Raw genomic sequence first — 124,445 nt, forward strand, 5'->3', positions numbered from 1 at the left:
ATTGGAAATTCGAACTTTAAATTTAAGAAATGATCTGAAATGTTACTAAACTTCCAGTTTGGTACCATTTGGTATTCATTAAACGGATAGAGCTAAAATTTGAAATTTAGTATGAGAATTAAGGTTGGAAACTAAGTTTGATATATGGTTTGGAAATGTGTACTATGTGTGCAAACTGTACTATGTGGTACTAACTTTGCAACAGCTTTGTTTTGGGTTGAACGGATGAAGTTGGAATTTTGAAATTTTCTATTGGCGTCCCTGTTGATGGTAGATTTGTGATAAAGAGTTGGTTTTATAAATGTGTGCGACAAGGACACGAAAAGTACTAAATAGTACTTTTTTTGTACGAATTTGGGTGCACAGATAGTGCTTGAAATATGGTAATATGGTCGCTGTTCATGTGTAGACTTGTCATATGGAGGTGGTCTCGGAAAAGCATACTGTAATTGTATGAAAAGTACCAAATGGTACAAAATGTGGTCCTGATTAAATTGAAAGAGATAAAATTCTGAAATTTGTCATTTAGTTTACTTATGATAACTGTCTTTGAGATTTAGCGGTGGTGTAGAAATGCGTCCCATATTTTTGTACGAAAAGTACTCAAGTACTTAATTTAGTATTGAGAGAAGAAATAGAGCCTGAAATTTGAATTAGATGTCACTGTTGGTGTATTTGGTTAAGAAAGAGTGATGGTTTTGGAAATGTGTACTACGATTGTTCGAAAAGTACTAAGTGGTACTAAATTGGGTATTGGGTGAAGGAATTGAGCTGGAATCCCGACATTTTGATAATGAAGTCTCTGTTGATATTTGGAATTGAGATAAGGAGGTGGTTTTTGAAATGTGTACAATAATTGTACGAAGAGTGATATATGGTACTATAGTTGGTAATGGGAGAAAGGACAGGGCTGGATCGTCAAATTTTATAGTTAGGTCTCTGTTGGTGTTTGTAATTGAGATATGGAGGTGGGTATCGTATATAGGTACTATTATTATACGAAAAGTACTAAATTGTACAAAAAAGTTATATTTTTTGGGTATCGTGTACGGGTACTATTATTGTACGAAAAGTACTAAATTGTACATAAAAGTTATAATTTTATATAACTGAAATCGAATTTGTGATATTTGGGTCGCTGTGCATGTGTAACCTGGGCATATGGAGGTGGTTTTGTAAATGTGTACTATAATTGTACGAAAAGTAGTAAATTTTACCATATTTGGTATTGGGTGAATGGATAGATACAATTCTGAAATTTGATGTTTAGATTACTGGTGGTATCTGGGTTTGAGATTTGACGATGGTTTGGAAATGTGTCCTATACTTTTACGAAAAGTACTAAATTGTAGTTAATTATTGGATAAAGGGAGAGAGCTGTAATCCTCAAATTTGATATTTAGGTCTGGAATTGAGACGTGGATGTGGTTTTGGAAATGTGTACTAAAATTGTACGAAAAGTACTAAATAGTATTTAAATTTATTATTAATTTGAAATAGATGTCACTGTTGGCATCTGTGGTTAAAATATGGAGAAGATTTTGGAAATGTGTACTATAATTGTTCGAAAAGTACTAAGTGGTACTAAAGTGGGTATTGAGTGAAGTGATAGTGCCGAAAAATTGATATTGGGGTCACTGTTGTTTTATAAGATTTACATATAGAGGGGTTGAAATAGTTTGGACAGAAAAATTGGATGTGGTTGAACTTTAAAATGGAAGATTTTGAAGACTTTTGGTGTAAAAGGTTTATATTTTCCTATCATTCTTTCCGAAAAAGGAAAAACTTTAATAATATATGACAGCCTGAAAATCTGAAAATTTAGTACGATATATGAAGTTTTGATTAAAAAATGATGTCAAACTGAACTCTTAATACCTACCACCATTTGGAAGAAACTTGAAAATATTAAAGAAATCCGTTGCAAAATACCGCTTAAAAAAACCATTATATGGGCGCTATACGAACACGTGGACCTGCATAGTACTGCCATAGGCTGTAGTACCGATTCCGAACTTCAAATACGAAATTTGAAACAATTTCGGTAAATATTGTCACTATTATCATCGAAATGCCGAATAAAGGGAGGTATGTGGGAAACGTGTACGACATGGTCCATTTACAAGCAAAATTGTAGCCTTCTATCGCAATTCGATCGAAATATAGCAAGTATGAATTTTGTCAGTAGGCAGGTTAAGATCGTAAATGGGCCATGTCGGTCCATGTTTTCCTTTAGTCCCCATATAACGGTATTTATTCGATATTAGCGTCATTTTCCACCGGAAATGTTTCAGATTTTGTTTAGAAGTTCGAAATCGAAAAGATTACTTATGCAGGTCCAAGTCTTCGTATAGCTCTCATGTTAAATTTTGTAACTCCGTCTAAATTGTGGGCATAAAATTTTCTGCTCGACCAAACTTGAAACCCTTTTTACTTGTTTCTATTTATGTACCTATCTAAATTACCCCGCAGTGTAAATCTCACATGTATAACTTTGTATATGTCTCCGTTTTTCTGCTGTCTATTTCACAGAATATGCTAAACAGACGAGCTTTCTCTGAAGTGCTGTATGACGTGCCAAGAACATCGAAACTCAAGGAGGACGCTAGACAAATTGAATTCGTTCGCATAGGCCAAGCACTTAAATTGGAGGCCATTGTACGTGGTGATGCCCCCACAAGCATTGCCTCGGCAAGTCCTTGTACGATATTCAAGAAGCCACCTTGGGAGCCGCATTGTTTCTATCCGACATTTCCACACCGGGGTACATTGGCAGGCGATTCGTTCGGTAATGCTGATGACTCGTTATTTATAGCAACGGATGATGGAACATTTTTGATGAAAGGTAAGTAAATACAGACTAGTGTGAGTGTCGGCAGTCGACCGCAAAGGGTAATGACGATTGCAAAAAAAAACAAAAACAACAACAACAAACAAATTAATGAGACACACACACAATCACACAGACAGAAGAGGAAAACTACTTGCGGATAAAAGTAATTCATTTAATTTAATTTGCTTCGATTTGTTTTCTTGTATCTTATTCCACCTTATCACCTGGCAGAGGATCAATCACTGCAGTTGGTCTTCGACAAGACATTACATGTGCGCCAATTAAATGTCCTGGAGGAACATGGCCTGGTATTGGTGCGTGGCGGTTCAGCAACAAATCGTGATGGTCATCGTATACATGTATTCCGTTTAAGAGAATTCCATTTGAAATCTTCCGAGGAAACGTTAAAGTGTCGCTCGCGTTCGGAGGTGAAGGAGCGACGTATCGACCGGACACGTGGTTGTCATTTGTTTTCCTCATCGCGTGTCAATGGTGGTCATTTGCGTTTAGTCGTTGCCGTCGGACGTAAGTTACAGCTGTTCCAGTGGAAACATACAGCGGCATGGGCCTCCTGGTGCCCGGAAAATGACACAGAGACGGCGGAGGGTTTTATTTTCCAAAAGGAGATCTCATTGAATGATACACCCACAATAGTGACGCCGCTGGAGGGGCCAACCAACACGAAGACGGGTGGTTTAATTTGTGTGGGATACAAGTAAGTGATTGGAATATTTTTTGCTATGAATTTTAAAATTTGCATGAGTTCCACCATAAAATGTATGAAATATTAAATTTGTCACTTCGTTTGCAACACCTCGGGAAATTGGTTGGAGATTCTTTATGAAGAGATATAGGAACATTTTTCAAAAGAAAATACCAAAAACATGAATTGATATTATGGACCATACTAATAATGCAATATTTGATGATTTTCCCATGCAAATTCTGAAGTTATTAAAATACGGAACATCAGGGAGTATATTCGTAAGAGGTTTATACCAAAATTGGACCTAATGTAGAGTTCTCTGCATGGTTTAATATTTTGACTAAAACATCCAATCATCCTATTATTTCCATCTGGAAGCTATACTTTTCAATTTTTCGTACTAATTGTACTAAATTTTTAGACTTTCACCGTTTTATATATTATTTAAGTTTTTCCTTTTTCGGAAAGAATAATAGGAGAATGTTAACATTTTACACCGAAAAGTCTTCAAAATCCTTTATTTTAAAGTTTTCCGAGAAGGATATTAGTAAAACCATTGCAGAATGGTCCCATATAAAATTTTTCTGTCCAAAACTATGTCAAATATAATCTCTCCATATGTAAATCCCCTCATTGTCAAATTTCTGAATTTTAGCTCAAATTTAGTGACAATAAGTAACTGTATCCAAAACAATCTGCATCTGTTCATCCCAGACACCAACAGTGATCTAAGATTCTAACCACTTAGTACAAACTTCAGGATTTCAGATCTATCTCGTCACCCAATACCAAAGTTAGTACTATTTATTACTTTTCCTGAAACTATGAAACATATTTCCAAACTCCTTTTCTCAACCACAGAAAATAACAGTGATTCAGAACTTTATCTTTATCCCTTCACCCAATACCAAATTTAGTACTATTTAGTACTTATCGTACAATTAAAGTACACATTTCAAAATTCAGCTATATATCTCAATTCAAGATACCCACAGACACCCCATTATCCAATTTGAGGATTCAAGCCCTATTCCTTAACGCAATACCAGATACCAGAATACCACTTTGTACCTTTTGAACAATTATAAAACGCATATCCAAAATCAGCACCTCCTCTAAACTACGGACACCAGCAATAAAATTTATATTAAATTTAAGGATTCTAGCTCTATCTCTTCATCCAATGCAAAATGTAGTACTATTTGGTACTTTTCGTACAATTACAGTACACATTTCCAAAACCACCACCCATATCAATTCCAGATACTAACAGAGACCTAAATATCAAATGTAAGCATTTCAGGCCTATCCCTTCGCCCAATACTAAATTTAGTGTCATTTTGTACACGTATCCCAATATATCTACATTTCCCATCCGAGAACATTTAGTACTTTTCGAACAATTATAGTACATATTTGCCACCACTATATCTCAACAGCAGATACAAACAGAGAACACAATATCAAATTTCGGTATTCTAGCTCTATACATTCACTAAGTACCAAATTTAGTACCATTCAGTACTAAACCATTCTATATCTTAATACTTCACCCAATATCCAGCTTAGTATTTTTGGACAATAATAGTACACATTTCCAAAACCACCTCCATATATCAATCCCAGATACTAATAGAGACCTCAGGGTCAAATTTCGAGATTCCAAATTTAGTACCACTTAGTACATTTTGAACAATTATAGTACAAATTTCCAAAACCACCTCCATATCATTACCATAGCCACCAACAGTGACATCAAAATCATATTTCAGGATTTCAACTCTATACCTTCACTCAATACCAAATTTAGTACCATTTGGTACATTCCGCATAAATTTAGGACGGATTTTCGAACCACCGCCAAAACTCAAACACAGATACAATCAGAAATCTATACATACAATTTCAGAATTTTATGTCTATTTTTCACCCAACACCAAATATAGTATAATTAAGTTCTTTTTGTGCAATTACAATACATATTTGCGAAAAACAACCTCGATATGTTAAGACTACACAGAAACATCCATCCTAATACCAAATTTCACTTGCAAACACTATTTGTTCACCCAGTACCAAATATGGTACTATTTATTCAATCCTATGCTCCAACAGTAATCACAATTCCTAAGTTTACGATTACAGCCCTATCGGTTCGCTCGAATCCAAATTATACCAAATTAAGTATCATTTAGTACATACCCCAATCCTACACTCCCACAATAATCCCAATTCCCAAATTTCAGGATTTCAACCCTATTGGTTCGCCAGATCCAAATTAAGTACCACGTAGTACACATTAGTACCAATTTCCAAAACTTCCTACGGGCCCTAGTCCTACAGCGCAAAAGTAATCTTATTTCCAAATTTCAGGATTCCAACTCTACCGGTTCTCCAAAAATGGAAATTTAACCAAATTTAGTACCTTTTAGTACACATTGGTGCGAATTTCCAAAGCATTTTACATACTCTAATCCTTCACTCCCACAATAATCCCAATTCCCAAATTTCAGGATTCCAACCCTATCGGTTCACCCAAATCCAAATTGTACCTATTTAAGTACCACGTGGTACGCATTAATACCAATTTCCAAAACTTCCTACAGACCCTAATCCTACAATGCAATAGTAATCTTATTTTCAAATTTCAGGATTCCAACTCTACCGGTTCTCCAAAATTTTAAATTTGACCAAATTTAGTACATATTAGTACGAGTTTCCAAAGCTTCCCACATACCCCAATTCTACACTCCCACAGTAGTCCCAATTCCAATTTTCAGGAATCCAACCCTATCGGTTCTCCCAAATACAAATAGTCTCAAATGTAGTACCATTTAGTACACGGAAGTACGAATTTCCAAAACTTCCAATTTTACAATGCAATAGCAAAACTCGAGCGGTTTTCAAAAATTAAAAATTTTCCAGATTTAGTACCATTTAGTACACATAAGTACGAGATTCCAAAACTTCCTACATACCCCAATCGTACAACTCTACAGTAATCCTAATTCCAAATTTCAGGATTCCAATCCTATCGGTTCGCCTAAATACAAATAGTACCCAATTTAGTAGCCCAATCCGACAATGCAATCGTTATCTCATTTCCAAGTTTCAGGATTTTAACTCTATCTGTTCTCCGAAAACCTAAATCGTGTCAAATTTAGTACCATTCAGTACTTTTCGAGCTCATAAATACCAATTGTCAAAACATACCTCCATATCCCAATCCTACTCTCCGGCTGCAATGAAGATGTCGGATTTCAGGATTCCAGCTCCTTCCGTTACTCCAAATTCGAATTGTACCAAATGTAGTACCTTTTAGTACCTTTCGTACACATGAGTACACACTTTCGAAACTACCTTCCTAACATCGACTCTACTCCTCAACATTGATTCCCAATCCAAATTTAAAATTTTTTGCTCTAACGTAATACTAAAAGGTACCAAATAGAGTACATTTTAGTACTTTATACAGTACACTTATAGTGCGAATTTCCAAAAACCCTTTAGTACATCCATCATATACTCCATCAGTAACCCTCATTCCAACTGTAATACTACTTCTGATTCGTCTAATACAAAGTTTGTCATATTTAGTACCTTTTAGTACTTTTCGTACCGTTGTAGCACGAATTTCCAAAAACCCAGTCTTATCTGACACCTTCGGGCCAAAAGAGACCCTGACCGTAAATTTCAAAATTAAAACTTCTGGGCGTTGATTCTCAATCAATCAGTAATCAGTCAATTTCACTAGTCTTGTGGGGTCTAAAAGGTTTATTTCGAGGAGTTACAAATGGAATAACAATCAATAATATAACCTCCAAAATTTGGTGTAGGTTATTATAAGTTCATCTCGTACGAATTTAAATTCGTTTTAATTTATTTTTTAAATATATTTTATCTTTTCTCAGATACCATTATGAAATTGTCTGTGATCAAAGTGGAGTTGCCACCCGTCTGCACGAAGTTGAGCCGGCCAAAAGAAGTCAAACCCAACTGACAGCCGCCATTGAATTATGTGATGGCATGGAAACAGAGCTCCTGTTATGCTATAATCGTAAGTTCTATCCAGAGGTTATATAGAACCAATGAAATTAATTTTTGCTACTGCCATTTCAGATACTTGCCACTTCCAGAAATTAAATGAACGCGATGAAACCCGCAATGAATTTGACTTCCATTGGAATACATCACCCACGTCGGTGGTATGTGCATTCCCATATATACTCGGCTTTACGGCCGACTCCATGGAGATACGTCTATTAGTCAATGGCAATTTGGTGCATACCGCCATTTTGCCGGAACTACAGATGCTCACGTCCAAACGCGACATTTTCTTTGTTACAACGGCACCCGAATTTATGTCAAAAGATTTGAACATCAAAGGCCTGCAAATACATGAACAAACACCGGAACGCCGGCTGGTTACCACACCCAGTGAGTGCTCCTCCAACGAGGAATTGACAACACGAGATTCAACGGAAATTTTAAGTATGTCAAGTGTCAAAGATGCCATGCCTCTCAATCCCGAACATGAAATGAATAATCTACTGGAAATACCCAATATGTTGTCGGCATCGAACATGGGTCAGCCCATACAGAGGGCACGTTCGTTGCAAAAAGCCAGCCACATTGATGACAAGCCCGTCATAGCCAAGAGTAATTCTTGTGGGGATGCCTATGGCAGTGATCACAAATATAATCCGCTGCGCAACAACTCCATTGTGGATCCGCAACATCAAATCGGGGTGCCACCCAACTCACCACGCACAAATACGAATAACAACAACAGTAATAGCACAAGTAACCACAACAACAATAACAACCTTCCCAAAGCGCCAGCTCAACACTCCCCTATGTCTCCAACCAAACGAAACTCCAAATATCGCAACCTTTTCTCTTCATCGAATGGTGGCAGTCAAACACCCGATCACTATTCCAGTTCTCCGGATCGTTTGAAACCTTTACGGGTGTATCGCATACCTCTGGCCAAGCTGGCGGGAGCCCATTCTCATTTCCACATGCAATCATTTAATGCCACCGCATCAGGAAAACTCCAACAGCAGCAACACCAAACATCCCACTTCCAACAACAAAACTACATTCGTGATCACCATCACGCCCTGTCGCATAAATCGCGACAGAAATCATTCGATATTCAATTGCCGTTACAGACGACGGACATCCCAGAATGACAATTGCATGAAATGCCATCGAAGGACCAAAATTTCACGGAACATGTTATTGGCGGCAGCGGCAGAGAGTGTGACAGCAGCCTGAATCGCTCGCATATACCGCAATCTTTGGAATTTATGGAGAAACGCAAGTCCATAGATCTCTACGACTATGATGACAATAAATTTAATGAGGAAGACGAACGGCGCTTCGAAATGTTAATGTTGCAACGTTAGTTGGCTGTGTGTGTGGGTATGGTTAAAGATGAGAGAGGGAGAGTTTTCAAAGAGAACAAGCAGAATACAAAAATTCTTTGCAATATATGGCAGCAATAGTTAAGCTTATCTCTTGATTTGATATACGGTTTCAAAATTTAACTTCACAAATAATATTAGTAAGCAAAATAAGCAGTTGATTTTGGCCATAAATCTAAAAAAAAAACCTTTTATATATATCTTCTTTTATTACAACTTTGATAAGTTTTTAAAGCTTATTTGAAGAGAAATTTTGTTCCATATTTCCAACTTAGAGTAAATTTTGAAGTGTGTTGATTTTAATGATAATAATATGGTTCTCCTGGCCATAACCCTCCATTTTTATACTCTACACCACAAGGTGGTCAGGGTGTTATGTCTTTGTGCATTTGTTTGTAACAGGCAAAAGGAAACGAGATAGACCCATAGTACCTTTTGATGATCTGCATATAATCACTTTCTGAGTTGATTTATGCATGTCAGTCCGTCTGTCCATGTATTCTTGTGAACAAAATGCAGGTCGCATTTATTATCCGATTGAGATGAAATTTTCCAAACAACATTTGTTTGGCCCAAGGACGAACCCTATTGAAATTGGAGATAATCGGTAAAAATTTAGATATAGCTCCCATATATATCTTCGTCCGATTCGACTTTTTTTGTGCATCAAACGTGCAATATCAGCCCGAATAGTATGGAATTTGCACATACAACCAAATTAAGCCTGAAAATAGGTATGCGAAATTTGATCGAAATCGGTTCAGATTTAGCTATAGCTCCCATATATATTGATTATCCGATTTGTTGTTTTTGTCCTCCGCAGCCGTAATATGCACTCTGTAACAAGAATATTTGGGGAAATATATCTAATGCAGCTCAGAAATACTTTCGCTAAATTTTATCGAGATCGGTTCAGATTTGGATATAGCTCCCATATATAAGTTCGTCCGATTTACCTTTTATTGTGCACAAAATGTCTAATATTTGCCCAAATGGGATGGAATTTGGCACATACGACCGAATTGAGTCTAGAAGGTAGTATGCCAAATTTGGTGAAGATCGGTTCAGATATAGCTATAGCTTCCATATATATTGTTCATCCGATATTGTATTTGTTACCCACATCGGTAATATGCACTCCGTAACAATGATATTCAAGGAAATATATCAAATACAGCTCAGAAGTATCTTTGCTAAATTTTATCGAGATCGGTTCAGTTTTGGATATAGCTCCCAAATATATCTTTATCTGATTTCAAATTAATTTTGCACCAAATGGGGAATACAAGTCCGAATTTAAAAGATACAAATGCTTCGGCATATTTAGTCCTTTGAATTTTAAATTATAATTATAATCATAGGGTGTATGATTGAATTCTCCCATAAAAACTTTTAATTGTTATGTGGAGCTCAACAAAATTACCAAAGTGGTGTAGGGTATCATAAAATCGGCCCCGCCAGACTTTAGGACTTTCTTTACTGGTTGTGAATGACAATGTGTAATGTAGTAATGGTATTCGATTTAAAATATATTAGAACTAAAGTTGCTCAAAAACAAGCAAAGACTACTGGGCGGGGTCGACAATGGGGTACTCTACAACACTATAATTTGCTCTAATGTTTCTGTAGATCTTAAGCACCTTTGATTGAAGTGAAAAACCTCTCATGATACTACGATTAATAATGGGATAACTTAAAATATCATCCTAAATATCAAGTTTGAAATTACCAACAATGTAATAAATTGCTATTTAAAGTCATTGTTGTCATTATTACATTACTCCGTTCGAAGATGACCACAAGATAATGCCAAATTCTGTGACAATTGCCTTATATTATATATAAATGGAGGGTATTATAAACAATTCTAAGACTATTTAGCCCTGTGCGTCCGTTCGTTGTAATCACGCTAGAATCACTGATCAGTCTTTTGTCTGCAGTCAGGTCAAGTTCGAAGATCGGCTATATCGGTCCACGAAAGCATACAGCCCCCGTATAGCGGTATCCTCGAATAGTCAGTATATTGATGATATTAGTCATATGTTTGTCTGAAATTCTACAAAAGGATTTCCCTTTGAGTACTTTACCCCATGGAAGAAAATTCTCTATATAGGTCAACGATATCGTACAGCCCCCATATAACGGTACCCCTGATATTCGGTATTTTGATGATTTTAGCCACATTTCTCAATGGAATGATCTGAAAATCCACACAATGTATACCTTCTGAGCACTTTACACCCTGGAAGAGAATTGTCTATAGAGGTCCACGATAAGGAATATCCTCAATATGACGGTACCTCCCTATATTCGGTATATTACCCACATTTTTCAATGAAAATGTCTGAAAATCCTGTAAGAGATTTGTATATATAGGTCTACGATATCGTATAGCTCCCATACAACGGTATATCCCGATATTCGATATTTTTATGAATTTAGTTCGTAATGGGTTACTTATGCAAGACCACGTTTTCGTATAGCCTTCATATAATGATTTTCCTCCAAGCAGTATTTTTTGGAAAATATTCAAGTTACTTCAAAATGGTGAAGGGTATTCAAAGATCGGCCTGGCCGAACTTACTGATTTTTTACTTGTTACCACTGATTCTCAGTATTACTAACTATTCGCTGTTGAATGGAAAGTGTAGAATATTTCACACAAAAAATTTGATCCATTTCACTTACTATATATTAGGTGAAAAAAGTTTGAAGGTGTGAGTGTGGTGTGATCCTAAAAACAAACAATTTTTGATATTTTAGAAAAGCCTTTTTTAATATCTGTGACCATAAATATCCTGTTAAATAGTCTTACCCTTAGTGTGGATGGCCTAATAAGTTTGTCATTCTTTTTGGACCCACTAAAATACACGATCCTATTATTCCATGTTTTGATCATTTTTGGCTAAATTTTCCAATGGAATTGTGTACAATTTAGAATGTGCCCTTCCCAATGGCCGATATTACTTCTGGAAGAAAATGGTCGGTATAGGTTCATATGAGGATTTTAACAAAATTTTCCAACGATTGGTAAAATGTTTTACATGGGTCCACATTTTCCTATTGGCCCGATATTCGGTATTTGGATGGTTTTAGACACTTTTTTCGATGACATTTTCTCATACTTAGCATTTGCAATGCATGTCCAAGTATAGCCCTCATATAATTTGGTATTTTAATGTGTTGAATTAAATTTTTTATAAACGAAATTTTTGTACAGCAAGTGCTCGATTGTAGATATAACATATGCCTCTCAAATACTTAGTCTCGACACTTATAGACAACATATGTCAATAATTGTATTAAAAGTTCGGCCCGACTGAACTTAAGCCGATACCGACATATCGACTGGGATGTTTAAGTCAGAGCACAGATTTGCTCATTTTTAGTCGGGAGTAAATCTTGCCCGCATTCGAACGAGTTGCATAAGAGTATAAAGGAGCTTCATTACTCTCAGCTATCTTCCTGAGACATATCCCTCTTGTGGAATTTTGAAGTTTTAGCGAGAATGCGAAAAATGTTTTAGCGAAAAATGTTTCTAATATATTTGAATTGAGTTACGTAACAATTCATTTTAGACAGTATGTTTAAAAAAAAAGACATTTTCTATATAAAATTTCACAATAAATCTCGGAATAAAGCAATATCTGGTCACAACAATTTTTAAAAAAATTCCACTCGAAATTTGTACATTACAGGTCAAAATTAGTAGTTTACGTTTTTAAATGTTAACACGTTTACATTCCAAGCCAAAATCTTAGCCTTAAAAACTTTTCGCCTAAGAACCCGAATCTCCTTTTATCCACATGCCGAGTACTTTCCTTGAAACTTTCCCAAAAAATGAAGTATTAATGAAATACTTCATTAAAGCCTTGAGCACATACAAAGGGACCCCAATAATTGGAGGTATTTTTTACAAAATTTATTTTGGTCCACTTATTAGCATAGCCATCTTCACAGCTGGGCTTGTGTTGATAGAAGCATTGAAATGTGCCGAGTTTGAAAGTAATTCTATTCTCATTTCGCGTTTTACGAGTTTCATGGTTATTCAAAATTTCGGCCATTGTAGGGAGGTAGCAGAAAGACCGAACGGATATATCCCTTTTTCGCACCAGATCTTGTATTGGTAACATATTTGGATGTATGAAAGACAATCGGACTCTTATTTCATAATTTATAAGAGATTGTTCCAAATTTGGACTATTTGTGGAGGAGGTACTTGAAATAAATTTGGGAGGTACCAAAAGGAGTGGATCGATATAGCCCATCTCCGAATACGATCTAAGTTTAATAATAATATTGCACGTTTAGATCAAATAAGCTGCTTCTGTCGAGAGTTGTCGTGCGTACCAGGCAGACAGACGGACATCCATAGATCGACATCCTGAAACGGATTTGATCCGATGAGACCTAGGGCCGTAACCGTTATTTCGATGAGGCACATTTTGACCGTATCAAATAATATATAACCTCTGTAGCCATATAGAGTATAAACATTGAAAAATATGGGAACATGTCCTCTAGAATTTAGATTACTTTGCGTTGTATACTTTTAAAGTACGAAAAGCGTATCTTCTATTTTTAGCTCTAGTCTACTGAAATTTTCCTGTAGATATATATGTGTTATCTGTTTTGGGTAAGTTTACAGAAGCAATCTGCTTTCTTTTATCCTTTTTCTTATAAATATGTGTAGAGATTTACCCATATTATTTAATATATTTCAAATAAAGACGATATATGGCCAAAATTAATATTTCCAAACACCAAAAAAAAAGTCAGTAAAATAACATATATGTTGAACATATTTACAATGACGCCAATATTTGAACCCGAAAACCTTAAACAATAAGATTTTAATTTGCTTAAGGAAAAACCCATAGTTTTGGAAAACCACTAAATGCTAAGGTAACTCGTAACAGCAATGAAAAGTGCAAACAAAACCAAACAAAAACAAAAATTGAAACTGTGTTAACTACCGAATATTTGCAAAACAAAAAGTACAATATTGTGATGAAGATGATAGTGTTATTGTTGTTGGCAATGAAAAGATAAATATTTTATGAATTGTTATTGCAAGAGAACAAAACTAAATGCAAAACTATATACCACATATGTTTACAAACACACACAAAAAAACAAAAACACACAGATAAAATAAACAAGCACACACAGGAAAATGCTTTATAAAATAGAAGAAAAAAAGAAACTCCAACAAATACAAGGTTTATTATTTCTAACCGCAAAGGATGAAATAGTATTATAAAATAAATAAATAAATAAATGTATCTAACTTTAAAGAGAAAATAACGCAGCATTGCATATATTTACAACACAAATAAATACATACATACATATATATACATTTCTAATAAACTATTAGTAAAAGTCAAGAAAAGAAACTATACCTAAACAAAATATATGAAGCCAATGTTATAAATATTAAATGTAAAAGTAAGTCATACATACAAACAAACATACATGCATACATGTCTGTCTGTGTCACTTGTCACTCAATAAATAAATCCTTTATACATATTTATCTACTTGTTTACCTTAATTGCAAAGATATAACTATAATTTATATCAACTTAAGCATATATGTACTCGTACTATGTATTCGTATGTATTCATATGCGCATATTCATTAGTTGAATAAAACAAAAAAGAAACTGAAAAAAATTAAATTTTAGTGAAAACATAAAGAAAATGCCTCTCCATTACTTTCTAACTTAAACTATTTGCTGATACTCAATAAGTTTACATACGTACGTACTACTACTTTATAACTTAAGATTTTTTGGACAATGGAATATATTTAAATTATTATTATTATTACATGGAATTTGAAAAACTAAACTGAAAAAAATAAGAAAACAATAGCAAAGAAAAAAAACCAAAACAAAACAAATTTTGTAGTAGTTTTATGTAACATTCTCATTACATATTTAAGATTTAAATAAAAATGATTTACTCTACTCAAAAGCCAAAATAACGTCGTTGTTCCTTTCTAATTCATCATACTGGGAGTAAAACTAAAAATTATCAGTGGACGCAGCAGAAAGCATCGCGATATAGAGGAGATTTTAATTTTGATAGTCGGAACAACCTAATTGACCAAAATGTATAACAATCGCTGAAACTGAGTTTCACAATCCGAATATCGCGAACTTTTTAGGTATTCCAATAATATTTATGTAGTTTGCAGGCATGAAGTGTTTTACTTAAAATCTCATAATATGGATCATTTAAAATAATTCATTTGGGATGTGCTTAAGGTTGCTTTACATTAGAAGCAACAAAGCTCGGATTGGCCGAACTTCGTCATTTGGAAGAAACTTACGAAATGTAAAAAAAAAAAACAAGTAAAAAGATCTGTAAGTTCGACAAGGGTCGAAATTTGAATAACCCCACCATTTTTAACGAATTAGGCAATTTTCAAAAAAACAAAAAAAAATCCGGTTAAAATCCTGTTAGAATCATAAAAATACCGAATTTAGACGTTATATTAGGGTCTATACGACGGCGTTGACCAACTTTTGTCATAAGCCATTACAATATTCAAGGTACCATGACCTGCACAGACAATTTTCTGTCATAGGCTGTAGTATCCATTACGAACTTCAAATACCAAAATTGAAAAAATTCCGGTGAATAATGTCGCTAAAATCATCAAAATACCGAATATCGGAAGGTACCGTTATATGGGGGCTATACGATGACGTGGACCGGCACGGACAATTTTCTGTCTTAGACTGTAATATCCAGTACGAACTTCAAATACCAAATTTGAAACAATTCCGATGAATATTGTCGCAAAAATGATTATATTATATGGAGGTCGTATAACCTTCCGTGACGTGGACCGGCACGGAAAATTTTCTGTCATAGGCTGTAGTATCCATTGCGAACTACAAATACCAAATTTGAAGCAATTCCGGTGAACAATGTCGATAAAATCAACAAAGTATCGAATATCGGGAGGTACACTTATATGGAGACTATATGAAGACGTAAACCTGCACAGACAATTTTCTGTCATAGTCTGTAGCATCCATTGCGAACTTCAAATACCAAATTTGAAACGATTCCGGTGAATAATGTCGCTAAAATCATTAAAATACCGAATATCGGGAGGTACACTTATATGGAGACTATATGAAGACGTAAACCTGCACAGACAATTTTCTGTCATAGGCTGTAGCATCCATTGCGAACTTCAAATACCAAATTTGAAACGATTCCGGTGAATAATGTCGCTAAAATCATTAAAATACCGAATATCGGGAGGTACCGTTATATGGAGGCTATAAGAAGACGTAAACCTGCACAGACAATTTTCTGTGATAGGCTGTAGTATCTATTACGAACTTTAAATACAAAATTTGAAACAATTCCGATGAATATTGTCGCAAAAATCATCAAAATACTGAATATCGGGAGGTGCCGTTATGTGGGGGCTACATGGCCTATTTTCAATACCAAAAGCCCTGCAGACATTTGAGTAAAATTTTATCAATCTACTTCATTTCGTTCAGTAGCTAAAGTGATTTCCCAGACGGACGGACATTGGTAAATCCACATAGAATTTCATGCTGATTAAGCATATACAGGGTGAGATGAAAAAACTGTAACCAACTTCAGACTGCTGTCATTTCTAAGCCACTCGACAGCTATTAATATTATTCCAGTGACAGCTCATTATATTGCTTACAAGTGTACAAAAGCATTTTTGTAAGAATTTTTCAGAAAAAAAGTTATTCGTGATGGAATTGCAAACCACAAGTGGCTATCGTTAGAGCACTCTAACATTTAAATGTGAATATATCTTTTGTGATTCGAATCATCGCTCGATACCGTGATACTGGTAGCGTAGCCCGACATCAGGGAAGTGGACGGAAGAAATGGTTAGGAAGCGACTTGATCGAAACCCGCTAAACATGTCGCAATATTCCATTCTGCAAATATTGAAAAATGAGCTCGGGGTAAAGCCATTGAAATTCCATAAAGTGCAAGAACTTACACCGCAACTGAAAAAAATAGACTCACAAGAGCTAAAGAGTTGCTTCGCTTGGCCGAAAGTGGTGAGCTGTCGTATTTGGTTTTCTCCGATGAGAAAACATTCCTTGTCCAGAAGTTAGTAAACAAACAAATGATCGTGTTTACTTGCCACAAAGGTCAGTTGAAAATGTGCACCTTCGGTTGGTTGGCCACCAGAACTCAAGCGCCGGCCATGGTGATGGTGTGGGCCGCCATAACAGCCGATGGTCCGCTCGTATCAATCGACCGAGGCATCAGAATAAATGTCGAATATTATCGCGAAAATATTCTGCAGGGTGTATTAAAGCCTTGGGCACGCAAACCTTTTGGCCGCAGACCTTGGACATTCTAATAGGACTGAGTACCATCGCACTCAGCACGCGCCACCTAAGAATGGTTACAAAATTAGGTTACTCGCTTCATTTCCAGCGCACAATGGCCACCAAAATCTCCGGATACCAATCCGTTGGACTATTGTGTCTGGAGTATTTTGGGAAGCAAGGTTGGCACTAAAAAATACCAAAGTGTCGATCACCTCAAGCAAACGATTCGCCGGGAATGGGCCGAAATGCGGCAGAGCAACATTCGGGTTTAATCTGCCGTTTGAAGACCATATTTCGTGCCAAAGCTGACCAATTCGAATAAATCTAAACTTATTCTAAAATTGATGATAATTCCAACATTTTTTGCTTTTATTCAATCAAATTAAAAAAAAAATTAAAAATTATGGAGTTTGACTTTGTTGATTTTTTTTATCTCACCCTGTATATCATTTGATACGGTCAAAACGTGCTCATTGAAATAATGTTTTTAGACCCTTGGTCTCTTTGGACCAATTCAGTTTCAGATCTATCTGGCTGGCTGGTACGCAAGCGAGTATCCGATTTGGTCCAAACTTGGTGGTAATATTATGTGTGTCCTTTACGTCGGTATTAAATCTTCAGTGCAAAGTTATGGAGCTAAAAAAAGAAAAAACAACAAAGGGACTAGAAGAGAATTATTCTTCATTTGCAATTGCCCTTCAGGCCACAACTGCAACTCGAAATTTTGCATGGAGTAAGAGTTGAGCTGACGCCTACCATATCGGATAGTATTAAACAGTTACTTTTGTGCGGGAAATACCAATATATCCATTCAAATTTTCAAATATTGTTAAAAAGAGAGCAATTGCTTCAAAATTTGCCTAATTTCGTGGTTTGGATCAAAAACCAGGATAACATATTTTCATGAATCGATGACATTATTTCAAAAATGCAATGGTGGAGAACATATCGCTGATTTCACCTCAACAATTTGATTTCGTATATATCCAATCTTTATCTGAAGAAACTTTTGGTACAGTATAAAATGGTCTCAATAGGACAATAGTTAGAAAGTAAGAAATGTGTATATAAACATATACTGTATATACTATATATGCGATCAATTAAAACTCTTTTGATAAAATACCAAAATCATTAAAAATGTGCGTAGCTATTATTAATAGAACGTATAATCAATTTAGTATATTTGCATTTCTAGTGAAGCAGTTGTCTAGTACTAAACTTTCCATCTCTGGTCTGTGTATTAGGTAATCTGAGGCATATACTTCATACCGTGGCGTCACCTATCTTTCGAATGTAAACCATTGACTTAAGAGGTTGGTGTCTGTGCATTACGTATGGTCAATGTCTTTGCTATATGCTTTATGATATTGCCACATTGTTTGAAAAAGAAACTTGACAAAATATTCGGTTGCTTATCAGTTTCGGTCGGTTATTTTTAGCAATGGATAATACACGATTATTGAACGTGTAAGTAATACGGCCAGACCGAGTCTCATCGAAATAACGAGTTTATACCATATGTATCTTTTGACGAAGTCTGTTCCTGGTTATTTGGAGTCGTCTAATGGTGTCCGTCCGCCTGGCTGGCTGAAGCGTACGATAACTCTCAAAGATAGTATTGTATTTCGTCGAAACTATGTATATCCTAATATTATTATCAATGTTAGATCGGGCTTGAGATGGGCAATATCGGCTCACTTCTTCCAGTAGCTTCCCAACAAAAGGTCGAAATTTGCAAAGATATATGAAACAAGTAAAAAAAAAAAGATTAAGTTTGACCGGGCCAAACTTTTAATACCCTCCACCTTAGTGAAAAGGAAACATTAGATCCCATTATGACCCACATATACCAATTTTTAAACATATTCATAGGAAATTGTGTCAAAAATCATCAAAATACCGAATATCGGGAGGTACCGTTATATGGGGATTATACCAAAATGTGAACCCATATATCTCATTTTCAATACCAACCATCCTAGACACAATACAAATTGCAAAATAATTGAGAAAAAATTGTTATGTTATTTTGTTGTCGTTTAGCCCTAATATAACGGTAAATATTCGGTATTTTGATGATTCTTGGGACATTTTCACCTTTTTTATTTGTATTTACAACCTATAACACAAAATGCGTATGCAGGTCCACGTTTTCGTATAGCCCCCATATAAAAATACCTCCTTATATGTGGTATTTTGAATTGTCTCGAATTTCGAGACTAAAGTTCGCAATGGGTACTTCAGCCTATGACAAAAAATTACTTATAAAGGAACACGTCTTCGTATAGCCTCCATCTAAGGGGAACCATTTGAGAAGTATTTTTTTACGAAATTATTTTGATATTTTTCAAGTTCCTCGAAATGGTGGAGGGTATGGACATTTCGGTTCGACCGAACATAGCTGTTTTTGAACTTTTTATTTTGTGTGCTTCATTTTTATGAAACCCATTTGCATCAAAACGCTTTGATATTTTGAAGTTGCCGATTTCAACCACTCTATATATTTACACTTACATCCCATTTATCATATTTATTAAAACCATATCTATTTTGATTGCCATTTTCTTTCATACGAAAGAATCAAAATAATAATTTATTTTATACATTTCACAACAAAAAGTAATATTAAAAAAATAAAGAAAAAATAATTGAACTAAAAAAAAATGTAAAAAAATAGTAACAATAAAACTTAATTAATAAATAAGTACTAATATTGAGGACAGGCAGTATAGCAACAAAATAAGTTAAGATCCATAATAATGACTAGTAAGGCAACGATTTGTTCATTTTTCTTAGTTAAGCTTAAAAAATAAAACAAATATTTGTCAAGTACAGATCCTGCGTTTTTTCCTTTCTCATTATTTGAAAATAATTTAACATAACATTAAAAATGTATGCACAGTAAGTATATATATGCATACATTATACAAAACAAAATAAATCAAATGTTTGCTAATCAGATGACAATCACAGTTCATAGTAAAATAAAACAAATCAGTTGGTTTAAAATAATAATAATTATAGAGAGAATCTCATATGATGAGGTTTTATGTGCTGAGACATTGTAAGTACAAAAAGTGTTAGTAAGTTATCTTTGGATATATTATTTGTTTCGTTTTTTTTTTTTTTTTTTTGATTTTCTTCTTTTCTTGCTTATAATTAATAAATTAAATTTACAAAACACATATACAATACTTTATAGTACAATAATACGAAGAAATTGTATGTCATACCATCTGTCAGTGAAAATTTATATCAAAAATTCTTTTATTGCTGAGAACAAATTTAAAACTCATATTTTTGAAAAAAAAAATGCAAGGAAATTTTATTTTCTTAGTTTTGATATACGTTTTGAGATTCTTCTCATTTTAAGAATCCAAATAGATCGAACAATTGATATGTAAATATATTTTATAAATTATTTGCGACCTTGTAACTACGTAATGCAAAATTAGAACCAAATTTCATTCAATGTTGAGAGGTACTCTTTTTCTCTGCTTTTTTTTTATTAAGTTTTAAAGAAAATGTAAACTATATCATGGCACAATGAAATAAAGGTAACCTTATTTCAAATGAGCCTTCCCAGCTGTGCATTTTCTGTAATTTACCTTCTCAAATTTCACTGCTCAAAAAATAGTACCCATCGCCGATTTTGTGAAATAATTTTGAAAAAAAATTTAAACATATGATTGCAAGATTTTACCTTCTAAGTTCTACCATGAACTAAGTATAGGATTTATTTATACTGTATATTGAATAGGGTTTCCAAAAAGTTTGCGTATGATGTGATTTTTGTCAGTGCTATCTGATGCACTTTTGCAATCTTTGCACCACGAATAGTTTTCCCACTACATTGAAAAGTCAGTCATAATGAATGTGATCCGCAAAGATGTCATTTTGCCATATGGAGTTAATATTGTGCAGTGGTATACCTATTTAGTTCTAGGTTTCTTGTTCATATTTAAGGTCAGCCAAGATGTGCTTCATTGCATTTAATAAATATCAATTTTTCTAGTTGGACATTAAGATCTCTTGGTCATTAAACCAATCTAATATTTGTCATGGAAAAAATCTAATAAATTTTCTATGTGTTGAACATTTAAGATCCATACAATTTCTTCTGAACATTTTCATGTGTTTTAAGGCAAGTAATTTGTTTTCCCATCACAAATGGGAATTGAATACATTTTCTTAAGTCTAAGTAAACTTAAACAACTAAAATTGATCAGGTGTCATTTTATACATATTTTTTTGTGATATATAATGAAGAATTTCTGTGATGAAGGTATTGTGTGTAAAAATGTAACGAGTATATTATGAGTTTTTTCGTAATTCATAAGTGTGTGTGTATCTAAGTAATAATGCCTCCTTAACATTGAGATATTTTTTTTTGTTTCAATAAATGTCATTGTCACTGACAATATCTAATATACATATGTAGGTATATACACAGCGTATTTTGTTGTTACATTTTTTTACCAGTCTTCATCTTCATTATATTCCGATATTTCCAAACGGAATGGCGTTTCAATGTTTTTCAGCCGGCGATGGCATGTGCGGCCCAAGGGATTGTGACGCAGATCGACCACTTCCAAATTATCGCTGGTGATAATTTCATCGGTATCGATTTCTAGAAAGGGTTATTATTTTAATTATGATTTGCATGATTTATATCTTCATTGTTCCACTTACCAATTATGGCATTATGACTGGCATCTAATTCTCGTAGTTTGGGAATTTTAAATACCACCGGTGGTAACACAATAAATGAATTATGTGAAATGTTTAATTTGGCCAAATTATTCAAATCTGCCAATTCATCTGGTAATTTGCTCAAATGGTTGTGTGATAAATTTAATTCTGAAATAATAAACAAAAAATGATGATGATTTTTGTGTTTGTCATTAAATTTCAAGCGTTGCACACACACCTGTTATAAGTGTGAACTTCAAAGCGAATTTTGGTGAAATCTTCTTAATCACATTGCCACTGAGATCACATGTCTTTAATTCTGTGTTGCGCATTAAATGATAGACAGCATCAGGTATTTGCATCAATTCACACTCGGATAAATCTGCAATGAAGGAAAAGAGATATAAAATAGATTACATTTTGCTGTAAGACATACATAATTCAATTGTAAAATTTAAGTTCTTTAAAAATGTGGAGAATTTTTTTTTTATGGCAATGACATTGGAGAAACAAATTCTGAAATTTTTATGTTTCCTTATAATACCATTTTCCTTTTCGAGATACGGTAGCTCTAAGCGAAACTAAAGATTTTTTTTGTTTTGGCATACTTTTGACAAGTTTTTTTTTCGCAAAGGCAAGGTTCAATTTTTTGCCATTTTTCCCACAAAGTTTTCTTAAAATCTTCTTTTCAAGATATGGTATGCTGTCGGATTTTTCCATCGAGATAGCTCCATAAATTCTCTATGGGGTTTATGTCTGGACTCTGGGCTTGTATATCCATGACGTTGGGACAATTATATAGCAACCATGAACGCACTTTATAAGCCTTGTGTTTTGGATCATTGTCTCGATAAAATAAAAATTCTTCGCCTTAAAGAGTGGCAAGCTTTCTTTAAAAAGGTTGGGGTACATAGTCTGATCCATAATACCCTCAATTAAATGCAATACACAAGGGCCAGAGGCTGAAAATGAGGCCCACGCCATTGCTGACCCACCACCGTGCTTCTCTGTAGGCTTCATATTTTTGACAAAAAGCGCTTCATTTACCTTTCTCCATACATAAGGTCTGCCATCCGAATCAAAAAGGTTGAATTTGCCCTCGTCCGTGAACGGCATATTATTTTAAAATGAAAAATCTTTTGATATGTGCTCCCTGGCAAATCGCAATCTCACTTCCTTATTTCGCTTGCTGATTAGAGGTTCATGTCCAGTTCTTCTTCTATTGTAATTCGACTTATGTAGTATATTTCTAATTTTTTGAGGGCAACATACTTTTCTCAAATCTTTTTCAGCAATTTTTGCGAGCTTTGTTGCACTCAAAAATGGATCGTTCTTGATCTGTCGTAAAATATACTTCTAATCACTCAAGGTAAATATTTTATTATTTGCATTTTTGACTTATTTTTATTTATTTTATGACATTCGTCTTAATAACGTAAAACTCCAATCGATTTTTGCTCGTCTCTGAAATAAAATAACAAACAACAACAAATGGTATAACTTGGCAACCCTGCAATTTGCTTTTTAGGCTTCTCTCTTTTTCTGCCCCTCTCTTAACAAAAGAATTTTAGCAAACATATAAAAATATGTATGTTGATATATATGACCAAAATAAAAATAGACAACATTATGGTCATAAATAGGGCTATGATAAATTTATTTTTAAACGGAAAAGATTTTCCATAATATTTAATTATATGTTTTAATTGATAACTGGTATGTACTTTACCTAGATTTTGAGTTTCGTTAGCGGCGTCACAGCGTTCAACAACTTTAACAACCTGATGAGCCATTTTTATGTATTTCTTTAAGACACCTAAAAGATATTTGTGCGACCACAATATTAAAACAACAAATTCAATTGGTTTTTATTTGTGGTTCTTTCTTTGGGTTCACCTTAACCGAATTCTGACAGACAACCAAGCATGCGATCGCTTTCCCACTCAGCGAAAAACTAAAAGTGAGGGGAAGTGGTAAATTGTATTGTTCCTCATGGTGTTGTGAGTGAGAGAGGGAGAGTGTAGATACTCTCGAAACAAAATAACTAATTTCATAATGAGAGAGCAAATATAGTAGTGGTTAATTTTATAGCAAAACTTTTGAAAAAAATTGAAGAAAACATTATGAGAAAAAGTTGAAAACATCTAAAACGTAAGGTGTTACCAAAATAATTGGGCACTATTTTCCCATGTGTGAATATTCTCAACGACTAATCGAAGTAATTTTGAATAAATTTTTATATAACCCTAGTAACTCACAGCTACACTTGGTGGTATGTACATTTGTGTTTATGGATTAAGAGTTTATTTCAAAACTGGAAATTCAAAAATCTACGCCTTTATTTTGCTCTCTAAATCATCACAGTAAAATCCTCTTTAAACTAAATAATTTTTTTCTTGTTTTTTTTTTTTTTGTGAACCCAAAATCCAGTTCTCTTAAAATTACAGTTTTTTTTTTTGTTATTTTTGTCTTTCATTAGCCAACCTTCAAACCAATCTAATTTGTATTGAGTATTGTGGGCCATTCTTTGCAACACTTTTCCAATGTTTATTTTCCTGAAAACTGCCTTATTTTCACTCCTTTCTAGAATCTTCTGTTTATAAAAGTTTATTAATTTTTTTGTTAATCAATTCTTTTGTCTATTCCACTCGTATTCTTTTCTCTTTCACGAGTTGAGACTAACTGCATGCAATTTTATTAATAATGATTTGCTTTGTAAAAAAGTGAACCGGCCAATATAATTGAGGGCATTTTCTCTGTTTTATTTTTCGTAAAATTAATGTGTGTGTGAAACTAAGAGAATTTAAAGAGAAATACTCTCATATTTAATACACTGGGAAAAATAATGGAATGTTGGGTGTTAAACACAAAAATGGGGATTTGTTTGTTAAAATTGCATTTGATTGAAAGTATTTTTCAGCGTTAGTTATAACTTCTTATTTATCAGCATTATTTATCAAAAAAATACTTGCAGGAATCTGCCAGTTTTGATTTTTTTTTTTTTCATATCATAAAAGAACAAGCATGGTAGAGGAATCAATGTTTAGGAAAATTGATATCTAAAAGTTGTTTAAGTCTTTGTCAAAAATAAGTAGATATGTATGTTTTCCCATGCGATGACAATCGGATGTTGTTATGATATGCATTTTTGACAATTTTTACAAATTTCAATAATTTTTCATTAAATTCCATTGCCATTCCGTACTAAATATAAAACAATTCTGGTGAAAATGTGGCTAAAGTCGCTAAAATACCGAACATAGGACGGCTGCTATAAAATACCGCATGTGTAAAATTCAGTGATAATCTGAGCTGTCGCATACAATAATGTGTAAGATAATAAAGGTCATGACACATGCACTCAGATACTGATGCGTTCACTAGGTAACCAATATATGCAACGTTCTCTACGAAATCTATGAATAATTATGTGGCTGCGATTAGGTTAAGTTAAGGTGAGTGTACATAAGCAGCTTGACATCATGGCTAGGCATATTAATTTTAAAATTATAATGGGAAACGACGGCAGGATTCCACCTCGGAATTGGCATCCCTTTGTGATATGTAACAAAATATGCCATATGAAGGCTTCAAGCTGCTTATGTACCCACACCTTTCGACTAGTTTTTGAAGTATTTAAGGAACATATTTTAAAATAAAAACAAGTAAAAAATAAGTTAGTCTTTAAAAACACATAAAATGGGTGAGGCCATATTTAAACTATATAAGCAATTTTTTACTTTAAGGATTGTCGTCTACCAAATCTTCTTAAATACCAAATTTGAAACAATTTCGTTGGTACATGTAACTAGGATTATCAAAATACCGAATATCGGTAGTATCGTTATATGTGCGCTATAGGAAAAAGTGGCCCTAAACATTAAAGTTCAGCCACCGTAACTACAATGACCAATTTTTAGACAAATCCATGACAAAATGTGACAAAAAACATCAAGATACGAAAACGTGGACCTATACATACTATGTTCCGCCACAGGAGCTAATATCCATTACGAACTACAAATACCAATTTTAGACAAATACGAGGAAAACTGTAGCAAAAATTATCAAAATACCGAATATATTGTGGCTATATCTCATTTTCAATACCAATCGTCCTAGACACAATACAAATCGTTCTGCCAAATTTTAAAGCTCTGCGCCTAAAAATGTGGGCTGTATCGTGATTTCAACAGACATCGTTAGATCGACTTAGAATTTTATCCTTTACGAATATTTAGGGATATTACAAACGGAATGACAAAGTTAATATACCCTCCTTTTCAGGGTGTTATTACTAGAAACAAATCTTCAAAATAAAGCACAAGGTTCTCTTTTCCTTACTCGCTTTTTTATATGGAAGCCTATATAAACACGTAAAATTACTATATGGTCCAATATACCAAAAAAAAAAAACATTAATCCTGCGAATCTAAATTAAAAAATTTTGAGTTAAATTTTCTCAATCTTCGTTATTTTGTTGGGAAGCTAGAGTGATTTCCATAGACGTGCATGGCTAAATCGTTAAAATTTTAAGCTGATCATGTAGATTAGATTAATGTAGAGCTTTAAAAATGTATATAGAGTTTCGGATTACTTCAAAAATCATTGCTTTAAAAAATGGACCACGTTGGCCAACTTTTTGGTATAGTCCCTATATAAGGGCAACCCCCAATTGAAAGTATTTGTTTTAGATTTTAGTCATATTTTGCTCTGCTTCAGAACCTGTATAAAGTTTCACATTCTTGAAGTTCTGGAACACAACATTTTTTGTTTAGTTTCCCCGTTTTTTTTTACAGCTTTATGATTTTGTTTGGGATTTGGCCATATATTCCAATCATAGCAAAAATATGTATTTTCGTCCTTCACCCAAAATGTCAACTCCGATTTTTTTCTTTAAGTGCACAAAGCTCTCCAATTCTTTCATTTCTCATTCATTTGGTCTCTTCAATTAATTGTTTTCTCAAAAAAATTAGCTTTCACACCCAAAAAATTCTGTTAGTCATTTAAAAAAAGCTCTATTCATACATTTCACATCATTTTTCATATGAATCATTTTGAAAATGGGTTGATGCACACAATTCAGGTCATTACACTTGTACAAGTACCCAGATATTGTTTTGTTTGGAATGCTGCCAAAAGTGTTTCTTTCTTTCTTTGAAAACAAGAACGCAAAATGCATCAAGGCAATGGGAAAATTAACGCTTGAACCCAAAGTGCAAAGATCAACTTCGTAGTTAACAAAAAGGAAAATGAAACATGACGGAGTCAAAATAACCGAAAGTAGGAAGTACAATATGTGTCTGTTTTGGCTGCACACATACCTATGTGCATAAGTATGTACTTCTCGTACATGGCTTAAAAGTGCAAACATTAATTAATTACTGAATGTGTTTTTCAGTAACAACAGCAACAATTTTTTGTTCACAAAGTTGTTTTGTTTTTGCTTTTAACAATTTTCATACGGGACAATGTGTTCAGAGCTAGCATTTGATAAATCATTGTACTTAATTATTGTTTAAAACGAATAGGTACCGAAAATAAAACAAAAGAAAAAAACATAAATTGCCAATGACTGCCAACCAAGTGACAGCATGGCACGCTTTTAGCAAATTATGTGATATACATACCTACCTGTCTACCTAGAAAATAAATATAAAAACAAATAATGCCAAAATCAAACATAGGAAAAATCCCAAAAGAAAGCACGTTACTCGGAAGCATCAAATTGAATTCTCCTCTTTGTTGGGAGGTTGTCATAGATAACCATTACTAAATCCCCATCATCTTGGCACGCCACACACAAAGAAATCATTAAGAAAAGCGCAACAAGCCAGCTAAATACATTAATCACTTGTGAAAACGATTTTCCGTGGAAAATTGTCATAAACTTGACGTCAGACATACAGTCTGCTTCGACCAAAGCGGCCTTTGTCTGCCCGGCTAACAATAACATTTAGCGCATCACGGGGATTTCTAGAAGCACAAGTGAAAATGCGTATAACTTTTCTTGGTCTTTTCACAGCGTAATATTTTCCTTTTGTGAGGCAATTTTGAAAATTTGCCAAAAACTGTTTTTTTTTTTTGCTTTGTAATTTCACAATTTTTTTCCAATCTCTTTCTTTCGTTTTTGGTAAAAATTATTAAGAACGTCGTAATTAAGTATAGGCGAATTTATTTTGTTTATACAATTGTGTACGGTATGGGAGACTAAGGCAATAGAATCATTAACAATCACGTGTATATATGTATATGAATGTGGGTCAGATAAGCGATACAAAATGTTTTTGTCTGTACACTCCCATATTCACTTCTATGTCGTAGTTATATACATATATTTAATGATATTATGATAGGTACTACCTTTGTGAAGGATCGTATTGAAAATTAAATTTATATGTTTATATTTGAGGTTTAAGTAAATGCGTGGCCTATATGGAATATGGATGCATTGTGGGAAATACAAGCCTACCTTTCTCCCTTAAATTTGACCTTCGACAAACAGTCAAATGCTGAACTGCCGAAGAAGTTGACTAATATTATCCACTATCTACTCTGAACCAACTCTAATATATGTGGCGGAGGTACGAGAAGGACTGAGCCGATAAATTCCATATTAACATTAGATGTCTTGTTGAGAATAATGTTTAGATATACCAAGTTTGAATAGAATCGCTGGCTTGTTTCGAAAGTTATGATATATATGGGCATTAAAAATTGAGACTATTTGTGGGAAAGGTACCAGAAGGGGTAGGCTGATATATATCATTTTCACACCAGATCTTGTGTTAATAAAAATATTGCGATGTGTCGGATTTGAAAAGAATCAGAAGTTTATTTCGCTTTTTATCAGCGTTTGGGTTATTCAAAATTTTAACCCCCCTTTGTCGATGGGAGTTGATTTATATATTGCATCTTCACAGCCGATCTTGTGTTGGTTGAAATATTAAGATGTGCCTAGGTTGAAAGTGATTGGATGGTCATTCCACGTTTTATGAGATTCATGGTTATTCAAAATTTTGACCGTTGTGGGGGTGGTACCAAAAGGAGTTGTCCGATATATCCCATCTTCACAGCAGATTTTGTTTTAATTTCAGATTTTATGATCGTTTTGGTTATTTAAATCTTAGGAAAACATTCCATCTTCACACCAGACATTGGGATAATCAAAATCTTATGATGTCTGTAGTTTGAAGACAATCGGATTCTTATATCACATTTTATAAGAGTTATAATCATTTAAAATGTTGACTCTTTGTGGGGGAGGTACTTGATGGAATGGACCGATTTTGCCTATTTCGACCTGACCTAGCGCAGATACAAATATAAGGATTTGCAACATTGGAGCAAAATCGAATTATACATTCTATTTCTGTGCAGTAAAATATTTTTTTTTTTAAATTTTGAACTTTTGTGAAGGAGGCAACAGAAGGAGTGAATCGATATTGTCCAACTCCGAGCTTGATCTAAGTTTGCTAATAATATAACGATGTACCAAGTTTGGACCAAATTGGATACTCCCTTCAAAAGTTATCGTGCGCACCAGCCAGCCAGACAGACGGACGGACATCGCTACATCTACCCCAAATGCCCTGAAACGAATTTGATGGGTCTAAAACTGTTATTTCGTTGAGGCACGTTTTGGCGGTATCAAATGATAGCCATGAGTATAAAAACTAATAGAGAAGGGAAAAAATTCGGCAGGGGGACTACATGACACCTTACATCACTATGCTTATAAAAAATAACTTCGCCTAACAAATAAACGTAGACCACAGCAACTGTGATCGCTTAGAAATATAAAAGGTTTGATATAGTAATTAACTAATAATGGGAGTTATATCCGATCTGTATCTTAGGCCTGGAACTAAATATTGTGGTTATTCAGCATATTACGGATGTGACGAAAATTGACATACTTTCTTCTTAATGGAATTCGGTCGGTTGTGTCAAAAAGCGTCCAATACGGGCTAACATTATACATATGGCGCCCAATAAGATTTAAATTGGATATATATGGTAGCTATATCAAATTTGAACCGATTACCACCAATTTCAATAGGGTTTGTTATTGGGCCAAACAATAGTTTCATGTAAAATTTCATCCCAATCGGACAATAAATGCGACCTTAATATATAAAGACATATAAAAATGACGCCTCTCCTGAAAAATGGTTCCTTTTTCCAAAAATATTATCTTACGTTAGTCGGGACCACCAAGAAAAATACTTAAGGTAAAAATCGGTGGAAAAATTAAAAATCTATCTCTTTGTGGGAATACAGAAACCAAATCAATCATCAAAACACCGAATGTCGGGATGTACCGTTTTATGAGGCTATACAAAAACGTGGACCTATACATACAATGTTTCGCTACCGGAGCTAGAACGCATTATGATCCAAAAATACTAATTTTTAGACCAATCCGTGAAAAAATGTGGCAAAAAGCATCAAAATACCGATTATCGGCAGGTACCGTTGTATGGGGGCTATACCAAGACGTTGGCCTTTACATACAATGTTTCACCACAAATATACAAATACCGATTTTTAGACAAATCCGTGAAAAAATATGACAAAAAAAATCATCAAAATACCGAATATCGAAAGGTACCGTTACATGTGGACTATACCAAAACGTGGACCGATACATCTCATTTTTAATACCGACTATCCTAGACACAATACAAATTGTTCTGCTAAACTTTGACGCTCGACATCAAATAATGTGGGCTGTATCGTATATACTTTATGGGGTCTAAGATGAATATTTAGGGACGTTACAAACGGAATGATAAAGTTAATATACCCTCCTTTTCAAAGTGGAGGTGGATAGAAACAACAAAATATGAATTCCCCTCAAATTTGCCAAGCTTTTAATATAAACAAACTTAACCTATTTTCCCATTTAATCTTCACCCACCCTAATGTACAATAATACAAAAACAACACATCTACGCTCCACTAAGTTATGGCCAATATCACACGGCAATTTCACAACACACTTCTTGATTCATTTCATATACATGTTTATATAAAAGCGAATTTACCCCCATTTTGCTGTAAACAATGAGTAAGAAAGAATTATGAGCAGAATCAAAACAGAAAGAGAAAACGAAGAAATAACGTAGACTTTAAAAGAAAATGCGTTTTACTATTTTGGCCTTCCGATGGCAAAACAAAGGAAGAGATCAACAACATTTTAATATCAACACATTGGAAAATTTCTTTTACACCATTTTTTTTTCTTAATTGTTGCATCGCAAAAAAAATGCACATGGATACATACACACATATTTATATTTCCTGCTTTTCATGCAGCTGATAGAGAGACGGACAGACACAATGATGGCAATTTTATTTACAAATAAATAAATAAATGACGAAAATCACGAGGATATTTGCGTCTTTAAACAGATGCGACAGTACAATTTTCCGCTTGTTACACATTTTGTATTTCACATTTAGAAATTGTGTCAAGTTGGAAAATATTCTACATTAGGTGTTATGAAAAAAAAAACTGAGGAAATTTCGCATTGAAATATCCCAAAAATGTATTGAATTCGGGACATGGCTTTAATTGAAATATTTGGAGGAAATTTCGTCCAATATAGCATGACAACGAAAATGATCAAAAAATGGGATTTTTTGATAAATCCAAGTAATAGGTCATAGAAACCTCAAAATATGGATCTAGAAATATAGGAAAGATCAATTTATTTCAAAATCAAAATTTTTCAGAATGAACTTTTTCTTTAAGATACTTGTAAACATTTTAAGTACAATATGTCCCATTATCTAATATATTCAGAAAATTTATAGCTTGTCTTATAGAACACAATTGTTGTTATTATTTATTATTTTATACACGAAATATGTTTTTGTTGTTTTTAATTGCCCTGTGCCAGTCGTCCCATTTGACTTGACAAAAATTTATTTTAGATTTGTTTTCGAATGTGTGGTTTCGATCTATTTACAACAACGTGGGGTGCCCACAAGTAGCATAAGGGTTAATGAACTCTCGATTTTTTCAAATAGGAAAACTCGAATGAATGAAGATTTGCATTATGGAGGAAAAAACCAATATTATGGATGTTCTTTTAGGCATTGGACATTTCTTTTTCACAGCATAAAAAATTTCTCCCTGTAAAGTTTGGTGCCGTTTATGGATTGGTGGCATCAATCTTCAAATATGCTGCGAATCGTAAAATAATTTTGATTGGTGGGCGGTACCCTGAGATGATATTCTATTATTTTTTTTTGCCCAAAATGCCAGTTCTGACATACAACAATGCCACATAGCGTAACAATGGTATACATTTTACTTCACTTTCGGGACCGGTCAATTGGCCGCCACGATAGTAAGATTTAATGCCTTAAAACTATTTTTGTGTTTTGTTGCTTGAAATAATCTTCAAACATTAAATTATATGAATCGTATAGTAACATTCGAATAGATATTTCATGAATTTTTCTGAAATTTATTGTTTTTTTTTTAAACTTCATATAGTTCTTAAAACACCAGACTTTACATGTATCCTCAACTGGTGTAAGACCAACTTTTCAATGAAAAACATAAAAAAATGTCAAATATTTACCACTGTGGAGGGGACAGAGCCTCACCCTGTGTACCTCCCTAGTCCCATATAACGGTATCTCCGGATTTTCATTATTTTGAAGACTTCCTTCACAACTTCCACCCAACTAGTTCTAAGCCATAAAATTTGGACCTACACATCCCATTTTTATACCCTACACCACAAGGTGGACAGGGTATTATGTATTTGTACATTTATTTGTAACAGGCAAAAGGCAAAGAGACGGACCTATAGTTCCTTTTTGTGATCTACACAGAATCACATTCTGAGTCGACTTATGCATGTCCGTCCGTCGAATTTATTGCCCGATGCAGATAAAACTGTCATAAATATCTTCTGCCTATTTTATCGAGATCGTTTTAGATTTGGATATTGCTCCCATAATTATCTTCGTCCGATTTGCCTTTTATTATGTACCAAACGTATAATATTAGCCCAAAATGAGCCTAGAAATAATGAAAGTATAGCGTTGTTCGAAGTTAACGGAATAATCGTTGAATCATTTTGAATTATGTAATTTTTATTTAATAACTAAAAAAAATTTAAAATTCTATTTTGAATTTTATTTATTTAAAAATTTGACCCATAGTGGTAGAAGTACCAGAACGAGTTGACCGATTTATTCCATATTCATATTATAATCACAGTTGTTAAAAACATCGTCACATTGTGAAAGGCATTATTATTAAAAATTGTGAACTTTTTTGGAGGAGGTACCAAATGGACTTCACCGATGAACCCATATTGATTTTGATAGTTTGTAAAAATATTGAAGTTTACGAAGGAAAATCGCTTTCTCGATTCCTATGTTATAAGGGTTATAATTGTTCAAAATGTTAACCCTTTGTTGGGGAGGTACTAGAATAGGTGGAGCAATATTGTCCATTTTCTAATTTAACTTTTCACTGATACCAATATTAGGTTTTGCAAAGTTTGAACAAAATCGGATGATTTTTTCTCTTTTTCTTGGGGAAGAGGTACTAGAAAAGTGGACCATTATTTCCCATTTGCAAATTCGATCTTAGTTTAATATTACCATGTATCAAAAGTTATAATGCGCACCAGCCAGACAGACAGGGTGAAGGTCGGACGGATATCGCTAAATCGACTCAAAATGTCCTGAAACGGTGTTCGTCCAATGAAACTAAGGGTCTGAAACCATTATTTCGATGAGAGACGTTTCGATCGTATCAAACGATATATACCCGCTGCAGCCATAAGACTAAGGGGATTACAAAATATTCAATATAGGTATAGCCCTCATATAGTACGTTTATATATATGAGGGTTAACCCACTGGATTTGGATTTAAATTGTCATATCCATTACTTTTACTTCAAATAAATCCTCTCAAAGAAGGTTAACCCTACAAAAAGTTCTAACGTAAACATGGCAATATTTCGGAACTTCAATATTTTGTGGATTTATTATTTCTTGTGTTTATATTTCACTAGCTGGCCCGGTCCGCGTTGCCGGCCCGTAGTTTTTGTCTATTATGCATATTTGCCCAAGCATAATTATTCACAGATATAACTGATATAAGTGTTCACGTACAGGTCGATTAAAAATGTGTTTTAAAATACCTGTAGCCATTTTTAAAGCCATGGGCTTCGACTGTGTGGATGTGTGAGCTTATCGCCAGTCAAATGAGCAGTAATTTGGAATTTACTGTATTTTGTATACTATATAATTGAGGGCTGAATGATTTAATAATAGCCAAAAATAATTACTTTTTTATACCCATTGAGAGGGTATTATTACATGGAGAAAATTCTAAAATTTGTAGATATGTTGAACTTTTTGTGTAAGATTTTCACCCCCCTAATACACATTATTAGCCAAATTCTTTGAAATATGGTAAAATTAGGAGGTACCTTCTTTATATGGGCACTACTCCGAAACACCGACCTACTTTGAAAACTTTCTTCTACCCCTTATAATCCAAGATGAGAAATAGAGGCCAAATCAAAAATATAGCAGAACAATATAGCATGTCATAGCATTTCGCGTGATTAAAATAAGTAAACATAGTTTTATCCACCTCATAATTGAGGGCAGAATGATAAGATGGGAATTAATTTTATTTGCCATTTAAATTGTAAGTTGGAGACCCCTTAAAGTCCATATTTTCATCATAGTATAATTCAATGATGATTCAACAAATATTCGGTCCCGTGCTACTTTCTTATATTTGTAATTTGTTCATGTTTCCACAATTTATTTCATATATATGTACATCCCAAATCTTCGTTCCCAGCCGATATTCTCTTGGGGGTTACAAATTCAATAGAATACAAAATTTTCTTTTCTGACCACACATTAGATGTGAAAGTTGACTTGGGGATACTCCAATGTGGGGACTTTACTTAAATAAATTCCTATGTGGCAATTATCTGTATGATGGTTCCCTACCCCAGGGTGGCATAAATAAAATTTTTTAGCCAAATCAATTGATGATTTTGTTCACAAAAAATCCACTGAATTCAATATGATAATACAAATTGAAAAAACTTGACAAAAAAAAAATAACAAATAGAAAAAATCTTTAACTTGTTCGCTGATTTTTTAAAGATCCTTACAAAGTCTGTCTATAGAATGTACTATTATTTTAAAATTCGATTCCATTGAAATTTTTTTTCGATTTTTTCCCGATTTGAGAATTTTTTCAATGAGATCTCTTGTTCATGATTTTTTAGCGATTTTGAAAAAGTAATTATCTTTTAACTTTGGTGTGACCGCGTTAAATTATTTCGATATCATCTATTCCGTTTCGCCATCACGTAATTCGGTACTACACTTCCATGTAACCGCCATCAATTTCAGTTCTCAAGAAATCAAGTCAATTAAATAAATTGGTATTAATATTCGAATTCAAAAATAAAATATAAAAAACACTACAAATGTACATTAGAAAAAAGTAAGTCAAAATGGGAAAAAAATCATGCAAAATAAAACATTACTATTGTACATTTGAAAAGTCAAAATGAAAATTTTAATATATCACATTTTTACGCGATTTTTTGTATATTATCCTTTTCGGAGAGGAGACAATTCCGAATTTGTGTGAATCGTTAAAATCAGTCCATTGGTTCTTAAGTTATAAGCGTAGTAACTAACACAACTTACATTTATATATATAGATTTGCAGTTCGACAAATTATATTTGAAATTCGAAACAAAAAAATACATAAAATCACATATTTCCAACTTCATTCTTACACTCTTTGCCATATTCAATACCATTTCCAAACCCACCTCCCTTCTCCAAACACAAAATTTTATACCATTTACTTATTTTCGTACTTTTTAGTACATATTCCTAAAAATTTTGGATTTTCCAGTTGTCCAGTGTAAATAAATAAAGTGCTTTTTTGGATAATTTTGTCGTAGTTCTGTATTTTGAGTTCTCATTGAATAAAACAATACCGAAATATAATTATGAAAATTAATTGTTGACCCATATTTTCTGGGGTAATTTGTGTACAACTGTTTTTGACCGCCTTCTCGAAAGTTCGTTCACTGTTCTTCATTTTTTTTATCAGTCATTTATATATCTAATCACACGAAGAAGACGTATGAACCTTTTCCATACCCATATCGATCGCTAGTCAATAACATCGAACGACCTTGCAATTTCTAACTCATTCATTCATTAAATTTCCGAAAAATACATACAAAACATAAAAAATCAAAAGTGATGACAAAAATAAAACCAAACAATAAAAGAAAGTAAATGACAGATTACTTTGTTTACATGCTGACTTACAAAAAATATAATTAACAATTTAAACAATGCCATACACCGCCACACTCAGCCAGAGGTTATGATAAGATAGCAAAATGAAAACTCCAAACAAAAGTGTTTTCCTCCAACACCTTCGAAATATAAACAAAACAAAGTAACAAAAAACACTAAAACAAATTAACCACAAAAAGAAATTGCGTTGTAGTAGGCCATGTTCGGGCAGAATTGCTGGCAATTAGACGACAACTTAAATTAGTCGCAATTTATAAAAGTGGGTCATTAAAATGACGCTTTACGATTAAAGTTTTTTACATATGAATGTATGTATGGATGTATAAAATGAAGAAATATTACCGCAACAGCTGTTTAGTTAGCTTTGGTGTCAAACCAAAATTTCAAAATACAAAATTGTCTCTTTTTTGAATGGGGATCGAGGGAATACTTTGTTTCAAGCCATATCATGGATAGACAAGAGCGTTGATAAGATTACGTCAATAAAATAACTATTGTTTACAATTTCTTTTGTGTGTTAACCTTTGTTGTTGAAATTAAATATTTGAAATCTCAACAAAACCAGTAGTCAAACCACAGCTGATGAAATGGAAGAATCAAAACAAAAGGTGAAAAAAACGAGTATAATAAACACAATTATTGGCCACAATAAAGTTAGCATGTTAACATAAAAACGAGGGTGTGAATTTTTTTTTAATATGGTAACTTGTTATTTTTGAGGAAGGTACATTTAATATGAAGGCAGTCCTGATAACGGCAAAACATAATAAATAAATGAAAAATAATAATGATAAGTTAAATTTTAAAATAAATGAATAGTTAGTAAAATAAATAAAAACTTATTCTAATAAAATATGAAGAAAAATATGTATAAATAAATATGTAAATAATCCCGTCCAAAAAATAAAAAAAAAAACAAGTTAGCAAAGGCTATAGTCGTGCGGGGCCGACCATGTGATACCCTACAACACTACAATATGTACGAAGTCCCCTTATATCCAAATCCATTTTGGAAGATTTCTTTTTTGATATAATGTCAAAGAGCCCCGCCCAGAGGTTACCCTTAATTTTTTGGCCCGGAGAATTTGGTAAAAGTTTACAGCTAAATGTAATCCAATGGTCATCCAAAATGCTAGACTTCTTCCCTCTTCCGAAATTCATTGTCGATTAGTTTCAATTGCGGCCTATAGAGCGACTACAAAATTAGAAAAAATTAAATTTTTTAGTCCATTTGCACCTCTGACCCCAACCGTAACCCCATGCCAAATTTCGTGAGGATCGGACGATAATTACGACATGCATATAATACCCTCAAAACGTAGTGTTGAAGGGTGTAAACATTTAAAAATTTACAATTCAAAATTGTAAGTCAAATTGAAAAAATCGCATGCGATAAAAAATATGACAAGAATTGAAAAAAAAAAAATGGAACAAAAACTATTCACTTTTTATACCCTATACCACAAGGTGGTCAGGGTATTATGTCTTTGTGCATTTGTTTGTAACAACAAAAGGAAACGAGAACGACCCATAGTTCCTTTTGATGATCTGCATAGAATCACTTTCTGAGTTGATTTATGCATGTCAGTCCGTCCGTCCGTCTGTCCATGTATTCTTGTAAACAAAATTCAGGTCGCATTTATTATCCGATTGAGATGAAATTTTCCAAACAACATTTGTTTGACCCAAGGACGAACCCTATTGAAATTGGAGATAATCGGTAAAAATTTAAATATCGCTCCCATATATATCTTCGTCCGATTTGCATTTTATTGTGCACCAATCGTGTAATATCAGCCCGAATAGTATGGAATTTTGCACATACAACCAAATTAGGCCTGAAAAAAAGTATGCCAAATTTGATCGAAATCGGTTCAGATATAGCTATAGCTTATATAGCTTATAGTTCATCCGATTTGTTATTTTTGTCCTCCGCAGCCGTAATATGCACTCTGTAACAACAATATTTGGGGAAATATATCAAATGCAGCTCAGAAATACCTTTGCTAAATTTTATCGAGATCGGTTCAGATTTGGTTATAGCTTCCATATATAACTTCGTCCGATTTACATTTTATTGTGCACCAAACGACTAATATTTGCCCAAATGGGATGGAATTTGGCACATACGACCGAATTGAGTCTAGAAGCTAGTATGTCAAATTTGGTGAAGATCGGTTCAGATATAGCTATAACTTTCATTTATATTATTCATCCGATTTGTTATATTTGTTACCCACAACCGTAATATGCACTCCGTAACAACGATATTCAGGGAAATATAACAAATACAGCTCAGAAATATCTTTGCCAAATTTTATCGAGATCGGTTCAGATTTGGATATAGCTCCCATATATATCTTTATCCGATTTCAAATTAATTGTACACCAAATGGGCAATACAATTCCGCATTTAAAAGATACAAATGCTTCGGCATATTTAGCCCTTTAAACTTTAAATTATACTTATAATCATAGCGTGTATGATTGAATTCTCCCATAAAAACTTTTAATTGTTATGTGGAGCTCTACTTAATTAGCAAAGTGGTGAAGGGTATCATAAAGTCGGCCCCGCCCGACTATAAGACTTTCTTTACTGGTTTCATTTAACTTCGCCAAATGTTCACATTTTGAGTTCATATTATCTACAAACGCTATTTACTATAAATAATAATATAGGTCAAGCTTTTGGTATAGCCCTTATAAATAGATATTCCGTGTTTTTTTATTTATTGTGAGGTACATGCCCAATCGTCACAAAATATTTTTCTCTTCTTTTGGTGAAATATGGTTTAAAACTTCCTTTAAACGGGATTGTAGCAAGTCAAAATATCCGAAAATATATATCATTAAATTCTACAATAGCTTCCGGAAAAGATCAAGAAAAACCTAATGGAACGTTTGAGTTCATAATTTTTATGGCTTCTCGGACAACATAAATTATGTTTGCGATAATTGACTGCCACATTTTTAAATTGAAAATGGTATACAGCCCTTAAAAGTGTTCACATTTTTCAATAATTTTTTGATATTGAAAAATGCAGCGCTCAGTAGAACTACTGATTTTCAATGTTTTAGCTTTTGTGCGTATCTATTACAAATTGATGTCATTTCCTACAATTCGTTAAAGAAATCGCCAACTGATCGTATTTTATAATCCGCTAAAATAATTACCATGTTGTCAAATTAAAAATTAACTCGCCAAACCAATTGAAAATCGCCACATTTGACTATAAATCACCATATCTGACATAATTTTTATGTAGTATCTTTAAGTCAAGTTTTAGCATACAGCTGTCAATAATTCTATCCCGTATCGGATTCTTTTCTGTGTTTTTACCTAAAAAGACAACATCTAGTTAATTTTTTTTTTACAATGAAATAAAATTAATCACAGTTATAGGGAGAACGATTATCTGCTACTTCCATGCAGACAATTTATAATATATGTCATTAACTTTTAATTTTCCTAACAACGACGTTGACATTTCGCAAATTATCTTTCATATAGGGAACAACTTAGTCGACCTAATTAAACAATTTACCGCGCAATATGTTATTATGTTACCACACATATGCATGACGTTTTAACATTTGCTTCAGGTGCTGATGATTAGCCGCTATGAGGTGGCAAAGCCTAACCACATTTGATGACTGACAGAGAGACAGAAAGACAGACAGCTAAACTAGTAGACAGACAAGCAATCAAAACACCAAAAATTACGTTTTTACCACTTATCAAAAGTGTTGTGTGAATGTTAGGCTTTAAAAATGAAAAATTTTTAATTGCGGAAAATTTTGGTTCATTTTTTCAAATGAAAAAAGAAATTAACCAAACAATCATAACAACGGTCTAAAAGAATAAATTTTCACTGTCTTCAAAGTGGGAAAATATAACAAGCTATGCTCAAACATGTGTGAGAATGTATGTTTGTTTTCGTACTTGCATGTAGTGTAAGTTATATAAAATCTAAAAATCCCAAAACCATTGTAAAATTGTTTACAGCGGTCAGTTGGCTGGCAAATGAAAGTTATTACTAGTTACATGCCCGTTAATGCAATTTTAGTAATGTTATTTATGGGAAATTTTTGGGCTAAAATTTATTTGGTTTTTGTTTTACTTTCTTGGCAGCGGCATAACGAAATTAGCACAGCTTAGATTGGGTACTACGTCCAGACATTATTAAGTTTGATTGAATTTATTTTTTATTTTTTTTGTTTGGACATTGTTTTTTGGTAAATTGTAGCCGATAACCCATTTTTTGTGCTAATAAATAACAATTAACCAATATGTAATTGGTTTTGCAATATGATTTATAGCCATTATGTCGAACAAATGAGCCATTGGCTAAATTATTTTAGTTATAGCTACAATTTTATAAATAAATATATGTTATTAAATAATATTGTTGTTAAATAATAGAATATAAAATAGTATTAAAAATATTGTTGAATGCAATTATTGTTTCTTAATACGGAAGTAACGTAGTAAATAATACTTGTTAGTAATTTAAATAGTACAGAACACCAAAAAATGCTAAAAAATATTGTAAGCACGTATAAAATAGCAATGCAAGCCTGATTGAAACATTTTTCACTAGGACATTTTTTACCGCCATACAATACATCATGTAAAATTACAACAAATACATTTGAAAAATGTTAATTTAGTTATCGCTGGATTATTAAAGGTAATATTGGTATTCCCTGTGTAGAACCTGCCACAATAAAATAGTGTGGCAAAATATTTAATGCGTAAAATGGAACAAAAACAGGTCACAATTATAGAACAATCAACGCCGGGGAATTTACATGGGGGAAGAGTTATCTGCGGGACAGAAGCCAACCAATTTTTTTTTTGTCAGATTTTTTATTGAATACAATTTTTTCAATTTAACTTTCAGTCTTGAATTGTACATTTTGTAATATTTTTTATACCTTGCAACACCATATGCTGGGATAATAATATACAGGTCGAAATTATAGTTCGATACTCACGAAATTCAACATGAGGTTAGGCAAAATATTTAAGGGTTAAAATAAACCAAAAAAAAAAAAAAATTGTGAGTTTGCACTTACTCTACACAATTGAAAACTAATCGACAATAGGTTCGACTTGATAACAGTGCAGAAATCTAGCATTTTAGTGAGTAAAATGGACCACAATTCTTGTGTGAAATTATTTTAAATACCTATCAACATGACAGAGGGCTAAAATATGGGGCAAATGCCATCGGACAAAAAAAAAAATCCCAGGACTATTGGCATTTTTTCAAAAACGAAATCGACCAAAATGAGGTTGAATCTAAGAGGGCTTTCCAATATATTATAGCGTTGTTCAGTATCGCATGGTGGGCCTCGCACGACTTCAGCCTTTGTTTAATTGTTTATCACAGTTTGTGAACATTAGCTTGCACCTAACTTTTCTTGATCTGATGATACTACAAGCGCCCTAAAGTTTCCACTCAAGTGCAACTGTAACAACTGTTGGCTTACTTTTTATACCCTCCAGCATACATAGCATAGGGAATATTATATATGTCACTCCATTTGCAATTCATTAAATAATTGTTTAATTGTTAAATTCTAAGATGACTTTATGCATGCCCTGCTGTGGTTATCACTCTTATTTTCGGACTGACCTAGGTGGCTAAAATGTTGGGCATGTGTATATTAAGTCTGAAATTTTTACCAAGGGGCCCAGTTTTCGTATAGCCTTGGTATTTTGATGATCATAGCCACACTTTGCAGACGACTTAAATTTTATTGAATGAAGTATCAAATTCGCTGTTTGACAGATTTTTCAAAATTTGTTTACCCATACAAAAAGAGGGATAGAGCGCCATTTTTGCTTAAAGATAAGTGAACTTTTCGCAATACTTTTAAGTACGGAAACGGTTTATTATTTTATATTTTATTAGGCAAAATTTGTAGAAACTTGTAAGTTTTGGACCAAACTTTTATTAAATTGTGGTGTGTATTCAAAGACGGACTATTTTTAAACCCTCAATAATGGCGTTACAGAAGGCCAAAACGTGCCTCATCGAAATAACTGTTGTAGACACTAGATCTCTTTGGACGAAATCCGTTTCAGGACATTTGGAATCGTTCCAGCGGTGTACCATGTACTTGGCAATATTATTATCAAACTTCTATCGAGTTCGGAGATGGCCAATATCGGTCCGCACATTCTTATTATCTCCCACAGAAAATGTCAACATTTTTAAAGAAAATAATATTTCTCATAAGTATAGAATTTTGTTCCAACTTTGCAAATCCTAATATGTGTATCATTGCAAGGTCAGCCCAACTCTTTATTTCTTATAAAATGCAAAACATGTCAGCGATCTTTTTTTTAAATTTGGTGTATCTAAATAATTCTCTCAATCAATAAACATCATGTAAGCATGGAATTTATCGGGTTACTCCTTGACCCAAGGGCGAACCTTATTGAGATTGGAGATTGTATAAAAAACTTTGTACATACTTTTGAGTGCGGTTGAGGCACTGGGGAACAATATATATTGTAAAATTACATATTTCCCAGCCGCATACGATAATGTGTAAGATATGCACTTAGTATATGCACAAGACCACTTGAATGAAATGTCAAGCAGCTCTGCAATGTTCTCCATTCAATATTAGAATAGATAAGAATAATTGTGTGGCTGCGATTAGGTTAAGTTAGATTAGTTTTTGTAAAACTTAAGAATTATATTTTGGTAATAAAATCAGAATTGAACCTACAGCCAAACCATTCGGTTGGTTTTCTTTTCTCACCTACAGAGATAATAGCTCCAAATTTAATTTTTGCTCCCGTATAAATCTTTGCCCAGTTTGCCTTTTATTACGCACCAAATGTCTAATATTCGTCTAAATAGCATGGAATTTGACACATCACACCACATGTCTATTTTGGTGAAAATCAGTTTAGATATAGCTGTAGCTTCAATATATGTTGTTCATCCAATTATTTTTTTTTTACAGTCTTAATAGCCTTTGTCAAATTTTATCGAGATCGGTTCAGATTTGGATATAGCTTCCATAAATATTTTTTAACCGATTTAAAGTTTGTTGTGCATCAGCTCAAAAAGAATGAAATTTGGTGAAAACCGGTTCAGACACAAGTGCCTCCTTCAAAATTAGTGGACATCGATTCAGAGAAGAATAACTCTTTCTTTCTTCCATTCGATTTCAAATTATAAGTGCTCTAAAGCCATAATACGTATTCAACAGCGATTGTAAGTGGCATGGTCTACTTTATATATTTAAACATTTATATGTTACGGGTAGCTCTTCTAAATATGTGGGTATCATATAGTCGGCCCCGCTCGACTTTAAAAATTTTCTTTACTGGTTTTACTTCTATCTTTATTTTTTGATTACTTTACTGTTGCAGTCATAGTTCAAAGTCGAATTTCCAATTTTTAGAGGACGATGAAAAGCAAGGGGTTGTCACCATAATTTTTGTTTTCGGAGTCGGTATCTTCTAAATAATTGCTTCGATATCGGAGTCTGGTCCGTAGCTCCGACTGGAACTAGTTTTCTTTAGATTTCGACTTTTCACTAAAAATAAAGTATTTAAATTTCTAGTATTGCCTCATAATTTTCCACCTGAAGATATTTTTCATAGCACTCAGGAAAAGCTTCCGCTACCAAATAATCGTAACTACTTACAAAATAACCAATATTTTTGCCAGGTTAAAAGCAGGCATATTATAGAAAAACATGTGCTTGTTTATTTTTAGAACTGTGGGATTATTATTTCGTCTTCAGCTGATATTCAACTCGGACATTCTGATTTATTGTTAATCACGGCTTATTTCATTTACGATATTTTTCACTTCTACAAACACTTCATCTTTTTTTTAATTTTCTGTTTCGAATCCACTTACATATGTGGGAATTATTCCGATCGTATTGGTTCTCCAATTTTTTTAGGACTAGTTCATTATTTATAGTTGGTATTTACTTTGTTGTAGTAGTATATATCTTTTTCATAGCTTTGCCAAAATCCCTCTTCTCTTAACTTACCCAACATATTATTCTCTTTGGCATCTTCGCAGCGTCCCACAACACGAATAACTCCTTGGCCAGCTACAGGTGAAAATGTGACAATACCACCAATTCTAGCAATGTGGGGTGGGACCCGAGGATCTTCCACCATGGGGATATCAACAGCATTATTTCCGTTATTATTGTTGTTGTTATTGTTATTATTGTTTCCGTTATTACCGTTATTGCCATTGTTGGCAATATTAGTGATGTCGTTTCCGAAGGGACGCATTTTGATTGGAGTTTCTTATGGTTTTTAAAAAGATTTATTTAAATTTCTTTCTTTGTTTTTCGTTTGTTCACAATTTTTTTTTTTATTTTTATTTTACTTTTCCAATAACAATTTTCACAATTGAGAAAATATTTATAAGAAAATTTGTTCGTTTTTTTAATTATATTGCACTTTAAAAAGTTTGCCTATAAAACATTTGCACTGGTTTTGCTTTTTATTATTGCGAAATTAATTATTTAATAAATTCTTCTTTGAAATAATTTATTTTACTTATTTTTGTTTTAGTTTCTGTTTTTTCAGTTACAAACCGCTTGGTAAGTCTTCCGTTTTTCAAATGTTTAAAAAGCTCTGGCATCAGCTGTTTTTATACTACGCAAAACAAAAACAAAAGAAACGAACGAATCTGCATCAGCGACAACAGCAGAAAGAAAGAGACCCAAACAAAATTGAGCAAAGAAAAACAAACAAAGAAGCGTGGCATGGTCGGTTGTTATGACGCTCAGCTGATCTCATTTGTATCGGGCATTGCAACGCTGCCGCTGAACCCAAATATTGCGATCGCTGGATATACCGGTGAGCCAGCCAGCCCATTGACGGGTGAGCGATGAGAGTTTTCAATCATTCAGTGGAAATTTGAATTAGTTTGTATGGCATTCAGTGCAGGAGTGGCTAATAGTTCAATGTATTCGCTCTCACTAATGATCTCATCTAGGGTTGCCATGTCTAAATAACTTTTTAAAGAAATTAATTTTATAAAGAATAAAATGGGTTTATTTTATTAACATAAGATTTGACTAAAAAGGTTGTGTTATGGATCCTAACGCAATATATTCATTTACTGCCTGATAATGAAACCTTGAAGACCAAAATCGCTGCTAGATCCAGAGGTTTTGTCAATAAAAAGCCAATACATATTGGGCGCCATATACAGGTGAGATGAAAAAACTGCAAGCAACTTCAGACTCCTGTCAGCATCCGACATCTGCTAAAAGTATTCCAGTGACAGCTCATTATATTGTTTACAAGTATACGAAAGCATTTTGGTGAGGATTCTCCAGAAAAAAGTTATTCAAGCGTGATAGTGTGATTTCTATATTTTTGGCTGGAGAACCACAAGTGGCTATCGTTAGAGCACTCCAGCATTTAAATGTGAATAAATCTTTTGTGTCTCGTACCATCGCTCGTTACAGCGATACTGGTAGCGTAGGAAGGACGGAAGAAAACAGCTACATCAGCAGGAATGGTTCGAAGAGTAAAGAAGCGACTTCATCGAAACCCGCGTTGCAGTTGCCCAAAAATGACACGTGAGGTGAAAATATCGCAATATTCCATTCGGCAAATATTGAAAAATGAGTTTGGGGTAAAGCCATTGAAATTCCAAAAAGTTCAAGAACTTGCATCGCAACAGAAGGAAAATATACTCAAAAGACCTGAAGAGTTGCTTCGCTTGGACGAAAGTGGTGAACTGCCGAATTTGGTTTTCTCCGATGAGAAAACATTCGTTTTCCAGCAGTTTGTAAGCAAACAAATTGTTCGTGTTCACTTCTCAAGGAGGTCAGCTGAAAATGTGCACCAACAGCCGATGGTCGCTGGTGGAAATAGAATAAATGCCGAATATTATAGTGAAAATATTCTGGAGGGTGTATTAAAGCCTTGGGCACGCAAACATTTTGGCCGCAGACCTTGAACATTCCAACAGGACTCAGCACCATCGCACTCAGCACGTGCCACCCAAGAATGGTTACAAAATGAGGTTCCTCGCTTCATTTCTAGCGCCAATGGCCACAAAAATCTCCGGATACCAATCCGTTGGAATATTGTGTCTTGAGTATTTTGGAAAGCAAGGATGGCACTAAAAAATACCAAAGTGTTGATCACCTCAAGCAAGCGCTTCGCCGGGAATGGGCCCAAAATACCGCAGAGCAACATTCGGGCAGCGTGTGACGGTTTCACTGGCTGTTTGAAGGCCATAATTCCTGCCAATGGTGACCATTTCGAACAAATCTAAACTTATTCTAAAATGTGATGCTATTTCCGACATTTTTTGCTTTCATTTAATAAAATTTAAAAAAAAAGTTATGGCGTTTGACTTTGTTGCAGTTTTTTTTATCTCACCTTCTATGAGAGCTATAGCTATATCTGAGCCGATTTTCACCAAAATTTAAATTACCTGCTTCGTGTTTGAAATCCGTTGAAAGTGCCAAAATTCAGTCCATTTTGACTGATATTACCCATTTGGTGCACAATAATCCTGATGTCGAATAAAGATATATCTTGACCTATATTCAAATCTGAACCGATTTTGACAAAATTTTAGGCACTTATTTCTGAGCCGTATCTGATATCTGTTACCAAAGATCATTGTTATGGAGTGCATATTACGCATGTGAGGGTCTTAAAACCCAAAATCGGATGAAACATATATATGGGAGTTGTGGTTATATCTGAACCGATTTTCACCAAATTTGATGTACTTATTTGAAGGATGACTTCAGTCGGAATTGCCAAGAATCAGTTCATTTGGACTGACATTAGCCATTTGGTGCACAATAAACCTGATATCGGATAAAGATATATATGGGAGCTATATCTTAATCTTATGCGATCCCGATATAATTTGACAGAGGTATTTCTGGGCTGTATCTGATATCTGGAATTACATTTCTGTTTTGTGGAGTGTATATTGCGAATGTGAAGGACGCAAACCAAATTTGTAGTACTTGCTTCTAGGCTGAATTCAGCAGGATGCAGTAAAATCCAATCCACTTAACCTAATATTAATTATTTGGTGCACAAATATCCAGATCTGAACCGATCTTGACAAAATTTGAAGGAGGTATTTCTAAGCTGTATGTGATATCTGTGAGGGACGTAAACAATAAATCGAAAGAAACATATATATGGGAGCTTTAGCTTATATTTGAATCGTTTAATTTTCGATTTCGAAATTTATAGTACTTGTTCCTAGGATGAATTCGGTCGGATGTGTCGAAATGCATCCTGGACTAATATTACACATATGACCCTCAAGAAAATTGAAATGGGAGCTATATCAAAATTTGGACCGGTTATCACCAGTTGCAAAATGATTCGTCCTTAGGCCAAACAAATGGTGTGTGAAGAATTTTATCTCAATCGGACAAAAAATGCGACCTGCATTTTGTTTACTAAAATGTATTTTCAGACACAAAGATGTAACACCCTGACAACTGAGTGGTGTAGGGTATAAACATTGATTTGAAATTCGGCTGGACATAATTTTTTATACCCTTTACCTTGTGACCTGTCTAAATCGGCTATCCTCAAAATTTGGAAGTTCCGTTATATATTTGGGGCTATACCTACATTGAGTATTTTTTGAGAGTAGATAATCTACACACACAAAAGAATCCGAAATATCAAATGAAAGGTGCTGAAATGGCAACTCTAGAAAAGATTTGAGCACTTGCAATTGTTCTCTTTACTTTTTGCGTAGTTGCAGTTCACTTTATCTTTTCTTGCGCAAATGATAAGACAAAGAGTTTCTCTCTTTTTGAATTTTCCTCCTCAGGAAACAGTCGTGTATTAAGGTATACTAAATAGTTGACACATCATGTATTGGAGGTGCAGCCGCTCATTCAACTCGTTAATTTTCATTTTCCCCACATTTGCACACACACACACACTGATGTAAATAATTTCATTGGTCGTCTCTATGGCCTCGTGTGATCTGACAGTTTTCTTTGTTATTTGTTTTTTTTTTCTTATTCTGTTTTGGTTTTTATTTAAAGCGTATTATTTAATTGCAGAGTGCAAGAAGTGCGCCAATTTTGTAAACGTGCCAATATTTATTTTTAAACAATTAGAAAATTTTGGCACGCACTTCTTAGATAGTTTTATTTTCTTGTTAAAGTTTTCGATTTTGTTTTTTTCTATTTTTTGTTTCGTTTGAAATTAGAAAGCCAAAATAAACGCATTGTAATTTTACTTTTTTTTAATGGCACCCAACCAACAAACCGGTGTTCTATTAGGGCGCCCTGGGGATGCTGTAACGTAAATGTCATGTGATTTCGGTTACAGCACGAGTGAATAAGACGCTGTGAACGGTGTGATGTTAAGAAACACGTATTGACTAAGAATTGGAATCGGTGTTGTTTTTTGACTTAGGTGAAAGGTTATGGAAAGAAGCATATGTCGATATTTTCACTACTTCCAGTATTGAAAAAAATTTCGACATGGAATAAGAGATTTCAGAGCTTGAGCTTCAATTTTTTTTATTATCTTAATGTGATTGAAGTGCGTTGCTGACCTATAGTTTTAGTGGTTAATGCATTTTGTAAGAATAAGCAAGTTAAGTTGGTAAATGGGCCTTGTTGATGAAAGATTCGGTATTTTAATGATTTTAGAGACATAATAGTCCGGAATTGTTTCAAATTTCTTATGTAAAGTTCGTAATCGGAACAAAAGCCTGGGAAAAACAATGTTTATGCAGGGGTATGTCTTCGTACACTTCCCATATAACTGCTTTCATCTAAGCGATATTTTTCAACGGAATTTTTGTGAATTTTTTAAAGTTCCGTCCAAATGTGGAGGGTATTAAAAGTTCTGTCTGGCCGAAAATTGACTGTTTTTGTTGCCTCCTCCAAACATAGTATGGAGAGTATATTAAGTTTGGCATTCCGTTTGTAACTCATCGAAATAATAATTTAGACCTAACAAAGTATACATATTTTTGATCAGCGTAAAATTTTAAGACGATTTAGCAATAACCGTATGTCTCGTGTAATCACGCTAGAGTCAAAAGGAATTAAGATGGGAAGCTAAAATTTTGCACAGATCTGTCTTTTGTCTGCAGACAAGTCAAGTTCGAAGATGGGCTTTATTTGCCCACGATATTGTATAACCCTAATATAACGGTACTCTCCGATATTCGGTATTTTAATGATTGTAGCCAAATTTTTCAATGGAATTGTTTGAAAATTAACAACAGGAGTTCCTTTTGTGTACTTTACCACCTGAAAGTGAGTTGTCCACGAATAGGTCCACGATATCATATAAACCCCATATAACAGTACCCCCCGATATTCGGCATTTTGACCATTGTCAAATTTTTCAATGGAATTATCTGAAAATCCACACAAAGAGGTCGTTCTGACCCATTAAAGTCCATAGTGGGTACTACAGCATATGAAACCAGTAAAGAAAGTCTTAAAGTCGGGCGGGGCCGACTTTATGATACCCTACACCACTTTGCTAATTTAGTAGAGCTGCGCATAATAATTAAAAGTTTTTATTGGAGAATTCAAGTTTGGTGCACAATCAAAGGTAAATCGAACGAAGTTATATATGGTAGCTATATCCAAATCTGAACCGATCTCGATAAAATTTAGCAAATGTATTTCTGAGCTGTATTTGATATATTTTCCAAAATTTTGTTATTACAGAGTGCATATTACGGCTGCGGAGAACAAAAATAACAAATCGGATAAACAACATAAATGGGAGCTATAGCTTTATCTGAACCGATTTCGATCAAATTTGGCATACTTATTTTCAGGTCCAATCTGATCGTACGTGCAAAATTCCATACTATTCGGGCTGATATTATACGGTTGGTGCATAATAAAGGGAAAATCGGACGAAGATATATACGGGGCTGATATTTCACGTTTGGTGCACAATAAAAGGCACATAGGACGAAGATATATATGGGAGCTATATCTAAATTTTGACCGATTATCTCCAATTTCAATAGGGTTCGTCCTTGGGCCAAACAAATGATTTGTTCACAATTTCATCTGGATAGGACAATAAATGCGAACTGTACTTAGTTTACAAAAATACATGGACGGACGGATGGACGGACATGCATAAATGGACTCAGAATGTGATTCTATGCAGACCATCAAAAGGAAATATGGGTCTATCTCGTTTCCTTTTGCCTGTTGCAAACAAATGCACAAAGACATAATAACCTGACCACCTTGTGGTGTAGGGTATGAAAAAGGTCTGCATCTTCGTATAGCCTCCATATAACAATTTTTTTTTGAGAGTTATTTTTCGTCGGAATTTTTTGGAAAAAGTTCGGTCCGGCCGAATTTAGCTGCCTTTTTATACCCTCCACCATAGTATGGAGGGTATATTAAGTTTGTCCTTCCGTTTGTAACACCTCGAAATATACATTTTAGACCCCACAAAGTATACATATTCTTGATCAGCATAAAATTCTATGTCGATTTAGCGATGTCCGTCCGTCTATGATTTTGGCGATATTACTCAACGGAAGTGTTTCAACTTTGGTATTTAAAGTTCGTAATGGATACTACAGAATATCACAGAAAATTGTCTGTGTAGGTCCACGACTTCGTATACCCCCAAATAACGTTACCACTCAATATTCGGTATTTTGATGATTTTAGCGACATTTCATACTCACCGGTATTGTTTCAAATTTCGTATTTAGAGTTCGTATTGGTACTACAGCCTGCGACAGATAGTTGTGTATGTAGGTCTAGTTCTTCGTATAGGTCACATATATCAGTACCTCCCTATATTCGGTATTTTGACGATTTTAGGTACAATACTCATCGAAATTGTTTGAGATGTATTTGAAGTTCGTAATGGGTACTACAGCCTGTGACGAAAATCGTCTATGCTGGTCCAGGTCCACATATAGCCCCAATATAACGGTAGCTCCTAATATTCGGTATTTTGATGATTTTAGCTACATTATTCACCGTTTATTTCAAGTTTCGAATTTGAGTATGACTTATGAGAAACAAAGCCTATGTAGGTTCACGTCGTAGAGACCCCAATATAACAGCTATATTCGGTATTCTTAAGATTTTAAAAGAATTTTTAACGAATTTTATTTTTGGAAAATTTCCAAATTCGTTACAAATTGTGGAGTGTATTCAAAGTTCGGTCCGGCCGATCTTACTGCTTTTTAACTTGTTATTTATATTTCACAAAATTTCGGTCAGGTGCAAAAATTCATTTCATTCATTTCTTTTAGCAATATTCCCATGAAGGAGCCAAAATTATTAAAAATCATGACGGTTACTTAAGGGCCATATCACGGTCAGCTTTTCGTAACATTATTATGGAGCAAAGACCCTGCAAGAAGATGGCCTTCTTACGACTATAAAAGTGTTATACGCTCAAATCATACTTCATAGAAATTAAGACTCTTTTCCGGTCAATCCAGCCGTGTTATATGCTACGGGCAGAGTATGCGACAATTCGTCATAAAAATATAATTCATTTATTGATATATGCAAGTTTCGGAAACGTCTAAATTTGTAGAAAAGAATTAGTGATCAGTTCCGTTTCCTTAAAAGAGGAATTTCACAATTCTTATTTTAAATAATTACCGGCATCTTTTGTGTTTTGATGTTTGTTTTGATTTGTATCTGCACAAGAGCAAAACAAAAGAGAAATCAGTTGTTGTAGGCGGGTAGTATATAAAAACAAAACATATTTCAAATAAGAATCTATGGAATATATAAAAACATTGCATGGACTTCTATTAAAAAAAAAAACTTTAAAAAAGAAGAGATCTCAAACCATTAAATGTGTTTCAACCGAAAAAATTAAAAATAATGTGACCTCATGTGGCCAAAACAAAAAGAAAATAATTCCAAAAAATAATAACTATACACAAGAATGACACATTTTTTTACGCTTTGCATGCACTATTTTTCCACTTTTTCCGTTTTACTTTCTTCGTGCGAAAAAGACCCAGCAAAGAAAACAAAATTCTGGCTATTAGACCAAAACGTAAATATTATTTGGCCAACTGCCAACGAATCAATATTTCCTGAGAGCCGTGACTCGGTCAATATTTTTTTTTTGTTTTTTTTTTCTCTGCTGCGTGTATTTGTAAGTGACTGACTGCGTTGTGTTTTTGTTATTTTTTTGTTTTTAATTTTTTGCACGGAAGGATGGCAGATGACCAAGGGGGTCTTCTGCCATAAAAAAACAATGTAAACAATTAATAAATTATGAACCGAAACAGTACAAAAGATTTTTTCTCGTAAAAGATTCCCCATCTCGTTTCCATCTTGTTATAAATGCATCACAAAGAACCAAAATCAAAAAAGAGGTGATTTTCCATCGAAAGGAATTGTACTTTTGCCGTGCAACATTGACCGAACGAATTGAGAAACGCTGCGGAGTGCGATGCCTTGGAAAATAGAAGGAAATGCCAATGAACTTTGTTTATCATAAGTGGATGGGTTCTTAATTTGTTTTTTTTTTTAATCACGAGTTCTTGTTGAGTGGATGGCATACACTTTTTCACTCTTTTAACTGAACTATCAGATAAGTAGTTTATTGATTATGTTATTCGCTACAAATTATGAATCTGAAGAGATAAAAAACAATATTTAGCGGATAAGTGATGATCTTTAACTTTTATTTCAAAAAATTCGAAAATTTCCACTAAACCACGAATATTTTTAATCACAGCGTTTATGCAAAAGACTCCCTCTGTTAATATGGAAAAATATCCACAATCGACCTCTTTACCCCCAAAGCAACACATTAGAAGGACGACGTAAAATACAACATTAATCTTCATTAACTATATATAGAAAATTTTATTTGCATCGACATTTCAAAACCGCGAAAATATTCAAAAAATATATACAGGATGAGATGAAAAAACTACAACCAACTTCAGACTGCTGTCACTTCGAAACCACTCGTCCGACAGATGTTAGAATTATTCCAGTGACAGCCCATTATATTGTTTACTAGCGTACAAAAGCATTTTGGTGAGAATTTCCCAAAAGAAAAGTTATTCGTGATGGAATTCAAGCGTGATAGTGTGATTTCTTTATATATGGCTGGAAAACCACAAGTAGCTATCGTTAGAGCACTCCAGCATTTAAATGTGAATAAATCATTTGTGTCTCATACCATGGCTCGTTACCGTGATACTGGTAGCGTAGCCCGACGTCAAGGAAGTGGACGGAAGAAAACAGCAAAATCAGCAGAAATGGTTCGAAAAGTAAAGAAGCGACTTGATCGAAACCCGCGTCGCAGTGGCCGAAAAATGGCTCGTGAGCTGAACATATCCCAATACTCCATTCGGCAAATATTGAAAAATGAGATCGGTGTAAAGCCACTGAAATTGCAAGAAGTGCAAGAACTTACACCGCCAGCGAAAGAAAATAGACTCAAAAGAGCTAAGCAAAAATGGTTCGAAAAGCAAAGAAGCGACTTGATCGAAGACCGCGTCGCAGTGGCCAAAAATGGCTCGTGAGCTGAACATATCGCAATATTCCATTCGGCAAATATTGAAAAATGAGCTCGGGATAAAGCCATTGAAATCCCAAAAAGTGCAAAAAAATAGACTCAAAAGAGCTAAAGAGTTGCTTCGCTTGGCCGAAAGTGGTGAACTGCCGAATATGGGTTTCTCCGATGAGAAAACATTCGTTGTCCAGCAGTTTATAAACAAACAAAATGATCGTGTTTTCGTGCCAAAGAGGTCAGCTAAAAATTTGCACCTTTGGTTGGCTACCAGCACTGAAGCACCGGCCATGGTGATGGTGTGAACCGCCATAACAGCCGACGGTAGCTCTATGCTCGTATTAATTGACCATGGCATCAGAATAAATATTCTGGAGGGTGTAATAAAGCCTTGGGCCCGCACAGGCGCTACCTCAGCACGCGCCACCCAAAAATGGTTGCAAAATGAGGTTCCTCGCTTCATTTCCAGCGCACAATGGCCACCAAAATCTCCGGATAGCAATCCGTTGGACTATTGTGTCTCGAGTATTTTGGAAAGCAAGGTTGGCACTAAAAATATACCAAAGTGCCGATCACCTCACCTCTTCGCCAGGGCTGGGCCAAAATACCGCTGAGCAACATTCGGGCAGCGTGTGACGGTTTCATTGGCCGTTTTAAGGCCATAATTTGTGCCAAAGGTGACCAATTCGAACAAATCTAAACTTATACTAAAATTTTATGCTATTTCCGATATTTTTTGCTTTCATTCAATAAAATTAAGAAAAAATATGTAAAAATTATGGCTTTTGTCTGTTTTTGCAGTTTTTTTCATTGGGATATTGGTCTTCGTTTTTATGCCCTCCACCTTTAAAAAGAGGGTATATTAACTTTGTCATTCCGTTGGTAACATCCCTAAATATTCGTCGTAGACCCCATAAAGTATATTTACTCATGATCAGGATAAAATTCTATGTCGATATAACGATGCCTGTCGGTCTCTCTGTTGAAATCACGATGCAGCCCACATTATTTGACTCAGAGCTTCAAAATATGGCAGAACAATTTGTATTGTGTCTAGGATGGTTGGTATTGAAAATGAGATATGTCGGTTCACGTTTTGTTATAGCCGCCATATAACGGTACCTCCCAATATTCGGTATTTTGATAATTTTGGCCACATTTTTTCACGGATTTATCTAAAAGTTGGTACATGTAGGTCGAAACTTTGTATGTGTAGGTCTACATTTTATTATAGCCGCCATATAGCGGTACCTCCCGATATTTTGTATTCTGATGATTTTCGTCACATTTTTTCACGGATTTGTCTAAAAGTTGGTATTTGTAGGTCATAATGGGTGCTAGGTCCGGTGACGAAACATTGTATGTATAGGTCCACGATTTTGTATAGCCGCCATATAACGGTACCTCCCGATATTCGGTATTTTGATGATTTCGCCATATTTTTTCACTGGTTTGTTTAAACGTTGGTATTTGTAGATCATAATGGGTTCTAGCTCCTGTGACGGAACATTGTATGTTTAGGTCCACGATTTTGTATAGCCCCCATATAACGGTACCTCCCGATATTAGGTATTTTGATGATTTCGCCACATTTTTTCACCGGTTTGTTTAAACGTTGGTATTTGTAGGTCATAGTGAGTTAAAGTCCGGTGGCAGGACATTTAATATTTATGTCCACGTTTTCCTATAGCGCTTATATAAATTCCACCGATTGCCCTTGCAAACTTACTGTTTTTTTACTTCTTGTATAGGCAACATATGTGGGGTGTCAGCGATCCGTCTGCCCCTTTTGTTGCCTTGGAGAGTACAAGTGCCAATAAAAAAATAAACAATCCCTTTCTTTTATATTTTATGCTATTTCATTTATTTTTGTTTAAAAGTGAAGGACAAACAATATCATCATTTTGTTTCTTTCGTTTACATTTGTAATTGTTGTTTTTGTTGTTGTTGGGGTTGGCTCTTTTATAGCTTGGCCCAATGATAATAAGTTCATAATAGAGATATAACATTTGTTTAAAAAATGAATCTAATATTACCACTTTATGTGTACGTGTGTGTGTTTGTATATATATAAAAACATGGGTTTTAAAAATTATCATTCAATACTGTTTCAATTAATATATTTATATTTAAATTTATTTGTGTATTTCCATTGTCATTCCCGATTTTTTGTGGGGGTTTAACTTGTATCGATTTTCCTTAAATACATATAATTTTTTTAATTAAAATTTTACTTATAATTGGTGTATGTTTAACACTAAATTGAAATATTTATTACTTTTATTTTTCAATATATATTTTCCATTTGGGTTTTGTTTATTCACTCTGAGGCTATTTGAAAACAATTATTTATTGTATTTTGTTTGAATAAAATTTTAAACAATTTTTTTGGTTTTTGTTGGTTTCTGGAATAAAAACAAGAGGGTAGGTAGGTAATGTTCATAAAAACTGGTGCATCCCCTTAACGTTTTTGTTTTATTTTATTGTAAAACACATTCAATATACAACAATTAGTAGTTATTATTAGCATCAATTCTGTTTGGAATTCTGTGAATTATGTTTTTCTAAAATTCAGAATTTCCAGGTAATACATGTGAATCATTTGCGTATAAGGAGCTCTAAAACAATTTCACCTTAGACTAAATAACTTCTCAGAAAAAAAAAAAAAAAACAAGTAAAAAAGTTGTTAGTTCGACCGGGCCGAACTTTGAATACCCTCCACCATTTGGAACGAAGTAGGCAGTTCTCTAAAACAATAAAATCCATTAAAAATTCTGTTAAAATCTTAAAAGTACCGAATGTAACTGTTATATTAGGGTCTTTACGACGACATGGACCTGCATAGGTAACATTTGTCATAAGCCATTACAATACTCAAATGCGAAACTTAAACCAGTTAAAAAGCAGTAAGTTCTGCCTGGCCGAACTTCGAATATCCTCCACCATTTGGAACGACTTTGGAAATTTTCAAAAAAAAATAAAATCCTTAAAAAAATCTGTTAAAATTTTAAAAATACCGAATATAGCCATTATAATGGGGTCCATACGACGTGGACCTACATAGGCACTGTTTGTCATAAGCCATTACCATATTCAAATTCGAAACTTGAAATAAACGCTGAATAATGCAGCTAAAATCATCAAAATTTCGTATATACGGAGGTACCGTTATATCGTAGATGTACGAAGTTCTGGACCAGTATAGACAATTTTCTGTCATAGGCTGTAGCATCCATTACGAACTTCAGATACCACATCTCAAACAATTTCGGTGGGTATTGTACCTAAACTCAAAATACCGAATATAGGGAGGTACTGATGTATGGGGCCTATACGAAGACCTAGACCTGCATAAACATTTTTCTGTCACTGACTGTAGTTCCCATTACGAACTTCAAATACCAAATTTGAAACAATTTCGGTGAATAATGTAGCCAAAATCATCAAAATACCGAATATCGGGAGGTACTGATATATGGGGCCTATACGAAGACGTGGACCTGCACACACAATTTTTGTCATAGGCTTTACTATCCATTACGAACTTCAAATATCAAATTTAAAGCAATTCCGGTTAATAATGTCGCGAAAATCATTAAAATAGTGAATATCAGGAGGTACCATTATATGGGGGCCATACGAAGACGTGGACCTATATGGCTCATTTTCTGTCTTGGGATGTAGTATTCATTACGAACTTCAAATACTAAATTTGAAAGAATTCCGGTTAATAACGTCGCTAAAATCAACAAAGTACACAATATGGGGAGGTACCGTTATACGGGATCTATACAAAGACGTGGACCTGCAAAGACAAATTTTTGCCTTAGGCTGTAGTATCCATTACGAACTTCAAATACCGAATTTGAAGCAATTCCGGTGAATAATGTCGCTAAAATCATCAAAATGCCGAATATCGGTAGGTACCGTTATATGGGGGCTATATGAAGACGTAGACCTGCATAGACAATTTTCTGCCTTAGGCTGAAGTATCCATTACGAACTTCAAATATCAAATTTGAAGCAATTCCGGTGAGTAATGTAGCTAAAATCGTAAAAAACCGAATATCGGGAGGTACCATTATATGGTGGCTATATGAAGACGTGGACCTGCACAGACAATTTTCTGACTTAGGCTGCAGTATCCAGTACGGACTTCAAATACCAAATTTGAAGCAATTCCGGTGAATAATGTTGCTAAAGTCATCAAAATGCCGAATATCGGAAGGTACCATTATATGGGGGCTATACGAAAACGTGGACCTACATGGACCATTTCCAACACCAAGAGTCCTGCAGACAAAATACATATTTGAGTAAAATTTTATCAACTTACTTCATTTCGTTCGGAAACTAAAGTGATTTCCACAGATGTATAGACGGACAGACGGACGGACAACGCTAAATTGACATAGGATTTAATGCTGATCAAGAATATATATACTTTGTGGGGTCTAAAATATATATTTCGAGGTGTTACAAACGGAATGACAAACTAAATAAGCTCTCCATACTGTGGTGGAGGGTATTAAAATCATTTCCAAAAAAACACAAACCATGTTTGTGTAAGAGCAGCCTGCAGCAAATTTTTATACCTCGCAAGTTCATAACTACGCACACTAAGGTTATGCATGAATACATACATACATCCATACATTCAGATATAGGTAATTATATATAAACTACTGAATATATATATATCATAGATCTATTGGATATTGAATTAAACATTTATCCAGCGGGTTATCTATTTATTTCATATGTACGTGTGTGTGAGTGAGTGTATTTCTTAAATGGGTTCGAGTGTTCCATGCCCTAATTAACTATTTCTTCTAATACTTTTTTTCTTTTGTTTTAATTTGACTACTTCAAAATTCCATAAAATTTTTAGTTTCTGTTTGGTTAAGATCGGTTTTAGTTTTTTTGAAATGAATTCAGCCTTATGTGTGTATAGTTGTTTGTTTGTTTTTCGATTAATACGATTAACTGACCATACTCGTGTCCGTGTGTCAGTGTATCAGTGTTTTTAAAACGCAAGGTGTATAATCTTCCTTTTCGCTTCCATGGTTTATTGCATTGCTACACCTTGGGCATGTTGCAGACCCGTACACAGATACAGCATTATAACGCTAAGAGCCTGAATGCGCTCCTCAGATTTCCCTAAAATATTTGATTTGTTGTTTTGCACTGAACCTTCTGCCGTCGAGGCATTAGTTGGGGCGTCATTGTTGGTATTTTTTATATTGGCTGCCAAATTCGAATGTATTGCCGTCTCACTGTCCAAGGCCATGCGAAGTTTTGTTAACTGAAAAAATAAAGAGAAAAGAGTAAACATAAAAAATCGTAGAAAAAATACTAAAATGTACTAAATATTGTACAATTTTTATTATGTGATGGAAATAACTACGAAAAGTACATGCCACTAAAACAAGTTTAAGGCGGTAACCGAATATTTTGTACAAATTATTATTATTGAATTTACCCAAATGTCGAGAAAATTAGAGCGAATAAAGAGAGTAATTTAACATTTGAGGTTTGGAAAGTTCTTAATGGAAAAATGTATTTAATAAGAATTATATATTAAAATCAGCTTATTGAAAAACATACGCTCTGTAGCCGATGGAGAAAAATTTACAAATTTCAAGCAATCATATAATTATTTTAGGTTTTTCCAATAATCGACATTCAGTATTTTATTATATCATTAAATAATTATCTTCTCTATATTTTTTTCCCATTTTTCCAACAACTAACAAGTGCATTGCACTAATTTCTTGAAACAGCTGTTTTCGGATCTGGATGTTGTTTGTTTACTTTTTGCCATATTTTTACGTGAGAGTGAAAATACTCTCAGTGAACATTACTGAGTGTTTTTTGTACTAGAAAAGTTATTGTACATACTTTTGACCGACGTCCAAGTGAAACGCTTGAACTTAATTTTTTCATTAGAGTTACTGCTGGAACGGAGGGGTACGAAATTCTTAATTTTAGGGAAAATATAGTTATTGATCGGACATTAAGAGAGAAATGAGTCGAAATTTTTGAAATAAGAAGTTTTGCACTATGATCCTTTGTCTAAAAGTGTATGAAAAATAAGTTTGGAGTTTCTTATTTTAAGAGTACGAAAACTATTAAAAGAACGCTTTAACAGATTTACCAAGCCGTCGGTGAGAGGTGGAACTTTTGTATTGGGTTCAATCATTAACCGTAGAAGTGGTGTTAAATTCGCTGAAGATACAAGAATTACTAACAAGCAAAACAGCAGCTAAATTCGGCCGGGCCAAACTTTTAATACCCTCTACCATTTGGAAGCAACTTTAAAAAATTTCAAAAAACTTCCGGAAACTACGACTTAAATGAAAACTTTTATATGGAGACTTAAACAAGACGTGGACCTGCTAACGAAATTTTTCGTCATAGGCTGTTGTACCCACTACGGAATTCAAATACCAAATTTGAAACAATTCTTGTGAATAATGTCGCTTAACCCTTTCAGTGTCAATGAAAATTTTTGTCGAGATAAAAATCTGAAATTCCGTACTAATTTACTAAAATGTGCTCAGAAATTCGAAAACGAAACTAATAGAATATAACTGCAATATTTTTAAATAGCGAACGTGTCTGTTATTAAAAAATATCAAAACTAACGGTTCGTAAGAAAAACAAAAAATGGCAAAGAAAGAGAGTACTTTTAAATGTCAAATATATTTGACAAAAACACTGAAAGGGTTAAATCAGCAAAATACCGAATATCGGGATGTACCGTTATAAAGGGGATATACGAAAACGTGAACCTACATACGAATTTTTTATATCATAGACTGAAGTACCGTTTGCGAACTTTAAATGCGAAATTTGTTACAATTCCGGTGAATAATGTCGCTAAAATCATCATCAATCATGTACCGAATATCGGAAGGTACCGTTATATGGCGCTATACCAAAACGTGGACCTACATGTACCATTTCAATACCAAAAGTCCTGCACACATAATACACATTCGAGTAAAATGTTGTCAAAAAAGTGATATAAATAAAGACACCGAATACAGGGTGGTACAAATAAGTGGCAATTTTCTGTTATAGTATGCATTACAAATTTCAAATACCAAATTTAACAAGTAAGTAAAGGCTATAGTCGTGCGGGGCCGACCATGTGATACCCTACAACACTACAGTATGTTCAAAGTCTTCTTGTATCCAAATCAATTTTGTCAAGTTTCGTTTTTGAAATAATGTCAAAGAGCCCTGCCCAGATGTTACCCTGTCTTACCCTATTCATGTATTCCGTCGTGTTATACTCAAAACAATTTCACACGAAAGTTGTGGTCCGTTTTATAGTGAAATATAATCCAATAGCATTTTGGATGCTGGACTTCTTCATTGTCTTTAACACTCTTGTAATGCGAAATTCCGTGTTGATTAGTTTTCAATTGTCGCCTATAGAGCGACTACAAATTAGAAAAAGTACATTTTAAGAACAATAAGCTTTAATTCTGACCCTAACGCAACCCCATGTAATCGCATGCGATAAAAATATGACAAAAATTGAAAAAAATGGAACAAAAGATATTCACTCATTTATTGGTATATTTTTCCGCGATTTTCTTAGATTTTATACTTTTCTCGCCAGAGACCATTCCAAATTGAGGCGAATTGTGAAAATCGGCCCAGCGGTTCTTGACTTAGACTTAGAAGCAAAATAAATACGATATCTTTCTTTTACATATATTTTGTTCCTATTTTGCTACATATATCCGATTTCTTGGCTATCTGCATCGCTGTAATGGTTAGGAGTGACCTTTTAATGTATTTGTGATTTGGCTGGCGTTAAAAATGATCGCGGTTTAATGGAAATTGTCCTATTTTCTTACATAAAAGTTAGGGTCTATTTTACCCGCTAAATATTGTCCGATGGGCGCCCAAATTGGTGGGCTTCTGTCCAGTCCTAAACTCTAACTCCATGCAAATTTCCGCGTCATTTGGTTCAAATTGTGGCCTACAGAGCAACTGCAAAATCAGGAAAATTTTCTGTTTTTGGTCCATTTCAACCCCTAAATATGTTGCAATCATCTCCAAAAACAATAGGGTTCTATTCTGACCCTAACCCACCTCCATTTTCAATTTCGGAAGGATAGGGCCACAATTGCGACCTGTAGCTTGATTACAAATTAACATGGACGGACAGACGGACGGACATACATAGCTAGCTCGACTCAGCTCGGCGAGATAGGAAGATCCATATATACTTTCTATGTGGGAAACCAATATTTCGAGGTGTTACATAATTTTTGGCCCAATCAAACTTATAATACACCCAACCCATAGTGTTGTAGGGTATAAAAACATTCCGGCGAAAATTGTGATTGAGGACCAAAACTTGGAACTATGTGTCAAGTTATCTGCAAGGTTGTTTTCTACATACTTGAAATACAAATTGAAAATTTATGGTGAATTCGAATTAAAATTGTGAAAAAAAAAAACGCAAAACCTAAAATTCTATGGACTTAAGATACATTTGAGTAATGTTTATTTCGACAAGCTACAAACGGAATGACGAACATAACACACCTTCCATAATAGTCTACTAAGTTTTGGTATGAATGGGTATGTTGAACCATTTTCCCAGTACCTCCTATACTATCAACGAACTTAATAAATAACAATTAAAGAACATTTAGTTCGAGCTTTAAATAGGCTCCACCATTAGCTAAAGAAAACATTTTTATATAAACGTATTTGAAGTCAAACGTGTTCCACTGTAAACTGTAAATATCAGTGATATCACTTTGAGAATGCAGTGAATGTTTTCAAAAAACAATAATACGAGTCGTTATATGTGAGCCATTCCGAAACGGGAACCGATGTAGACAATTTTATAATACAAGGGTTGTTATCTATTGCGAGTTTTAAAGTCCATAGAAAAATGTGACCAGGATCATCAAAATACCGAATATCTGTGGGTATAACAACCGTGAACCAGTATGGACAATGTTCTGACACTGGTTGTAGAAACCATTGTTAACTACAAATACCAGATTTCACAAAAATAGAAAAATTGGCTAAAATCGATAAAATACCGAATATCTGAAGGGGCCGGATTATATAATTGCTACAGAAAAACCTGGGTCTACATATACAATGTTCAGTCAATTGAGTTAGAACCCATTACGAACTACAAAAACCAATTTCTAGACAAATCTGTGGCAATGAAATATATAATATGAGAAGGTACCATTATATGGGGGTTATACATAAACCCTTTCCGATATTTCTAATTTTCAATACCAACCATTCTAGACAGAATACAAAATATTATGCCAATTTCAAAGCTCTACGTCAAATATTGTGGAAGTGTATCGAGATTTCAACAGACAAACAGACAGATGGACATCTTTAAATTGGCTTAAAACTTTATGGTGCTCATAAATATATATTTCTATGGGGCCTACGAAGAATATCTAAATATTGATACTTCCTAACTTGTTAGCTTATTTGATCTGAGGTCTTTGGTTAGCCTCTAACGCCTCTTACCAGTAAATTGATTTTCTCGACCCGTTCGTTTCCGCTCAAATTACTGTACAATTGTTTGCTGGCATTTTTAGCCAGACTCATGACATCCTCGTCGATGGACAATTGTATAATATGTTCGGTAATCGAGACCACTTGTTCGGGTGTAAAACTGGGAACATCAACGGGCAATGCTTCCAAACGCTGGGTGACTAAATCGAATGTATTTGGGGCCGAGGGTGCTAACGATGCTTTCCTAAAACGAAAATTTCAAAACTAAGTTATTTATTCAAAAAAAAAAAAAAAAAAAAAATTGTGAGACAAGCTTACCGACATGGTGTATGCTGGGGACTTGGTGGTAAACTTTTTGCCATGGAACTTGGTGTCGCTGTGGTGCTGCCACTTGCCGATCCTGATGTTGCCGCCGCCGCTGTCGAACTACTCGAAACTCCAGCTATTGTCGATACTATGCCAGGTATGGCAAGATTATTGGCGGAATTCACCCGCTTAATTCCCTGTGCCAATAATCCGGTCAAACTTGAACGATGTACCTCCAAGTTGTTTGGAGTTGTGGCATTTGTGGTGCCACTGCTGCCGGATGTGGCATTCGCCTTTGTCCCATTTTCAGCACCAGCATTGGAAATATTGTCACAATCTGGTTCTACTGCCACATCAATATCTGCTTCAGTTACCATAAATTCTGGTGTTTGTACCAGAGGCGTCTGTGTTTGTGTCTGCAGGGCTGTTGAACAATCCACCGGGCCACAAACTGTGGCATTCTGACATTTGTTGATACATTTCTTGTGGCAACACATGAAACATTCACGACACTGCATAGCATCCTTGAGCCAGATTTTCTTGCCACAAAAATCACATTGGGTGGCCCTTTGGAAATGGGTGCGAACAAAGTTGTGGGCACGTGGCTGAGAGGATATGGTATCTGTGGATTTAATGGAAATATTGTCAGAGTAGCCGCTATCATCGGTTTTGTCCACGGAGCTAATGGATCTAGGGGAGTGAGGGGGGAGAGAACACTTTCATTATTGGATTCAAATGAATTTCATGACCGACAACTTACTTTGATTTTGTCTTCGTCTGCTGTTTAGATGGAGTTTCCGTTGTCGATAAATTTGGATTACCATCCCAGGTAAAGGCCAGCAAAATGTCGCCAAAACATAGATTTGGATTAAAACCCGACTGAGAGGATAGGCAATGATTTTTTCTAAATTAAAAAAAGAACTCCATGAAATTTTTAAAATATTGAGGATACTTCAATGGCATGAACTCACAAATCTTCCGGCATGGGTGGATTTAATTCATAGGTCTTAAAGCTCTGGCTTAAACTAGTCTCACAACACTCCGCTAGAATTTGATAAATCGGAATGTTGGTGAAACCCAGCAGCTGATTCTCTCCCACACACTTGCCATACACGGAAATATTCAAATAACGACAATGCGGATCCAATTTGAAATTACAAATATCCTCCATGTGAATGAGCCGTGACAGCTTACAGTCCACCGTCGAATGTTGATAGTAGTGCTCCACATCATGGACTCCGGAGGCTGCGGTCATACTGGTGGGTAACAAGTTGGCCAGGAGACTTTCACAATTGGTTCGTGAAGGAACTTTGGGTAAATTCAGTTGCTGCTTGGCAGCCAACTTTGATGGTTTCAGTTTGCCGTCGTCATCTTTCGACGAGCCATCGCCGTGGTCACGACTAATGGTCTTCTTGAGGGCTTTGGCTATCAGCTTTGTCTTTTTGGGGGAATTTGTGGGTGTATTACTTAGACTCGATTCACTGCTGGTGTTCTTTTCCGCCATCGGGGTTGGACGTATGGCACTGACTGGTGCGGCGGCCAACGGTTCGGGTGTCTTTTGTGGCGTTGTACCATAGCCCGAACGGGCATCTCCCAAATCCTCATAAATATCCAAATCCTCCAAAATGGCATCGTTACGTATAATGCCCGGTATCACTCGATCGATACGCAAACAAAACACATTGGCCTGTAAACTTTTGATAATTTTCGCCACCTGTTGTATCGAACTGACACGCTTTCCCTCAATGGCCAGCAGAATATCGCCCACCTTAAGGTTCGACTTACACGCCGGAGTATTTGGTAATACAGCCTCAATTTCCACACAATCGACAGCTGACTGCTTGAATATAATGCCAATTTGCTGATTCTTGGCCTTATGAATTTCCACGTCTAATGAGACCTTCACATGGCGATCATCTTGTTGCCAGGCTTCCACGAAGGCCAACGAGGCCATCGTAATCGTACAATAGATGTCGGTCAGGTGCGTGGGACACATAAGACGTGATATTTCGGAAATTTTAACCTCCAGCATACCGTTGGGTTGTATATCGCCCTCGCCCACATCCTCCTCGGGTGTCTTGTGGAAGAATGGCTTGTAGCGCAGTTTGTAATTCGGCAAGGTGTGCTTGCGTCGCACGGCTTTGCGTATTTGATTCGATATAAGACTGGTAATGTTCGATTGCATTTGCCGGCCCTGGTAACGTGATTCGATTGCCAAATCTAGCTCGGGATCTCCAAGAAAACTCAGCGACCAGTGTGTGTATGGGTTACGGGTGAATTGTAATCGGGCCAGACCGGAAAGTTGTTTAACTGGAAGAAAAAAATTATTGTTACAAAAAATGTTTTATAAAAAATTTCTGAATTTTGTCCTGGAGATTCTCGATTTGTTTTCTTAGAGAATGCCCGATTTATGGTCATTGATTATGACTTTTTGCTCTTGAAAGCCTTTGTTCGTGTATAGGGTAGAGATTTGAAGGTGGTTTTTGAAATACAGGCTGAGTTGAAAAAACTGGAATCAACTTCAGACTGCTGTCATTTCTAAGCAACTCAGCTGTTAAACTATTCCAGTGACAGCTTATTATATTGTTTACAAACCTACAAAGGCATTTTGGTGAGAATTTTCCAGAAAAAAAGTTATTCGTGATGGAATTCAAGCGTGATCTTTATATTTGGCTGGAAAACCACAAATGGCTATCGTTAGAGCACTCCAGCATTTAAATGTGAATAAATCTTTTGTGTCTCGTCCTATCGCTCGTTACCGTGATACCGGTAGCGTAGCCCGACGTCAAGGAAGTGGACGGAAGAAAACAGCAACATCAGCAGAAATGGTTCGAAAAATAAAGAAGCGACTTGATCGAACCCCGCGTCATAGTGGCTGAAAAATGGCTGGTGAGCTGAACATATCACAATATTCCATTCGGCAAATATTGAAAAATCAGCTCGGGTAAAGCCATTGGAATTCCAGAAACAGAAAGAAAATAGACTCAAAAGAGCTTAAGAGTTGCTTCGCTTGGCCGAAAGAGGCGAACTGCCGAATTTGGTTTTCTCCGATGAGAAAACATTCGTTGTCCAGCAGTTGATCGTGTTTGCCTGCCAAAGAGCTAAGCTGAAAATGTGCACCTTCGGTTGGTCACCAGAACTCAAGCGCCGGCTATGGTGATGGTGTGGGCCGTCATAACAGCCTATGGTCCCTCTCAGCTCGTAGTAATCGACCGTGGCATCAGAATAAATGCCTAATATTATCTCGAAAATATTCTGGAGGGTGTATTAAAGCCTTGGGCACGCATACATTTTGGCCGCAGACCTTGGACATTCCAAGAGGACTCAGCACCATCGCACTCAGCACGCGCCACCCAAGAATGGTTACAAAATGGGGTTCCTCGCTATATTTCCAGCACGTTGGACTATTGTGTCTGGAGTGTTTTGGAAAGCAAGGTAGGCACTTAGAAAATACCAAAGTGTCGATCACCTCAAGCAAGCGCTTCGTCGGGAACGGGTCAAAATACCGCAGAGCAACATTCGGGCAGCGTGTGACGGTTTCATTGGCCGTTTGAAGGCCATAATTCGTGCCAAAGGTGACCTGACCTGCAAAAAAAAAATCTGCAAAATTTTAGCCTTCTATCTCGACTGGCTCGAAAGATAGCGTGATTACAACAGAGAGACAGGCAGACAGACGGACACCGCTATATCGACATAGAATTTTACGCTGATAAAGAATATATATATACTTTGTTGGGTTTTACATGAGTATTTCGAGGAGATACAAACAAACGCAATGACAAAGTTAATATACCCTCCATAGTATGGTGTAGGGTATAAAAATTTATAAAAATTATGGTGTTTGACTTTGTTGAACGAATATTGTTTGGAACGAATTTGGGCCGAAGATATATATGAGGGCTATATTTATACCGATTATCAACGCTTTAGATATGATTCGTCCTTCGGTCAAATAAATTATGCATGGAACATGTCATCTCGATCGGACAATTAATGCGACCTGCATTTTGTTCATAAAAATACATGCAAAAATAATCAGAAAGTGATTCTATCCCCAGAAGATTGTATCAGAATCCTTCTCCATGCTACAAACAAATTCACAAAGACATAATACCCTGAACACAGTGGGGTGTAGGGTATAAACATTTCGGAATCTAGCTCTTCTTATACCAATAGTACCATAGTTGGTACCTTTTAGTACACCAAGTATTCCCTAGTGTTCGAACAAGATATACATGATGCCTGTTTTGCAAATTACTCAAAATAACTAAAGTCATGCGGCATAGCTTTGTGACGAAACTTGTTCTTGATCTAATTCTTAAACCCTACACCACAATGTGGTCAGGGTATTATGTCTTTGTGCATTTGTTTGTAACAGGCAAAAGGAAACGAGATAGACCCATAGTTCCTTTTGATGATCTGCATAGAATTACATTCTGAGACGATTTATGCATGTCCGTTCGTTCGTCCGTCCACCTGTCCATGTATTTTTGTAAACAAAGTACAGTTCGCATTTATTGCCCTATCCAGATGAAATTTTGCACAAATCATTAGTTTGGTCCAAGGACGAACCCTATTGAAATTGGAGATAATCAGTCAAAATTTAGATATAGCTCCCATATATATCTTCGTCCGATTTGCCTTCTATTGTGCACCAAACGTGTAATATGAGCCCGAATAGTATGGAATTTTGCACGTACGATCAGATTGGACCTGAAAATATAGCTATAGCTCCCATATATATTGTTCATCCGATTTGTTATTTTTGTCCTCCGCAGGCGTAATATGCACTCTGTAACAACAATATTTGGGGAAATATATCAAATACAGCTCAGAAAAACATTTGCTAAATTTTATCGAGATCGGTTAAGATTTGGATATAGCTCCCATATATAACTTCGCCCGATTTACCTTTTATTGTGCACCAAACGTATAATATTTGTCCAAATGGGATGGAATTTGGCACTTACGACCGAATTGAGTCTAGAAGCTAGTATGCCAAATTTGGTGAAGATCGGTTCAGATATAGCTATAGCTTCCATATATATTGTTCATCCGATTTGTTATTTTTGTCCTCCGCAGCCGTAATATGCACTCCGTAACAACGATATTCAGGGAAATATATGAAATACAGCTCAGAAATATCTTTGCCAAATATTATCGAGATCGGTTCAGATTTGGATATAGCTCCCATATATATCTTTATCCGATTTCGAATTAATTGTGCACCAAATGGGCAATACAAGTCTGAATTTAAAATATACAAATGCTTCGGCATATTTAGTCTTTTGAACTTTAAATTATAATTATAATCATAGCGTGTATGTTTGACTTCTCCCATAAAAAAACTGTTAATTGTTATGCGGAGCTCTACTAAATTAGCAAAGTGGTGTAGGGTATCATAAAGTCGGCCCTGCCTGACTTTAAGTCCTTCTTTACTGGTTTCTTATTAAGGAAAGTTCTCTGCCCGCAATCTCTTCACGTTATATATGTGTGAAGAATAAATACAACAGCAAGTCATTTCCCCCCGGATTTAATTTCAATCTTTGATTTATGTTAACTATTATATTGAAAATCTTTATCTATTATCTGGAATGTTCTATACAAATTACATGCCAGTGTATGACATCATAAGCAAAAAACCAAGAAAGGTTGCCGTGTGTCCCTATAGACTGACGCATTACATTTCTAAATAACAATAACAAATAAATAACATTCATTTTGTATAATATTACAAAACGCAAAAGAGATTTTATAAAAACAAACTCAAGGAGGTAAGACTTCCCTTCCTAACATCATCATTAATCATCCTAATCTGCAAAAGTTATGTAGGTCAGCATGCCATTCATTCTCTTTGATATCGCATTTAAAGTAAGAAAGAAAAACAAATAATACACATGAACTCCAACAACTCTTCCCCACTTACTTACCCTTCAATGTTAGTGACCCCTTTTTGCCCAGCACCATATCAGCATCAATAGATGTCCGGAAATTGCCCATGTAATGAATTTCCATTAATAAATCCAAATTCTCAATACGTTCACCGCTCTCATCTAGCTCAATATTGTGAACTCTTAGGGTTTTTATCTCCGGAAATTGATCGCCCAGTTCAAGTTGTTTAATCTGCAAGAAAAATATGTGAACAACAAACACAAGTGAACAACAATGAATATAATTAGTATCGAAGAGCCTCCTGCACACTGGCATCCCCTCCCCCACATATTTAGTTTATCATTCATTCCTCTGCGAGAGAAGAGCAACAGTGGCAGCTGGCTGGCTGTCTGTCAGCCTGCCTGTCTTAAACACAAAACCTAATGGGAAAACATCACAGAACCAATTTCTGTCACAATTTAACACCTTTACACTTAAATGGCAGACGATGTTTGCATGTATATGTTAGTGTTGCTGTTGTTGTTAGCTGACAATGACAACAACACAAAACGTTTGCGACAAGTTTAGCACACATTATGGTCCCCACAATGCCATAGCGACAATAGCTTGTCGTCTAATAACACATAAAGAATAGAGAGCGCCGTTAATTGTTTGTGTACTCAAAGCTCAAAGGATAATGAGACAAATAAAGTTTTACAGCGGACTTATAATTGGAGGAATGCTTATTCCGTTAATAGGGTATAACGTTTAAGTGTTTAAGGACGATTTTTATTTGGAGAGATGCATTTATTTATATCAAAAAATAGGTATTCTTTACATAAATTCGAATATATTGTAGCCACGCAGGTTTTTTATTTGGTCGGCCTCAAATAGATCTCGTCTCTCAATAAGTCCTTTAATTGTCGAGATGAAAATTTGGGTCGTACTCAATGAAGTGGTGGTAAATTTTACCTATTTTTATACCCTCCATCATAGTATGGAGGGTATATTAAGTTTGTCATTCCCTCTGTAACACCTCGAAATATACATTTTAGACCCCCAAAGTAAATATATTCTTGATCAGCATAAAATTCTATGTCGATTTATCGATGTCCGTTTGTCTATCCGTCTGTGGAAATTACTGTAACTTTTGAACGAAATTAACTAAGTTGATAAAATTTTACTCAAATGTATATTATGTCTGCAGGACTTTTGGTATTGAAAATGGGCTCGATAGGTTAATGTTCTGGTATAGTTCCCACATAATGGTACCCCCTATTTTCAGTATTTTGGTGACCAAAGAGACATTATTCAGCGGATTTTTTTCAAATTTGGTATTTGAAGTTCGTGATGGATACTGCAGCCTATGACATTCGTGCAGTAAATGCTTTCGTATAGCCCCCATATAACGACACCTCCCGATATTCGATATTTTGATGATTTTGGCAACCTTATTCGCCGGAATTTCTTCAGGTCCACGTCTTCGTATAGCCCTCATATAACTGTACCTCCCACCGAAATTGTTTCAAATTTGGACTTTGAAGTTCTTAATGGATACTACAACTTAAGACGAAAAATTTTCTGTGCAGGTCCACGTCTTCGTATAGCCCACATATAACGGTACCTCCCGATATTCGGTATTTTGACGATTTTAGATAGATCTTTAGATATTCCAAGTTTGAATTCTTTTCTGGCTGACTTGTTTCGGGTAAGCCGACATCTATCACTTTCACACCATATTTTTTGTTTGTAAAAACATTGAAAGAATCAGATTTTTTTTTCGAATTTTATAAAAGATATAATTATTCAAAATTGTGAGCCGTTGTGGGGGAGGTACCAGATGGAGGGGGTTGATTTATTTTGTATTTATACTCAACTGCACATAAAAATCCTGTCCTTGAGTTCTACAGATCAAGTAGAATTGGATGAAACATTAAGTTCGGCCGGGCCAAACATTAGAACCCATTGTGTCCCACAAATACCAATTTTTAGACATATTCGTGAGAAAATGTCGCAAAATCATAAAAATATATGGGGCAATAAAAAACGTGAACCTATACATACAATATTTCGGAAACGGAGCTAGAACCCATTAGGACACAAAAATACCAAAAAAAAAAAAAAAAAAAAAAAAAAAAAAAAAAAAAAATACACTTATCCGCAAAGAAATGTGGCAAAAATAATGTGTATGGACGAATACACCACAGCCAGATCCCATTATGACCAACAAGTACCAATTTTTAGACAAGTACCAATTTTTAGACAAAAAAAAAAAAATAAAATTATGGCGTTTGACTTTGATGTAGTTCTTTTTATCTCACCCTATAATTGTAAGATTTAGACGATTGACGTCTTCTAGGACCTATTGACTTGTTACGAACCTGTTTAAAAGAGGTTTTCAGTCATATTTTTAAAAAGGACCAAAAAGACCAATTTATTGTCTAGCATGAGGGTTAATATATTGCGCAAAAATATTATTCGTATTTTCCTTGCATTTTCATTGCTTAATCCGAACCTATCCAAAAATGTGGAAGATGGGGAAACCTTCACCCTCTACGTTTTTATACCCTTCACATAGATAGTATGGAGGGTATACATGTCCGCCCGTCTCTTGTAATCATTCTAGAGTCCAAACGCTAAAATTTTGCATAGAGTTGTCATTTGCCTATAGTCTGGTAAAGTTCGAAGATGAACTACATTGGTCAACGTATAGCCTTAATATACTTGAACCCCCTCCCCACATTCGGTACTTCGTCAGAATAGTTTAAAATTCGATATTTAGATTTCGTAATAGGATCTACCTCCTCTTTAACGAAATAGTTAAAAATTAGGTATTTAGAGCTTGTAATGGGTTCTACCACATGTGACACAATATTGTCTAGATTTGCCTCCCACATTGAGGTGCCACTGGTATTTGATACTTTTCACACACGCTTTCTAACGGAAAAGTTTAAAATTCGTAACTTAGAATTTATAATATGTTCGACCTTCTGAGGCGGAACATTGCCTATATGGGCCCACTTTTTCTTATGTCCCCAAATATAAAAATACTTCCCGTTATTTGGTGTTTTGTGGATTGTAGCAACAATTTCTAACGGAATTACAAAAGTTTCTGCATTAGGATTCCGCAATGGGTTCGTCTACTTATATAGAACAAATTCTATATCTATCCGATCGATTGATGATTTTAGTCAACTTTCCACAGAATTGTTCGTAATAACAGACTTGACGCATATCCCAGAATACTGTAATTTCAGCATTTACAGACATATTTTTACATGAGTTAAATTCCAAATGGTGGAGGGTATAAAAAGCTCGACCCGGCTGGATTCAATAGAATTTTTTTATTCAACTCTGCTTTCAAAATCTGTTGAATTTTCTTCGTAATTATTGAAAAAATTGAATTTTGTGGCTCAGTGTTACTTTAAATTACTCCCATTTACAATCTGAGTCCAACTATTTAAAATTTCGAAATCGGTGCACTATACTAACTGCTATCTCCGTCCGATTTTAGTTATCTTCCCACATCTTTATACAAAATGCTAAATTAAATTTGCCTTTTAAAAATTTTGACTACAAACATTTCTGACTTTGCCCCCACACACAAAATGAATCACTTTTGCGCATTTTTAAGCTGGAAGCTATTTTTTAATTTTACTTTCAAGTGCATTTACCACAAAGTTCTGTTTTCGTGTGTTTAGGGAAAGAGCGAGAGCGAGTGAACAATTTTCATTACAGCATTTGTTTATATTTATTTTATAATAACATTCCATATTATATCCTGCACAACCTAAGGATATTTGTCAGAATATGAATAGTGCGAATGACAGCAACGAGAAACGAAGGAAGACCGGTATGAGGAGGAACACAACAAGTTAACTATAAACAAGCTTGACGTGCAAGTATTGCACCAGCTCCTGCCTGACTCACCACGTTACAGTTACGATTGCCTTCAGCTTTCATTTTTCATCAGCAAAAGTGCAAAACGAGGGAAGAAAACTGGAATGGAATGACATACACACACACACACACACACACACACACACAAAGAAGACATAATGGTGCACACAATATCTTTGATCGAAATTCGTATCTGTAAACTCATGAAGTTATAAGAGGGAAGCAGAAGAGGATGAGCGGTTGTGGTGTAAGGAAAAGGAAAACGAGCAGAAAAAAGAACAGTAAACACAACATGTTTAAGGATTCTTCAGTAGGTTTGTGTGAGTGAACGTGCGTGCGTGTGTGTGAGTGTGTGTGTTTATAACAAGCTCTACGTCCTTCGTCCATTCTCTTAGAACAACGATGACAATGACGACAATGGCATTGTTTCTATTAACCCACATCATCCTGAATGTAGATGAGTTGAGTGCAAAATTAGTTGAATTTCAAAAGGCTTCCAGCTGAATAAACACAATTTGTATTCAACTATTTTTAGATGCTTGCCAGCACTGCTGCTGCTACTGCTCCTGCTGCTGCTGCTGGTCTACTCTACAATGAAAACATTTCACTTTTGTTTGTCCTCTGATGCTGAGGGAAATTAAAAAGTTGAATATCAAACCATAAATCAGCTTATGTGGAAAGTTTTGTAACGTGTAGCGTTTTCACTTTCCCTTCACAAAAGACGACCATCAATAACCGCACAGATTTGTGTCCTGTTAGCTTTTGTGGCATACGGTTGCTTGCGTTTTGTCATAATAGTTTGAAGTTCTTTGTCAATGGCCTTTAAAGGATTGTGACTCATTGATAAGGTAAACTATTGAAAATGCCGAAAATATTGTTCGTCCTTTTGAATGGAAGACAAACGAGTGAATGAATGAATGGATGGAAGTTTTATTTATGGTAATGAATAAAGAAATCGTATCATTGTGTAAACTTTAATGTCATCGAATTAAAGACAAGTTTTTATACCCTTCACCAGAGTATATATTAAGTTTGTCCTTCCATACATTCTTGATCACCATAAAATTCTAAGTCGATTTGTCCGTCCGTCTGTGGAATTCCCTCTAGTTTCCGAATGAAATGAAGTAGGTTAATAAAAATTTACTCAAATGTATATTATGTCTGCAGGACTTTTGGTATTGGAAATGGGAGATATAGCTCCACGTTTTGGTATAGCCCCCATACAATAATACTTCCCTATTTTCGGTATTTTGGTGATTAAAACGACATTATTCACCGGAAATGTTGCAAATTTGGTTTTTGAAGTTCGTTATAAATGCTACAGCCTATGACAGAAAATTGTCCATGCACATCTACAGCCTATGACAGAAAATTGTCCGTCTTCGTATAGCCCCCATATAACGGCACCTCCCGATATTCGGTATTTTGTTGATTTAAGCGACATTATTCACCGGAAATGACAAAAAATTGCCAGTGCATGTTCACGCCTTCGCATAGGCCCCATATAACGACACCTCCCGATATTCGGTATTTTGATGATTTTTGCCACAATATTTACCGGAATTGTTTCAAATTTAATATTTGAAGTTCGTAATGGATACCACAGCCTGAGAAAGAAAATTGTCTGTGCAGGTCCACGTCGTTGTATAGCCCCCTTTATAAAGGCACCTCCCAATATTCTGTATTTTGATGATTTTAACGACATTCTTTCCCGAATTGTTTGTAATTTGGTATTTGAAGTTCGTAATGTATACTACAGCCCATGATAGAAAATTGTCTGTGCTGGTCCACGTTTTCCTATAACCCCCATATAATGGCACCTCCCTATATTCGGTATTTTGAGGATTTTAGCTACATTATTAATCGATTTTTTCAAGTTTCGCATTCCAATATTGTAATGGCTTATGACAAAAGTGGTATATGCAGTTCCATGTCGTCGTATGCATATGACTATGTTCGGTATTGTTAAAATTTTAACAGAATTTTCAATAGATTTTTTTGTTTTTCGGTCGTAAGTGCCAAATTTCATCTAAATCCAATCCAAATTTGGGCAAATATTAGACGTTTGGAACGAAGTTATATATGGGAGATATATCCAAATCTGAACCGATCTCGATAAAATTTAGCAAATGTATTTCTGAGCTGTATTTGATATATTTTCCAAATATTGTTGTTTAACATACTTTTTTTCAGGCCTAATTTGGTTGTATGTGCAAAATTCTATACTATTCGGGCTGATATTACACGTTTGGTGCACAATAAAAGGCAAATCGGACGAAGATATATATGGGAGCTATATCTAAATTTTTACAGATTATCTCCAATTTCCATAGGGTTCGTCCTTGGGCCAAACAAATGATTTGTGAAAAATTTCACCTCAATCGGATAATAAATGCGACCTGCATTTTGTTCACAAGAATACATGGACAGACGAACCGACGGACAGACGGACGGACATGCATAAATCAACTCAGAAAGTGATTCTTTGGAAATCCTCAAAAGTAACTATGGGTCTATCTTGCTTCCTTCTCCATATTACAAACAAATGCACAAAGACATAATAGCCTTACCACTATGTGGTGTAGGATATAAAGAACAATTTTAAATTTTGGCATTTGGTTTTGTTGCATTTTTTTAGCACACCCTGTATAATGTCTTCGTCAATATTACAGATAACAATGTGAGGCTTATTTTGGTCGAATATATTAAGCATCACAGGGCCCTTTTGGGTATCTAATATCGAAATTCTATCATTACCTTTGCCCTAAATATGAGACAGAATATTTACATTTGAGGTAAATCCTAAGATGCGGCATGTATTAGCATTTAGCAAATTATCTCCATCTACGCACCAACAATAATCAACATTTTAGAATTCTATTCAACTCTATCATTTTCGTAAATATTTTGGCTCACTTGTATCACTTAGTGCTATCATAATTTTTGTTGATCGGATTCCTTCATATATCCTTCACACCTGCACTGTCAAAGTATCAGAAATTCCGGACTCTAGCACTTCCAAAATTATCGAATCTAAAAAATTCATATTTTTCACCTTGTGTTAAATGGAAGTCTCACACAACAGTGATGACAACAATGCCAGTACATCTAAACACTTTTGTATGCAGTAACCTTCTCCACCCAGTAATTTCCCATAGGTCATATTTATTACGAATACACATTCATATATGAATACCTGCTACATGCCATGCCATGCTGCTGTAATAATTTTACTCAGCATTGAAAGTGCCAACAAAGGACACGTACGTACCGTTAATTTGTCGAATAATTTTCCTGTTGTTGTTTTTGCTATCAGCTCGTCCAACTCCAGCGAAAGTTTTCGATAAAACCACTTTCGCACGCGATTTGAATTTTTCAATTCGTGAAATAGGAACTGCATAACAAAATTCAATGACATCAACGACGATGCATCGGCATCCTTTGTGCCACCGCCACTACCACCGCCAGAGGAGGCATTTGCCGTTGCTGCCGCAGATGGTGTTTGATTGATGGTACGTGCTGTCTGATGTAGTGCCTGCAAAAATAACGAGAGAATGAAGAGGTAAATATAATATGAATGAAAATAGTAAAGGGTGTGAGGATAGTAAATTATTTTTATGGTATTATATTTTAGTGTTCCACTGGACAAGAAACCTCATCGAGAGATTTCTTATACATCTTGAATATAATTTTTCGCTAGATATCGTCATTTTATTGGAATTATATGGACATTTATTAAAGGAATGCTTTGAGGTATCAGGAAATTTCATCTAAAAATATTGTAATTTTTTAAGAAATTTCTTCATGGATTTTTGAGAAATATAACTTTTAGAAAAGAATATCAAGAATTTTCTAAAGAAATATCCTTAAAAATATCATACTTTTTAAGGAATTGTTTTAGAGAACGTCATGAATTTATATTTAAATGAAACTCCTTTTAAAAATAAAGTTTTATGTAAAAAAACGTTTTTTATGAAATGTTTTTCAAAAACTTCGTCAAGAAATTCACGTTTTATTTTAAGGAAACTTCCTCCTTCTTAATTTTCAATAAATTTTTCAGGAACAAAGCTGAAGGTACACATGTTGATTTCGTTGGAACTCAATTTTTGGATATTAAAGAAAATGTTAGGTTTGTACCCAATTAAAACACAATAACTTGAGTGGAACTGCAGCGCAGTGGTCCCACATGTATGGAAGGTATGACAAAAATGTTTCAATAATCGTTTTCTTATCGATCTGATTTTTATACCCTCCACAAAATATAGTATAGAGGGTATAGTAACTTCGTCAATCCGTTTGTAACTCATCTAAATATTAATATTAAAGCTTACAAAGCATATATATTCTTGTAATCACGATAGAGTCAAACAATTAAGATAGAAAGCTAAACATTTGTACAGAGCAATCCTTTGCCTGCAAGTTCGAAGATTGGCTATATCGGTCCACGATATCACATATCTCCCATTAATTGAAGATTGTAGGCACATTTTTTGGAATTATTGAATGGAATTATCTAAACTTCTGTACAAGGAGTTCTTTATGAGTACTGAGGGAAAGAATTGTCTATAAGGGTCCATGATATCGCATACCACTCATATATCGGGTACCTCCGATATCCGGTAGTTTGACTATTTTAGTGACGGAATACACAGAAATTTTTTAAAATTTCGTATTGAAGTTCGTAATGGGTACCTCAACCTATGACTGAAAATTTTAAATGCAAATCCACGTCTCTGTATGACCCCCATTAAACGATACCTTCCGATATTCGGTATTTTGATGATTTTTTTACAGTTTTAATCGTTATTGTTTTCAAGTTCGTATTTGAAGTTCTGAACTGGTACTACCGGCTATGACTAAAAATTGCTCATGCAGGTCCATGTCTTCTTATAGCTTCATACAACGGTACCTCCCGATATTCGATATTTTGATGATTGTAGCCAAATTTTTGAATGGAATTGTTTGAAATTCCATACACGGAGTATACTTTAACCCCTGGAAGCGAATTGTCTATATAGGTCCACCATATCGCATCCCCCTCATAAAACAGTACCCACCGACACTCAGTATTTTGATGATTTTAGTGACAGTATTTTTGACATTTCGTATTGGAAGCTCTTAATGGATACTTCAATCTCTGACGGAAATTTTTCTATGCAAGCCCTCGTCTTCGTTTAGCCCCCATATAACGACACCTCTCGATATTCGGTATTTTGATGATTTTTTCGGTATTTTGATCGGATTTTCGTAGCACCTGTCGTCTATGATTTAAAAAAAAATTTTAAAAACTTAAAGAAATTTGAAGATTTTAGGAATATTTTAAATTGAAATGGATTATATTTGTTTTATTTTTAAATCAATTTTTTCGTAATCTAGTTTTATTTCTTTATTATGAAAAAAAAAAAAACAATTGAGAGTGCCAAGGAATGTCCTATGTAGTAGAACAAACAAACTCTTCTGCTGTTGGAAGTGAAAATAAACGTACGTCCCGAAATTCAACCCATTTGGGCAGATATTAGTAATTATTTGCACAATAAACCTGAAATCGGATTAAGGTTATCTATGGGAGCTATATCCAAATCTGAGCAGATTTCAATCAAATTTGGCAAAGATATTTCCGAGCTCTATAAGATATCTGGTTCCAAATATCATTGTTGTGGGGTGCATGTTACGAATGTGAGGGACTATATGTGATATATATGTGATCTATAACCATAACAGAATAATTTTCACCAAAATTGATGTACTTGCTTTTACTGAATTCGGTGGGATGTGCGAAAATGCAGCTCATTTTGGCTGATATTGGTCATTTGGAGCACAATTAACCTGAAATTGGTTGAAGATATATATGGAAGCTATATCCAAATATGAAGCGATCATGATCAAATTTGGTAGAAGTATTTCTAGGTTGTATCTGATATCTGGTAACAAATGTCATTCTTTTAGAGTGCGTATTACGAATGCGAGGGACCTAAAGCAATACCTGAACCAAAATTTCCAAAATTCATGTCATTTCGTCTGATATTAGCCATTTTGTGGACAATTAACCTGAAATCGGTTGAATATATATATGGGAGCTATATCCAAATCTGAACCGATCATGATCAAGTTTGCAGATGTATTTCTGGGCTGCATCTGATATCTGGTAACAAATGTGAGGGACCTAAACATTAAATCGGATGAAACATATATGGAAGCTATAGCTATGTCTAAACCGATTTTCACCAAATTTGATGTACTTGCTTCTAGACTGAAATCGGATTCAGGTCATTTGGACTGATATTGGCACACACTTAACTCGAAGTTGGTTGAAGATATATATAGGAGTTATATTAAAATGTAAATCGATTCTCACCAATTTCAATAGGGTTCGTCTTTGGGTCAAACAAATAATATTGGAAAAGTTCATCTCAATAGGATAATAAATGCGACCTGCATTTTGTTCACAAAAATACATTGACAAACGGATTGATATGCATAAATCGACTCAGAAAGTAGTTCTATAAAAATCCTTAATGGTAACTATGGGTCTATTTCGCTTCTTTTCCATATTACAAATAAATGCACAAATACCTCCTCTGGTGTAGGGTACATCAAGGAAAAATTGGGAATCTTAAAATGCTCATAACTCCTTAAGTCTTAACATTTCGATGTTATTACCATGTTTTCCATTTAGATATTGAAAGAGGAAAAGAATGACCATAATTCCTTAAATATTTACATCTCGGGTTTTTAGCATATTTTTTGCACTATAGATTTTGAAAGAGAAATGTGGAAAAAATATTGACTTTTCGGGGTTTCTAGCATGTTATTTTATTGAGTTTTTCAAAGAGAAAAATAGGGTATTTTAAAATGACAAGAACTTCTTAAATATTTACATTTCGGAGTTATTGGCATATCTTTTAAATGTAGATATTGGATGAGGAAGAATAGGGTATTTTAAAATGACCATTACTCCTTAAGTATTTACATTTCGGGGTTTTAGCAAGGTTTTCATTTAGTTGTTCAAAAGGGTTAAAATAGGGTATTTTAGATTGACCATTACTCCTTATATATTGACATTTCGGGTTTTTAGCTTTTTTTATTTAGTTTTTTTTTTTTAAAGAGGTAAGATATAAAATTAAAAATGACCATAATTCCTTAAATATTGACATTTCGGGGGATTTAGCATGTTTTTTCATTAAATTATTAAAAGAGGAAACATAGGGTATTATAAAATTGCCATAACTCCTTAGATGTTGACATTTCAATAATAAAAACAAATGTTCTTAAGCATTCCTTCTATGGTCGAGCTTTTATTTTGATTGAATAAATATTTGCAACAATTTAATACTCTATAAAACTGGCCGTGACAAATACATCACGTTCTAAAAATAACACATTTAAATTGAAACAGCCCAAAAGCTATTGGCCAGGAGGTCTCTTGATTTTGAACAAAAAACAAAAAAAAAAAAAAAACGGAACACACTCAAAAGAAAACTCACAAGAACAGAAAATACCTCAAAATATCCTCGAAGGAACACTAACCCATAACACATGCACGTTGTTAAACAAATAAAAAGAAATCTTTTTTTATAACCCTCTCGGTGCACCCCGGTGTAGTCCCTCTAGAATTATTAAAAATTATTGAATATGCATGAGGTGGTTGATGGAAGAAAGAATGGATAGATGGATGAATGGGTTGGTTGGTTGGTTTGTTGTTAGATTGGTTGGTAGGTTGGCAGGCACTCACCTTCGGCAGTGTGTATTTGGCATTTATATCCTTCTGTTCGGCTGTCTCCTCGGGCAACAGGGAAAATTTCAAATACACATAGTATTGAAATAGCAGCATAAACACGGCACCGATTACAAAGAATGTAAAACTTAACAATATCAGCATTGAGAGATTTATATCCATGTTGATGACTTTATTCGCTTTGAATTGATTAACTTGTGATGGCTTGATTAATTCACGTTTAATTGATACGCGAAACGGTCGGAGGACGGGTGGTGGAAGAATTTCACTGTATCTTCCCACACACCAAATACATACGCGTCGCGCACTATACTTTTGTTTAGTGAGGGGGCTGGGGAAGGGGATTTTGGCCAACTGTCAAATGCCACCACTACGTCTTCCCACAAACGCAATTAAGACGCGAATGTTAGCCAAAGGTATTACAGGTTACGAGAATTGGAAATTTGTACTTTTAAGTGGATGTTTTTGTTGGTTTGGTTCAATGGATGCCCTGTTTAACTAGTTAGCACTTGGAACAGTAGCAGCAATGAGAGGGAAGCAGGAGGAGGAGGCAATGGCAATAACAACACTGTTTCTAGATGACCCAAGAAAAATTTTGGGTGTGGGTAATTGTTGTACATTATTATCCAGCAGCATTTATTGGGGCCTTTTTTATTATGGAAAAGTAAAAGGAATAACAATTTACAAAAAAAGCTCACACACACAGAATTGCAATACGATGGTAATTTTTCGAAACTTTTCAACCTTTTTTCATATCTGGTAGATATGCACTTCATTTAGAATATTTTTTTCCATTTTATTTTTATTTTAAATTCATTTTATTTTCACTTTTTTCCGAGGAGATTAAAACCGTGTTAATATTTCCTGCTGGTTGTGTTCCCATTTGATTTTCTGTGCCTCTACATAATCTGCACTTGTTCAATTTTATGGCGACAACGCTTAATAAAACTAAGAGCCTTCCTAGTTCTTCACGAGCTTTGCTTGTTCTGAAGTACTTGCGCTCTGGGGGTGCATTTCTAAGTTGTTCCAACTGCCATTTTGTCTCGAACGTCGAACGACAGCAACCCCCAAAAATCAATAGCTGCGCCGGAGTTTGTTATCTTTGAAATCAGCTGTTTTTTGTTTTCATTGGAATTGAAACGTCAGCGTCATTTGGTGTTTGTTTACATTTTGTCGTTGTTGTTATTCTGTTTCTTTGCCACGGTGTTCTTTGTTTTGAAAACAAATGCGGCCTATCGTTGTCTTCCTGTTTTGTTTTTTTTTTTTTTTTTATTTTCTTCTTTTCCATTTCATCGAACTTTGAAAATGTAAACAAACCTTATCTCACCATGTTCTCTGTTTCTCCATCCCTTCCAATTCCGGTTTTGTATCCAAGTACATATGCACGTACATGCCTCGAGAGGGGTTGCAATTTGATAACAATGTTCTGTTGTGGTTAAATTGAAGATATAAGGGGTGTTTTTTTTGTTTCAACTAAAGTTCCCATAAATGTTGAAATTTAGTTTCAAGGAATTTGTTTTTAGTTCTGCATGCATATCTGGTTTGGCTGTGCAATGTAGGGTAATGTTGTCATGCTACTTAGATACCTAAAAACTAGTTCTGAAATGAAACACAAAAAAATAAAATTTAAAGGAAGTTTTTTTTTTTAATTTAAAAAACATTTATTTTGTTTGTTTGTTTATATTAATAAATATCTGTTGATTTTGGTATCACTAAGGTAGTATTTTTGTTTTTAAATAAAAATATTTATAATAAATTTGTAAATGTTTTTTTGGGAATGTTTGTTTTGCTTGTTTGTTTTTTGGAAAAAATTTTTATATAAAAAATTATTTGAAAAACAGAGGACCATAAATTGGTTACTTATATAGAATAAAAGGTAAGGAAGAGATTCGTAGAGCAATTAAATGGATATTTGTTTTTAAATATTTGGAAGGGAAACAGAAGAAAGGAAGGAGCGAAAACACGAAATGTATTTGTATAAAAAAACGTTATAAAAACGTAATCTCAATTATATTTAAAAACAAAACATTTTCAGAAATAAAATTCAGACATTTCCTGTTTTTTTTTTTTTTTTTTTTTTTTTTTTTTTTTTTTGAAGAAAAACACATTAAATATAAAAAACCTTTAAAAAGATGCAATTCATTTTCACAAAACAAATTGTAAAAATAAATTAAACATAATTTAAGGTTTAATATTCAGGAAATATATTAATATTGAAAATCTAAATACGTTTATAAAAAACTTTAATAATCCCGTTTTAAGTTATTTCAAAACAAATAATATAAAAAAATATTTTAAGATTTCATGAATATTAAAACAAATTGGAAAGAAAAAAATAATTTTTTTTTTTTTTTTTTGATAAATTTACTTTTTATTTTTTTGTTTTGCTTTTACATAATTATTTGTTGCTTTTATTATAAATATATATATATTTTATTTATAATATACTCATTCATTTTTATATTTATTTATAATTTGTCCTTGTATTATACATTTTTATTTTTAATTAATTTATAATTTTTATTTTTAATTGATTATTACTTTTCATTTATTATATATTATTAAAATATTATTATTAATATTATTATATTTATTATTAAAAAGTATTTATTTGACTTGTTTTTTATGTTTTTTTTTTATTTATAAAATACTCATTCATTTTTAAATTTATTAATTTGTTTGTCTTCATTTGTTTTTGCTTTATTGATTTTCATTTTTAATTGATTTATTAATTTTTATTTATTATTAAAAATATATTTTTTAATTATTAATTTATTTTTGTATTTATATTTCTTCATTTTTTATTTATTGCTATGTTTTATTTGTTTTTTTATTATTTATTTAATTTTCGTTTTAATAATTCATTTTTAATATTTTTTATTCTTACTTATTATTTTGTATTATTATTTTTTTATTTATTTTTCAATTCCTCTCTAGTTTATTTATATTTATCTTTTTATTCACAATTTTTAATAATAAGGAAGTTAAAAACAAAAGATATCATTTGGGGGAAGTTAATAATGTATTCCTGTGCACATGTTCTACATTGTAAGCCCTCTAATCTATTGAGAGATTTTACTGACTGACTGCCTCACTGAGCGGCCAAATGTATCGGCTTTAAAAAGATTAACAAGGTGTATTGCTATTTATATATAGGCCAGGAAGCGTGCTGAGCTTTTCGAAATCCGTATTAAAAGTAAGGAAGTACTAGAGTAAGGAAGTTCTAAAGCTCTAAAAATGCATAATGTCCAAAAATTCTACCAATGTTGGTGGCTCAATAATACTTAAAAATAGAATCTGGATTTAGTATCTTTCAAGCCAAAAATGTAGATTTTTTTAAGTATTTCCTAATAATTCAGATAATTCTAAACTATCTAAACTGTCATGACTATGTGTTGAGGGTACTATAAGTTTGATTAGGCCAAAAAGTTTGTAACACCTCGAAATATTGGTCCTGGACATAGGATGTAATATAGGGATCTTCCTATCTCAACTCGGTGATCGATGTCTTCTATCCATGCTATAGGTTGCATTTATGGCCCGGCCCTTAGGTAGGGGTTGGGTTGCATGGCGTTAGAGTTTTGGTTGGATAACTTTTAGAGGGGAAAATGGACCATAACTTTTATAAAAATAGAACATTTTCATTAAACAGTGACGGCGAAATACCAAATACACGTTACTGTCTGATCTGACAGAAATCAAAAAACAAAATATAACAAAATTTAATTTATTTAACGCTGCAAATATTACCTTTTTAATATTCCGACAATATTTTTTAAGTTTAAACCAGCATTTGGGAACCTAAAGCAGAGAATATGGATTTATTATACCCTACTACATTATATGTTGGGGGTATTATAAGTTGGACGGTCATCGGACAATATTTAGCGGAAAAAACAAAAATAACATTTATGTGAAAAAATACGAGAAGTTCCACAAAACCGCGAATATTTTTAATCCCGACGAAATCACAAATATATTAAAAAGCCACTTCTGACTATTGTTGTGATGTTGATAGCCAAGATATCGGGTATATATAGCAAAATAGTTACAGTCTATATGTACAACGAATTGATGATAATTATTCCGATTACAAATCAAGAACCGCTGGACTGATTTTCACAATTATCATCAGTTCGTAATGGTCTCTTTCCAGAAAAGGACAAAGCGATTTTTTTTTTAATTTTTATCAATTTTTTTTTATCGCCTGTGATTTTTTTAAATTTGATTTACAATATTGAATTGCACATTTTCTAAAATTTTCTACACTCCGCAACACTATGTGTTGAATGTATTATATACAGGACGAGGTGAAAAAACTGCAACCAACTTCAGACTGCTGCCATTTCTAAGGCACTAATCCGACAGCTATTAAAATTATTCCATTCCAATTCATTATTTGCTTACAAGCGATATAAGCATTTTGGTGAGAATTTTCCAGAAAAAAGTTATTCGTGATGGAATTCAAGCGTGATAGTGTGATTTCTATCAATTTGGCTGGAAAACCACAAGGGGCTATCGTTAGAGAATTCCAGCATTTAAATGTGAATAAATCTTTTGTGTCTCTTACCATCGCTCGTTACCGTGATACTGGTAGCGTAGCCCGACGTTAAGGAAGTGGACGGAAGAAAACAGCAACATCAGCAGATATGGTGTGAAAAGTAAAGAAGCGACTTGATCGAAACCCGCGTCGCAAAGGCCGAAAAATGGCTAGTAAGCTGAACATATCGCAATATTCCATTTGGCAAATATTGAAAACGAGCTCAGGATAAAGCCATTGAAATTCCTAAAGGTGCACGAACTTATACCGCAACAGAAAGAAAATAGACTCAAAAGAGCTAAAGAATTGCTTGGCTTGACCGAAAGTGGTGAATTGGTGAACCGCCGAATTTCGTTGTCCAGCAGTTTGTAAACAAACAAAATGATCGTGTTTATTTGCCAAAGAGGTCAGCTGAAAATGTGTACCTTCGGTTGGCCACCAGAACTCAAGCACCGGCCATGGTGATGGTGTGGGCCGCCATAATAGCCGATGGTCGCTCTCCGCTCGTATTAATCGACCGTGGTATCAGATATTATCACGAAAATATTCGGGATGGTGTGTAAAAGCCTTGGGCACGCAAACATTTTGGCCGCAGACCTTGGACATTCCAACAGGACTCAGCACCATCGCACTCACCACGAGCCACCCAAGAATGGTTACAAAAAGTGGTTCCTCCCCTCATTTCCAGCGCACAATGACCAACAAAATCTCAGAATACCAAGGTTGGCACTAAAAATATCAAAGTGTTGAACACCTCAAGCAAGCGCTTCGCCGGGAATGGGCCAAAATACCGCAGAGCAACATTCGGGCAGCGTGTGACGGTTTTATTGGCCGTTTGAAGGCCATAATTCGTGCCAAAGGTGACCAATTCGAACAAATCTTAACTTATTCTAAAATTTTGAATTACTGGGATGTGTGAAATTTGAAGATAATCGTGGGCTTATTTCGGATTTTCTGAAAGACATAATTATGCAAAATTTTGAACCGTTGTAGGGGAGGTACCAAAAGGAGTGGTCCGTTCTATCCCTTCTTGTTGCCAGATCTTGTATTGTGATAGAGTTGAGATGTGCGAAATTTTAAGACAATAGGACTCTTATTCCACATTTTATAAAAATGTTCACCCTTGTGGGAAATGTACCTAAAGGAGTGGGCCGAAATATTCCATTTTCGTACCTAGCTTGAAACTGATAAAAATATTAGGATTTTCAAATTGGCTCAAAATTGGGTGAACTTTTCTTTTTCTACAAGTAAAATTATATCCTGCAAAAATATCAACCTTTTGTGAGGGAGGTACCAGAAGTACATCTCCAAACTTGGTCTAAGTTTGACAACAGTGACCTCAATATCGAATTTCAGCTCTGTCCCAACACCCAACAACACATTTTGTTTCATTTTGCACTTTTTGTACTTCGTAGTACGCATTTCTAAAACAACCTCCTTCTCTCAACTGCAGACACCAGTGACAATGACATCCATATGGCATTTCAGGATTTAACTCCTATCCAATAACTCAATACCAAATGTTTGTAGCATTTAGTACTTTTCGTACAAATATAGGATGCATTTCCAAACCACCACAAGATCTCAAACACAGATACCATCAGTAATCGAAATATCAAATTTCAGAATTTTATCTCTTCCTTTCACCCAATACCAAATGTAGTACTATTCAGTACTTTTCGTTCAATTATAGTACAAATTTCCGAAACCAACTGAATATGGCCACACATGAACAGCGACCCCTAATACAAAATTTCTGTTTTCAAGCATTTTCTATTTAACCAATATCGAATTGCACCAAATATAGTAATATTTAGTTCTTTTCGTGCCCTTATAGTACACATTTCCAAAACCACCCATTTGACACAAGCCTACATCCAATAAGGACCCCAACACGAAATTTCAAAATTCCACCTTCACCCGTTCAACCTCAACCAAACTGTTCCAAATTTAGTTCGCACACTTATTAAACTTTTTCAGAACCACCATTACATATCAAAAATACTTCCCAACCTTGATTTTTAAAATTTTAGCTCTATCCGTTCTCATAATAACAAATGGTGTTCATTTAGAAGTTAAGTACCATTTAAGAAATGTTCACAACCTCAAAGTTCTAATTAAAAAAAAAAACCCTGCACTCCATCAGTGACTCTCATTCTAAATTTCCGAATTCTAGGTCATACTGTTTGTCCAATACAATGTGTTATTTTTTTAGTACATTTTAGGATTTTTAGCACACTTTTACCATGGATTTCCAAACACCCAGTCTCAATACACGCCTGCACAGTAAGTCGGATCTCTTGCAGAATTTCAATTCAATTCTGGGCTTTGAATATCATCCAGTCTGCCAGTTATTTCACCACTATTTTATGAATATAGATGAGATAAATAGATAGATAGAATATTGATAGATAAAGATAAAATAGATAAAAAAAATATATAATAGATAAAATAATTAAATAAATTAAAGTCTGTAATATTAGATTTGCTTTACAATTTTATTTCAGTATTAATTTAATACACAAACGTTAATGTGATAACATTTTTATGTTGCGATTGAATTAACCTTGTCTTCTACCGCCCTTGGCTTTGCCTTTTCCCTTACCTTTGCCTTTACCTTTCTTGCCTTTGCCTTTTCCCTTAGCTTTGCCTCTACCCTTCTTGGGCTTGCCTTTTCCCTTGGCCTTGCCTCTGCCCTTACCTCTGCCCTTACCTCTACCCTTACCTCTGCCCTTACCTCTGCCCTTGCCTTTTCCTTTCTGGGGCTTGCCCTTGCTGGGTTTAGCTGGTTTCTGTGGAGGAGCGGGGGCTGGAGCTTGGCTCTCTTCGGCTGGGGCTGAGTCTTCGTCAGTAGGTGCTACAGCACCGTCATCTTCAGTTGGTTCGTCTTCAGGAGCAGCTTCTTCAGGAGAAGGTTCCTCGGGAGCAGCTTCTTCAGGAACAGGTTCTTCAGGGGCAGCTTCTTCAGGAGCAGCTTCTTCAGGAGCAGGTTCTTCAGGAGCAGGTTCTTCCGGAGCAGCTTCTTCATCTTCGGGAGCAGCTTCTTCATCTTCGGGAGCAGCTTCTTCATCTTCAGGGGCAGCTTCTTCCTCGGCAGCAGAGGTGGGTTCTTCAGGAGTGCTGGCATCTTCAGTAGTTGCTACATCACCTGTTGCTGCATCGTCCTGAGCAACAGCCACACCCAATATGGCCAACAACAAGCCCAATAGAAGGAATATCTTAAAGAATTTCATGTTTAGCAGCTAGTTCGGCTTTGAAGAAACAACTAACTTCTGATAGCAAGTTCCTACAAGTTGGCGATATTTATGCCTACTTAGTTGTTTAGTTTAGTTATAATTGTCAAAAAATAAATAAATAGAAAAGCAATGCGTCAATCTGCAGATGTTTTGGTTGTGAAAATATTTGAAGTAAAAATAGACAATTCTATAGAAATACTATTTCGACCCATTTTTTTGGTAAATACTCTTGATTATTGAAGTATAAGAATTGAGGTAAAAATTCTAACGGAAGTTCGGTATCTTTTGGTAATATTTATATTTATTTAATATTTTTTAATTGTTCTCCAACGCCATTTATTTAAAAACCTTGAATAATCCAAAACAATGTCTTGGGCTTAACTGTTATTTGGAGTGTTGAGTGTTTGTACGTTTAAACTTTTAAGCTTTATGTGGACATAACATCCAAAGAAGTGCTTTCACTACTGGAAAGCTTTATATTTAAAGGGAAGAAATTTTATTGCATTCTAGAAAAAACTCTGTTGAAATATATAAATTTTAACCAGTAAGGAAAGGTTAAAAAAACTGGCTGGGCCGGGGAATTTATGTGAAGTAGATCATACAACTATGAAGCAAATACCATTGCTATAGTGCATGATACGACTTCGGTAAGGAATATATTGCAGCACTAGATACCGGACCGAGTTTAACCATATGGCAAAATTCGGTTAAATATGAAAAAATCTATTCAAGTTGGGCTGATATTACATATATGGGGAGCAATATCCGTAAAATCGGATGAACATATATATCAAAGCTATATAGGTATCTATAGCTATATAGGAAGTTTTCCGATGCCCGGTATCAAAAGTCATCAAAGCTATATCTATATCTGAAAAGATTTTAACTAAAATTTGAAGCACTTGATTTTAGGCCGCAATCCGTCGGAAGAGTTAAAATTCAGCACATTTGGGCTGATAATGGACTATTGATAATGGACTATTATTCACAATTAACCCGAAATCGTTTGAAGATATATATGGGAGCTATATCCAAATTTTAGCCGTTCTCGATAAAATTTGGCAAAGTTATTTCCAATCTCTATAAGATATATGGTACCAAATATCATTTTTATCGGATGCACATTTCGAATGTAAACGACTTCAACACCAAATCGGATGATACATATATATGGGAGCTATAACTATATCTGAACCGATTTTCATCAAATTTGATGTACTTTCCTTCAGACTGAATTCGGTCGGATGTGCCAAAATTTAGGTCATTTGGATTGATATTGGTCATTTGGTGCACAATTAACCTGAAATCGGTTAAAGATATATATGGGAGCTATATCCAAATCTGAACCGATCTTGATACAACTTAGCAGAGGTATTTCTGGGCTGTAACTGATATCTGATACCAAACATCATTCTTGTGGGCTGCAAACTACGAATGTGAGGGATTTAAACACCAAATCGGATGAAACATATACATGGGAGCTATAGCTACATCTGAACCGATTTTCTCCAAAATTAATGTACTTGCTTCTAGACTGAATTCGGTTGGATGTGCCCAAAATTCAGGTCTTTCGGACTGATATTGGCCATTTGTGCACAATTAAATCAAAATCGGTGGAAGATTTATGTTAGCTATATTTAAATCTGATACGATTATCACCAATTTAAATAGGGTTCTTCCTTGAGCCCAACAAATATTGTTTTAAAAATTTCATTTCAATCGGATAATAAATGCGACCAGCATTTTGTTCACAACAAGACAAGACAAACTTACAGGCACAAATCGACTCAGAACGTTATTCTATGAAGATCCTCAAAAGTATATGGGTCTATCTCGCTTCTTTCTCAATGTTACAAACAAATAAACAAATACATAATACCCTTACACTATGTGGTGTAGGGTATAAAAGTGTTCGTTATATAATATGATAACACCGTGCAACACAAAACAAGTAAAAAACAGCAATGTTCGGCCGGGTCGAACATTCTGAAGGGACTTGAAATTTTCCAAAAAAAAAAAAAAAAACCGTCGAAGGAAAACCTCTATATGGGGGCTATACGAACACGTGGTCCTTCATAAGTCATTTTTGTCACAGCCTATACGATATAGCCCATCTTCACACTTATCCTGCCAGCAGACAAAAGACTGATATGTGCAAAATTCTGAAAGCGCGTCACATATAATGTTCGGTTTGGTTTACAAAGAGACAGACTTGCTACTGCCGGGAGCTTTCTAGGGGGTAGTTAGTGATTTTCTGAATCATTTTCAGTCCACCGACTAACAAAATCGTTTGCTTGGAATACATTTTTCATGACTAGCTCTTATTAAATTGAGTAGACGTAATTTATCTACACAACGGCTTCGATTCGTTATTTCGCAGGAGCTCGGCTCACTGTTCCGCAGGAGCTTTCTGGGTCTTGGTCACATTTTTCAAATATTTTGGCCCTTATTAGGCATCTTTTTTTCTAAAAAAAAGTTGTCAATGTAAGTCACTGTTTCGGAGTAGCACCCATATAAAGGTACCTCCCGATTTTACCTATTTCGATTGTCTTGACCACATTTTCCAATCGATTTTGCGGAAAATATGGGCATAAAGGCGAAACTTTTTTTATGATATTAAGACTATTTAGGGGGTAGAAAATCATCTTACAAAATAATTTCAACTTGGGTATACAGGGTGAGATAAAAAACTGGAACAAAGTCAAACGTCATAATTTTTACGTTTTTTTTTTCTACATTTTATTGAATGAAAGCAAAAAATATCGGAAGATGCATCAAATTCTAGGATAAGTTTAGATTTGTTCGAATTGGTCACCTTTGGCACGAATTGTGGTCTTCACATGGCCAATGAAACCGTCACACGCTGCCCGAATGTTTCTCTGCGGTATTTTGGTGATCGACACTTTGGTATTTTTTAGTGCCAACCTTGCTTTCTAAAATATTCCAGTCACTATAGTTCAACGGATTGGTATCCGGAGAATTTGGTGGCCATTGTGCGCTGGAAATGAAGCGAGGAACTTCATTTCGTAACCATTTTTGGGTGGCGCGTGCTGATTGCGATGGTGCTGAGTCTTGTTAGAATGTCCAAGGTCTGCGACCAAAATGATTGCGTGCCCAAGGCTGTAATCACTCCAGAATATTTTAATATATTTATTCATTTCTTCTCATGCCACGGTCGATTTATACGAGCGGAGAGCGACCATCGGCTGTTATGGCGGCCCACACCATCACCATGGCCGGCGCTTGGTGGCCAACTGAAAGTGCACATTTTCAGCTGACCTCTTTGGCAAGTTGACACGATCATTTTATTTGTTTACAATCTCTGGACAATAAATGTTTTCTCATCGGAGGAAACCAAATTCGGTAGTTCACCACTTTCGGCCAAGCGAAGCAATTTTTTAGCTCTTTTGAGTCTATTTTCTCTCTGTTGCGATGTAAGTTCTTGCACATTTTGGAATATCAATGGCTTTATTCCGAGCTCTTTTTTTAATAATTGCCGAATGGAATATTGAGATATGTTCAAGCCATTTTTCGTCCACTGCGACACAGGTTTCGATCTATTCGCTTCTTTACTTTTCGAACCATTTCTGCTGATATTGCTGTTTTTTTTTCGTTCACTTCCTTGACGTCGGACTACGCTACCAGTATCACGGCAACGAGCGATGATACGAGACACAAAAAATTTATCCACATATAAATGCTGGAGTGCTCTAACGATAGCCATTTGTGGTTTTCCAGCCAAAAATAAAAAAATCACACTATCAAGATTGAATTCCATCTCGAATAACTTTTTTTCTGGAAAATTCTCATCAAAATGATTTTGTAAGCTTGTAAACAATATAATGAGCTATCACCGGAATAATTTTAACATCTGTCGGACGAGTGGCTTAGAAATGACAGCAGTCTGAAGTTGGTTGCAGTTTTGTCATCTCATTCTGTATTCCATTCTGATTCTCCCACCCAATTTCAAGTTTTCAGCTCTATCCGTTCATATACTACCAAGTGTTACCATATTAAAAGTTCAGTGCAAATTTAGGATTTTTCGTAATCTTTGGTACATTTATTCTCCACTCCATCAGTGACTATCATTCCAAATTTCAGAATTCTAGGTCATCCTGTTTGTCCAATGCAAATTATTCAATTTTTAGTACATTTTTACGTATTTTTTGTACCCTTTTCGTGCGAATTTCCAAAAACACAGCCTTATATCACGCCTACGCATCTAGTTTGGCTCTCATGCAAAATTTCAAAATTCTAGCTTCAGCCGGTTCATCTGGGCGTGGATTATAGTTCAGTTAGTCAGATATGTCACTTCTCTGTTATATATTTACACATATTTACAGATTTACAAATAGCACTGAGCCGCACCGAACCAAAACCATAAATTTAGCCGCCATTCCGAACCATGTTTCGAAGTGAAGTGTGAACCCCTGATATGAACCAACTCAAATCGGCACCCCTGGCGAAAATATTAAATTGTGCATGTTTTTGATGTTAATTAATTATCCTGTAAATTATGAATGTTTTAATTATCAATATTTAATATTTATTTTGCATCATAAAAATATATTAAATAATTAAAAAATATTACAAATCACAAAAGATATTCCATTTTATTCGCATCTGTTATTCTCACAACTTAATGTTATTTTTAACAAAGAAAAGAAAACTGAAACCCTTTAAAAAAGCAGACTTTCGTCCCAATTTCTGCGAATTTCAAGGCAACGGCGAATTGGGCCATTAGACACGTGTACAAAATAACGGGTTATAGAACTGTACTGTATTAACTAGAAACCGAATAATGATAATACAAATATTTAATTAAATTCCGAAACAAAGCTTAGAAACCACATTTCTGTTTTGCAGACATATCTTTTCGTTATTGTTTTGTTTGTTTTAAAACGCGCAAATATTTTCACAGACATAAAGCTTTGAAATTCTTGAAACGAAGTTATTGTTTTGATAAAATATATTTTTTGGGAAATCTAGAAACGTACGTCGGCAAATGTTTGTGATTGGTGGTTTTGAAGAAGAAGCATATGGAATTCAAATAAATATGGCTGAATATGGCCAAAGTTGATCACACATCAATTGTTTCTGCAACATGAAACTATTTGGCATATTCTTGTTATTCACTTTGCTTCTTCTGACTTGGGCAGCACCCTTGCCTGAGGAAGAAAATACTCTTCCAGCTGCTGAACCTTCAACTGATCCTTCCAGTGCGGAGCCAGTAGTGGATGACGATGCCGAAGCTCCTGTCGAAGAAGAGGAGGCTCCAGTAGATGAAGCTCCAGAAGAGGAAGCCCCAGAAGAGGAAGCTCCAGAAGAGGAGGCTCCAGTAGAGGAAGCTCCAGAAGAGGAGGCTCCAGTAGAGGAAGCTCCAGAAGATGAGGCTCCAGAAGAGCAGGCTCCAGTAGAGGAAGCTCCAGAAGAGGAGGCTCCAGTAGAGGAAGCTCCAGAAGAGGAGGCTCCAGTGGAGGAAGCTCCAGAAGAGGAGGCTCCAGTGGAGGAAACCCCAGAAGAGGAGGCTCCAGTAGAGGAAGCCCCCGAAGAGGAGGCTCCAGTAGAGGAAGCTCCAGAAGAGGAAGCTCCAGAAGAGGAAGCTGAAACACCAACTGATGTCATTGAACCACCAACCGATGTTGAAGAACCAGCCACCGACGATTCAGAGACACCACCAGAAAAGCCAAACAAAAAACCCAAGAAGCCTAAGAAGCCAAAGAAGGCCAAGAAACCAAAGAAGGCCAAGAAGGCCAAGAAACCCAAGAAGCCTAAGAAGCCAAAGAAGCCCAAGATGCCCAAGAAGGCAAAGAAAGCCAAGAAACAGGGATAAATTGATTTGAAATCCAAATAACTTTTTTTTTGCTTTGGTGTGAAGATACAACGAATATTTAACGAAACATTAATATTTTATGACAAGGTTCAAAACTTTTTTTCAAAATAAATTTCAAATAAATAAATGCAGTTAAAAATATAAATTCTCTGTAATAACTACGCATACAAAATATAAAATAATTACAGAAAAAATCAGAACATTATGAAAGTAGAGCTAAAATGGAAAACTGTGCATCGGTGCATTGAATTAGACATCTAAGTTATAGGTATAAATATGAAGACTTTTTGTCAACAAATGTAAACCTAAAAAAAGTTTCCAAGGGGTCTTTTTGGTTCTTTTTTGAAAACTAGTTTTTCCCTTCAAACGACATCGTAACAGGTCAAAGGTTGTTTGCAATAAATCCCAAAAGTCATAGGAAATTTTGCATAAAATAGTTTTTTGTCTGCAGGCAGATCAAGTTCGATGATGGGCTATATCACCCACGATATCGTACAGCCCCCATACTAAGGTATCCTCCGATATTCGGTATTTTGATTATTATAGCCAAATTTTTTCAATGAAATTGTCTGAAAATTCACAAAGGGAGGTCCTTCTGAGTACTATACCCCCTGAAAGAGTATTGTCTATATAAGTCCATAATATCGTATATCCCACATACAATGGTACCTCCACATGTTCGGTATTTTAACGATTCGTATTTAGAACTCATAATGGGTACTACTGTCTATGGCCCACGTCTCCGTATAGCCTCCATATGACGGTACCTCCCAATATTCGGTATTTTGATGTTGATGAATGATCAAATTTCATATTTAGAGTTCGAAATGGAAACTATAGTCTCTGACAGAAAATTGTCTACACAGGTCCATGCCTTCGTATAGGCCACATATACAGGTTGAAATGAAAAAACTGCAACCAAATTCGGACTGCATTTCTAAGCCACTCGTCCGACAGCTGTTAAAATTATTCCAGTGACAGCTCATTATATTGTTTACAAGAGCACAAAAGCATTTTGGTGAGAATTTTCCTGAACAAAATTATTCGTGGTGGAATTCAAGCGTGATAGTGTGATTTCTTTATATTTGGCGAGAAAACCAGAAGTATCTACAGTTAAAACACTCCAGCATTTAAATGTGAATAATTCTTTTGTGTCTCGTAGCATCACTCGTTACCGTGATACTGGTAGCGTAACTCGACATCAAGGAAGTGGACGGAAGAAAACAACAACAACAGCAGAAATGGTTCGAAAAGTAAAGGAGCGACATGATCGAAATCCGCGTCGCAGTGGCTTAAAAATGATTCGTTAGCTGAACATATCGCAATATTCCATCCGGTAAATATTGAACAAGTAAAAAAACATTAAGTTCGGCCGGGCCAAACTTTTAATACCCTCCACCCTAGGGTAAAAGAACATTAGAAAAAATGTGGCAAAAAACATTAAAATGCCGAATATCGGGAGGTACCGTTATATGGGGGCTACACCAACACGTGCACCTATAATTACAATGTTTCGCCACACGAGCTAGGACCCATTATGACCCACAAATACCAACTTTTACACAAATCAGTGAAAAAATGTGGCATAAATCATCAAAATACCGAATATCGGGAGGTACCGTTATATGGGGACTATACCAGAACGTGGACCTATACATGCAATGTTTTGCTACACGCTCAGGGACCCGTTGTGACCTACAAATACCAATTTTCAGACAAATCCGTGAAAAAATGTGGCATAAATCATCAAAATACCGAATATCGGTAGGTACCGTTATATGGGGGCTATACCAAAACGTGGACCTATACATGCAATGTTTTGCCACACGCTCAGGGACCCATTATGACCCACAAATACCAACTTTTACACAAATCAGTGAAAAAATGTGGCATAAATCATCAAAATACCGAATATCGGTGGGTACCGTTATATGGGGGCTATACCAAAACGTGGACCTATACATGCAATGTTTTGCCACACGCTCAGGGACCCGTCATGACCTACAAATACCAATTTTCAGACAAATCCGTGAAAAAATGTGGCATAAATCATCAAAATACCGAATATCGGTAGGTACCGTTATATGGGGGCTATACCAAAACGTGGACCTATACATGCAATGTTTTGCCACACGCTCAGGGACCCGTCATGACCTACAAATACCAATTTTCAGACAAATCCGTGAAAAAATGTGGCATAAATCATCAAAATACCGAATATCGGTGGGTACCGTTATATGGGGGCTATACCAAAACGTGGACCTATACATGCAATGTTTTGCCACACGCTCAGGGACCCGTCATGACCTACAAATACCAATTTTCAGATAAATCCGTGAAAAAATGTGGCATAAATCATCAAAATACCGAATATCGGGAGGTACCGTTATATGGGGACTATACCAGAACGTGGACCGATATATTTCATTTTCAATACCAACCATCCTAGGGACAATACACACACTTGTGCCAAATTTCAAAGGTCTACGTCAAATAATGTGGGCTCTATCGTGATTTCAACAGACAGACAGACAGACGGACAGACAGACAGACAGACAGACGGACAGACAGACAGACAGACGGACATCGCTAAATCGTCTTAGAATTTTATGCTGATTATGAATATATATACTTTATGGGGTCTACGACGAATATTTAGAGGTGTTACAAACGGAATGACAAAGTTAATATACCCTCCTACCCATGGTGGAGGGTATAAAAATGAGGTGGGGGTAAAGCCATTGAATTTCCAAAAGGTGCAAGAACTTAGACCGCCAGCGAAAGAAAATAGACTCAAAAGAGCTAAAGAGTTGCTTCGCCTGGCCGAAAGTGGTGAACTGCCGAATTCGGCTTTCACCGACGTTGTTCAGCTGTTTGTAAACAAAAACAAATGAAATGAAATGATCGTTTGTACTTGCCAAAGAGGTCAGCTGAAAATGTACACCTTCGGTTACCCACCAAAACTCAAGCGCCGGTCATGGTGATGGTGTGGGCCGCCTTAATAGCCGATGGTCGCTCTCCGCCCGTATTAATCGACCGCGGCATCAGAATAAATGCCGAATTTTATCGCGAAAATAATCTTGAGGGTGTATTAGAGCCTTGGGCACTCGCCACCATCGCACTTAACACGCGCCACCCAAGAATATTGCAAGATGAGGTTCCTCGCTTCATTTCCAGCACACAATGACCACTAAAATCTTCGGATACCAATTCGTTGGACTATTGCGTCTTTAATATTTTGAAAAGCAAGGTTGGCACTAAAACATACCAAAGTGTTAATCACCACAATCAAGCACTTCGCCGGGAATGGGTCATAATACCGCAGACCAACATTCGTGCAGCGTGTGACGGTTTCATTGGCCGTTTGAAGGTCATAATTCGAACAAATCTAAACTTATTCTAAAATTGGTGCTATTTCCGACAGTTTTTGCTGTCATTCAATAAAATTAAAAAAAAAAAAAAAATGTAAAAGTTATGGCGCTCGACTTTGTTGCAGTTTTTTTATTTCACCCTGTAGATCGACTCACCTCGGCGAGATGCTTCCTATGTCGGGTACCAAGATTTCGATGTATTACATAATTGTTGGCTCAATGAAACTTAAAATATCCTCAACACATAGCGCTGTAGGGTATAAACAGTCTAGAAATACCTTTGCCGAATTTTTTTGGAATCAGTTGAGATTATATATAAAGGGCCAATTAGTGCTTCTTTCGTGAATAATAAAACTTATCTGGTGTCTGATTTGAGTCAATTACTGAGTTTTTTTTTTTTTTTTTTTTTTTTGTAAAAGGGCAAGGAGTTCACATTTTATATTTTACAAAAATTTCAGAAAAGGATACTTTGAAGGATACGATGCTGTACGATTTCAAAAAAAGTTAAGCTTCACGCATTCACGAACTCCCTACATAAACGTTACGGGTGGAGACCCTTTAATATATTCATTGGCTCATAACTTAACAATGGAATTATTAGAATGAGAAAATTTAAACTCAATTTTAATTGTTTTTAATTATTAATTAATGATTGCAATTAATTCAAATCTTTTTGTTCACGTTTTTTCCATAATTGTATTAAATGGGTAAACAAAACCATATAATATTGAACAAATTAAAATTCAATAAAAAAAAGTCCCTATTTACCTTAAACAAATTATTTATTATTGCTCTAAACAATTGGAAATATGTAAAACATTGTTTTTATATTTGTTTCAATTTTTCTATGCATTGAAATTGAATTCAATTTTTCTGGGTCCCTACAAACCATAGAAATTTTGAATTTACAGTTTCAATTCGGAATGAGTTTTTAATTTGAATAAATACTGCTAACGAATTTGATCAAATGACACTTTGCGACGAAGTCCTTACCTGGAGTAATAAGACTATAAAATTATCGGCATGAAGTTCCCGCAATTATTTTTATTCGTTATAATTGCTTTCGCCGCCATAAGTCAGTTAGCGGAAGCAGCTGAAGATGACGCCTCAGAAAGCAGTAGTATAGCACCATCCACTGAAGCATCTTCCACAGAAGCTTCGGAAAGTACAACTGAGAGTACCACGCCATTGGATACAAGTTCAGCTGCAACAGAAGAACCGACTACGGAAAATACCACAACAGATGCAACAACGGAAGAAGGATCAACACCTGCCGAAGAAAGTACCACTCCAACTCCAGAAGATAGTAGCTCAACGCCTGCTGAGGAAAGTTCCACTGCAGCTCCCGATGAGAGTAACTCAACGCCTGCTGAAGAAAGTACCACTGAAGTACCCGCTAGTACCGAAGCTCCAGACGAAGAAGAAAAACCAGAAGAAACTCCTGATGAGGAGGCTGCTGACGAAGGCGAAGATGACCCTGAAACGAAGGATGATACTGCTGAGGAAAGTGAAGATACTGCTGAGGAAGATGAGGAATCAACAACACCTGCTTCAGAGCAATCAACAACAGGAAAACCTACAGAAATGACGACAGAATCCGGCGAGGAGGAATCTACGGAATTGACAACGGAATCCTCAGAGAAAACAACCGAGGCACAAGAAGAGGATGCTGCGGATGAGAGCACTTCCACAACCACAGCAGAAACTAGTTCCACTGAAGCTACCTCCACCGATTCATCTACAACTGAAGATAGTACAACAGAAGCTAGCTCAACGGAAGCTATTTCAAGCACAGCTGAGGATAGTACAAGTGAAGGTAGTTCAACAGAAGTTACTTCAACTGAAGCAACCTCAACCGAAGCTACTTCAACCGAAGCTACCTCAACCGAGGCTTCTTCAACCGAAGTTACTTCAACTGAAACTGCTGCCACCGAAGCTATTTCAACTGAAGCTGACGAAACTACTACACCCGCACCAACACCACCAACGAAGCCACCAAAAAAACCAACTCCGAAGCCAAAACCAAAACCAAAGCCGCCAGTGAAAAAACCAAACAAAAAGAAACCAAAGAAAAAACCGGCTAAAAAACCAAACAAAAAGTCGAAGAACAAACCCAAGAAGAAGGCGAAGAAACCGAAAAAGAAGCCAGCCAAAAAACCAGAGAAACCCAAGGCCAAGAAGCTCAATAAGAATAAGAAGAAGCCCGATGCAAAAAAGGCACCTAAGGCGGAACCAAGGAAAACCATTGTACAGGAGATATTTTCAATTTTCTTTTGAATCATCACGAATAGGTTGAGAAAAATTAAACAACATTCCTTTGCTGTTATATATCCGATAAGGATATTTTTGAAAATTAAATTTTAATTATTTACATAAAAGTAGCACAGGGCCTCTATTCTTTTACTATGAAAGCGGGATGTGAAAATTTTTATAAAGGAATGAAATGTAAAATCGAACATTTTATAAAGGAAATATTTTTAATTTCATATTTTCGTAGAACAAGAATCCAGCCCCAGTTTTTTTTTTATCGAATTTTGAATTATCAAACTATTTTTTCTTCACATTAAATATTTTGGAGCCTTTTTAAATAACATAAGAAAACTTATGGGAAACACAAGGGCTATTCAAATATGGGAAGCAGAATCACTTGAAACTATGAACAAGGAACATATGTCGAATAAATTTAAAATAAGTTTTGAAAGTTAAGCAAGTTTTGCGAAAGATATATATCCTCAGGTCACGAGATCTTATAAGCCAAAATCCATCCTTCTTGGGCTAATATTACACATTTGTGAAAATACATATTGGAGCTATATCTTGGCCACCTGTCAGCAATATCAATGGGGTTCGTCAATAATTTGTGCAAAATTCTATGTAGATCGGAAAATTAGAGAGGGATTTTATGGCGATCACTAAAAATTAAATTAGCAAATTCCCTGTACCCCTGTGTGGTATGGCGTCTTAAAAAAGATAAATTATGCTGTGTGTTATCTTGGACCCCCATATTTTTCTCATTATTATAGGGGTCTATATAGCAGGAAGTGGACTAACATTGAATATTTTTGCTAGGAGTAATGGAAAAAAAAAACGCCTAAAACACGAAAATCAGGATATACCGTTATATGGGGTTATACCGAAATGTATACCGATATATGTTATTTTCAATATCAAACCCTCCACCATAGTACGACTATGTCGATTTAACGATGTCCATCCATCCATTCGACCGTCGGTGGAAATCACTCTAGCTCCCGAACGAAATAAAGTAGGCTGATAAAATTTTACTCAAATGTATATTATGTCTGCAGGACTTTTGGTATTGAAAATGGGCAATGTAGGTCCACGTTTTGGTATAGCCCCCATATATCAGTACCTTCCGATATTCATTTGCTACATTATTTAACGGAATTATTTCAAATTTAGTACTTGAAGTTCGTAATGGGTGCTACAACCTATGGAAGAAAATTGTCTGTGCAGGTCCACGTCTTCTTATAGCCCCCCATATAACGGTACTTCCCGATTTTCGGTATTTTGATGATTTTAGCGACATTATTCACCGAAATTGTTTCAAATTTGGTGTTTGAAGTTCGTAATGAATACTACAGCCTATGACAGATATATAAGGGTACCTCCCTATTTTCGGAATTTTGACGATTTCAGCAAATTAATCAACGAATTTTTTTCAAATTTTTGTGTTTGAAGTTCGTAATGAATACCACAGCCTATGGCAGAAAATTGTCAGTGCAGGTCCCCGTTTTGATGTAGCCCCCATATAATGGTACCTCCCTATATTCGGTATTTTAATGATTTTAGCTACATTACTCACCATTTGTTTTTTCAAGTTTCGCATTCGAGTATTGTAGGGTTTATGACAAAAGTTGCCCATGCAGGTCTACGTAGTCGTATAGACCCTAATATAACGGCTATATCCGGTATTTTTAAGATTTTAACAGAATTTTCACGGATTTTATTTATTTATTTATTTTTTTTTTTTTTTTTGTTCCAAATGGTGGAGGGTATACAAAGTTCGGCCCGACCGAACTAACAGCTTGTTTACTTGTTTCAAGTGATATAGTACTGATTCAAGTATAAGAATTGGCTAGGTTTTAACAAAAGATCGGAAGATTCTCTCTTGTGCATGAGGTAAATTATTTTTATTTATTTGTTTATTTATTTATTATTTTTTTATAATTTTGGTCTAGCAGAAGAAGTGAACCGATTTTTCACATCTCTGAACTCGATCTAAGTTTTATAATAATATTACGATGCACGAAGTTTGGACCAAATTGGATACTGCTTTCAAGAGTTATTGTGCGCACCAGTTAGCCTGGCAGACAGAAAGACAGAAGGAAGGAAGGACACCGCTAAATTGGCTTCAAAATGGATTTGGTTCAAAGAGATGTAGGGTTTAAAGTCGTTTTTTCGATTAGGCATATTTTGCCCATTACATATGAGCCATATGGCTAAGGGAATAAAACGTTATCAAAATAGTAGCCTAGGATTTTTATATGCCCATATAGAAAAAATTGTTCAAAAAACGTATTCTTGATGCATATTATGCACAAGATGCCAAATAAAATAGTATTGCCTCGTTTCAAAATATACGCCTGAAAGTAGACTTTAATAGTAATGCATACAAATTTACTAGCACCAGAGATGGAAATCGCTATTTGTAGGTTGATATGTGAATATGCATAAATGTAATTGTTTGTCGGTTTGTTAGTATATAAATTTATGTAGATATTAGCTGAACTTTGGGCGCTTCGTTACTTATTTCGTCAAACGTACATTTTTTTGCTATTGGTGAGATTCGAGGTAGAAATACACATGAACCTATATACTTCCCGTAATAATCGTAGTCTCAATTAAATTGTTGTGTACTTTGTTAAGTTAGAATTTTAGACCAAACTTCACTGAAATTTGACATGCAGGAATTGGCAGGAAAAATGTACATAGAAAGTATATGAATCGATATCAATATAATTTGACAAATTTATTTGTAGACCAAATTCCGTCACATATTCCAGATTCCATTGAAATCAGAAATTTATAGCATGTGTGGTGCGTCAAATACATAAACTCGGCCGAAAATATATATTGTAATTATATTCAAATCTGAACCGATTTCAGTAGAATTTTGTAAATTTATTTTTGTTTAAAATTCCATCACATATTCTAACTTTGAAGACTGTATACATAATTTCTTTCGGAGCAACCTCCGGTTCAGATGCTATATTTTTAGTTCATATATGTATACAGGGTGAGATAAAAAAACTACAACAAAGTCAAACGCTTATGAGCCATTTTCGGACACTGTGACGCGGTGTCGATCAAGTCGCTTCTTTACTTTTCGAACCATTACTGCTGATATTGCATAAGGAGCGTTGGTACGAGGCACAAAAGATTTATTCACATTTAAATGCTGAAGTGCTCTAAGAATGGCGACTTGTGGTTTTCCAGCCAAATATAAAGAAATCACACTATCACGCTTGAATTCCATCACGGATAACTTGTTTCTGGAAAATTCTCACTAAAAGGCTTTTGTATGCTTGTAAACAATATAATGAGCTGTCATAGGAATCATTTTAACTGCTTTCGGACGAGTGACTTAGAAATGACACCAGTATGAAGTTGGTTGCAGTTTTTTTCATCTAACGCTGTATATCCTATGTTACTTTCAGGCGATGTTAAAATATGTCTGGAAATTTTCAGGAAAATCTGTTCAGCAGTTTTTGAGTCTATAAATTACAAAAAATCGAACGTACAAACATTTTCCTCTTTTCTAGGTATGGAAGAAACTAAAAACATACACGCATTTTGACTCATGCCACTTGTCATATTTAATACATTTCCTCAAGGCAAATATAAATCAGTTTATTCACCTATAAGTACTTATTCGCTTAAAGTCCATAACAAAGGGTAATATTACTACTATTTGCACTCATAAACAATTGATTTGGCACTCCACCTATTTGCGGACTAATAACCTGTTAAAATATTTGCTTTCGATTTTGTATAATCACATTTTTTAAAATAAATGAAAATCATAATAGCCTTAATATAAATAACAGTAGGTGAGCCATGGCTCATTGATTATTTCTTTAATTAATTTATTAAATTAATATGAAATTCAGCTTCGTATTTTTATGTGTCGTCTTCTGTGTCATGACCATAGGTCAAACAGGCTTTGCAAAACCAGTGCCCGTGGATGATGTATCCCAAGATGTAGACGAAACTAAGGAAGAAAATCCTACGGAAGGTGCTGGTGAAGACAACGAAGGAACTGAAGAAAATAAGGATGTCCCAGCTCCAGAGGGGAGCAATGATGATTCAGCTGCGGAAAGCAAAGATTCTACAGCTGAAAAAAGCAAGAATGACCCAAATGATGACAATAAGGAAGTTCCAACTCCAGACGAAGAAAGCAATGATAATCCAGAGGAAGAAAACAAGGATGCATTAAATGAAGGAAGTGAAGGTGATAAGTCAGATGAATGTAAAGATAATCCAGCCCCAGAAGAAAGCAACGGTTATCCATCTGAAGAAAGCCAAGATTCTCCAGTGGATGAAAATGAAGATGATACAACTGAAGACAATGATCCACAAGAAAACAAAGATGATCCAGCAACAGAAGAAAGCAACCATACTCCCGCCGAAGAAAATCAAGATTCTGAAGCTTCAGAAGAAAGCAAAGATGATCCAGCCGAAGAAAGTAATAATGCTCCAGTTAAAAAAAGTGAAGATGCTCCGGCTGAAGAAGATAAAAAAGACGATATTCAAAAAGAGGGACATAAATCAAAAGACATTTCAACTCCAATGGAAGAAAAGGCTAAAAAGGAAAAGAAGAAAAAACCGATCAAGAGTAAATCGTCTCCCAAAAACAAACCAATCAATCCCCTGGATAAATTCAATCCTTCTAAAGTTGGAGCTTTAGTTCTGGCAAATGGAGCTGCGAAATTTACCGACTTTATTTCCAGTATGATCGATATACTTGTATAATCTGAATTTTGTTGCTATTGTCAAAAATGTAAATTCATTTATATACAACATTAACTTTATTTTTTTTATTCGGCGTCTTGGTCCAGGTTCAACCGAAATGAGATCAGACGAATTACACGTTCAAGAGAAAATGAGGATTTTCGGGTGAATATATTAAGTCCTTCAAAGGCATTTAATATAAAAATATAAATATTTCATAGACTTAGAGCTTACCTTTTTATGATTTGAGAATAATGGCTACATCGAAATAATGAACTTTGACCCCACTTTTTTGGATGAAATCCGTTTCAGGTTATTTTAAGTAGGATAGACTTAGGAGATGGGGAGTATCGGTCCAATCCTCGCACCTTACCCTTAATTTAATTACCTTAAAATTTACAAAAAAAAAAATTAAACGGCAATAATTTCTGGACATTTGAAGTAGGATATACCTCGAAGAATTGTCAAAGAACCTAGAATTTGGTTTAAGCTTCGCATATCATAATATGTAATATTTCTTGTCATAAATTGTCAATTAAAAAAAAAAGAAACAATTATTTTTTATAATTCGAAAAGAGCATCCGATTTGACTCAAATCGTCTTTTATATTTCCACCTTCGTCACAAAATATAAATCACATTTTTATATATTTCATTTTTTAGTAATTTTTTTCCAATATTTCTGCAACCCCTTCGCCCTCCTCCGAAAAAAAAAACACATTTAAAAAGCATGTATTTTTTAATATTTTTCATGTTTTCATGTATTTGAAAAAAATTATTTAGTTTTTTTACTGCAGTTTTCTTTTCGGATTTTTTTTTTATAATTATGCATAATTTTATAATTTATTTATAACAATAATAACTAAATTACTTTTTTGGTTTTGGGCTTCTTTTGTCTTTTTTTATTATTTTATAATATTTTTTTTTTGGTTTTTTTCTCATTTTTTTAATTCGTAGTCTGTGGTGTGGACAAAAATTTGTTTTAATTTGTTTTTATTAGTTTTTATTTAAAAAATAAATATATAAGAATATAAGAAACAATTTATGTTAATGTATGAATTGTAACGTTTAATATTTGGGGAAACTGAATCAAGGTAGTTGCAAGGAATTTAGTTAAAGAATTTAAAGGAATTTTAACAAAGCATTTTCAAGATAAATTTCTATATTTTCTATATTTCTACTCGGATCATCGAGTAAGGAGGAAAATAAACACTTTTAAAATGAAAACCCCAAGGACTTTTTCGTAGTGAACTCGATAGATTACTCTTAAATTTCTTTTGCGGACATCTTCTCGGTCCTAAAAGAGTTAAAAACAGCGAGCTATCAAAGGACAGCCAAAGGTTTTATGAATTTGTCATTGGTAGTCATTTAATTTTTTTTCTGTCAAATTTAGTTAACGGGCGAAATTTGAAACTTAGATCTTCTTCTTCTAAGATAACTAGTACAAATGTTAAAATTAGAGGATACTTCTTCAGATTCAACATATGAACCAATCAGAAGCTGACAATCATGTTACTCCTTTTCACTGGGCTAAATTTGTCTAGTTAGAAATTGGATGAAGATATAGAAAGGAACACTGTTCTAAGAGAAATATATCCAAATCTGAACCGATATCCATAAAACTTAGCAGAGGTATTTCTATTCTGTATATAATAGTTGGCACCAAATATCGTTGATGTATCGAGTTTTTTTACGGGTGTAAGGGAGTAAAATACAAATTCGAATAAAAGCAAATCCGACTTAGATATATATTGGAGCTATATCCAAATCTGTACCGATCTCGATAAAATTTGGGAAAGGAATTTTTGTGCTGTTTTTGAAATATTTTCCCAAATATCGTTTTTATATTGATCAAATTTGACATACTCATTTCGAGGCTTAAACTGGTCGTCTATTCAAAATTTCATTTGGGCTGATATTACACATTTGGTGCACAATGCAAGACAAATGTTCTGCCACCGCAACGAGAACCCAATAGGAACTTTAAACACAAATTTTTAGACAAATTCGTGGAAAAATTTTGCAAAAATTACCAAAATACCGAATATCGGGAGACACCGTTATGTGGGGGCTATACGAAAACGTGGACCTATACATACAGTGTTTCGCCACCGGAGCTAGAAGCCATTATGACAAACAACTACCAATTTTTAGACAAATCTGTGAACGAATGTGCAAAAATCGTCAATATACCGAATGTAGGGAGGTACTGTTAAATTGGACTAAACAAAAACGTGGACCTATCTATACATACAATGTATCGGCAACGGAGCTAGAACCCATTACGAACTACAAGTACCAATGTCTAGTCAAATCCGTTAAAAAAGCTGGCAAAACTATCAAATTTCCGAATATCAGATTATATGGGGACTACAGGGTGAGATGAAAAAACTGCAATAAACTTCAGACTGCTGTTGTGTCTAAGCCACTCGTCCGAAAGCTTTTAAACCTTTTCCTATTACAGCTCATTATATTGTTTACATGCGTACAAAAGCATTTTGGTGAGAATTTTAAAGAAAAAAGAGTTATTCGTGATGGAATTCAAGCGTGATAGTGTGATTTCTTTATATTTGGCTGAAAAACCAAAAGTGGCTATTTAATGTGAATAAATCTTTTGTGTCTCGTACCATCGCTCGTTACCGTAGTACTGGTAGCGTAGACCGACGTTAAGGAAGTGGACGGAAGAAAGCAGCAACATCTGCAGAAGTGGTTCGAAAAGTAAAGAAGCAACTTGATGGAAATCCGCATCGCAGTAGCCGAAAAATGACTCGTGAGCTGAAAATATCGCAATACTCCATTCGGCAAATATTGAAAAATGAGCTCGGGGTAAAGCCATTGAGATTCCAAAAAGTATAAGATCTTCCACTTACACAACAACCGAAAGAAAATATGCTCAAATGAGCTAAAGAGTTGCTCCGCTTGGCCGAAAGTGGTGAACTGCCGAATTTTGGTTTTTCCGATGAGAAAACATTCGTTATCCAGCAGTTTGTAAACAAACAAAATGATCGTGTTTACTTGCCAAAGAAGTCAGCTGAAAATGTGCACCTTCGGTTGGCCAACAGAACTCAAGCACCGGCCATGGTGATGGTGTGGGCCGACATAACAGCCGATGCAGAATATTTTCGCGAAAATAATCTGGAGGTTGTATTAAAGCCTTGGGCACGTAAACATTTTGGTCGCAGACCTTGGACACTCCAGCGCACAATGGCCACCCAAATCTCCGGATGCAACTCCGTTGAACTATTGTGTCTGGAGTATTTTGGAAAGCAAGGTTGGCACTAAAATATATCAAAGTTTCGATCACCTTAAGCAAGAGCTTCCCCGGGAATGGGCCAAAAAACCGCAGGGCAAAATTCGTGCAGCGTGGATTTCATTGGCCGTTTGAAGCCCATAATTCGTGCCAAAGGTTAGCAATTGGAACAAATCTAAACCTATTCTAAAATTTGATACTATTTCCGACATTTTTTGATTTCATTCAATAAAATTTAAAAAAATGTAAAAATTATGGCATTTAACTTTGTTGCAGTTTTTTTTATCTCACCCTGTATATACTTTATGGAGTCTATGACAAATATTTAGGGATATGACAAACGAAATTGCAAAGTTAATATACCTTCCTTTCCAAGGTGGAGGGTATACAAAAATGAAGGTGCACTCACTTGATCGGAAAGATGCGACTAAGATATTCAATTCAACTGCAAGGGTCGAAGCATTTTCATTCATTGAGAACCCGAAATGCTCAAATACATTAGGGCATTTATATACTTAAAAATGTTTTAAAATACTTTATATCGCTAGCTATGAGAGGAATGCCATACAGTGAAACCGTATTATTCCGCAAAAGAATTTAAAATGCTGAAAACTTTAAACATATCAGACTCATTCGGTGGACGAATGCTAGGAGACAGCATTGTATGGAGCTATACCCAAATGCGGAGCGCTTCATACAATAAGTTTTTGCAATTTTGAATAATTTTTTATTAAAATTTTTCGATTCTTTAATACTTTTCACAGTTCAATCTACCATCTTTGCTGATGCGGCTACCTGTGTTATTTTATTATGGGGTTAAGTTAGTGGGGGGAATATTTAAGCAATTATTAAATATATCTTTTTTCAAAAAATCGATGCTTTTACATGTCACCTTGATTCAGTTTCCATAAATATTTGTTAAATATTTTGTTGTTGTTGTAGAGAAGTAGAAAACGAAAAACATATGTTTTGCCTATTACACTATTCCTTTTTCGCTTCGATCTCGTTTAGCAATAACATGAAGAATCATTTTTTTCTATTTTCCATATTTTCTTCTTTGGGAAATTTGTAATATATTGTTCTTTTGTTATTGTTGTTGCTCTTGCCTTTTCCATACATTTTGGGTTTGGATTTCGTTTGACTGTCAACTGTGGTGTGAGTTATTGTAAATTGGGTTTTCTGTTGTTGTTTATTTTGTTTGTTTCTTTCTCTTCATCTTTTGTTTTGTTGGTTTTAGTTTATTATAATAATTTGTTGTTTGTTTTGGTAAAAAATCGTTTGGTTTTCTTCTTCATTTATTAAATGTTTTCTTTGTTTCTTTTGGTTTTAATAGAAATAAATTATAATAATTATTATATTTTTTTATTATTATTATAAATTGTTTAACTACACTCTGTTTTGGTTTGGTTATGATTTTACGAGTTCGGTTCTGGGTTTTTTGTTTCATTTTTTTTTTTTTTTTTCATTTCTTAAGGGTTCTAGTTTTTGTTTTTAAATACGTATTTACAAATCTCAGCTTCAACAAAGTAATAAAATAATGAGATAAAAGAAAAAAAGTACGCATTTCAGTTAAATTCAAAAATCGTATTTTTTTTTTTTTGGTTTTTCAACTTTTCAATTTAAGCGATTGAGTTTTTTTGTAATGTTATTAAAGATTGATGTTCATTTTGTTTTTCTTTTTTGTTTTTATCTTTTGTTCGGTTGGTAATAAAAAAGTTTTATTTTTTTGTATTTTTTGTTGTTTTTTTTCTCGGTTTGTTCTTTAAGATTTAAATGTATACAGTATTGTTATATTTTGTTTGGTTGGGGATTAGGTTTTCGGTTTATATTTCAAATATTATTTCATTATTAAATGCCAAATTATAGTTTATGTTTTGTATTTGGTTTTCGGTTTTGTTTTATTTTATTTTTGCTGTCTCTTATTGTTTATATAGTAATGAAAGTTATTTTTTGTTTTGTTTTTTGGTATTATTTAAATGTATTTTTTTGTTTGTTTTTTTTTTTATGTATCGCTTTATTACAAAAGTTAAATTAAAAAATTAAAACAAATGAAAAATCGAATAATAAGAACGCAAGAAATGTTTTGTTAATTATTTTATACAAATTGTAAAAGTTGGCTTTTTTGGTTTTCTTTTATTTTTTATTTATTTATTATTTATATATAAGTTTTTTTTGTTTTTGGGGTTTTGAAATGTTAGCGTGTTTACTTAAATTTGTTGTATTTTTCTTGTCGTTAAATTCATTTAATGTTAAGAAGTTAATGAATATTTTTTATGTTTTTTGGTTTTGGTTTTAAGGTATAATAAAACTTTTTTGTTTGAAGGCAGGTGTTATATTGTTTATTTTTATAAATACAGTTCAAATTTTGTTTTTTTTTTTGTTTTTCTTTATTTATAATTATTATAATAATAATTTTATTATTTTGTTTTTCTTTTATTAATGTTTCCTATTTATTTTACTAGATTACGCTTGGGATTCTGTTTTTTTTTTTTTGGATTTTCTTTTGAATATTTTTATTAATTTTTCTTAAAGGTTTCTGTTTATAGAAAACATTGTTTGTATAAACCGGCTAGTTTAGTTTACGTTAAAGTTATTTTTTTTTTACAAATTATGTATGTAGTTTTGTTTTTTATATATTATATTTATTTTTAAATTTAATTAGAGGCATTATAAAGTATGTTAATGGGTTTCTGGAAATAAATTTACAAAAAGAACATTCTATGTTTATCCCCTTTGCTGATTCTTTGGTATAATAGAGTTAGAGAGGCTGGCATAATTTTACAGTGCTATATAGGAATAATATGTGTACGACATTTTTTTCGAATTAAATTGAATTTATGCAAATTTAAGTGTTTAAAAATTATGAAAAAAGTTGATATTCTAAATGTTTCTTCATTTAGAGAGCACAAACAAAATTAGGCGTTAAAAATACATTTACAAATTGTGGCCAAGTGAAAGGTCTAGAAAAATTTCATAGAAAATTACTTAAAAAAATAATTTCTTATAATTATATCCGAGAAAACAAATATAAACACCATGGTTCCAGAGTTAAGTATGGATGGGTTCTCGAAGAGATTTCTAGAAAGAAGTATACGATTTTGACTACAGAACTTCTCCAAATTGCTTTAGTTATACAATTAATTTGCGGTCAACCTAGAGCTATTTCCTTGGATCCTCCCAGCAGGCACAAAATGCCTCGAAAACCACTTAGAAGTCATACTTAAGTGATAGAAATCGATATCGCTTTCACGCCTTGGATTTTGCATCCTTCAGGAACCTATATTCATTAACTGAAATACTCACACCTGATTTTTTTCGTTTTTAAAATGTGATGACTGGCTTAGAAATTGACCCCAGGTTTTCAGAGCGCAAAGCTGGTGTGCTTATCACTGCACCACAATGTCTTATATTTCTCAGATAGAATAAAGCCTTATTTTTGTTCAATTCGTAAGCTATTCTCGGAAAATTTCCTGCACACGCATCTCCTCATTTTATATTCTTTGTAGCCACTAAGTAGTTACTCCGTGACGACTGTTATTCTAAATGTACATACTATCGCGTTTATTAGGATACGAAGCGTCACCGGAGTGGCATTTTAAAAAGGGAGTGAGTGACTTACTTCCAAATGCCCCTATAATTAGGGTTAGCGACTCTTTGCTTTTGTTGGAGAATAACTATCGCTCTTCCCATGATCATCGACAGCTCAACAGAGAGTGAAGTGGTGATTTTTCTATCTGCGTTGTTTTTTACTCTCTTTTTACTCCCTGCTCTACAATCAATAATAACAAATTCTCAGATTCGCTCGATATTACAACCAGGTGAAAAATAATCGCGAGCAGGAGTGCTCGGAGAGTACGTGTTTTGAAATAACAACTGTCTACTCTTTTATGTGGGAGTATTAGCGAGTATTCCTGTTTGAGAAGAAATAGTGGCAGTCAAATTGTTCGAAATGGAGTAAAATTTTACTCTAAGAGTAAAATCGAGTGAACACAAGTATTTTGTTCCGTGATTTGTTTTCTTGCCTTGAAATAATACTAAACTTCGTAATAAATTGTAGGAGATCATATATAAAAATCCTCTTCTTGAAAACAGCAAGGGACCAGTGGATTTTGTGTCCTTATTCGAGCGCCGAAGAAAAATAAAATATACTTGTACTATAAGTACTCTCTATCGAATTTAAGTAAAGATTTGATCAGACTGGAAAATATATAAAATACTTTTTAAGGTCTGTACGTCCACTGTAATGTGCATGGTATAATTTACACTAAAAGAGTACTCGGTAAGAGTAAAATCTGCTCTATTTTGATCCATTTTTATTCCAACTCCAAAATGAGCAAATCATATCCGAGCGATTTTTCATTTTTACAGGCAGGAATACTCCTGCTCGAATTCGAATAGAGAATGAAATGCGCTCGTATTTCAGCGTTTAAATTGGGCTTGTGGATATTTTTTAAGCAGAGTATATCCATTACTGCAAAGCCAAACCCAAATGTAAATTTAGTATGAAACCTGGCAGATGAGTCTAAAATTCATTGATTTAAGATACGTACCTCGGCTTTTATGTTTTGCTCCCACGCAAAAATGAACAAATCATATCCGAGCGATTTCTCTTTTTTTATTGGCAAGAATACTCCTGCTCAGAATCGTGTAGAGGATAAAACACGTTCGCATTTCAGAGCATTGCTCAGACTGGAAAATATTTTTGTAGGGAGAGTATCTCCACTATGGTATACACTAAGAAAGTACTCGATTAGATTACGAGCGATTTTTACACCCTCTCAAAGATGAGCAAAGCACACCTGAAAGATTTCTCTATTTGACTGGCAGGAGTACTCAAACTCGACTTCGAGTAGAGAGTGAGACTTGCTCGTATACCAGAGCCCTGACCAGGGTGGTAAATTTTTTTGGTGGGGGGAGTAACTTGGTAGGAAATGTGTCGACTTCCACAGAATAGACATTTGATATTGAAAATTTTGAAAGTAGAAATCGACATATGCATTTGGACTGTTAGGAATTGCTTTTCGGTTTTGAGATTGTGGATTTTTTATAGGCTTTAAGGAAATAATAATTAATACTAAAAAGTAATTTACGTGATTTGACTCAGAACCGCAAAATCGAAAAAGTCGACTTTTTGGTGAAAAATCTTAAGTAATTCATCTATAGAAAGAAGATTTTTTTTCTAAAGTAGTTTTTATGGGATAAAGGAAAAATTTTATGGAAAAAAAATATAAAAAAATCCACTAAAACCGTTTTTAAATCTTCCATGAGAAATAGTAATTTCAATACTTTTGGTTTTTTTGGACTTCGAAATTTTTCGAAATTTGTAATAATTTTTGAATTATCCAATTTTTGCTGGGCTAAGGTTGCAGGGAAGAACAACCCATTACAAGGTAATGTATAAACAACACATTTTTCATTATGAATCAGTTAAGCATATAAAATTTCAAAGCAAAATAATTTATTTTGCTCAACTCAAAGTAAGGGGAAATTGTGTCATAACTAATTATTTAGTAATAGATCTTCAAATCTTAAAAAACATTAGTATTTTTTTTAATCCATCTTCAGCAAGTAGTAAGGAAAATATTTTGGACTTTTATGACCTCTCACGTTTGACCTTATTTTGTTACATTCAATATTCAGTAGCACTGTAAAATTATAAAATTTTTAAAAAACTTCTTACAACTTTTAAAAAATACACTCAGCAAAGGGGAAGTATTCCTTTTAATATCTATTTTTTTTGTTTTATCTTTTTTATATATAATAAATTTTTAATTAAGACTAAGTTGTTATTTTTTTAATTTAATAAATTATTTTATAAATATTTTACATAATCATTCGACTGTTTTAGTTTAATTTAATATTTAATAAATTTCCTAATTTTTTTTTGGATTTTTTTTTGTTATTTTGTTTTAATATTTATAATTCGTAATCCAAGGAACAGATCAAGCTAAAAAGTGTTGTTGGTTGTCGTGGTATTGGTAAGGAGGAGAAGATTTATCAATGAGTATATTTTGTACAACAAATCAAAAGGAGAAAAACAAGAAAATAAAAAACGTATGCCATTATAGAATCCTAGAAATGATGCCATAAAATTTTCACGAATAAAATCATTTAAAGTGTATTTTATTATTTTTGTTTTTTTAGTTTTCAGTTTTGTTTCCTAGTGTAATGTAAGAGTGTATTTGTTGGTAGTTTACTTTTAGTTGTGAATAAATGTCAATGTGTAATATAAGTTTTTTTTGGTTTTTTCTTTCTGAACAACATCTTAATTGGTAAAAAGAAATGGAAAATGTCAGTTGGTAAGATTTTCTTTTTTTGTATGATTTTTTTTTTTTTTTGGTTTTTTGTTCTACGCCGTATTTGTTATCAGTTTTAAGTGTTTTCTGTTTTGTAGGTTCGTTTTTGGCAGTTATAACTATAAACACTTTGTTTTTAAAGTTCATTTGTTTCCATATTTTTCTTTTTATTTTGTTTTTATTTTTCTCGACTTATGTTTGTTATATTTTCTTCCTATTCATCATAAATTTACAAGTCTATATACAAAAATAGGGGGTGATGTCGTTTTACGATTTTTTGTCTAAGTTTTCATTTCGCTAAACCGTTTGAAGGAAAAATGAATAAAACTCTATAAACTTTTTTCTAACTACTCTGATGGGTGGTATGTGAGACAACGTAAAAAAAATAAAACTCAATAATTTGATTTCAATACTTTTTTTTTTTGCTTTATGCTGTAGAGACTTTGCAATGCTGTTTTGCGGAACACACACACAATTTGTGCTGCCTTCCACAAAAAAGAGAGGATCCTTTTGTTTTAATAGCTAAAATGAGAAAATTCCTTTGATTATTGATTTATTTTTCTAATGGACGGGTTACTAAGAATATCCAAAGCGCAAAAATTGTAGAGGCAGTTTTGGTGTGTACTCTCCAACATGGTTTTTTTGTTTGCATGGCTCGTTTCGTACGATTTGATTTGAAATGAACAATTTTTCTAAAGACGTGTTTTTTATGTCATGAAAGTGTTTTAGTATTAATGTTAAAAAGAAAAAAAAATATTTTTTCGTTATTATTAAAACATGCAAATATTTGAATACGTGGAGGTAAAATAAACTTTTTAAATCACGACGTGAAATTTATGTCTGATAGACGATAGACCTAACCAAGACCTATTAAAATTTATTTCAAATATATTAAATCCAAAGAAATCAATCAAATCATTACTAATTTCATATAGTCTCCTGAGGTAATATATCCGAAATATTGAAGACTTATGGGTCGAAGATTGAAGAAGTAGGAAATTCCTAATGTCAGTGTATGAAATCTTCCTTTCTTTAATATCGTAACATTATTAAAATTTAAGAGAACCGGATCAATCCGACCGAATTTCTCATAACTTTTTAAATGGTAGAAGATGTAAAAAAGAAATTAAGTTTCCTGTATCGCCAACTACCAGACAGAGAAGGTAATATTTTTTAAAAATCTGGATGAAAATAGAAAAATTCCCGAATATCGGAAGGTATAATTTAATGGGAGTATACGAAGATCTTGATCTTAATAGGTATTTTTCTGTCATACGAAGTAGTACTCATCTCGAAATCCAAATATTCAATTTGAGACAATTTCGCTGAAAAATTTGATACAAATTATCAAAAAAAAAAAAAAAAAAAATATATATATATATACATATATCTAATATCTGGTGGTATAGGAGACCTTGCCAACATTTGGACCCATATTAAGAGTTCTTTGCCAGGATGTTTCCTATAAAGTGATACACAGGAAATTCAGGTTAAACTTGTGACTAATACGCCCAAAGTTACATTTCCTATTATAATATGGGCGAGGATATTAAAAGTAAAATATAGAATTGTCAAATTTGCTCTGACAGAACTACTTAGTTGTAAGATAGTTGTTTGTCCTGTATCAAACAATTGACCTGTATCGAAAATTTTTGCAAGCCCAAAACATATAATGCATCTAACTGCAGCTAATAATGCATCTAATTGCAGCTAATTGTGTTCAGTTCGGAAATTGTGCCTGAATTCTTTAAAATTCTGAAAATAAGGATACCCAAACCAGTAAGTTCCGTGCACTCTTGTCTTTTGTATGAAAACTCAGCGTATGAGTGTTATGAAGTATATGCAATTTATGAAATAACTCATACGTTTAGTATTACGGCTTTAGATATACGATTTTGTCCAAACTCATCTGACTCCATTTCAGTCGGAAGTTAACCGTATCATCAAAAATTCAATGTAGTAAGACAAACGTTGCAAGGTTGGTCTATTATCTACTTCACATTGGAGGAAAATATATATGCGAGCTATATCTGCGATATCGAAAAAAAATTGAAAAATATAAGTATATAATAAATATAAGTTGCCTACGAGCTGAAGTACTTGAAAAGCGGGAGTTTTATACAGAGTTTACTCTTCACCATTTTACCTCGAGTTGCTCTGTCCTAAAAATGAACTGGGAATCAAATCGCTCGAAATAGAGTAAGTGTTCCTTTTAAGGGTGAAATCAAACTTTTTTCCTGGTTCCTGTGGTTCGCGACAACACACATACATACAAATACTACAACGAAATAACAATAGTTTTGAAGAGTGCTCGGCAAGAGTGAAATTTGCTTGATTTTAATCGAATTTCTTAACACACTAAAAGAGAGAAGTATGTTCGATCTTCTTGAGCGACATCGAAAAATAGTATAGGCTCAGTTTTTCTACTTTCAGGAGGTTTGTTAGCCAGGCAAACCACGGAAAATATTCAGTGAGTACACAAGGTGCTTTAAGAAAGGCGTTCTATTCAGCAAAATTAGCCACAGTTAAAACCAATTGGTGCAAATATTAAAATCCGACGACTATTTCCAAATTTTAGCCCCATTATAAGTTGCTTAACATTTAAAGATATATGAGCCAGCAACGAGTCGAAATTATTGAAATTAACTACTGAAATCCGAAGTCAGTGGCCTCAACATTAAGAGCGTCATATCCAATTTAGTGTAGTCTATTGGAATCTAATTTCAAGAAAACACAAATCGGTCTCGAGCTTTTGGCATCTTTGAGACGTCGTTGTGGAGAATTTGGCGAATAATTATTCTTTAGATATCAAATTGATGCCGCTTGGCTACCACAAGCGTGTGAATTTGGCTGAGCAACAATTTGAAAACGAATGGGATTTTCATCGGAAAATCATTTTCAGCGATGAGGCTCATTTCTGATTGAATGACTTCGTCAGCCACACGTACAACATGAATCATCATTGCATTAGGAAAATTTACTGTTTTGTGTGGTTTATGGGCAATCGGCCATTCTTCTTCGGTGATAATCATGACCGGCACATTGCTGTGAATACAAATCGCTGATAACCTAAAATGTTTGCAATAATTGGATAATATGGACTTAAAGGACATATGTTTCGAACAGGACGATGGCACAAGCCATCAGGGAATATCACAATCAATTTACTGCAAACCATGTTTGGTGAACGTGTTATCTCAGGAAATGACCCAATTGATTGGACGCCTCGGTCGTGTGATTTGGTGGATTTAGATTAATGCCTGAGTCTATGGTTGATGAACTTCGTAAGAATATCGAAAAAGGAATTTGCAGCATATCGGTCGATATATGCTGCAAAACTTTCGAAAATTGGCTTCAGCATCTGGACTTCTGCAAGCGTGCCCGTATTGGACGTACAAATAAACATTCTCAGGAATTTCAAAGACATCTAAAACCGGTTTAATAAAACTCTTGTAGCGATCTTGAAGAAAAACCCTGTACGCAGGCAGGACATATAAGTCAATGCGATGTTTAAAGTAAAATATTTTATGTAGCTAAATTCTCGTCTGTGGGGTAACTTTTAAAAACCATCATCTGTAGCTTTAAAAGCCTAGTTGCTGTGGTTTGAGTGTTAAGACAACTCAGGTGGCTGTGGGAAAAATCTGCATGATTAAATATATGATATCCAAATTTGTTATTTTTCACTCTCCTCTTTCGCTTTCATTTTCACACCAAACCTATTCAAAACTCCATTTGTCTTTTCGCCAGTTTAAAGTATGTTCTATATAAAAATAATAATACACTCCAATATAGGGAAGAGTTAAGAAAATACACTTCTCTTCTTATATAAAATGCGAAAATCCAAGCGAAAAATATAAAAAATACATGTATCTGCTTCAAAATTGTTAAGAAAGTTAAATCACTTCAGCCAATGCTTCATTTCTATCAGATAACCTGATAATTCGAAGGATGGCATATTTCACATTCGATTTAATAATTAAATAAGTGATAGTAATAATTAGTTTATTATATTTCAACTATAGCAAATTTCTTCCAATTTATAACTATTTACAAAAGATATTTACAATGATAAATGTAATCATAATTGAATGTGGAAAATGCCATGTAAATTATTGCAACATACATGGTGAGGAATTATTTAAGGAACTTGTATATTATTACACACGTTGTCAAGGGAAAGGACATAATTTCCATTCAGAGAACTAAACATATTTTATTATAAACTCATTAATCGATATTCTGTGAACTCTCTCTTAAACATTTCAGAAAACAAAATAATCGAAGTACTAGAGTAATTTCCTTCGAAAAAAAAACATATATGACCTGTCATTTAAACTAAATTTTTAGTCTCTTCCTTTGCATATTTTTTTAACATTTAAATAAGACGACATGATTTCGGATTGATTTTCACTACACATACTTCTTGAATACTTCATATGTTTTTTTAATTTTTACTATTTTCGTTCACCGTTTCTATTACGTCTACTTTTTTGTATCAATTATTATTCTTTACAATTTTATGGGGTTATTTTTCTCTCGGGGTGGAGTAGAATGAGGAAGTGGTTTTATATAGCCTACCACAAGTTTCTACAGTTCACTTCTATATGCGAGTATGCCTACAAATTTATTAAAGAATTTCCTATTTCCGTATAAAGGGAAGGTCTTTATAAGTATCGTATGCTTAAGTTTTGTGCGCTCATGTCGTAAGATATTTTTGTTGTTGTTCTTGTTTAGTATTCAAATTGTTCTCATAATTTTGTCATTCATGTCATAATCGAGAGGTTGTTTTTGGTGAGAATAAAACTAAGAGAATAAATATGATTTTAAATTTTTAAATGATTTTTTGTGGTGGTGGAGACGGATGCCTTGGTCGTGAAATAGAAAATCTATAAAAAAATTCACCATTTTCTCTAAACAGGAAAATTGTTCTCTTAATTGTTTTACTCCCTGATTGCATTGTTTGAGAGCATGCGTGTCTGCATTTGGATGGTTATGTTCCAAAGTGTATCTTTAAAGTTTTTTTCCTGTTGCTAGAGGCTTAGGTTCATATTAAAGGATATTCTTACAATTCTCTCTTCATGTGCGATAAAAAAAGGTGAAAAGCCTCTACTTGGCCTCCCTAAGCTTGTATTTTTTAATACTGGCCAAGGGCCATCCAAAATTTAGGTTTTATCCGGATTATATCCGCAAGGGATGACGAGGAATATGTATTTCCAAATGTATATTCTTTCCGATATGAATTCTGTTGTACCATTGAAAAATATATTATAGTCTTTATTCATAAATAATTTTAAAATAATTTTAAACTGAGAGATCTATACATGTTCCATTGAAGAAGATTCCCTATATAAAACAATATGGTTTTCTTTATGGGAGTCTAGAAAAAATTCTCTAAAGGTCTCTATAAAGACTTCGGTATAACTAGCTATAAAACTCCGTGTATGGCGTCTACCAGGACTCCTCTAAAAGAGTCTTTAACAACTCTCTCATGAGAGTCAATTAGACTACACAGATGACAATTAGACCTTCTCTATTTAACTTTATAAATTCCTGTGAAGAATCCCATAAAAGACTCCATCAGAACTACCACCTTGGGTATATTATAATTTCCCTGCTGAAATCTATACAGACTCCGCTATAAAGTCTAGAAACACGCCTAAAAATTCCTCTATATGAGTCCTAGAATCTTTACAGATTCCTTTATAGGAGTCCTTAAAGTCACCTCTTTTCGAAAAGATCTTAAAACCTCCTCTAAAGGATCCTTATAGCCTCCTCTAAAGCATTCTTAAAGGTCCTCTAAAGGACCCTTAAAGTGCCCATTATTGGAAACCGTTGAGGCTCCTCTAAGGCACCCATAAGGTCTCTGTAAAGGACCCATAAAGTGCCCACTCTTGCAGTCATATAAGGCTCCTCTATAGCAATCCTTCAAAAGTTCCTCTATAGCAATGTTTAAGGCTCATATATAAAAATCCTTATATCCTCCTCTCTAGTTATTGTAGTGGAAACTACAGCTGTAGGTCCTCATCTAAAAAGTCCTTTAAGACATGTCTATAGGTGTCCTTTAAGTCTCCGCTTTGAAGGCTCCCAAAAGGAGTCTTTAAAGGATTTCTATAGGAGTCCTTTAAAGTCCCTTAAAGGAGTCCTTAATGTCTCTCTATATCAGTCCTTAAAAGCTCCCCTACATTAGTCCTTTAAGACTCCCCAAAAGTAGTTTTTAAAGGCTCTCTAAAGGAGTCCTTAAAAGCTAACTTAAAAGACTCCTTTAAGGGTCCTCACAAGCAGTCCTTAAAAGTTTCCCTAAAGCAGTACTTAACGGTTTCTCGACAGGAGTCCTTAAAATCTCTCTATAGCAGTTCTTAAAGGCTCTCTATAGCAGTCCTTAAAGACTCTCTATAGCAGTCCTTCAAAATTTCCTCTATAGCAATGTTTAAGGCTCATATATAAAGTTCCTTATATCCTCCTGTAACGTTATTTTAGGTCCCACTATAGCAGTCCTTACATCCTCATCTAAAAAGTCCTTTAACGTACCTCCATAGGAGTCCTTTAAGTCTCCCCTGAAGTCGCCTGTGAAGGTTCTCCAAAAATGTTTTTAAAGAATCTGTATAGTAGTCCTTACAAGCTCCCCTACATGCGTCCCTTAAAACTCCCCTAAAGTAATTTTTAAAGGCTCTCTAAAGGAGTCCTTAAAAGCTCCCTTAAAAGAGTCCTCAAAGGTTCTCCAGAGCAGTTCTTAAAAGTTTCCCTAAAGCAGTACCTAACGTCTCCTCGACAGGAGTCCTTAAAATCTCTCTATAGCAGCCCTTCAAAAGTTTCTCTATAGCAATGTTTAAGGCTCACATATAAAGATCTTTATATCCTGCTCTAAAGTTATTTTACGTTCCACTATAGCAGTCCTTAATTCCTCATCTAAATAGTCCTTTAACGCACCTTTATAGAAGTCCTTAAAGGCACCGCTAAAGAAGTCCTTAAAGGAGTCCTAAAAGGCTCTTCTAAAGGAGTCTATAAAGGCTGTTTAATAGGAGTCTTTTAAGTGTTCTTTATACGAATTCTTATAGGTTCCTCTTTTGGGGCTTCTTTTTAGGACTTCTTGAACGCTCCACTATAGCATCACTTCTTCTGTATATGAATCCCTCCAGTTTTCTTTCAAGACTTACTGAAAAGTCGCCTCTATAAGAGGCCTTGAAGACTCCTCCTCATTTAAGGCTTCCCTAAAGGAGTGCTCAAATGTTAGTCTGTAGTAACGCTCTATCGTAGCCTATAAATACTTTCACTCAGGGGATTGATTACTTTTTAGGTAAATAATTTTCGCTTACTTCTTATTCCAAGGACATCGTAGTTCAGGAAACGTATTCTACATGACTTCAATTTACACCAAGGAAATGCGTAAATAACATTCGATTAAATTGTTGGGTTTCTGCAAACTGTGTGTTGGAGATCCAGTTAGTGTTGAAATTAAGAACTGCACCCAAAATGAAGGTTTTGCTTGCCAAAAGTTTGATTACGTTTATCGCAAATGGTAAAAAAAACGAGGAGCGTTGTGCCTGTACAATATGGTCATCGATCTGGCTTCGTAGTTGTTGTTGGTATTGTTGTCGTAGAAATATTTATTTTAACTATTATATGTATGGTTGTATAGCTCTGTATTTTTTGTTTTTTTTTTTATTTTATTTATTCGATACTTTTACATATGTATGTCTATATACAATGTTTTCATATGTTCTATATATTTATATAAATAGTTAATAATAATATTTTCTTTTTTGGTTTTGTAATTATAAAAATAAAACAATGCATAATATTATTACAATAATTATGATCAAAGATATATTATCCTCTTTTAGCTATGGCCTCATTGTTGTTATCGGTTTTTTTTGTTTTTGAAATAAATTTGAAAAAAAAAAGAACTTGACCTAAATTGTTTGTTGTTGTTGTTTTATTGATCCGTCATTAGTCAACTAACCGTTTGTTCGTGCGGTTGTTTCTATATCCGGACTGGTATTATTCGTTTTCCGGTGTTTTTTTTTTCTCTGGCTGCTTCTGCTTTGCGATCGAGTTCAATCCTGGCTCGCGTCTTTGTTTATGGTTTCATATCCCAATCTGGGCATTTGTAAACATTTCAATGTATGTATGTATTTGTGGATGTTTGTTGAGAAATATTGATTTATATGTTATGTTATGTTTCTTGTTTCTATGTTTGTTTCTAGGCATGTAATTATGGTCTCTATATTAAAAAGTGGATGTTAGTAGGTATTTCGAGTACATGTTTTGGCTTGTTGCTTTTGTTATTTTTTTCTTTTTGTTTTTCAGAATGCTGTTGATAGATAGTTGTATGTAAGTATGTATAAGAGATACAAGTGACTTATTTAGATTTTTTTTTGTTCTTGGATTTCTTAATGATTTTGCAAATTTGTTCTAACTACTGTTTTCTTTGGTTGTTATATTTATTTTCTTTATGTATGTATATAAACTTGAGTATATGTATGTGATTTTCATGGATCTATTTTCCTTTAAAATTTTATATAGCTGGTGTACAGTTACGGTTCGATAATATGCCTATGGTAGGTAGTATGCTGTGTATTAATGTTATGTATGTAGCTATGTGAAGTGATTTGCTTTTTTGTTTTCTGGTAATTCCTCTAATATTTTCTCTTTGGCTAAAATGTAAATTTGTCTAACTAATATTAGGCTGGTATTTTGTTTAACAATATAATATTATTTAATTAAAAACTTTTAATAGAAGAAAAATCATTTTACCAAATTAGGCACATTTATTTTATTTAAAATAACGTCACCTCACGATAGTGTAGTAAGTAGTAAATGAGAAGTGGAAGAGTTTTCGGCAATATACTGTAGTCTATTAATAAAGGGACGTTTGGGGAAATAACTATCAAATCTTTCAATATTTTTCTTTAAGAAAACAATTAAGCTACATGTTCTATAAAAAAATCAAAAATTGCCTAGAGTGGAATTTGAAATATCTTACGCTGCTACAATTAAGAAGTATTTAGAATAGTAACCATTCGTAATTTTAATCAAAATCAGATTTCATGCTAAGAAACATTTTCCGACCCTAACTAATGTTCTTCTGGAACTAATGTTCTTTTAGCACTCTATCTCAATTTGTTCGAAAAATAGCGTGATTATAATAGACAGACGGACAGACACACATGACATCGCTAAATCGACTTAGAATTTTACGCTGATCACGAGTATATGTACTTTGTTAGGCCTGTTATGTAATATGGTATGGTGGAAGGTATAACATGGGGATAATAGTTAGTTAGTTTTTTTTTTTTTTGGTAAATTTTTGTCATATTTTTTAAAGCATGAGATTTTTTCAATTTGACTTCAATAATATTGAATTGTGTATTTTGTAATATTTGTTTCACCTTGCAACACTATGTGGTGGATATATTATATTCCGATCGCAATTATCGTTCGATCTCCTCGAAATTTTGTATAGGGGTAGGGTTAGGGTCAGACTAAAAACCTTTTGTTTTGAAATATCTTATTTAGGTTTTAAAATGGACCAAAAATCTAAAAATTTTCTCTTTTTTGCAGTCGACTTACAGTTCTCAACTAGGGATGAAATATTTTAAATGGACGTCGGATAATATTTTGCTGGTGACATGGACCACAATTTTGTGTGAAAAAATACCGAAATTAGCGAAATTATAAATAAATCAATGTAAAATTCCTGTTTTTTTTTTCC

General features: G+C 34.3%; 6 protein-coding genes across 9 annotated transcripts in view; 3 read left to right on the forward strand and 3 right to left on the reverse strand.

The window, feature by feature from the left end:
* LOC101891493 (GTPase-activating Rap/Ran-GAP domain-like protein 3) overlaps positions 1-14,947 on the forward strand; it is a 295,890-nt gene extending 280,943 nt beyond the window's left edge. Inside the window, exons 13-16 of the mRNA XM_059120865.1 lie at positions 2,533-2,845; positions 3,065-3,548; positions 7,451-7,596; positions 7,659-14,947. Coding sequence (XP_058976848.1) covers positions 2,533-2,845; positions 3,065-3,548; positions 7,451-7,596; positions 7,659-8,734 — 2,019 coding nt within the window. The 3' untranslated portion in view covers positions 8,735-14,947. The remainder of the gene's footprint in view (positions 1-2,532; positions 2,846-3,064; positions 3,549-7,450; positions 7,597-7,658) is intronic.
* A 5,332-nt stretch (positions 14,948-20,279) lies between these two features.
* On the reverse strand, positions 20,280-45,014 carry LOC101901499 (leucine-rich repeat-containing protein 20). Of its 4 annotated transcripts, none has more exons than XM_059120868.1 (5): positions 24,508-24,683; positions 23,753-23,839; positions 22,262-22,405; positions 22,024-22,191; positions 20,280-21,961 (listed from the first exon to the last, which is right to left on the reverse strand). In XM_059120868.1, the coding sequence occupies exons 1-5, from the start codon at positions 24,545-24,547 to the stop codon at positions 21,807-21,809; spliced, it is 594 nt and encodes a 197-aa protein (XP_058976851.1). In that variant the 5' UTR covers positions 24,548-24,683; the 3' UTR covers positions 20,280-21,806. The 4 variants fall into 4 exon arrangements, with proteins under 4 accessions (XP_058976851.1, XP_058976852.1, XP_058976850.1 ...); XM_059120869.1 differs by lacking the exon at positions 24,508-24,683 and adding an exon at positions 23,920-24,046; XM_059120867.1 differs by lacking the exons at positions 23,753-23,839; positions 24,508-24,683 and adding an exon at positions 44,413-45,014.
* A 13,797-nt stretch (positions 45,015-58,811) lies between these two features.
* LOC101888383 (PDZ domain-containing protein 8) lies at positions 58,812-82,799 on the reverse strand. The gene is made up of 8 exons (XM_011296992.3): positions 81,231-82,799; positions 76,770-77,033; positions 69,658-69,850; positions 64,699-66,037; positions 64,488-64,631; positions 63,740-64,417; positions 63,434-63,665; positions 58,812-59,204 (listed from the first exon to the last, which is right to left on the reverse strand). The coding sequence occupies exons 1-8, from the start codon at positions 81,393-81,395 to the stop codon at positions 58,968-58,970; spliced, it is 3,252 nt and encodes a 1,083-aa protein (XP_011295294.2). The 5' UTR covers positions 81,396-82,799; the 3' UTR covers positions 58,812-58,967.
* A 5,535-nt stretch (positions 82,800-88,334) lies between these two features.
* LOC101888551 (cell surface glycoprotein 1) lies at positions 88,335-89,006 on the reverse strand. The gene has a single exon (XM_059120817.1). It carries the CDS (start codon positions 89,004-89,006, stop codon positions 88,335-88,337), a length of 672 nt encoding a protein of 223 aa, XP_058976800.1.
* A 5,072-nt stretch (positions 89,007-94,078) lies between these two features.
* Positions 94,079-100,620, forward strand: LOC101888730 (fibrous sheath CABYR-binding protein-like). The gene is made up of 2 exons (XM_059120818.1): positions 94,079-94,840; positions 99,220-100,620. Exons 1-2 carry the CDS (start codon positions 94,114-94,116, stop codon positions 100,488-100,490), a joined length of 1,998 nt encoding a protein of 665 aa, XP_058976801.1. The 5' UTR covers positions 94,079-94,113; the 3' UTR covers positions 100,491-100,620.
* Positions 100,621-104,378: 3,758 nt separating this feature from the next.
* LOC101887878 (46 kDa FK506-binding nuclear protein-like) lies at positions 104,379-105,209 on the forward strand. Its single transcript, XM_005175578.1, has one exon. The coding sequence runs from the start codon at positions 104,379-104,381 to the stop codon at positions 105,207-105,209; it is 831 nt and encodes a 276-aa protein (XP_005175635.1).
* Positions 105,210-124,445: the final 19,236 nt, after the last annotated feature.

The sequence above is a fragment of the Musca domestica genome, unplaced genomic scaffold (genome assembly GCF_030504385.1).
Source record: "Musca domestica strain aabys unplaced genomic scaffold, Musca_domestica.polishedcontigs.V.1.1 18, whole genome shotgun sequence".
Classification (NCBI taxonomy): domain Eukaryota; kingdom Metazoa; phylum Arthropoda; class Insecta; order Diptera; family Muscidae; genus Musca; species Musca domestica.

Excerpts from the sequence above, each read along its gene's own strand:
- LOC101887878 (XM_005175578.1), top strand. The coding sequence starts at position 104,379 with ATGACCATAGGTCAAACAGGCTTTGCAAAACCAGTGCCCGTGGATGAT.
- LOC101888551 (XM_059120817.1), bottom strand. The coding sequence starts at position 89,006 with ATGAAATTCTTTAAGATATTCCTTCTATTGGGCTTGTTGTTGGCCATA.
- LOC101888383 (XM_011296992.3), bottom strand. The coding sequence starts at position 81,395 with ATGGATATAAATCTCTCAATGCTGATATTGTTAAGTTTTACATTCTTT. Across the intron at positions 77,034-81,230 it reads CCAAATACACACTGCCGAAG|GCACTACATCAGACAGCACG; the intron begins GTGAGTGCCTGC and ends TTATTTTTGCAG. Across the intron at positions 66,038-69,657 it reads GGGGTCACTAACATTGAAGG|TTAAACAACTTTCCGGTCTG; the intron begins GTAAGTAAGTGG and ends TTTTTCTTCCAG.
- LOC101888730 (XM_059120818.1), top strand. The coding sequence starts at position 94,114 with ATGAAACTATTTGGCATATTCTTGTTATTCACTTTGCTTCTTCTGACT. Across the intron at positions 94,841-99,219 it reads GAAAGCCAAGAAACAGGGAT|ACTATAAAATTATCGGCATG; the intron begins AAATTGATTTGA and ends TGGAGTAATAAG.
- LOC101901499 (XM_059120867.1), bottom strand. The coding sequence starts at position 44,665 with ATGCGTCCCTTCGGAAACGACATCACTAATATTGCCAACAATGGCAAT. Across the intron at positions 22,406-44,412 it reads CAAAGAGAATAATATGTTGG|ATTTATCCGAGTGTGAATTG; the intron begins GTAAGTTAAGAG and ends CCTTCATTGCAG. Across the intron at positions 21,962-22,023 it reads CAGTCATAATGCCATAATTG|AAATCGATACCGATGAAATT; the intron begins GTAAGTGGAACA and ends AACCCTTTCTAG.